The sequence below is a fragment of the Tachypleus tridentatus genome, chromosome 9 (genome assembly GCF_004210375.1).
Source record: "Tachypleus tridentatus isolate NWPU-2018 chromosome 9, ASM421037v1, whole genome shotgun sequence".
Taxonomy (NCBI): domain Eukaryota; kingdom Metazoa; phylum Arthropoda; class Merostomata; order Xiphosura; family Limulidae; genus Tachypleus; species Tachypleus tridentatus.
This window is the reverse complement of record NC_134833.1, coordinates 17,013,050-17,157,228: the sequence shown is the minus strand read 5'-3', so window position 1 is coordinate 17,157,228 and position 144,179 is coordinate 17,013,050. Positions and strand designations below refer to the sequence as shown.

Sequence of the window (144,179 nt, the reverse complement as noted above, 5' to 3'; positions counted from 1 at the left end):
CCAAGTTCGAAACATTTCAAAGAGAGATCAGAATTTAAAAAAAATGAGTTTTTTGGACGAACACTGGCTTGTCGTTTGATAATCAATATATTTGGTTATATTTGAGTAAACAAATTTCGCTATCCAATCAGGTGATAGTAAAAAAAATTGGCGCGAGCAAGACATTATTGACTAAAGAATCTACCGATAGCTTTACAATAAAATAGAAGAACAAAGCATGCTCACGAAGATAAATATATACGAAGTATCTAAGAAGATACCAGGACATTAAATCACGTCAGGTTGATTATTAAAGAAACATACCTGAAAATGTTTATTTTTCAAAACACGCGACGTGACGTTCTATTAAGGAAACGTTATAAAACATGAAGGATGTCGGAGAAGGTGTACACATCCCTGTCACACCAAACATGCTCGCCCTTTCAGCCTTGGGGGCGTTATAATGTGATGGTCAGTTCAACTATTCATTGGTAAAAGAGTAAGTAGCCCAAGAGTTGGCGGTGGGTGGTGATGACTAGCTGACTTTCCTCTAGTCTTACACTGCTAAATTACGGACGGTTAGCGCAGATAGTCCTCTTGCAGCTTTGAGCGGAATTCAAAACCAAACCAGAAGACGAACAATTACATTTTAAGGTTTGTTTCAAACACCTAACTGATAAAATATCCGTTATTTATTAAGAATGAATGAGAGTCTTAATTAATCTGACATACTGAAACCAAGCTTCAGGGATACATCTTATATTTCTATACATACTTAACAGTTCAGATGTTATTTGAACTCATACCAAGGTTAGAAGATATGAACATTTAGAAACACCCCAGGTTGATCACTAAAGAAACTGTTAACAAGTTTAAAATATATTAAAACACCCCAGGTTGATCACTAAGGAAACTGTTAACAAGTTTAGAATATATTAAAACACCCCAGGTTGATCACTAAAGAAACTGTTAACAAGTTTATAATATATTAAAACACCCCAGGTTGATCACTAAGGAAACTGTTAACAAGTTTAGAATATATTAGAACACCCCAGGTTGATCACTAAAGAAACTGTTAACAAGTTTATAATATATTAAAACACCCCAGGTTGATCACTAAGGAAACTGTTAACAAGTTTAGAATATTTTAAAACACCCCAGGTTGATCACTAAGGAAACTATTAACAAGTTTAAAATATATTAAAACACCCCAGGTTGATCACTAAGGAAACTATTAACAAGTTTAAAATATATTAAAACACCCCAGGTTGATCACTAAGGAAACTATTAACAAGTTTAAAATATATTAAAACACCCCAGGTTGATCACAAAGAAAATTGTAAACAAGTTTAGAATATATTAAAACACCCCAGTTTGATTAATATGGAAACTATTAACAAGTTTAAAATATATTAAAACACCCCAGGTTGATCACTATTTAAACTGTTAACAAGTTTAGAATATTTTAAAACACCCCAGGTTGATCACTAAGGAAACTATTAACAAGTTTAAAATATATTAAAACACCCCAGGTTGATCACTAAGGAAACTATTAACAAGTTTAAAATATATTAAAACACCCCAGGTTGATCACTAAGGAAACTATTAACAAGTTTAAAATATATTAAAACACCCCAGGTTGATCACTAAGGAAACTATTAACAAGTTTAGAATATTTTAAAACACCCCAAATTGATCACTAAGGAAACTATTAACAAGTTTAAAATATATTAAAACACCCCAGGTTGATCACTAAGGAAACTGTTAACAAGTTTAAAATATATTAAAACACCCCAGGTTGATCACTATTTAAACTGTTAACAAGTTTAAAATATATTAAAACACCCCAGGTTGATCACTATGGAAACTATTAACAAGTTTAAAATATATTAAAACACCCCAGGTTGATCACTAAGGAAACTGTTAACAAGTTTAAAATATATTAAAACACCCCAGGTTGATCACTATTTAAACTGTTAACAAGTTTAAAATATATTAAATCACCCCAGGTTGGTCACTAAGGAAACTATTAACAAGTTTGAAATATATTAAAACACCCCAGGTTGATCACTAAGGAAACTGTTAACAAGTTTAGAATATATTAAAACACCCCAGGTTGATCACTATTCAAACTGTTAACAAGAAACTATTAAGGTTGGTCAGTAAGAAAACTATTAACGAGTTTAGAATATATTAAAACACCCCAGGTTGATCACTAAGGAAACTATTAACAAGTTTAAAATATATTAAAACACCCCAGGTTGATCACTAAGGAAACTGTTAACAAGTTTAGAATATATTAAAACACCCCAGGTTGATCAATAAGGAAACTATTAACAAGTTTAAAATATATTAAAACACCCCAGGTTGATCACTATTCAAACTGTTAACAAGTTTAGAATATATTTAATCACCCCAGGTTGGTCAGTAAGGAAACTATTAACAAGTTTAAAAGTTTATATTAAAACACCCCAGGTTGATCACAAGTTTAGAATATATTAAAACATGGAAAATATATTAAAACACCCCAGGTTGATCACTAGGAAACTATTAACAAGTTTAGAATATATTAAAACACCCCAGGTTAATCACTAAGGAAACTGTTAACAAGTTTAGAATATATTAAAGCACCTCAGGTTGATCACTATTTAAACTGTTAACAAGTTTAAAATATATTAAATCACCCCAGGTTGGTCACTATGGAAACTATTTACAAGTTTAAAATATATTAAAACACCCCAGGTTAATCACTAAGGAAACTGTTAACAAGTTTAGAATATATTAAAGCACCCCAGGTTGATCACTATTTAAACTGTTAACAAGTTTAAAATATATTAAATCACCCCAGGTTGGTCACTAAGGAAACTATTAACAAGTTTGAAATATATTAAAACATCCCAGGTTGATCACTAAGGAAACTATTAATAAGTTTATAATATATTAAAACACCCCAGGTTGATCAGTAAGGAAACTATTAACAAGTTTAAAATATATTAAAACACCCCAGGTTAATCACTAAGGAAACTATTAACAAGTTTGGAATATATTAAAACACCCCAGGTTCATTACTAAGGAAACTGTTAACAAGTTTACAATATATCAAAACACCCCAGGTTGATCACTAAGGAAACTGTTAACAAGTTTACAATATATTAAAACACCCCAGGTTGATCACTAAGGAAACTGTTAACAAGTTTAAAATATATTAAAACACCCCAGGTTGATCACTAAGGAAACTGTTAACAAGTTTAGAATATATTAAAACACCCCAGGTTGATCACCAAGGAAACTGTTAACAAGTTTTAGAATACATTAAAACACCCCAGGTTGATCACTATTCAAACTGTTAACAAGTTTAGAATATATTTAATCACCCCAGGTTGGTCAGTAAGGAAACTATTAACGAGTTTAGAATATATTAAAATACCTCAGGTTCATAACTAAGGAAACTGTTAACAAGTTTAAAATATATTAAAACACCCCAGGTTGATCACTAAGGAAACTGTTAACAAGTTTAGAATATATTAAAACACCCCAGGTTGATCACCAAGGAAACTGTTAACACGTTTAGAATATATTAAAACACCCCAGGTTGATCACTAAGGAAACTATTAACAAGTTTAGAATATATTAAAACACCCCAGGTTGATCACTAAGGAAACTGTTAACAAGTTTAGAATATATTAAAACACCCCAGGTTGATCACCAAGGAAACTATTAACACGTTTAGAATATATTAAAACACCCCAGGTTGATCACTAAGGAAACTGTTAACAAGTTTTAGAATACATTAAAACACCCCAGGTTGATCACTATTCAAACTGTTAACAAGTTTAGAATATATTAAAACACCCCAGGTTGATCACTAAGGAAACTGTTAACAAGTTTAGAATATATTAAAACACCTCAGGTTGATCACCAAGGAAACTGTTAACACGTTTAGAATATATTAAAACACCCCAGGTTGATCACTAAGGAAACTGTTAACAAGTTTTAGAATACATTAAAACACCCCAGGTTGATCACTATTCAAACTGTTAACAAGTTTAGAATATATTAAAACATCCCAGGTTGATCACTAAGAAAACTGTTAACAAGTTTATAATATATTAAAACACATCAGGTTGATCACTATTCAAACTGTTAACAAGTTTAAAATATATTAAAACACCCCAGGTTGATCACTATGGAAACTATTAACAAGTTTAAAATATATTAAAACACCCCAGGCTGATCACTATTTAAACTGTTAACAAGTTTAAAATATATTAAAACACCCCAGGTTGATCACTATGGAAACTATTAACAAGTTTAAAATATATTAAAACACCCCAGGTTAATCACTAAGGAAACTGTTAACAAGTTTAGAATATATTAAAGCACGCCAGGTTGATCACTATTTAAACTGTTAACAAGTTTAAAATATATTAAAACACCCCAGGTTAATCACTAAAGAAACTATTAACAAGTTTAAAATATATTAAAACACCACAGGTTGGTCACTAAGGAAACTATTAATAAGTTTATAATATATTAAAACACCCCAGGTTGATCACTAAGGAAACTATTAACAAGTTTAGAATATTTTAAAACACCCCAAATTGATCACTAAGGAAACTATTAACAAGTTTAAAATACATTAAAACACCCCAGGTTGATCACAAAGAAAATTGTAAACAAGTTTAGAATATATTAAAACATCCCAGTTTGATTAATATGGAAACTATTAACAAGTTTAAAATATATTAAAACACCCCAGGCTGATCACTATTTAAACTGTTAACAAGTTTAAAATATATTAAAACACCCCAGGTTGATCACTATGGAAACTATTTACAAGTTTAAAATATATTAAAACACCCCAGGTTAATCACTAAGGAAACTATTAACAAGTTTGGAATATATTAAAACACCCCAGGTTCATTACTAAGGAAACTGTTAACAAGTTTACAATATATCAAAACACCCCAGGTTGATCACTAAGGAAACTGTTAACAAGTTTACAATATATTAAAACACCCCAGGTTGATCACTAAGGAAACTGTTAACAAGTTTAAAATATATTAAAACACCCCAGGTTGATCACTAAGGAAACTGTTAACAAGTTTAGAATATATTAAAACACCCCAGGTTGATCACCAAGGAAACTGTTAACAAGTTTTAGAATACATTAAAACACCCCAGGTTGATCACTATTCAAACTGTTAACAAGTTTAGAATATATTTAATCACCCCAGGTTGGTCAGTAAGGAAACTATTAACGAGTTTAGAATATATTAAAATACCTCAGGTTCATAACTAAGGAAACTGTTAACAAGTTTAAAATATATTAAAACACCCCAGGTTGATCACTAAGGAAACTGTTAACAAGTTTAGAATATATTAAAACACCCCAGGTTGATCACTAAGGAAACTGTTAACACGTTTAGAATATATTAAAACACCCCAGGTTGATCACTAAGGAAACTATTAACAAGTTTAGAATATATTAAAACACCCCAGGTTGATCACTAAGGAAACTCTTAACAAGTTTAAAATATATTAAAACACCCCAGGTTGATCACTAAGGAAACTGTTAACAAGTTTTAGAATACATTAAAACACCCCAGGTTGATCACTATTCAAACTGTTAACAAGTTTAGAATATATTAAAACACCCCAGGTTGATCACTAAGGAAACTGTTAACAAGTTTAGAATATATTAAAACACCTCAGGTTGATCACCAAGGAAACTGTTAACACGTTTAGAATATATTAAAACACCCCAGGTTGATCACTAAGGAATATATTAAAACACCCCAAACAAGGAAACTGTTAACAAGTTTTAGAATACATTAAAACACCCCAGGTTGATCACTATTCAAACTGTTAACAAGTTTAGAATATATTAAAACATCCCAGGTTGATCACTAAGAAAACTGTTAACAAGTTTATAATATATTAAAACACATCAGGTTGATCACTATTCAAACTGTTAACAAGTTTAGAATATATCAAAACACATCAGGTTGATCACTAAGGAAACTGTTAATAAGTTTAGAATATATTAAAACACCCCAGGTTGATCACTAAGGAAACTGTTAAGAAGTTTAGAATATATTAAAACACCCCAGGTTGATCACTAAGGAAACTATTAACAAGTTTATAATATATTAAAACACCCCAGGTTGATCACTATTAAAACTGTTAACAAGTTTAGAATATATTAAAACACCCCAGGTTGATCACTATTCAAACTATTAACAAGTTTAGAATATATTAAAATACCTCAGGTTGATCACTAAGGAAACTATTAACAAGTTTAGAATATATTAAAATACCTCAGGTTGATCACTAAGGAAACTATTAACAAGTTTAGAATATATTAAAACAATTGAAGTGTCATCAACATGTCTACTATATAGTAAAACTTTTTTTAAAAACTGAAGTTAATTTTATAGCTAAACTTGTTAATGATCGCGTCAGGAAATACCAATGGTGGAGACAATCTAAAACCCACAGCGACTCAATCTTTCTTTGCGTTAAAGTCGTTTCGTTAAACCAAGTAAAGAGTGAGTTCTATTGATTCGTTTTCTTGTTAGGCATGATATAACGGGTTAAATCTTTTTAGAAAAGAAAACTCTTATTCAAGGACTTCTAAACTTTTAAATCCTCCAACATCTCTTGAGACGTTTAGTATTTTTAATGCATCAGATATCCCAGTATCACATTAATGTTCTTTTAGCGTATATTCTAGAAGTTTTGTTTTTTATATCTTAGCGAACTTAATACCTAATACATCAGACTTAACTTATCAAAGCCGAAAACACCGTTTCGGTAAAATGAAGTCTGAACTGTGAATCATCAATCAAATACTACTCAGAAAAACTCCGTATGATTCGGTAATTACAAACAAAACTAAAGGCACAGTGTTACAAAGAATATTTCAAAAGTGATTAGGGTAGGATAAAGTGGTTATCGTAATTGTAGAGATACATTCCCCGTCATGAGAGCTCGAGCTCTCGTGCAATGAAAGAGTCTTATCTGGAAGAGACCGGCTGTACAAAACACATCAGTCTTTCTGTTAGCCTGGCTTAGTTTCGTGAGTTTTGTATCAAACTCAATCCAGAAAGTTCCTAATTTTTGTTAAACTTATGTCGAAGTTAAATTAATGTTTTTAAAAATCTTCAGTGTCAAAGAACTTATTTGATTTCATCAAATCATTATTCAGAACACTTTACAGCAACTGAAGTGGAATAAAGCGCCTCCTACTGAAAAGTATTTTATATTTGATATTTTTCGTGTTGGTTTCTTTTCATTCTCTTTACTGCTATGAATTGCTTTTGATCAAACGAACTGTTCTTGTGACGCTAGTTTATAAGAAGTAGGTAGCTTTTTTTGGAGAATAGCATTTATAAAAATAACAAACTCATTTAGATAGTTTGATTTGTAAAACAAACAAAGTTGTATTTAATTTACGAACACGCTGCCATAATAGGATCTGGTATGCGTATTGGGAAACACGTGTTGAACCGAAATCACCTGATGTGATGAAAGTTCTGACTCTAACAAACAAATACTCCATTCGGAGAACATCTAAACCCGTTTTATCTACAATACTCAGATAAAATACACCTGTGTTAAGTTGTTCCGAACCGATATTTTAAAGTAATACACATTTAAAAACGAATATAACGTGTTCAATAAAGTTTTTGATGCTCGAAGTCAAGATCACGAAAATCGAAAAGAAAAAAATCCCTATCTGTTAACATGGAAACTGATTTTTTTCTCACACTATAACTCAATCAAAAATGATTAAACTTAGTGAACACGTGTGAAACAGTATTCCTCATCGCTCTGCTGAAACTAGTTCATGTCCGTTGATAATGACGGATATACGGAAACATGTTCGTTGTTTTTTCAAGCTGGATATGATTACCGCTGTGTGGCAGAGGTACACTGAGTGTCTCTCTAGTTAATAAAGGTCTCCTGTTTTAACGATTTTGTTTCTGAGAACGTGCCCCAAAAATCAGTGGGTCTAATATAGTTTTTAGACAAGTATTTGGCATTAAAACTCCTGACCTTTTATATATGTGATGTAATAAAAATATCATACATATAACTTATCTTTATGACAAAGTAGCACAGACTGTTGTAACTATACAGTGCGTTGTTTCAAAATAACTAAGATCTTGGCACTCTACTCGTAATCTCAAGGTCACAGGTTCGAATCCCCGTCACACCAAACATGCTCGCCCTTTCAGCCGGGAGGGTGTTATAATATTACAGTCAATCCCGCTATTCGTTGGTAGAGAGTAGCTCAAGAGTTGTCGATGGATGGTAATGACTAGCTGCCCACCCTGTAGTCTTACACTGCTAAATTAGGAACGGATAGCGCAGATAACCGTTGTGTAGACTTGCGCGACTTATCCTGAACCACTGGCATGTCATCAGGACATAGACAGGCTGAAGATGTACACCTGCGAAAGAAAAAGGAAAAACAGGCCACCTACGATATCAATACACCACAAACAGAGAAAGAGTCATACCTTATAAAAATGTTATGAATGTAAGTATCAGTACAATAATGGTGAAAATAAGTTTTCTTGAACAGGTACATGTTAACAAAAGAAAGCTAATTTCTATCTATTTTAAAACAGTTTTGAGAGTTTTGACTTTAATGGATTGCTCCTGCCTGTTTCTAGAAGGGAACAACGTTTCGGCTTCTAAAAGGAGGCTTGAAACAACAAAAAATATTTTAGTAATAATGTACGAACCACTTTGCTGGGTTTATAATTCCAATTATTAGTTTATATATATATATACCGAAGAAGTGTTAATATGACTTTTAGATGTTTTATTCCCTAAAATCGTATAGAAGTTCATTATAACGTTTACTTAAAACAATAATTTACAATTAGTAATGACATTTTCTAAACAATGTTAAACTTTTAATTATTTCGTTATGATAAACATCAACTCACTCTTGGTGTATTTATGAACGACTATTGTATTTTCAATATATAACTACACATCGACTAAACGATCTGATCAGAACTCATTTTAGTTACCCCGAATAATCAAAGTTTATTTTAATCCTCTAGAATTAATCTTTAATCTTCTTAGAGTAATCAGAGTTCATTTTACGTCCCTCAGACTGATAAAAGTTCATTGTTAGTCCTACCAGAGTAATCAGGGCCCATTTTTAGTTTTCCCAGACGATTGACCACAATAAAAGAAGTCTGTCATTATCACTTGCTTTCACAAGGGTTTTATCTTATTTAAAGTTTTTAAATAGTGGGATTGACTGTCACTACTATAATGCATCCACGGTTTAAAGCGCGGTGCATGCTAATTGCCATTGTTACTTGATTCTTAGACCTTCTGATCCGTAGGCTGACCCGCTTGGCCCATGTCCAGTCAAATCAAGATTGCGATATAAGATCTGAAACATTTTATAATACTAAATTAGGTTTAATATTTCACTTGTCTCCTGGTGGTTCAATGAAAAGTTTACAGACTTCACAATGTTAAAGTCCACGATCAATTCCTTGCAAAGAACAGAGTCAGCGCCACCAACCTTGGGCTACTCTTGTAATAACCAAAACTGGGCTTGCCTGTTGCGTTACAACGCCAACACGGCTAAAAGGACGAGAATATGCCGTAGTGGGATTCGAAACTCGCGACACACAAATTTCAATTCGAATGCCCTAATAAACGAGGAGAAACTGGGTATTACACCCATTCTGTTTCGCGCAAAAAATGCATCAACGGTATAATGAGAAAACAAAAATTATTTAAAATAAACCAAACATTCACAATGAGGCGAGCCAAACAGACTACCTCACCTTATTACTAGATACTTCTTTTGCCCAATTATGTTTTTCTTGGTAAAAACAATATAATTGTTTTGTTTTCCTTCTCATGTTTATGCAAAATTTTCTCGTATTTTTTTCATTTTGTTACGTTCTCCACTGGTACAACGCTAAAATCAGGGGTTCGATTCCCCTCGGTGGATTCAGCAAATGTGGCTTTGTTATAAGAAAAAACATACACTCGTCTTGTTACTAGTCACTCTGTTTCCCTTATTCAGAAACATGTCAACTATGATACTGTTTACGTCATACAGAATGCCCTATCGTTAGGACAGCAGTAGGTTTACGGATTTCCGTTTTTGGGTTCGATTCCCTACGACGGACACAGCAGATAGTCCAACTTGGCTTTGCTCTAAACTCTAAAGCAGTCAAACCGTTATACATAAAAACTAACTTCAGTTCTGTGTTTTTTAACACTTTAGATAACTTTAATTATCATTGAATTATTATGCAAAAACGGCTCGTTTGGGCTGAGAAAACACTTTACATAAAAGAGCGAACAAACGTTTCGACCTTCTTCGGTCATCGTCAGGTTCACAAAGAAAGAGGTAACTGACCGGAAGCTGACCACATGTTTGAAAGGGGTTGTGTAACTGTGTGTCGAAATGTAGAGGGCGGTATTAGATGTTTGAATATATAATTTTATTTATTATATTAATATAGGTATAAAGGCGTTCCTTTATATTGGTTTATTTTGGGTTTAAGTTGTTGTATAAGTAAGGCTTCTTTAATTTTACGTTTGTTTATGTTTGTTTCTTTATTTAGTATTTGAGTGTTTTCTATGGTTATGTTGTGTTTATTTGACTTGCAGTGTTCGAAAACGTGTGAAGGTGACTTTTTATGTTCTTTGAATCTGGTTTCCATTTTTCTACTTGTTTCTCCAATATAGAAGTCGTGGCAGTTATCACATTGTATTTTATAAATAATGTTGGTGTGGTGTTTGTCAGTGTAGTTTTTACATAGTATAGACCTCAGTTTTGTGCCGGGTTTTGAATAAATTTGGTATTAATTGGAATGTCATATTTTGTTACTAATTTTGCCAAATGTTGGTTATTTGTTTGCTGATGTCGGGAATATATGGTATACAGCAGTATATGGTTTCGTGGTTTTGATTCGTGAGCTGTATTTACTTTAGTTGGTTGATTTTGCTTTCTGTCTAGGTGTGTGCGTATAATGTTTTCTACGGTTTGTGGAGGAAACTTATTGATGTTGGTGAAGTATTGTTTTATTTTGTCTAATTCATCGTTAATTTTATCTGGTGAGCATAGTTTTATGGCTGTGTTTATTTGGTTTCTTAGTATGTTGAGTTTTTGTTTTGTTTCATGTGCTGAGTCCCAAGGAATGTATAGTCCAGTATGGGTGATTTTTCGGTGGATTTCTGTTTGAAATTGTGTATCAGTTCTTGTAATTTTGAGGTTAAGAAATGATATTTGATTGTTTTCTTCCTGTTCACATGTGAAGTTGATGTTGGGATGTATAGAGTTAATGTGATTGAAAAAATTAAGTATGTGTTCTGTAGATTTGAATCCCGCAACCGTGTCATCTACATATCTATACCAGTATAGTGGTGGATGTAATGCTGTGTTAATTGCTTGTGTTTCAACTTGTGTCATAAAATATTGGCTAGAACTGGTGATACTGGGTTGCCCATGCTTAGGCCGTTTGTTTGTATATAGTTTTGGTTGTTGAACATGAAGTTTGTCTTTATCGTGGTGAATTCTATGAGGGTTGCTAACTGGTTACTGGGAATTTCTATAGTTGGGTTAGGGTCTCGGATATAGAGTTCTAAGGCTATCTTGCAGGCTTCAGTGGTTGGAACTTCTGTAAAGAGGGATATAACATCGAAACTGGCCATTAAGGCTTTATGATTAAGTTGATTTAGATTAGACTTGAAATTAAAAGAGTCTTTGATAAATGAGCTGGCTGATGTTACATATTTGGAGAATGCCCATGCTATGTATTTACCAAGGTTGTAATTAAACGATTCATATGTGGACATTATTGGTCGTAATGGACAATCTGGTTTATGGGGTTTGGGGATGCCGTATATTTGTGGTGTGCGTGAGTCGGTTTTACGTAGGTAGGAATAAAGTGTTTGTGAAATTGTGTTGGCTTTTTTCATTTGTAGTAGTAATTTGTTCAGTTGCGTCTCGTGTGTCTTTGTTGGATTTGTGTGTATAGGTTTAAATTTGTTCGTGTCTGATAGGATGTTATTCATTTTTTGGATGTATTCATTCGTGTTCATTATGACTATAGCGTTACCTTTATCTGCTTTTAGAATTTTTATGTTTTTGTCTTGTTTTAGGTTTTTTATGCAATTAATGTCTATTTTTGTAAGGTTGTTTTTCAGTTTTCTGTTTTGTGAAATTATGTTGATGGTTTTGTGAGAAAATTCTTTGAAAAAATCGTTTAAGATGTTGTTTTTAGGTGTTTCTGGAAAATATAAATTTGTAATTTTACCTGGGAAGGTTGGCTGTTGGATGTCAATAAAATTATCTAAGTTGTCTTCTTTCTGTTGGTTGTTTTTAGTTGTTTCCTTGTTTTTGTTCTCTGTAGAAAGTATCACAAGTCTCCTGGCTAGGTCTTCTAAACATGTTTTGATTTCTATGGTTGGAATGTGCCTAGGTGCTATAGCGAAGTTGAGTCCTTTGTTAAGTAGATGTATCTCGTCTGTGTTTAATTGACGGTCGGATCTGTTAATTATGAGGTTAGTCAACGGTTTGTCGTTTTGGTGTCTTTTCTGTTGTTTGCATCTTAGTTTTTCTAGTTTTTTGTTGTGGCAGATCTTTTTGTCTCTGTCGTTTTTAGTATTGATTTGGTTTATGTTTCGTTGTATAAGTCCGTAAATCTCTGGTTTAATGCAGCATGCCAGTTGATGGTCTAGATTCATTTTTTGTTTTTGTAAGTCATGTAGTTCTTTATATTTTGTGTTCAACATGGCTTTCAGTAGTTTTTTCTGTAAATTTTGAATAATGTTTGTGTATGTATTAAAATTTTTTGAAAGTTTTACCTTTACAAAATTAGGGGTTAGTTGTTCTTTTCTACATTGTTGAATAAAATAAATGTCATTTCTTCTATTAATAATTCGTTGGTTTAAATTCCTTAGTTTCTTAACGATCGTGTGAGCGTGTACTGTTAATAGTGGTGTACGGTATGCTAGTTCAGACATATAATGTCCACATATGAATCGTTTAATTACAACCTTGGTAAATACATAGCATGGGCATTCTCCAAATATGTAACATCAGCCAGCTCATTTATCAAAGACTCTTTTAATTTCAAGTCTAATCTAAATCAACTTAATCATAAAGCCTTAATGGCCAGTTTCGATGTTATATCCCTCTTTACAGAAGTTCCAACCACTGAAGCCTGCAAGATAGCCTTAGAACTCTATATCCGAGACCCTAACCCAACTATAGAAATTCCCAGTAACCAGTTAGCAACCCTCATAGAATTCACCACGATAAAGACAAACTTCATGTTCAACAACCAAAACTATATACAAACAAACGGCCTAAGCATGGGCAACCCAGTATCACCAGTTCTAGCCAATATTTTTATGACACAAGTTGAAACACAAGCAATTAACACAGCATTACATCCACCACTATACTGGTATAGATATGTAGATGACACGGTTGCGGGATTCAAATCTACAGAACACATACTTAATTTTTTCAATCACATTAACTCTATACATCCCAACATCAACTTCACATGTGAACAGGAAGAAAACAATCAAATATCATTTCTTAACCTCAAAATTACAAGAACTGATACACAATTTCAAACAGAAATCCACCGAAAAATCACCCATACTGGACTATACATTCCTTGGGACTCAGCACATGAAACAAAACAAAACTCAACATACTAAGAAACCAAATAAACACAGCCATAAAACTATGCTCACCAGATAAAATTAACGATGAATTAGACAAAATAAAACAATACTTCACCAACATCAATAAGTTTCCTCCACAAACCGTAGAAAACATTATACGCACACACCTAGACAGAAAGCAAAATCAACCAACTAAAGTAAATACAGCTCACGAATCAAAACCACGAAACCATATACTGCTGTATACCATATATTCCCGACATCAGCAAACAAATAACCAACATTTGGCAAAAATTAGTAACAAAATATGACATTCCAATTAATACCAAATTTATTCAAAACCCGGCACAAAACTGAGGTCTATACTATGTAAAACTACACTGACAAACACCACACCAACATTATTTATAAAATACAATGTGATAACTGCCACGACTTCTATATTGGAGAAACAAGTAGAAAATGGAAACCAGATTCAAAGAACATAAAAGTCACCTTCACACGTTTTCGAACACTGCAAGTCAAATAAACACAACATAACCATAGAAAACACTCAAATACTAAATAAAGAAACAAACATAAACAAACGTAAAATTAAAGAAGCCTTACTTATACAACAACTTAAACCCAAAATAAACCAATATAAAGGAACGCCTTTATACCTATATTAATATAATAAATAAAATTATATATTCAAACATCTAATACCGCCCTCTACATTTCGACACACAGTTACACAACCCCTTTCAAACATGTGGTCAGCTTCCGGTCAGTTACCTCTTTCTTTGTGAACCTGACGATGACCGAAGAAGGTCGAAACGTTTGTTCGCTCTTTTATGTAAAGTGTTTTCTCAGCCCAAACGAGCCGTTTTTGCATATAAATTTCTCAACAAGTGGGTTTCTCGTCATCACTTATCATTGAATTAAGTCATAATAATTTCCACAGGAGCTTCAATCTGATATGTTTTCAAAGATCATAGTTTTAGGAGCCTATGTTTACTGTTACACCTAGTTAGTTTACATAGATGTTTAGATTTAACTGTAACTTGATTTCGTTTGACGAAGAATAGAAACACCCTGACTCTCAGATCGCGAGTCGAGCGCTCTGACCGCGTGGCCATGCTGACGAGAGTAGCCCATGAGTTTACAATGGTTGCTATTGATTGGTTGTTTTCTTTCTAGTCTATCACTCCAGCACTAAGGACGTCAAACTCACTTGACTTTACGGAAAATTCAAAGAAACAAACGATGTTTGGTTTATATTCTAGAATTCCGATACATCATTAAAAATGGGCTAATAATAAATATAAACAGTAGTACATATTAATTTGAAGAATATTAAAAGTGAGCTTCTGTTTTGTAGACTCCAGTAAACTGATTGACATCAACCTACTGGTTTCACTTTTGTTTATATTTTGACATATCTAATACGACTTTTCCGTCTAGCGAATTAATGTTATGTCTATAATCCTCTTTCGATGTCACGATGTCAACGTTTTAAAGATATTTCATTAATTTTAAAAGCCTTAGAGTTAAAATCTTCTGCTTTTCTAATTAATTATTTTCCCTCTGGCGCTAGTGGATCTGTCTTATTAATTTCCTAGTTTCATTTGGTTGAGTTTTAAGCTCTCATGGCTTGTGTTCGTTCGTTCAAAACTAAGTTTTCTAAATATGAAACACTAACAAAAAACAACAACAGTATCACCTTTCTGAAAAGTTCGAAATAATACCTAGTTTTAAACTGGACAGCTCTGAGTAAGATTTTTAAGCACTTAGAAACCCCTTATCTTAGAGATACGTTAAATATATGGAAGACTTTAATATTTTGTCTGTGACTTTAAAACTCTGTAATTATAACACTTACCTTTTTAAAAGTATTATAACTATTTGTTAAGATGGAAAACTAAGTTTATTATTTAGTTTCTAGGAAGCTTCATTTCAAGCTTAGTTCATTTATAAGACACCCACACCCATTGTTATGGCTTGTCTGAACGTATACGTTGTTACCGATAAATTAACTGTGTTAGATTTGTCTAGCATTACCAGAGTAACCAACTTAAATGGCACTCAATTTTATTTTGCACTGTTTCTTTTTGTTTGTTTGTTTTCTCAGAAGTGTGAAAACTTTAAAACTATGTTAAAAATTATTTATATTATAATATTTTTCACCTAACAGTACAATACTAGTGTTTGTCACCAGAACACCGAAAAGTCAAATTTAATACGGTTTGGAATAATACATCCGAATATAGTCCTAATGCTGTGTAGAGGTTTCAACGTAGGTTTATTCCAGCTACTGTATGTTTATGTGAAGGTATCTAATCCGACTACCGTATGTTTCTGTAAAACTGTAATGTAACTACCATATCTTTGTCTAAAACTATATAATAATCCAACTACCGTATGATCGGATAAACCTACCTACTCCAGCAATCGCGTGTTTGTCTAAAGGCGTCCAATCCAACCACCATTGCTTATACTTTATACAAAGGTTTCTAATCCAGTCACTGTAAGTTTATCTGAATATGTCTACATGTGCCTGGTCCACGCTGTCGTATGTTTGTTTAATGGTGTCTAATACAGCTGTATGTTTGTGCAACATTTTACTATTTCATATAGAACCAGTAAACAAAGTTCCCCAACATTTCACGATAGTAATATAAAAGCATAGATTCATCAGCGACATTTTTCCATGTTCCTTTGAAAGTTATAACGACATATATAGTTTATATGAATTTTTGTTTCAAAACTTATCCAATTAACTCAGAAATATCAAATTATACGCATGAGATAAGAAACTGATTTAAGGATAAACTTTAACAAACAATAAGATTAAATACAGATTAAATCATATCTTATTTAATGTTTTCAACCATTACAGGCAAAACGAAACATGTACGGTAAAATAGTTATCTCCTATTTATTTCTTTAGTTTTATTCGATTTCGTTTTGTTTTGAATTTCGCCAAAGCTACACGAAGGTTCTCTGCGCTAGCTGTCCCTAATTTTGCAGTGTAAGATTAGTCATCATCACCCACTCTTGGGCTACTCTTTTACCAAAGAATAGTGGAGTTAATCGTCACATTATAACTGAAAGGGAGAGCATCCTTGGTGCGACGGGGATTCGAACCCTCGACCCTTGGATTACGAGTTTAGATTTCGTTCAATAACGTTATATGCAACTTTTATAATATTCTACTCTTAATACTAGTACTTTTTCAGGTCATTTCCAAAGGATATGCGCAGATAGCCCTCGTGTAGCTTTGTGCGAAATATCTGTGTGATAATAAGCATTGTCCCGCAAAACGCAAGTAGAAAAACTTGGATAAAAGTAAGTAAAGATAAACTTGTTTAAATTAATTTTTATCCAGTTTATCTTGTGAGACGTTTCGGACAAACGCCCTTCTTTATGTAGTAAAAGGCCGTGTTGCAATAGAATTAGTCCTAACGTACGGCGTCTACCCGAAACGTCGCACAAGATATACTGGAATGTTTTCATTTGAGCAGAAGCACAGTTTATGCTTTATTATCGTTTACCCGTGTTGTGCCTACCAAGGGTATCGAAACTCGATTTTTAACGTTATTAGTCTTCAGAGTTTACCCCTGAACCAACAGTGTGTGGGAAGGCGCAAGAAAAGGAAACCCAAATTTTTGTATTATAAGCCCTCAAGCTTATTGAATGACATATATATTCGATGAAACACTTCTTTAAGTAAAGAAAACTTGGAAATGACACAAAGTGGGGAACGAATGAAATATTACGTACAACCAAAAAAGTACTAAAATCACATTTCTCTCTTGTTGGTAATCAGTTGGTAATCAGATTTTTCACGTATTATCTACTGTGAGATACTTTATTTTCGACATTGCATTAAAAAGGCTTAGGAGGTTTTTCAAATAAATCTGTGGAAGAAACCATATGATGTTAATTAATTTGTGTTTCTTCAAGTTAGCCCATATCATGTGTATTTTAAACATCATAGATTTGGGCTATTCATATTTTCTACCAGCTGGAGTACTCGTCCCCTGGACGCAAGCTTTGTAAATTCACAATTTATGAAAGGTTATCTTAGGACATGAACAGTTCCTTCCCTTATACGGAGGCCTAGCATGGCCAGGTGGTTAGATTGCTGGATTCGTAACCTGAGGATCGTGGGTTAGAATTTCCGTCCCAACAAACTTGCTTGCCCTTTCAGACGTTGGTCGTTTTTATTTTACGGTCAGTCCCACTATACGTTGGTAAAAGAGTAGTCCAAGAGTTGGCGATCAGTAATGATGATTAGCTGCCTTCTCTCTAATGTTGCACTGATAAATTAGGAACAACTACCGCAGATAGCCCTCGATATTAAAAACCAATAAACCAAACCCTTATATAGGTAATTGTAAACAACGTCCATAAAAACTGCAAAACACAAAATTATTTCCACATGAAGTTAGCAAACATTCATGCTAAAGGTGAAAGTCCGTCACCAGGATGTGAAGTAGTGGTAAGAACCGCAAAATGCAAAACTGAAAATTTGTATGTACCCCCGCGTGGATCTAATAAACCTCCATGTTAGTTATGGTGAAAATCCATCCATATCATATGAAGTAGTTACATAGGCATACAACAGACAGTCCTATCATATTTGTATAGTTAAGTAATTGGACGGACATATCGGGTCATCCCAAAAGTAATGTCCGAATATTTAATACAGAAAGTGCATCATCATTTCTATCTTTGTAAAAGGTTTTAATGACTAAAATATGTAGTAGGACGTGTATAAAAATGTTCAGACAAATAAAAGAAACTAACCCAACTACACTTTTTCAGATCATTAATCAAATAAACCCTTATGAAGATGGATGTGTCTGAGGATCACATTCGGCATATAATGCTTTATGAGTTTAAAAAAGGCAATAGTGCAGCAGAAACTACACGAAACATTCAAGGTGTTTATGGTGCGGAGTCTATCAATGAAAGAAAGTGTCGAAGGTGGTTTCAGAAGTTCATATCAGGTGACTACAGGTTAAGTCCAGGTCGTTCTGTTGAGTCAAATGATGACTTGCTGCTGGTTGCACTTGATGAAGATTGTGCTGTAACACTTGAAGAACTAGCACATAAGCTTAATTTAACCTATTCAACAGTTCGCCATCATCTGCAACAGCTTGAAAAGGTGTCAAAACTTGGTAAATGGATCTCCCATAATTTGACAGAAGCCAACCTTAGAGCAAGAGTTGACATGTGTATTTCTCTGCACTCTCGTGAACGTAACTCACTTTTCTGGACAGGTTAATAACTGGAGACGAAAAGTGGATATTTTATCAAAATGTTAAGCACTGCAGACAATAGCTCAGTGCAGGTAAACTGGTTAAAGCACAGCCCAGAATGGATCTCCACCCAAGGAAAGCCTTGTTAAGTGTTTCGTGGGATATTGTTGGTGTGATCCACTTTGAGTTGCTGCCACTCAATGTAACGATTACGTCAGACTTCTATTGTCAACAATTAAAGCGATTGAATGCTGCACTGAAAGAAACGAGGCCTGATTTGACCAGTCGTAAAGGTGCTGTGTTACACCAGGATAATGCACGGCCCCATACAGCAAGGATCACATCTGCAAAGATTGAAGAGCTAGACTGGGAATAACTTCCACATCTTCCTTATTCTCCAAACCTTGCCCCATCTAATTATCATCTATTCCGAAGTTTGCATAACTATCTTGATGGAAAAAAGCTTGGAACACATGAAGATGTCAAACTGCCCTCTCTACATTCTTTTCCAAGAATTTTATATAAGTGGCATTCAGAAGTTTGTGAATCGTTGGCAGGAAGTAATTAATAATAATGGAACATACATTATTGATTAAATAACGTTAAAAACGAAAATTACTTAAGGAATGACCTGATACAAAAAATAGTATTATTATATTTATATAGATAAATAGTTACACGGACATACAACATACAGTACTATTATATTTATATAGATAAATAGTTACATGGACATACAACATACAGTACTATTATATTTATATAGATAAATAGTTACACGGACATACAACATACAGTACTATTATATTTATATAGATAAATAGTTACACGGACATACAACATACAGTACTATTATATTTATATAGATAAATAGTTACACGGACATACAACATACAGTACTATTATATTTATATAGATAAATAGTTACACGGACATACAACATACAGTACTATTATATTTATATAGATAAATAGTTACACGGACATACAACACACAGTACTATTATATTTATATATATTTTTGTAAACATTCAATATTTATCTATGGAAGTCAGACAAAATCTAAAGCTTCAATATCTATGGGCTCAGAACGTGCGTAAAATCTGTTGGTTTACATAATTAGATTAGCAGTTTTTTCGCAAAGACAAACGTTCACTCATACGTTTTCCGTGAACCTGTTTGAAACTGTTTTCAATAAGAAGACCTTCAGCGGCATGTCTCAGACAGCTAGAAACCGGGTTTCGGTACGAGTGGTGGGCAGAGCACATATAGTCTATTGTGCAGCTTTGTGCTTAATAGCGAACAAAAACATAGAATAAAAAACAAACATTTGTTTTACATAGACGAATCTTCAATAGATTCAAAAAAGTTTCAATTACAAAACTGGTTTACCTGAAATTACGTTTGTGTGTTTTTGAATATCACAAAAAGCTGCTTGAGGGCTATCAACGCTAGCCGTCCCCTAATTTAGTAGCGTAAGACTAGGGGTTAAGCAACTTAGCTAGTCATCTCCACTCACTGCCAATTCTTGGAATACTCTTTTACCAACGAATAATGGGATTGACCTCACATTATAACGTCTCCACGGCTGAAAGGGCGAGCATGTTTGGTGTGACGGGGATTTGAACCCGCTCTCGTTGGATGAGGAGTTGAGTGCCTTAACCATCTAGCCATGCAGGGCCATAGAAGTAAGAACGTATAATATTTTAAATCTCAACTGTGCTCATTCTGATAAAATGTGATAGCTTAAACGCTAGAATTTCTCTCTCCCTTAGATTGGGCCTGGCATGGCCAGGTGGTTAAGGCACTCGACTCGTAATTCGAGGGTCGCGTGTTCGAATCCCCATTACACCAAACATGCTCGCCCTTTCAGACGTGGGGGCGTTAGAATGTTAGGTCAATCCTACTATTTGTTAGTAAAAGAATAGCCTTAAAGATGGTGGTGAGTTGTGATGACTAGCTGCCTTTCCTCTAGTCTTACACTGCAAAGTTAGGGACGGCTAGCAAAAATAGCCATTGTGTAGCTGGTTTGTTAAACTGGTTTGTTTTTTCCATATAAAATACTGAAAATTCAGTCTGTTTGTATACAGTTACCTTTAAATGTAAGCATGAAACAGTGGCTTGTTATTGCTTTAACGTTCAGCTAGATAACGAGCTATTTGCGCACTGTCCGCCGTAGGGTTTCTATATCCGGGTGGCATTGTAAGTCCGTAAACTGACCAACTAGAATTGACGTGATTAAAATACGATAAGGGAATGACTCATTGTGTATATGAAATGTCAGGCCTATCGATCTTGCTTAACCTTTGAAATTCTAAGTTTTGATTTCACTTCTCTGGAATTTACTAGAATATTGAAACGTCTCATCAAAAATTTACTATACCCGTTCCACAGATTTTTTATTATTTCTTCGAGGTTATTAACCTATCTGTGAACTTTCGCTTAGGTTTCACTTCTCTTCTTGTCTGTAATATGTTGCACGCCCAACACCTTTCAACCATTTTCAAACAGAAAAGTTTTATTACCGGTGTTAAAAGAACAAAATACAATTTATTAATAATTTAAAGTTGAATTAATAAATCTGTAAGTAAGGAGAAAACGTAGCCTTATAGTTCTTTTTAAGTACAATAATACACACATATATATATATATATAGTTTACTAACTATTCATTACATTAATCGTTAATCGCCGATTAGACCAGCACTACAAAATGGTAGTGAATTGACTGTCGCCATTATCGGTCCAAGTTGTCAACTTGTTGTCGTGACGGATAATATCTGTGGTAATAGCAAGCATATAGGTTAGAGATATCCCGTCTGTCAGACTAAATCCAAACGTTGATGTCAACATAGTCAGCTGTCATGGAAAATCATATAAGGGTACGAAACTGAGTGTTACACCCACAACTCAACTCTTACTGTCTTTCACCGTCTATAGCCACTTGTGGGAAGGAGGTTTACCCAGAAATGTCTTGAAGTAGAAATATATGAATGAACACAGTTTAATATTTCTTCTAACTTAAGATATTAAACAGAATTATAAAATACTGAATAAAACTAAAATATGAACTATAACTATACACACTATCATATAATTTCTTATCTAGTTTCTACATCGAATCTTCTCCCTTTGCTTCTATAGATTTATTCAAATATAACACGGGAACGTCAAGAAAGCTACTTGAAATTAGATTTTCCGTTCCAGTTACTCTAAATAAAATTATTTTGGAAGATATCATTCGCTACTTATGATTTAAAATAAGAAAATCTTTACTTATTTCATTTATGTTTTTCCTTAAGATACTTTCCTTAAATAATAGTTGACTTTCTATAATATTCGGCCCAGCATGGCCGGGTGGGTTAAGGCGTTCGACCCATAATCTGAGGGTCGCGGGTTCGAATCCCCGTCGCAACAAACATGCCCGCTCTCTCAGCCGTGGGGACGTTATAGTGTGACGGTTAATCCCACTATTCGTTGATAAAATAGTAGCCCAAGAGTTGGCGGTGGGTGGTGATGACTAGCTGCCTTCTCTTTATTACTAAATTAAGGACGGCTAACACAGATAGCGCTCGTATAGCTTTGCGCGAAATTCAAACTAAAATATTTTTGTATTTATTAAAAATAAATAAACTAAGAACTAAGGTATTTCTTTAATTATCTGTTTTTAGAGTCATTATCTTTCAGTTTATTTTGTTAATAATAGAACATTATCCATTAAAAAATACTTATGGCTATTATATACTATTAAGAACTGTTTTAGTTGATATATAATAATACATCCTAGGGGTGTCCCTCTGGTACAGCGGTAATCCCACGGATTTATAACGCTCAACACAGGGGTTCGATTCCCCTCCGTGGACTCAGCAGACAGCCCACTGTGACTTTGCTATAAGAAAACACCCATACGTTTTAGCGTGATACACGGAGTAGCACTGTTAGGTACTGATAGACCAAGGATGGAAAAATTAAATCAGCTAACATTATCAAAAATAATCATTCACACTGACTGTACCTTCTTTAAAACAACTATCCAAATCTAAATAATCAGTGTAGGCTACATTATTATAATTACCTCCTGTTTTGTGAGTCCTGTTGAATATATTAAGTTTGGTATGATATTCATAAATATTACATTATATATATAACAGAAAGTTTAAATTTGTTACTTATTTAAAGATTATTTCATAAATGAGTTTTCTTAAAATAACAAATATTGGCCATATTTGAAGTTCGTTCCCGTTGGAATACCTACCGTTTGCTTATACACTTGTTCGTTGAAAGCAATACAACAGCTGTAATCATAGAAATAGGGCATTTCTTTATTTATAAAATTATTATACAAAAAGCACTAAAAACCATGATAAAATCTCTAAGGTCTATTTTAGTACACAATATAGTAAAGTCGTATGTAAAAATATAATTGGCAGTGTTTGAAGACTTTAAATTATTTAAACATTCCAAAACTGGAATGTTAGTTTTAATAATCCGAAAAATAATTATTTTGGTTATTTGAGGACTGTGTTTTTACTTTTTCAAACAAGGCATCTAAAATATTTTTAAGTATTATGGAAATACATTTAATAAGTGTGTTTAAATAATAAGTAATAATTTTGAATTTACAGAATTTTTTGCAATTTTGGAATTACATATAAAAATGGTAAATTACATCTGAACAATATTTGTGAATTTGTAATAAAATAATCTGTATTCCATTTTGAATGGCCTTCTTTATATCAGTAATATTGTAATTTTTCTTCAAGTGTTAATTTCAAGAAGTAAGATTGGTACGAATGTTTTTATAAACATAAACCTTAAATTACAACCAGCTTTATCAAACGAGGTAATAACAAATAGTTTTGAATTCATTATATTTTTAAAAGCATTGAAAGAAATGCGTGATCTACAACAAGATAAGTTTAAGGTTCTTAATCGATTCTTTATGGAATTAATAAAATATAATTTCCATACGAATAAACAAACGTGACGCATAATAGAATTATTTACTTGTTTCAAGAATGCAATTCTCCAAATTCTTCGCCCCATGCTAGTACAGTGATAAGTCTACAGATTTACAACGCTAAAATCAGGAGTTCGATTCCCCTTGGTGGGCTCAGCAGATAGCTCGATGTGGCTTTGCTTATAAGTATAAGGCCTGGCATGGCTAGGTGGTTAAGGCACTCGACTCGTAAACTAAGGGTGGCGGGTTCGAATCCCCTTCACACCAAATATGCTCGCCCTTTCAGCCGTGGGGGCGTTATAATGTTCGATCAATCTTACTATTCGTTGGTAAAAAAGTAGCCCAAGAGTTGGCGGTGGGTGGTGATGAATAGCTGCCTTCCCTCTAGTCTTACACTGCTATATTAGAGACGTCTAGCGCAGATAGCTTTGCGCGAAATTTAAAGCAAATACTTATTTTTAATGACTTAATCTCATGAAACTTTGTCATTCTTCTCATAACAAACTCAAGCATATGAATCAGAAATATTGCATTTATAATCACTGAAATAAGACATTGAGCTACTTTTGAACTGGTTATTTGATTAAATTTGTTTAACTTTCTTAGCACACTATATTAAAGCAGAAAAATAAATTCATTAGGGTTTGTTTTGATCATTTTAATACAAAGCTACACAGTAGGCTGTCTTTCTTTTTATTCACAGAGGGGGAACTGAGCCCCGGATTATACGTTTTAAGTCTATAAGCTTACTTCTAAGATAAAGGGACAACTGAGCAGGCAACGATTTCTGTAACGTAACCACCACGTTACAACTAGAGATTCTTCTCACTGGGTAAGAAATTGAAATTAGGTTTTTGTTAAAGAAAGCAAAAGTAATTATTAACAAGAATTTCTGACCGAAAGAAGAATATAAATTAATACGTCAATCACGCTGTGCCTGCTAGAACCAGTGCTTCGTCCAACACATGAGATACAACAGATATAACAATGGTTAAGAAGCTATTTATAAAATGCTTGAATGCTGTTACGATACGAACTGGATCGAGTTTGTTGAGTGTAATTTTTATGAACTTTATTAATTTCACAATAAATCATAATTAGGGTAAGACCTTTTAATCCTATACTGTTTATGTATTTTAACATTTTATATTATTAACTATTAAGTTTTAGTTTCTTGAATTACCCTGCACTAACTCAAAAGAACTGGCAAAGGAGCAAGCTTCTCTCTTTGATCCTGGAGCGCTTAACCACAAACAAGCCATAACCCTTGGAATCCCAATCTAGGCATGACGTAAGAATATTTACTTTTTTTATACTGTATATAGCAAGTTAAAATATATGTACTGTGTTGCTGTTAGGCTTAGGATTCTTCTACAGTAGGTGTGTGTGTGATTTGTTGGCGATTAATTCAAAAGTAAACGAATATCACTCACTCTACTTGTTTTCAAAATAACGTATATGCTCAAAACTATTTAAACTTCTTAAAAACTATAAAAACTTCTTTAAACTATAGAAATCTCATACGCATATCATAAACATTATTTAGTCTTCTTGTCAAACGTCCACTTAGGCCTATTCAGTTGCTTTACAATTTCAGCTAGTTATTTTTATTTGTATTGCATTAGTATTTCGTGTATAATTTACTTACGATAGTGCTTCGAGTTCTTCAGTAATCGTCTGGTTCTCATACTTTACATATCACACTCAGACTGGTTCACTTATTTTAGAACTCGCTTTGACGGAATAAACTACATTTCTTGTCTCTCTTAATATTGCTAATTTTCCTCTAACGTATTAAAAGTTAGGCCTACCAATTTTACGGCAGTTAACTTATCGCCGAACATTTCCTTGTACGCGATTTCACTCTGTTGAGCTACTGTCTTTATCTGTCTGCTGTTTCCCGCTCATTTCATACTGTCTATATGTTTATTACTAAATCGTCTGCTCGATATATTCTCGACATCAATGATTCACAAACACAACATCCAATAATCGTCTACTTTTAAATCTCTTATAATAAAGAAAATCTAAACAATCATACAGTATCCATTCACAAATTAAATTAAACTAAATAATATACAGTGTTGTATATCAAGATACATGGTAACTATTAGGCCTCGCCCAGTCACATATTAATTACAAAAGAAAGGGACCTAAGTGTTAGCATATAAATAACAATATTGACACTAAACAGTCTTGTATATCAAGACACATGGTAACCATTAGGCCTCGCCCAGTCACATATTAATTACAAAAGAAAGGGACCTAAGTGTTAGCATATAAATTCTCAAACCTACTAGTAAAGTCAATACTATCCGGAATAAAAATGTTACCACAACTCTCACGGTAAAAATTCCAATTGCTCCAACATGTAATTAACTAATACTTTCTTTTAGAGAGACACAACATAAAATCAAATAATATCTACTAATTGAAAGACAGAGAAATGGAAATTTATTCATCACAAGAAGTGACAGATAATTCAATTAGCATAAAAACAAACATAATTATTTTATTTTCATATATGTCCCCCGCTGGTACAGTGGTAAGTCTACGGATTTATAACGCTAAAATAAGGAGTTCCATTCCCCTCGGTAGACTCAGCAAATAACCCAAAGTGGCTTTGATATGAGAAAACGCACACATTTTCATACACTTAACTAGTAATTCTTCCTTTACTTCCAGTCCAGAAAATAATACATCCAAACTAATTACTATCACAACTGCTATACTTGGTGTACCTACACCTGAAGTTTCTAAAACCATGGTTTAGCTGCTGTATTCGTAGACACATAGCAAGCGCCAAAACGGGTCTTTTATTTCACGTTAATTGTCTGGAGGGAATTGTACACTCGTCCGCCTCCTCACCGCTAGGGCTTACACAGACCTCATAGAATACTAATTAATATCCTCTCATATGCTTTTGTCAGTGAGCTTCCTTTCAGTTTTGTGTAGAGGGCTTTTCGCAATTTGTTGTCGTTTGAGAAAGGCTTGATGAAACTGAAGAAGAAAAGCACGTGTTAAAGTGTGAACAAAAGAAGGCATCATAAAAGATTGGTTATTTATCTTTACCCGTGATAACAATAGGTTGTATACCTGGAGGTAGAGAGGAATCTTAGATCAACAGTGGACAATGACTAGTACTCATTAACATAAAAAATGCCACCTACACTTTGCATGTAATATGAGAGGTAAGGGTCAATTGCTTTACTATACCACAACAGTTAATGTCTCCCAGTGACACAGCAATATGTCTGTGGACCTACAACGCCAAAAACCGGGTTTCCATACCCGTATTGGGCAGAGCACAGGTAACGCATTCTGTAGCTTTGTGATTAACTCCAAACAAAGGAACAGTTAAACTTTGAGGAAAGTTAGCCACTCATATTATTGTGAACAATATGTGTAATTGATATCTAGCGAAATCAATAACAGTTTTTAATATAAATATTTTGTTTTCTGAATTTTGTTAAAAAATTAAAATGAATTATTTTACTGATGTGAAATACTGATATAAAACAGTATATAAAAAAATGCAATCAAATAACGGGTTCACTTTGATGACAGTAAAAGGTCTAAGAAGTATAAACTAGGTCAACTAACAAGAAGAAAATTCAAACTTTTAATCACTGAAATACGTTTGTTATACAAAAACTCGTCGTATACGTCTCGTCATAGCTTTCTATGTTGAAAGTTAATAAATGAAGTATTTCTGTACGTGTGGAAAGTAATAAATATTTAATAAGTTAAATGTTGTTCGTAACTAATTAGTAATCAGAATTAAGTGACTCTGTATAAGTCACTGAGCATGGCCACCTGTAAAAGTCACCGAGCATGACCACAGTTTGTAGAAAAATAACTAATATGTTTGTTAGTTAGGAAATATGAAAGGTATTAAGCCTATTGTGAAACTACTGAGAAAGTGTTACATTAGGATTGCAAACACATTAGCCACTAAGAAAACATTACATATTATCTGAATCTTAAAATTTCCTTGAAGAGATATTTAGACAAAAAAATAGTTTACCAGCCATCTTTAAAACATTTAATATCCACCAGCCATCTTTAAAACATTTAATGTTCACCAGCTATCTTTAAAACATTTAATGTTCACCAGCTATCTTTAAAACATTTAATATCCACCAGCCATCTTTAAAACATTTAATATCCACCAGCCATCTTTAAAACATTTAATGTTCACCAGCTATCTTTGAAATATTTAATATCCACCAGCCATCTTTAAAACATTTAATGTTCACCAGCTATCTTTAAAACATTTAATATTCACCAGCCATCTTTAAAACATTTAATGTTCACCAGCCATCTTTAAAACGTTTAGTATTCACCAGCCACGTCTAAAACCGGTAATTTTCATTAGCTATGTTTAAAACATTTAATTTTTACTAGTCATTTAAGAAACATTCGATCTTCACTAACCATCTTTAAAATATTCTGTAGCCATCCTAAACCAATCACCTTAAATATATTCAGTGTGCAACATGCACCCGCAAAGCCCTCTGCTGGTACAGCGGTAAGTCTACGGATTTACAACGCTAAAATCAGGGGGGTTCCATTCCCTTCGGTAATCGCAGCAAATAGCCTGGTGTGGCTTTGATGTAAGAAAACACACACACCCGAAAAATATTCAGTTTTCAACAGACATCCTATAAACACTCAATGTTTACATAGTGAATATATTAAAGACAATTAAAAGGCACTAACTCAAAAATTTTTGCTAAAAATATAGTTTATTGATTGTTGAAATATAACAAGCGAAATGTTAAAAAAAACAATTGTTAGTGGGTAGTTCATAAATATAAATAAAACTGAGATTTAATAGCAGGATTTGTTTAAAGGTTTCAACAGCGACAGAAAACCGCGAGTTTTTGACAAAATTCCAAATACTCTAAACAAGTATTAGTTCTATATGATCCAGAACTGTAATTAGTATCAGTTCTATATCATTCAGAACTGTAACTAGTATTAGTTCTATATGATCCAGAACTGTAATTAGTATTAGTTCTATATCATTCAGAACTGTAACTAGTATCAGTTCTATAAGATCCAGAACTGTAACTATATCAGTTCTATATGATCCAGAACTATAACTAGTATCAGTTCTATATTATTCAGAACTGTAACTAGTATCAGTTCTATATGATCTAGAACTGTAACTAGTATCAGTTCTATATGATCTAGAACTATAATTAGTATCAGTTCTATATCATTCAGAACTGTAACTAGTATCAGTTCTATATGATCCAGAACTGTAATTAGTATTAGTTCTATATCATTCAGAACTGTAACTAGTATCAGTTCTATATGATCCAGAACTGTAATTAGTATTAGTTCTATATCATTCAGAACTGTAATTAGTATCAGTTCTATATGATCTAGAACTGTAACTAGTATCAGTTCTATATGATCTAGAACTATAATTAGTATCAGTTCTATATCATTCAGAACTGTAACTAGTATTAGTTCTATATGATCCAGAACTGTAATTAGTATTAGTTCTATATCATTCAGAACTGTAACTAGTATCAGTTCTATATGATCCAGAACTGTAATTAGTATTAGTTCTATATGATCCAGAACTGTAATTAGTATTAGTTCTATATCATTCAGAACTGTAACTAGTATCAGTTCTATATGATCCAGAACTGTAATTAGTATTAGTTCTATATCATTCAGAACTGTAACTAGTATCAGTTCTATATGATCTAGAACTGTAAGTTTGTTTTTAACACATCTTTCAAAACTATTGCTTGGGTGTTCAAAACTTTGTTGGTTGTCAAGTTTCTAATATCATATAATAACATAAACTAATGTGGAGAAAAAACATACTAATAATTAAATTAATTCCTCATTGACTGAAAGATGGAAGACCTTGTATTTTGTACAGAAATTGAGTGTTCATATTGTTGTTGATTTTGGTTATTTCTTTGCAATAAAAGTGCTCAATACGATGAAATATGTGGACCCCACCGGTTGTGGATAATACAAAAAGCATTCGGTAATGAGTTGATGATTCAGTTTGTTTTTTAAACTTATTTTACGAAAAATAGACTTCTTGATGTCTTATTGCGTGATATCGCAGAAGCAGTTGGGGGGACTCTGTACAAGAAGTTTGGTAAATACTTACTCTGAAATATTGCTCTGTGTCATCAGAGTTATTAGTATCCTTTAATTTATTTTTTCAACACCAGTCTCCCTAATTTATGGCCCAGCATGGCCAGATGGTTAAGGCACTCGACTCGTAATCCGAGGGTAGTGGGTTCGAATCCCCGTCGCACCAAATATGCTCTCTCTTTCAGCCATGGGGGCGTTATAATCTCACGATCAACCCCACTATTCGTTAGTAAAAAGTAGCCCAAGAGTTGACAGTGGATGGTGATGACTAGTTGCCTTTTCTTTTGTCTTACACTGCTAAGTTAGGGACGGCTAGCTCAGACAGCCCTCGTGTAGCTTTGCGCGATGTTCAAACCAAAACAAAACCAAACCCTAATTTGTACTGCCCTGTTTGTCTCTTACAACTGTTTTAAAAGTGGTATCGAAAGTAGAAATTATCAGAAGAAACTCACATGGCCGTCCACCTTCTAGCATCCTTCTTAAATAATTTACATACTGTCATTTCGCTTTTACTCGCTTTTACTTTCCAGCTATCTCTGAGACGCTACTTTAGTCATTCTTCTCCAAAAAAGAACAGAATATTTCTGATTTAACATCTCATTAAGCTGTGACTCATCAAGAAGAATTATCTCGTCTTCATTATGCTGACAGCGAGAGTAGAGATAAATACGTGATGTTCTCTTCCTTAAGAATGTTCGTTCCCTTCTTTCTCCCCACGCTCGAACCATGCGCAACTGAATCACGGTGGAAACGCGGTATCGGTCGCGTGGCTTACATCGTAACAACACATGCGCTGAATGTTAATGCCCAAGCTGCAACTAGATAGAGTTGCTTCTCTACAACAGATCCATAGGTTGTCCATTCAGCGATCGGAATACTTGCGAAAATATCTGAATAACAGCGTCTGATTTACTGCTAGGAAGCCTCTGCGGTCCGGGACTATGATAGACTTAGCGATCTATTTTTCCTCGCTACCAAGGTCAAGGATGTCATCTAACGAAACAATCTCTCTCTGGCCGCCATGCATTGTAATCCACGTGATTAAAAAAGGTTTGTTGTAAGCAACAGAAGGACTCTTTCTGTGGACTTCAGTTTTAGGTATGTATTGTTAGCCTTTCCACTCATAAAAATAACTAATTCCAAACTTTCTCCATTAGTCGACCTTTAGACGCAATATCTGGAATATCTTTATCTATTTATTCCGAGAAAAGACGCCATAACCTAGAGTACATGATTATAATGACAGAAGCCTAAAGTATATCGATATACTATAAGTTAACAGTTACATTCTGTCTGCTTCAAAATGTTATTTCTTTAACGTTCATTTAGAATTAAGCACATAGATACACAATGGGCTATCTGTGCTCTGTTTTGATACCCGTGGTATCAAAACCCGGTTTTTAGCGGTGTTAGCCCATAGACATGCTGCTGTGCCACTAGGGACCCCGCATGCGTCGATTGTAGTTTGTTTTTTTTTCAAACTTACTTATTTTGTCAGTTTCAGTCAGATCTGTGGCCATACGGAGACACAGTAAAATGTTGGTTTATAACTCAAAATATACACTTATTATTGTCAAAGAGAGAAAAACGTTGTGTAAAGTTTTATTTCCCTGTCATCTGATTTGACGACACTGTTTTCGGACTTTACAAATATTTTCTTTTCGACAAATTAAACGGCACATAACTTATAAAATATGATTTATTTGAACTTACATATTACACATATTCCTTTTATAACTGACACAAAAACAAACCGTATGTTTTTAAAAGCCTTTAGGGTTTGTGTTTTTATTATCCCTAGAACTAACTGTTTGTTGTTGTGTTTTAAACAGAAATAAACAAAAACGTTTATTATTGACAGCGTAACATCAACTGATATAGATGCCTTCTATTAATTACAAAATAGAAATGTCAGTAATATTTATAAGAGTTTCTTAACTTCCTGTTATAATTATATAGAACTGGACAAAATCAGAAGATATCTTTCAAAGATTTGGTCATCTTCCCAGTTTAACTAGACAAAATCAAATGTTACCTTTGAAAGAGTTGGTTATCTTCTTAGTTTAACTGGACAAAATCAAATGTTACTTTGAAAGATTAGGTTATTTTCGCAATTTAACTAGACAGAATCGGAAGTTGGTTACCTACTCAGTTTAACTGGACAAAATCAGTTGTTACTTTTGAAAGAGTTGATTATCTCACCAGTCTAACTGGACAAAATCTTTTGAACGTACACGCAACTTGAATGAGTGAAAATCATTTTAAACGACTAATGCTGCAATGCTGATGTATAATTAGAGCGTTAGCTCTGTACTAATTTATTCACGGAATATTAAAACAATTTTAGAAGTTGATGGTAGAACAGAAAGTGGAAACAATCATCTATATGAGGATAAAGGGCGAGAGTTCATATCTGATTGACATAAGCCAGTAAAGTAGTGACCAAGAATTCGCTGATTCTGCTTACAGATGTGCAGCTGCTAAGGAAAAGTTAGATCGTTAGCAGAATGTACATTAGAACGACTCGTGTGATGTTTAAATATTTATCTCGACATGAACTGACACAAGTTAGCTTAGAACTTTCCAATTTTCTCTTACATAGTCTTACTAAAATTCGGGTTTCTTTGGTAACAGTTCTCATCCAGGGGAGTCTAATTTTCTTTGTTATATTTTCTTGCTTAAAGCTGACGAGTAGCAAATCTCAATGTTGAAAATTCAATTTTCAATGAACAACGATTTCTTGTGAACAGTTCTAAAAATAAGATTTTCTTTTTCCAGTCTCAAATATGCAATGAAATTCTAAATAAATTAATGTACAGGAAAAGAAAAAAAACACGATGAATCTAGAAACAGTCTCACAAAGTTAACAATTTTTTAAGTGTTATTGCAACATCTGGTTGTTTGTTGTTGTTGTTGTTTGAATTTCGCGCAAAGCTACACGAGGGCTATCTGCGCTAGCCATCCCTAATTTAGCAGTGTAAGACTAGAGGGAAGGCAGCTAGTCATCTCCATCCACCACCAACTCTTGGGCTACTCTTTAACCAACGAATAGTGGGATTGACCGTCACATTATAACGCCCCCACGGCTGGGAGGGCGAGCATGTTTGGCACGCCTTGACCCATTTGGCCATGACGGGGCCTTACAACATCTGGAGTGCAAAGTTATGGATGAATTAAAATTATTTGTACCCTGACAAAGTCACAGTTATACAATTATACAACTCACATCAAGCACGTGGCCATATTTTAATTCGATAAAATAATTAACTTTTATGACAGAAAATTACACGTGTAATACATTACAGAACGTCAGGTCTCTCGCTGGTACAGCAGCAAGTCTTCGGATTTACAACCCTGAAATCAGTGGTTTCGATTCCCCTCGGTGAACACAGCAGATAACCCGATGTGGCTTTGCTATAAGAAAAATAATACACACACAGAACATTACATTGCGTTCAGCTTAGACATCCTATGTTCTAAGTTACATCTTTGAATTTTAAATCTAATTTAGATAACACTTAAGAATTACACTGTGACCTGATCACTCATATTTCGTTTAATTAGTTATGCAATAAAAAATCTAAATTACCATCCTACTTACATACCATTTTTTATCTAGTCTTTCTTTGCGCCATATTTTGTTCCGGTACAAGAACGTTAATGGCACTATAATACCTTCTTATGTAGAAGTATATATATTATTACGCATATTGGAGTATCAATATTCATTTTGTTTCTAAGCCAATAGAAATGAGTTATCACTAAAAATATGTTACACACTTTAGACAATGTTTAGAAGTAGTTCTATATTTAGTAGCAATGTTTTGTTGTTGTATGCACGAGCTCTTCTGCGTACTTAAACTGAATATCTTGGAATAATGGTGATAGATATGTGTGATTGTATGTTTATTAAATATTTTATAAGTTATTTATACCTCTTGGATACACTCTAAATCTATAAGCACGTTTACAGTTTCATGTGTAGTTACACTTGTGGTGGTTATTACCAAATGTTATTTATAAGTTTTGGTAAAGTGAAAAGTTATGTTTTAATATTATGAGCCATTTTCTACAAAAATTTCAATTTCACTTTTAGTTACAAGAAAATATTTTATGAGTTTAGATGAATAAAACATCCGCATAATCACATTGAAGATTTACATACTTAGCAAGAGATTGAAGACTACCATACCTAAACATAGAGAAATATCGGAAACCACCAATAGCCACATATAGAAAAAGCTTCAAGGTTACCCGTAACAAAACCTTCGTTAGCCCGATGTTCTAAGCTATTAATATTTAAAACAGGGTTAATTACACTTTACATCAACGATCTGTATATGCTAATATAGTGGTGTGTGGTCAGACAGAATCCATGCTATGACCAACATGATTAATATATATATATAAGTGTGTGTATGTGTGTTTGGTTTACAACTTATCCCAAATCATCCGCTGCCATGCATTTAGTTATGGCTGAAGAGATATAAAACATTTCCCCAAAAGTGATCTTGCATTAATATTGTCCAGACCAATGCATCCGAGATTTCCAAAAACGAAGACTCCAGTGTCCACCACGAAAACAAGGCTTCCCAGAAGTGACGAATTCGTCACTGCAGCCTCAGTCGAACTTGGAGAGAGCCTTTCATTCGCAAACTGACGACTATTATTACGAAAGAGATCTTTCTAGACTGTGATTAAAATAAGTCTATCTCTTGATACTCTCAATAAAACAATAAACGAGAAAATGATGTTGAAGAGCGTCCACGTGCTTCCAGTCACACCTCAAAATCAACGGCTATCTTCATGAGACCGAAGCATGAAGAACCTGGAATCAAAACACTTTATTTCAACCATGTGCCTGTTAAGTCTCCTGATGCATGTCCAACTAACTCCTTGTCTCCTTAATAAATCTTGGACGCCAACGTCCACGTACAACGAGATTAGGTTTAGTTTGTTTTTAACTTTGCGCAAAGCTACTCGATGACTATCTGCGCTAGCCATCCCTAATTTAGCAGTGTAAGACTAGAGGGAAGGCAGCTAGTCATCTCCATCCACCACCAACTCTTGGGCTACTCTTTTACCAACAAATAGTGGGATTGACCGTCACATTATAACGCCCACACGGCTGAACGTGGCAAGCATGTTTGGTGCGACCGGGATTCGAACTCGCGACCCTCGGATTACGAGTCGAACACCTTAACACACTTGGCCATGCCGGGCCAAACTTTTATGCACATACCTTTTTCCATGCAAAGCTGAAAACGAAGTCATGGTTTCATTGAACAGGAATATAGATAAAACTTTTCCTTAAATTATGCAGACCTAATTTAAAGAAATCTTACCCCAGTGCGTTTTTTTTCTTTCGTTGTAACTTTGTAGACTGAACGATATTCATTGTACTTACTCCGTTTAATTTGTATCCACAACCATTCAAAGATGGCAGAAGTTGTCAATAAGCTAGTCAAAGCGAACACCAGAATCTTAATCTTTGGTTTCTCTGCATAGAATGTTTGCTTGTTTGTTCTACATTTCGCGCAAAGGTACACGGGAACTACCTGTGCTAGTTGTCCCTAATTTATCAGTGTAAGATTAGAGGGAATGCGACTAGTCATCATCATCCACCGCTAGCTCTTGGGCTACTCTTTTACCAACGAATAATGGAATTGACAATCACATTATAACGCCTCCACAGCTGAAAGGGCGAGCATGTTTAATGTGACGGAGATTCGAAATATCAATCTTAACCATTATGTGCCTTAACCATTATGCCGGGTCTTTCTATTCAGAAGATTTCTTACTGTCGATCTAGTTTATTTTAGCATCTTGTAAACCAACTTAAATAGATTTTACTGATATACCAGTAGACTTCTATGTGCACAGTATTAGAGACTCTCAACACGTCTAACCGATATTCGATTTCAGTCCACGTTCGCTGCGACATGCCTACAGTTTCAGTGGCGATGGTGTCTGTTGCTTTGGTCTCTAGCTCCATGATGTTTGCTATAGGTGTGCGATACATGTTGTCCTTAACATGTCCCCAATGAAAGAGATCTAACGGAGTGATGCCTGGCGAAAGCCGAGGCCACGGAGTTAGCTCACCCTACAAGGCAAACGAAAAGTTGAGTCTTTTCTTGCACGTTTGCCATTTTACTGGGAGTCACAATACGCTGGAGTGACGTCAGACATGATAATAAAAAAATATTTGAGTCTGGCTACAAGATGTTCAAAATTCCGTGGTTGTATACCTTTAGTTAATTAAATATTAACTTTTAAAAAGTAAAAGACAATTATTGGCCATCCTGTATTTTAAATCTTTTTCATAACGGTTATTATTCCTTACACAATAGCATCGTCTGCCGACTGGAAAGAAAAATATATTAAATACCCTCTTGTGAGCGGACTAGTTCGAATCTAGATACATCTATGATTATCCGATAAAAATCTAGGGGATCAAACGTGTATTTTAGTGGTAAGCGTGCCGGATTGAGGTCCATAGTTCGGATCTCGTTATAAAAAACACTTTACACTTTGAAGTCGTAGATGCACGATAAGAATCATGCTCGAATCCAATTAATCCATTTTTGGTAGGTTTTGTTGATTAGTCTAGGTGGTTAAGGCACTCGACTCATAATCTGAAGGTCGCTGGTTCGAATCCCCGTCAAACCAAAAATGCTCGCCCTTTCAGCCGTGGGAGCGTTATAATGTTACGATCAATCCCACTATTCGTTGGTAAAAGAGTAGCCCAAAAGTTGGCGGTAGGTGGTGATGACTAGTTGGCTTCCCTCTAGTCTTAGACTCCTAAATTAGGGACAACTAACGCAGATAGTACTCGTATAGATTTGCGCGAACTTCAGAAACAAAAAAACAAACCTTCTGGTCTGTCAGTTAGATATTAAGAAGTGTCGTTAAACAGCAGCTGCTTCCCCCTAGTGTATCATTTAGAAATCAGGAACGACTCTGATAACCCTTGCGTAGATGGGCATAAAAATTGCCTGATGACCTAATAAGACATGGCCCTTAAGACTGGCAGGACCACATTTGAGCAAGCAGAGGTTGGACTGTTGGACTGTCTATAGTCAATTTATATTCCATGTTTTGCTCTTTTGAGATCCATTAATATCGTTTTATTTGCATTATTATAATTACTCATTTTTTATATCAATATATTATTCCTTTACTTTGCTCTTGTAATTATTGTTTTGTTACTTTAGATCGATAAACTATTCACTGATTTTAATAAATATTCCTCACATAGATTAATATTTATTTTGTGATTAAACATTTTTAGTAAAGTTCTTTGTTCATTATAACACTTTTTATATTTGTAACTGAGATTTTTATATTTTTGCTTATAATAATCAGAAACTATTACGTAATCGAGTAATACTAATGAAACGTTTTTTCTTAATTACTAGTTAAATACAAACAAAGTTCATTTTGCTGACTATTTTTAAATTTCTAGTATCCCTTGGCAGTCAATTATTCCTAGGTTTAGTCTCGAAGTAGGTCAGCGGTAAGTTTTTGATCTAATACAGCTAAAATCCGGGGTTCAACTTCCTGAGGTAGAGGAGACATTGATCACCGATTATGTACTTTTGCACAATAAAGACTCCTGGTTTTAACGAATATGAAATTTCTGAACACATTAAATCCACAAATGCATAAATTCTATGTATGGTTTTAAGGTTAACATAGTATTTTTTTTTTATCAACACTGACAGATTTCTATTGAGGGAATTTAAAGACACAATATTACCTTTCAATGTTATCATTCTACACGTGAAGCTTTTAATCTTAACTGGCAACGAGGTTCTGTAGATAAGTTTGGTTCTACAGTTATTAAATTTCAAAAAAAAATAATCAAGTTAATTTGAATTTCGCACAAAGCTGTACGAGGACTATCTGTGCTAGCCGTCCCTAATTTAGCTGTGTAAGACTAGAGGGAAGGCAGCTAGTCATTACCACCCACCGCCGACTCTTAAACTACTCTTTTAACGACGAATAGGATGGATTGAATGTCACATTATAACGCCTCCACGGCTGAAAGGTCGAGCATGTTTGGTGCGAAAGCGATTTGAGCCCGTGACCCTCAGATTAGGAGTCGAGCGCCTTAACAATCTGACCATGCCAGACCTAAATAAATACGTAATAAGAGCATTTTGTAAATGTAAAATGACGTACAGTTAACAGGGCCAAAAAGAATGCACGCAAGAATATACAAATAATACAGCTATACATAGATTATCCTTACATGACTTTCAATATTAAAAGTTAATGTCACACTGCAAAATGAACAAGTACAAAATGGTTACGAGGTCGGTCAATCAAAGGACTTAAGCGAAAGTCTGTAAAATAATAAAAAACATGTTTTGACTTGATTTTCCATATACATGTATCCTAGGCTGTTATTTACGTCCCATTGATGCCCACCCAGATATTATGGTAAATAAACTGCATACCAACAGTCAACTTCCACGTGCAGTAATATTATAGTCAGGGATACATTTTTTGTTGAAGTCTTCCATCTTAAGATTGAAAGTCATGTATATATATAGCTATATCATCTCTGTGTAAAACGGAATTATTTTATTTTAGACGTAGCAATTATTCTTCTACATAAGCGCATGTTAAACATTGTTTTATCTATCATTTAACGGCTTTTCTTAATAACTAAATAAATAAACTAATAATTATGTCATTATATAATAAATTTGAGAATCATCATATTTGTAACATAATTTTCACATTTCTCAGATCAAACTTGTAAATAAAATGCTATTTTTTTTGTCAACCTTTTTCGCCTTCATTAATAAACTTCGGTTTCCCCATCATAAATCCAATCCCTATGACATTATATGCATTTTTTCTGTTACTGCAATCCCGACGTCATTTTAAATTTATTCATTCTTTACATAATATAGAAGTTGGCTCTCTAAAGACATCAACTGTACAGTGTACAAAGCACTGAGTCATTTAACGTGTATTTATTATTCGCTGGTAATTCATGTTTCACCCCATACTCCAGCTTTTCGAAGGAACAGCATATTTATATAAAAATACTAACCTCAATGGGTGATGATAACATTGTTTAATTGTTATTACTTTTTAATTACTTCCAATTATTACGACTAAGCGATGACATTGGGCACTGCCCAGACACACATAGAATGGATTTAGGTTTAAACTGATGTTAGAAAAAAGTGGTTGTAGAATTATTTCGTATAAACAAGAAGTAAGAAAGTTTGTTTTGTTTTTGAATTTCGCGCAAAGCTACACAAGGGCTATCTGCGCTAGCCGTCCCTAATTTAGCAGTGTAAGACTAGAGGGAAGACAGCCAGTCATCACCACACACCGCCAACACGTGGGCTACTCTTTTACCAACGAATAGTGGGATTAACCGACACATAATAACGCCCCCACGGCTGAAAGGGCGAGCATGTTTGGCGCAACGGGGATGCGAACCAACGACCCTCGGGTTACGAATCACACGCCTTAACACGCTTGGCCATGCCGGGCCTTAAATAAAAAAGAGTTTGGTAAATAGATCACATTCTGGTCTCGTATCATAGCGATGGTTTCTTGCCTTTTGTGAAGAGAGAGTCATATTTTAAAGTAAAATCCTACCTCACTGTTGATTATTTACCATGTATATTTGTTTTATATCTATTACTTACCTTTGCCATCTCTACATGTGGAGTCTACCGACTCTACGATGGTAATCAAACACAGTTAGTCAAAATGTTAATGATGTCCTAATGTACGCTTCATTCTATACAAATGTTGTGATATGACATATTTTTTAAACATAATTACGTCATTTCGAGTGAAGTATCTGCAGAAAGTGTAATGGCATGACATGAATAATTATAATATTTTGTGCTGTATTATGGGGGTTAATCAATTAACTTCGTAATGAAATTACACAAAACTAATTAATTTGGACATATATTCTTATTGATGTACTACATATCATCGAATAGAATTTTGAAGACCATTATCAACCATTGGAGTCATAGTGTCTAGCCAGTTTGGCTTTTCAATGCTGACTAGTGTTATATGTGGCTAATTAAAGATAATGGGCTTTTTGGCTGTACTCGTGCAAAACACAATTGCTTTAATAATCCAAACAATATCAACAGACGTATCTTACGTTCGAGTGGTCAGTTATCAGATGCATTTGAGCGATTAAAATTATACTACAAACTTTTGGGTCATAAAGATCCCTTGCGAGAGCAGACAAATCATTATTAAATAAATGAAATTAATGTTTATGTTATCCTAATTTGTTACGTATGAGGCAACACAAGTTATAATTGAAACATCAGAATTAATCTTCGTATTAATCTAACTTGTTTAACTCGCTTTGTCATAAGAATTACCTTATTAATATTTACAACGAGACTTCGATATCCATTTTTAAGGACTAATCGTTCTAATGCCACTTAACAGTTAGTAACGGTAATGTAAATAGGTTATTGTTTGTTTGTTTTAGAATTTCGCGCAATGCTACACGAGAACTATCTGCGCTAGTCGTCCCTAATTTAGCAGTGTAAGACTAGAGAAAAGGCAGCTCGTCATCGCTACCCACCGCCAACTCTTGGGCTACTCTTTTTACCGACGAATAGTGGGATTGACCGTCACATTATAACGCCCCCACGGCTGAAAGGGCGAGCATGTTTGGTGCGACGAGGATTCAAACCTGCGACCCTCGGACTACGAGTCAAGTGCCTTAACCACCTGGTCACGCCAGGCCCGAATAGGTTATTCCAGTAACATTGGAAATGCTTCTAAAACGTGAGCCTACAAATATATTGTACAAAATATTTCAATGTGCTTTTTATTATCTCAAAACAACGGATAACGTATCACACTTAATTGGAACCATTCTAGTGTGGCCGTAAAATAAACCTTCGTAAAGACCGAGCTATTAAAAACCTTGCCTTGAAATAATAGGGATTTCGTTTTTCGAGTCTATATTGATGGTAATCCCATATTTCGCCTTGTTTAACTACTTATCCGTGGCGGACTTGACTGCAGGAAGGTTTTCTTGTATTTCTGATACTCTAATAAGTAGACCCGTATTCAGTTTGATGAGTTCTGTGATCCACAACTGCTTAATTTTTGTGTGTGTGTGTGTGTGTGTGTGTGTATGTAACATCAATAGAAATTCATTCCTCTAGTGGAATAAGAATGTTTCTTTAATTCCAGTAAAAGTTGGGCTTTCTTGAAATGGAAGATAGGCCCCAAAATGACTGTTTACCCAAACAAAACTGCATAACATTTAATCATTTCTTCCTAATACAACCTTGGAACCCAGAAGTCATAGCTTAAATAATTATATAAACAATAAACTTACTGAACATCTCTGGGTATCTCTTTTGAGTTACTCGTAAAAGGAAAAATATGTTTTAGTGTACGTTTTAGCTCAAAGTACACGAACATTAGAGATAAAGGTTTGGTTCAAAGAATCTTTGTCGGACAATTGTATTTCACTGTTACTGTTTTATTATCTTCTGAGCTTTAAGTTTGAACGAAAGGAGAAAGTTTGTTCTCACACACACGTTTCATCAAATGCTAATTTGGACGTCCAGTCTAATGATAAATCGATATTTTCCATGGTCAGAAAGAAAGTCTAACTAATTTCAGTTAGTACAAGTAAATGTGTTATAATAAGTAAATCTCCCTGAAAAGAAAACTTATTTTGTACGTTTGGTCAAGAACAATAAAATTCATCGGTACTGACAGGAACTGCTTTGTCGAACCAAACATTTCACATTCAAGTTTTCGTAAACTTTGTTTATTATGAATTTCACCCAAAGCTACATGAGGGCTATCTGCACTAGCCGTCCCTAATTTAGCAGTACAAGACTAGAGGGAAGGCAGCTAGTCATTACCACCCACCGACAACTCTTGGTATACTCTTTTGCCAACGAATAGTGGGATTGATCGTCAATTTATAACTCCCTTACGGCTGAAAGGCTGAGCATGTTTAGTGTGACGGAGATTCGAAACCGCGTCCCTCAGATTACGAGTCAAGCGTCCTAACCACCTGCCATGCTTGGCCGTTTTCGTGAAGTATCCCTGAGGGTGCGAGTTAGTGAAATAACCATTTATTAATGGCTTTCAAAATGAACATGGAATTTAACCAATCAATTCGATTCATCACTTCTCACGATGTTACATCGGTTTCGGAGAGTCTACCTCATTTCGAAATCCTCGAACACGAGTAAGTCGAAAGCAATATCAAATCTTAATTGTTTATAGTTGTGCATTCTCCACGTTAAATCTGCGAAACTACAAACGTTTCAAGTATCTGTAATACATCGATTCAACAAGTATCAAGCTTAGAGTACACAAGTCAAAACTGACCTCAGTAGAACTATGTTTATATAGGGAACAAGGGGATATTATGATAAATATTATAGATTGTTTGTTCTATTAGTGTACAAAGGTAAATTGTTATTTTGTGAGCTTCAAATTGTTTTATTTTTTCAATATTATGTGAAGAGTCAAAAACTAGTGATTAAGAAAAGTATCAATTTTTAGCCGCAGCAAATCGGCACAAGAAACGTTTCTGTGTTTGTTTGTTTTATTAACTACAATTTTCAGTTCGTAGCTCTATCATCTATTGACCGATTTAATATGTAATTACAGTTTTGGAATTCGGAGGCCAAGCCCTTCAGACTGACGTATTTGACCACGCCCGAAGTGTCATAGTTTAGGTTACACTAGTTCTTCCTAAAAAAAAAAAAAAATAATTTGAGGATAGGATAGTAGAGGCTTTGAAAATCCAGGAAACTTACATTCTGGTATGAGTCATACCCAAGCGTCAGAATAACATGGTTTAAACCAAAGCTCATTCTGATTTGGTCATTCAAAGCAAACATTACTTTGACATAAGAAAGACGAATGAAATAATTATAATAAACTTCTATTATTTTTTTAAAGAAAAGCCCCCAGTCTGTTGTTGTTATTTTGAATTAAGCACAAAGCAACACAATGGGTTATCTGTGCTCTAATCACCACGAGTATCGAAATCCGATTTTTAACCTTGTAAGTCTAAAGACATTCCGCTGTGCCTTTGTGGAGGCTTCACCATCTGTCTCAAGTTTTATTGGTCGGTAGGTTAAAAAAACGACAACTCTTATTTTGTGTCTGTTAATAATACTTTTGAAGAAGCGATAATAACTAACCAGGTTGATTAATTTTTAAGCTTTCTAGTGTGGCAGACATGATTACCTAAATAGTACAATTTTGTGAGTTTTAAAAATCAGGTTTCATGAGTAGTCATAGAGATGGAAGTTAATAATATCAAAACTCGTTTTTAAAATATGAAGGTTTTCTCGTATTTCTTGCTCTAAGAAAATTAGACCAGTGCTCTAATGTCACCAACAAAGAAAAAAAAGAACCCGTTATCTTCGGATCTTGAGACCAGATTTGTGTTTTTGTGATGTCATTTCCTCTGACATCTGATACTTAAGAGGTATACACATTTTTCATAATGTATAAATCGTTCCACAGTACGAGATATTGTCTAATTAAAAGGGATGTTGTAATATGCGGTTGATACTTGCAACTTAGATAATCCAAATTATTTGATAAAACTCTTAAGAATGAAGAAATTATTAAAACAAAAAAAAAAACCTTTATTTTGAGACAGGAAAGTTCAAGGACAATTCTAATAGTAGTTTTGTAGCTCTTGTGTCAGGCGTGGGCCAGTTACTAGCGTGCCCAGATTGTAAATCCGAGGATCCAGGTTTTAACTCATGTTTCCGCAAAACGCATTCCGCCTTTGGCAACCGTGGATACGACCATCTATAAGGTAAAATATAACCCACTAACTGACGGTGGGTGATAATGACCGACTGTCTTTACATTTCGAAATTAAGACTATGTGTAACTTTGCGCGAGCCTCCGCCTTTCTTAGGTGGCTCATCAGTGGTAAATCTTATGGTTTTAATGCTACAAAATCAGGTTTCGATACTCGTGGTTTGCAAAGTATAGATAACCCATTGTGTATCTTTGTGCTTGACAGAGAAGTTAAACATTAAACAGACAATAGTTTTGTGCGAAATTCATAAAAAGAGATGGAAATAAACAACTTCTGATAAACAATCAGACATTATCAGACATAATTTTAGATTATTGTGAGAGCAGAGTAGCAACAGACACTTCAATAATTTTCACTTATGAGTGACAAAGATACAAAACTCTAAAACCAGAACGTTTTAGAAAAGTTTGTTTTTTCACCAGGGAAAACTGGAGATGTTTAACTAACTGCAAGAACATGTGGAGTACTTATCCGAGGGTCGCAGGTTCGAGTCCCTGTCGCACCAAACATGCTCGCTCTTTCAGCCATGGGAGCGTTATAATGTTTGGTGAATTCCACTATTCGTTGGTAATAGAGTAGCCTAAGAGTTGGTGGTGGGTGGTGATGACTAGCTGCCTTCCCTCTAGTCTTACACTGCTAAATTAGGGACGGCTAGCGTAGATAGCCCTCATGTAGCTTTGCGAGAAATACACAAATAAACAGAACAAACGACAAAGCTACACTGCGCCACTTGGGAGCGTTTTGTATTACGACAACATTTCTAATCGCTGAGGTCGTAGTCAACTTAGGGGATATTTTTCTATAAAGAAATAGTTACTGTATAATTTGTTTGTTTGTTTTTGGAATTTCTTGCAAAGCTACACGAGGGCTATCTTTGCTATCCGTTCAATTTATGGCAGTGTGAAGCTATAGGGAAGGCAGCTAGTCATCGTCACCCACCACCAACTCTTGGGCTGCTCTCTCACGAACGAAAAATGGATTTGACCGTCACATAATAAACTTCCCTCGGCTGAAAGGGCGAGCGAGCATGGATGGTGTGACGGGGATTTGAACCTGCAACCCTCAAATTACGAGAAGAGCTCTCTAATCACGTGGCCATACTGGGCCTCACTTCATAGTACTTAAATAACAATATCATATTAAAGTCCTTCTTATGTCGCACGCAACTGTGGCTCGGCGACAAGTGTGCCTGCTTACAACTCAAGAAATCGAGTTTCGATACCAGTGACGGACAAAGCACAGAGAGCCCATTGTGGACTTCCCTGCTTAACAACACATCACCTAACTAATACTTGGATCACCGGTAAAATCGTGGGTATGAATCCCTACATTGGATGGACAGAACATAGATAAAATATAATTCCCTGCAAACCATATTTTTAGATAACAACTACCTTATCAAGTACAAAACAGTTTTGTAAAGCGGTAAGTGTAAAGTTGTGAAACAATATATTACTTTTGTTAAAGTAACACACGTTAAAATCCTTCACAGATGATAGAATAACAAATTTAAAACTATCATATGAATAGAGGTAAATATTTTGATAAAGCAATCAGAAAAAAAAAAAACCCATTAGTTTTGGTGTTTTTATTTTCTTAAGTATTTAATTAAACGTTTTTCAGAGATACTATAATGGAAAGTCTGATGTGGAGACGCATAGGAATAAGTCACCATCTACTTAGCTTAAGTGTGTGTGTTTCTCCTAGCAAAGACACATTGGGCTATCTGCTGAGTCCATCGAGGAGGATCGAACGCCTGATTTTAGCGTTGTAAATCTGTAGACTTACCGCTGTACCAGCGGGGGACTTTTACGTAAGTGTTAAAAGATTCTAATCATTGATAGAAGAATTGCATTTCGTGCAGCGGGAATAAAGAAAATAATGTATTTGTTTCTATGAACAGACAATATTAAAGTAGTACATGTGGCGTAGCTTAGTGTTAGCGTGCCCATACTGTGAATCCAAGGATTCACATATTACGTCATGTTGCTACAAAAATGTGTTTCGTAATGACGAGAAACCCACTTGAAGTAAAAATGTTGGTATGGGTTTTAACACTTTAATTAAAATAAAGTACAGAACAATGTTTCGACCTTCTTAGGTCATTCTCTCTTTGTTAACCTGAATATCATTCATTTTAATAATAGTTTCACTACCCATACCAGCCTGTCTTGATACACCGAAACATGTTTCGGAGCCGTGAGTACGTTATGTTTGTTTGTGTCTTTTGAATTTCACGCAAAGCTACTCGAGGGCTATTTGCGCTAGCCGTCCTTAATTTAGCAGTGTAAGACTAGACGGAAGGCAGCTAGTCATCACCACCCACCGCCAACTATTGGGCTACTCTTTTACCAACGAATAGTGGGGTTCACCGCAACATTATAACGCTCCCATGGCTGAAAGGGCGAGCATGTTTGGTGCGATATATATCCCACAATATATATAGGTTTTATATATCTTCGTATATAAATTTTAAATGCTATAATTTAGACTGTTTTTTTGGTAAATAACTGCACTCCGAATTTATTAACAGTATAATAGCATTTAAAATAAAACTCAGTTACTGGTAACAGCACTGACAACCTTTCGTATTTATTGGGATTTGTATCAGTTAAATAAGGCAATAGGTTTTTGTTATATAAAATCTGATATTTTATGCTCAGAAGCTTTCAGGAAGACTCATGTATGACACTCTAATTATGATCAACTTCTTCTCAAATCGAGATCCCACGTAAAACGGAACTGAATGTGCGCTTACAAATGAATGCAGCTAATTGAATATTCTGTTGTCTGCAATTATTATGCATTGATTTCTCAACTGGACGATATAAGCGGACTTAATCCCAATAACACTTCACGAGGCTGCTCGATTAGGAAATTTAGGCTAGTCCTAAGTATTTTTACCAATATAATATACATATTTTTGACTATCTGTATACTCTCTAGTCTCTCATTTTAAGTTACGAAAGACTTGCGAGGATATCTCATGAGCAGCTTTGCGGAAATTCCAAAAGCAGACACGTAAGAAAGAAACCAAAAATAGGCATATTAAATATATATATACATATGATAAACATTTTAACCAATACCGTAAATGAAATCTGTATAAATAAATAGGAGAAAAAATATTACTTGCATTAAGTTTTAAAAGGTGGGAATGATTACATGCAAAGTTCTAGATTATTAACCCTTGTATGATATAGTACATTTAGTGGTACTTTGTTCGAATATCGGAAACTGCGTGGTAGAAGTTGTTATAATGTATCTTAGTTGATATATTTATTAAATACATGGCAAGAAAAGATACTGATAAGAAAGGTATAACCGTCTTCAACCTTTGTTTGGTGGTTAAAACGTATGGTCTATTAAGACTAACTATGCATGATCAATAATTATTTCTAATGGTCGCGTGACTCGAGTTTTACAATTTACAATAACGCCGTATAAAAACAAGAGAAAACAGCATCATAATTCGCATTATGCTTTCTCTATTTCATTATGAACTTTTCTGGCTGAATTCTGTTTGCATCTGTGTAAACTCTAGCTATATATATAGAGCTACAGTTTACAATATACAATGTTTTCAATATACAATATACAGTTTCAATAAACAATGACTAAACCTATCGAAAGTTTTACAATATCCTAAAAATTCAAGACACGTTCCTTGACCATCACGTAACAGAAATGGATGTCTTTATTACCTTGTATGTCAAGCTTACAAAACTTCGGTCGATTACCCTACAAAGGACTGTCGTCATACAGAATTTCCTGGTCTAAATACAACAAAGAGATAATCCTTATGTACACGAACCAAAGAATGTACTCTTCTATACATCGGGTTTGAAAATAACGGTTGGTTGTGATATTTGGAAGCATGAGAGAAATAAAGTCATATTTTTGGATTTTGTATCTCAAGACGTCTGGTATGGGTACTAACAATGTTGCAAGAGACTTTGCAAACAGTTGCAAACTTTGTTAACCTGAAGATGAACTAAGAAGGTCGAAACGTTGTTCTGTACTTTATTTTAATGAAAGTTTTAATACCCATACCAGTCGTCTTGAGATAGATTTTTACTTCAAGTGGGTTTCTCGTCATCACGAACTTCCTGGATTTTTTTTTTTCCAAAAAACTGTACGACACTTATCTTTTCATCTTCATCGACGGTTTTTGGTTTTGACACGAAAAATTAAATGTAGCGATTTAGAAAATTACTCACTTGGTTCTCCTAGCCCTGATGTTTGTCCTTGGTTAAGCCTAATGAAAACGTTTAGAAAAACAGAACAAAACAAAAAGCAGAATAGAAATTACTTTTTCTAAAATAGGAAGGGAATCTTCCAGATGTTTTAATAAAAGGTTTCAAGTGATCATCTAATATTTGATAATAATAAACAATTGTGAAAATTCGTTACGACATACAGTGTGTTCGACGGTAAGTACAAAATTACACAACGGGTTATCCTTGCTTTGTTCACTACGGGTATCGAAACCCAAATTTTAGCGTTTTAAGCCCGCAAACATACCTCCAAGCCACCAGAATGGGGATATAACATACAGACAGATTTTATAGAATCTTCCATATATATTTTTTTAGCATTAAATAATGAATAATTTTGAAATCCCACAAAATCTGTGAATTCGTGGGTTCATGGTTCTAGCCCCATTGTCGCAAAATTGCGCTCAACACTCAATATTCAATCAGAGTAGCTCAAGAATTGATTTCCTAACAGTTCAAAATAAGGTAGATTAGAGCAAATAGCTCTTGTGTAGTTTTGCATGAACATCTGAAACTATTTCAATAAAAGATAACTTACTATAATCCTGATTTCTAGTAACAATATTTTGAGTAAAATATTTAAGCTATTAGTTGGTAATTTTCTAGTATTTTAGCTTATGATTACCGCCATATTTTGGATGGATTAGACTGTTTTATTTTCTGCTTCAGTTGTCTTTGTAGTTTTTCATTACTGCTTTAAATTTTTATTATTCGAAAATCACTTTACTTTGCAAGTGTTTCAATAGTATTACAGAAGGCTTAGCTTTCAAAATTCCTCAAATTTCTAATGTGATTATCATTGAATATATTTCTTAATAATGAAATTAAAACAGCATAGAAAAGTACACGGGTCCGGCATGACCAAGTACTTGAGACACTCGATTCATAGTCCGAGTGTCGCGGGTTAGAATCCCGTTACACCACACATGCTAGTCCTTTCAACCGTAGTGGCGTTATAACGTTATGGTCAATCCCACTATTCGTTGGCAAAAGAGTGGCCCTCTAATTTTACACTGCTAAATTAGGGACGGCTAGCACAGATAACCCTCGTGTAGCTTTGCGCAAAATACAACCAAAAGCACACCCATGTGCATATTTCACCCATAAACCAATCATGGTTCTCTAGTAAATTCTTTTTTCTGGTTAAGATGGGTGACGGTTATTATAATTGCTTAGTATGCTTCAAATGTTGGTATATTTTAACATTAAGGACAATATTCAAAAAACTCCGAGATGTCAGCTATTACTCCTGAACGAAGAACTTTCAAAACAATCAATCGTGTTCAATATAGAATTTTTCTACAGTAACTTTCTATTGTGTTACGTTAAGCCTAGAATTTAAAATCGATCGACATTGTTGTACGGTTGTACTAGGTTTTCTTATCACTCTGTGTTACGGTACGCCACAGTTAGAATGTGTTGTAGTTCGCTACGGTTAAGATTTATAATCACCGTGTATTGTTTTGCGTTAGGGTTAAAATTTATAATCGTTTTATATATCATGGCATGCTATAATTAGAAATTTTAATCTTTCTGTACTGTTGATTCCCTGGTGTGAGTCTTGTTAAATCTACGGACTTACAACGCTTAAATTCGGTGTCGATTCCTCGCTGTAGACACAGCAGACAGTCCAATGACTAAACCAAAAAAAATATACAAAAGATTAAAAAACAAGAAAAATACGACGAAACAAAAGAAAACCTTTATTTCAGTTGCATAACTGAAGGCAGGAAACAAAATGTTTTTGTTTTTTTTTAAATTAAGCACAAAACAACACAATGTTCTATCTGAACTCTGGCCACCACGGGTATCGAAACGTAAGTTCTAGTGAATGGGGAAAATCTAACAAAAATCAAATTGACAAACAGAAGGAAATGTTGAATTTCAAAGCCAATATATTCAAAAATAAAAAAATCATTTGTAGATTTAAATTTAGGATTTTATTTTTAAAATTGAGTCTCAGTATCATTTTCTAGCTATTATTCCATAAACCAGTACAGTCGCACCGGTACACTTGTCGACGATTCAACCAAAGTGCTTCCAAATGATAGAAGTTTTCATTTAGGAGCTATTAATGTCATTCGATAAAGATCCTACTTTCAGCGCTAATCTATGAAAATAAGTAAAACTTTCATAAAGCTTTTGGTTGCTTGTTGTTAAGTGCAAAACTATACAGTGGGTTTGCTGTTCTCTGCCATCTGTTGGTGTCAAAATCCTCTTTATGAGTCCTAATAATTACTGTTGAGCCACTAGGTGCTTGATAAAGCTTTTTTCTTCAAAAGAATAGACAAATTAAACTTATTGCTAATGAAAATCGCTTACCTACATACCATCGGAAAACTTTTGAGCAAAACAAATAGGGCAATGTAAATAATAGAAAGTTTTCCACTTTGGTGTGCTTGTGAGATATTACTTACTGTTTGAACTAAAACAGCACTTTAGTTCGTTTGTTTTGTTTTGGTTCGGTTCAGCCTCTTGTGGATGGGTTCCACACTCTTTTTTGTTATTCCGCCCCAAGACAATACTTATATTGTAATCATTATTGTTGTTGTTGTTTTGAATTAAGCACAAAGCTTCACACTGGGCTATCTGTGCTCTGCCAATCACAGGTATCGAAATCCGATTTTTAGCGTTTTAAATCCGCAGACATACCGCTGAGCCACTAGGGACCATCATTATTGTTCGACTAAATCTTGAAAGGTAAACAGATGACATAGAAAAATAACATGTAGATCTGAATATTGCTAACAGTACTCACACTTTAACAAATATATTACATGTGTTGGAAATAGTGTTATCTATGAATCACTATAACTGAGAAAGACCCGAAAGCAACAATGCACTAGACGACAACACTTTTAAGCTGAGCCATGCGAAATGAGCTTATAAAATGATTAATAAATATAAGTGACTTAGTTTTGTCACTTAGTTTTGAAAGTGACAAAACTAAGACTTATATTTATTAATCGATGTTATTTCTTGTACACTGCTTATGAGGCATGCTTTCAAGAATAATTATTTATCTAAAGTTAAAAACAAGCAAGTAACTGCCTCAACATAGTAAAAGCCAATCGAATTTGTTGCTTCTTGTTGCTGACGATAGGATTAATATACATATCATAAAGTGTACGATACTCAAATGAAAATTTAACGAAATGTGGTCGCTAGGAACTTGCGTTGCAAGCGCTTAGTCCAGCCTTTTTTGAGATTTGTTCGGTTATGTTGAAAACTATATTGAAACAAATTTTACAGTTTTGATAATCGAACTTTACAAAAGTGTGCACAGTGAACGTTTTCTCCACATTCCCAACACTTAAAAATAATGCTTGCATCATTTTTTCTTGCTAAACAAAGATCGGGGGTATTGAAAATTACCTGTAAACTTTGACGTGGCTGTAGAATTAAAAGTATGTAAACATTTTGAAAACTTTTTTGAACTATTCTAAATGTGCATAATGTTCATTATAAAGCAAAATATTTGTCATTTGTAATCAGGAGAACAGTAATAAACACGCACGTTTTATGCATGTGAGCAAATTGTGCAAACAGAAGAGAATTTACCATCTTGTTTGTTGTTTATTAGTCGATTTGTTTGTTTTGGCTGCAACTACAGTTTTTGTTTGATCTCCAAAAACATTTTAAAAAAGCAAAAAATATATCTTTTAATTTTCCTTTATATGTTTATAAATTATGTATTAAAATTTTACTTTAATAAATAGGATAACTTATAAATAGTCTATTCCAAACTCTAACTTAGATAAGTCTAATTTATGATAAGTGAATGAGTCACCTCCGTCTTTCGTTCAAATGTTAGCTTCGTGATATGATTTTAACTTTTTACTTTGTAGTAGTTATGATGTTTGCAATTTAATCTGTTCTTAAATACAAGAAACGATTTGATTATGGTGTATTTAAATAGAAACTGTTGCCTCTAAGATATCGAAGCAAAAACTGTTGGTTATGAAGTACTTAAACAGTAACCGCTGATTATGACGTGCTTAAACAGAAACTGTGGATTACGACATGACGCATTTAAACAGAAACTGTTGGTTATAAAGTACATAAACAGAAATCGTTGATTATGACGTACTTAAACAGAAACTATTCATTATGATATGACGCACTTAAATAAAAACTGTTGATTATAACGTATTTAAACAGAAACTGTTAATTATGATATGACGGACTTAAACAGAAACTGATCGTTATGACATGACGGACTTAAACAGAAGCTGTTCATTATGATATGACGGACTTAAACAGAAACTGTTCATTATGATATGACGGACTTAAACAGAAACTGTTCATTATGATATGACGGACTTAAACAGAAACTGTTCATCATGATATGACGGACTTAAACATAAACTGTTGATTATAACTAATTAAACAGAAACTGTTGATTATAACTAATTAAACAGAAACCGATGATTATGAATAATTAAACAGAAACTGTTGATCATGACGTACTTGAACAGAAACCGCTGATCATGATGTACTTAAACAGAAACTGTTGATCATGACGTACTTAATCAAAAAGTGTTGGTTACGACGTGTTAGAGCAGAAGATAGGAAGTGTTTTGTTTAGCACTATGTATGAGTTTATCGAAATGTATGTTGTTGTTATTAGTGATTCGGGAAAATTGTTTGCACACCTAATTCAATGCTTAAATTTCCTTCATGATAGGTTCATACTGATAACCACAGAATCACACGTATTTCTTTGGTTTAGTTCATATATAAATATTGTTATTTGCTACACGATAGCGCGATTCTATGGTTCAACTCATGTTACTTAGATTCTCCTTCGCCATACAATTACGTAAGTTTCTATACTTTGGTACAGATTTGGTTTTGTGCTCCTGATTTCGCGCAAAGTTACACGAGGTCTATCTGCGCTAGCCACCCTAATTTAGCAATGTAGGACTAAAGGGAAGGCAGCTAGTCATCAGCACTGCCAACTCTTGGGCTACTCCTTTACTAACAAATAGTGGGACTGACTGTCATACTACAACGTCCCCACGGCTGAAAACATGTTTGGTGTGACGGGGATTCGAACCTGTGACCCTCAGATTACGAGTCGAGTGCCTTAAGAACCTGGCCATGCCGGGCCCAAGAAAATATCATATAGATAACAGTTGTGTAGTTTGCGAGAAATCAAACAAACAAACTTAAAAATTAACAAACGTGACATCATGAGTTCAATACATAAGAATCCCCGTCACACCAAACATGCTAGCCCTTACAGCCGTGGGAGAGTTATAAAGTGATGGTCAATCCCACTATTCGTTCTTAAAAAACAGCCTAAGAGATGGTGGAAGGTGGTGATGACTAGCTGCCTTACACTGATTAGGGACGGCTACCGCAGATAGCCCTCGAGGAGCTTTGCGCGAAATTCAAAAACAAACTTTGTTGATGAAACATGTTTCTCGTATTGCAGTGTAGAGATATCAGCAATTGAAGTCTGTCTCAGATTCCTTCACCAAGAAAGCGATTATGAAGAAGGGACTTCATTCATATTATTCACACTAAATCTGGCGCGTATTCAGACTAATCAGTTCTCTAAATCTGGTTTTATTCAGAGCCGTCACACTTCAGAATCGGACTTTTACTCAAATTAGTCAAGCGTCTAAATGAAATTTTTAATAAGACTGGTCACAAACGAGACTAATTCCCAGTAGTTCGCTGATGACTGCGTCTGATTTTTATTGGGAAATCTGATATTTTTTTTAATGAGATTCCTGTGTTAACCATGTTACATGGAGAATAGGTCAGACCACGGAACCCCTTCAACGGTTTGAACTAAGTTTCTTAGAAGTTTACTTTTATATACACCTAGTGAAGGGGTCTTCTCGAATAGATAAAGTATGAATATATATATAATGTTTTGGGAGCTCCATGTTAAATTAACTTTAAAAAATACTTTTTAAGGCAAACCCTAATCATTCATATACGTATCGAGCTTTCCATAAATTCATTTAAATTTATTCTCTGTACAACATATAAAGGCAACCTCTTCATAACCAGCAACACCTTCTTTATATTATCTGCAAATGTAAATAATTAATTGACTATACTGGCACATAGAGAACAAGGTCCCATTTTACTAATACTTAGAATCGCATCAATATATTATTACATTAAAAGGCTTAGAAGACGTGAATATAAACCACTCAGTTTTCTCCAGAATTTTCAGCGCCCCCTAATTATTTCGTCTTGACGCAGAATAAAAGCAATTTAATAATAACTATTCGAACGAAGATAATGTTTTACCAACACCTTGAGGAACTGTCGCATCAGTCAGACGAAACAAATCCTTCATGTGTTGTTATTGGAATAAATAATACAATCTATATAGCCTTGATCTACCTGACCCAGTGATAGGTGCCATACATAACTGTGGACTATTTGACCAAGTGATAGGCACTATACATAACCCAGGACTATTTGGCCCAGTGATGGACGCCTTACTTATTCTTGGGCTATCTGACTCAAAGATAGACGCCATAAATAGTCTTGACAATCTGAGCGAGTGATAGACGTCATACATAACATTGGAATATTTGACCCAGTGGTAGGCGCTATACATAATATTTGACTATTTGAACCAGTGATAGGCATCATACATTCTGGTTTAATTATGAAAGTACAAATTTTAAAGTCTCGACTCCTTGGCATAATTTTGCTGTTTTACTCAACAGCCATTACATTATGGATGTTTCATTTTGGGTTTCACCGATTTTGTCAAACACTCAGTTTGAGTGTTTAAAACACCTTTGAATGATAGCTTATTTAAAAATAAATCAATATAAGGTGAAATTTAAAGTCATAATTGCAGGAACCAGCGAAAACAGGAAAACTTTAAAATATCAAAGAATAAAAAATTTGTACAAGAAGGATGTTTGTTTGTTTGTTTTTTAATTTCGCGCAAAGCTACACGAGGGATATCTGTGCTAGCCGTCCCTAATTTAGCAGTGTAAGACTAAAGAGAAAGCAGCTAGTCATCACCACCCACCGCCAACTCTTGGGCTACTCTTTTACCAACGAAAAGTTGGACTGACCGTCACATTATATCGCCCCCACGGCTGGGAGGGCGAGCATGTTTGGTGTGACATGGATTCGAACCCGCGACCGTCGGATTACCAGTCGAGTACTTCAACTCCTGGCCATGTCGGACCTAGAAGATATAATCAATGACAGTTGATCTAAGAAAAAAAACAAAACAGAATGTGGAATTGGCTAGATTTAAAGCCATTAAATTTGTAGTTTGTAAATCTGGGATTAATAACTGTAATTTAGGGAACTGGATTTAAAAAAAAAAAAAGAGATCCTGAACTGGAAATAATGGAAATACGGGTATCATTTTACATTGTGTCTCCGTGTTATTTGATAAACAAAAATTCATTATGTAATGTTGCTATAATAATTATAATTACATAATTCATTATGTAATGTTGCAATAACAATTATAATTACATAATTCATTATGTAATGTTGCTATAATAATTATATTAACTTTCAAGGAGATTTTCTTAACCAACAAAAAATAAGTCCAATGCTGATGTTGAGACATATGCTGTTCGGTGCTATTCTTCAATGTCCTTTGGGCAAAACCTACTAACGAACCCCATGCACTAGCCAAAAGGCTAGCTGGAAGGTAGCTAATCAATACCACCCATCTCACGAGCTATTCTAATCGAACAATGAGATCTAAACGCCACTCTTGTAATTCATTCACAGTTCCAAAGTGCAAACGCATTTTCACCCGCGTCTGAGCGGCTCATAGGACGGCTCTGAATTTCTTTTGTTTTATAGAGCTCAATCGTATGTTTACCGTTTTGAGAAGTAATTCGATAAGTTTACATCTGTAAAATTAGCAAACGTTATTCTACATACACTGTTGGCCAAAATCTTAAGGTCATTGAACATAAAGAAACATTTTGCATTTTGCGTTGTAAGACTCAATCACTTATTTAAGTACAGCTTCGAAAGATGAAAGTGAGGAAAGGGAAAATAAAAATAAAACTTTTTAGCATTTAATAGGGAAAATGTGAACACTATAAAATTAGTCTAAATACTAGCTGGTCAAAAGTTTAAGACCATACCAAAAAGAAGTCCTAAACAGGGTAGAAAATGCCCAATAAGAGGTCTCAGTAGTGAGTTGCACAGCTGTCATTGCGAATAACTTCAAACATTCACTTTGGCATGGTCGATATAAGCGTTTGCAGAAGGCTGGCTGGAATGTTATTCCAAGTGGTGAAGATGACTTTACAAAGATCATGCACTGTTTGGAATTGATGTCCATTTCTATAGACTTCCCTTGCCATCCACCCCCAAACATTTTCAATGGGGTTCAGTTCGGGCGATCACGCTGCATGGTCCAAAAGAATCACGTTATTCGCCATGAAAAAGTCCTTTGTCCTGCGGGCATTGTGGATTGCAGCGTTGCCCTACTGAAAGATCCAGTCATTTTAACACAAGCGAGGGCCTTCAGTCCATATGGATGCTCTCTCCAACATGCCAATGTAGCCAGCTGCTGTTTGACGCTCCTGTATAACCTGAAGCTCCATTGTTCCATGGAAGGAGAAAGCATCCCAGGTCATGATGGAACCTCCTCCACTGTGTCGTGCAAAAAATGTCTCCGGTGGGATATCCGTATCGTGCCAATAACGTTGGAAGCCATCTGGACCATCCAGGTTACATTTTTTCTCATCAGAGAACAAAACCTTCGTCCACTTTTCTACGTCCCATGTTTGATGCTTCTCAGCAAAGTTTACCCGAGCTGTTTCATGTTGTGGAAGGAAGCAAGTCCAGCATGTCATGGTGGTTAGAGCATTCGACCAGCAGTTTGGATGGAGCGAGTTCGAATCCCGTCACCTAGCATGTTTATCCCGTCACTCGTGGAGGTTTTATAATGTGCTATCAATCCCACTATTCATTGGTAAAAGAGTAGCCCACGAATTGGCAATGGGCGGTGATGACAAAGTGCCTTCTCTCTAGTCTATCAATGTCAAATAAAAGCAACTATCGCAGATCGCTCTCGATTAGTTTTACGCGAAATTCAAACAAACAAAAAAACAAACCAAGCCTGACTCGGTTTCTTCAGTTATTACAAATTATGCGTTTTCTTTTTCTTGAGTCTGTTTCGAATGGATAACACGTTAAAACAAAATATACATAGCAGCAAAGCACGTCAAAAATCATCCCTTTATTATCTCATAAACATGCCCTTATGTGATTAGTTTTGATGAGACCCTGCGTAAGATTTCTAAAGAACGTTAACGAGGTAAAGGCCTGAACTCCCACCGTTTCGCAGAATCTGCAAGTATAATTTATTGAAGAAAAAAAAAGTTGTTTTAAGTTATGGAGTTGATTAGTTTGTCAAAGAACTGATCATGACAACGAGTACAAGACTTTCTGTTTGGATTATTATTTTATTGTTGTTTTAAGTTTCGCGGGACCAAAGTAGCTTGGGTGCTCAATGCATTTTTTTTATACATTAATATTCATGGAAAATTGTGAGTGAGTTATAATAAGGTTCTGTGCGCTCAATATTTTTTTAAATGAATTAAATATATTCAAAATTTACGTTATAATAATAAGAGAGTAATAGTTTCATATAGTTAAGGGTTTACGTATGCATATTGGTAATCCAATATTCAGAGCGTCATTTCGTTCTGCCAATGTGCTTTATTACTATGACTTGTCACACAGTAGTCTCTCAACAATATGTTTATCAGTAGTGCATACGTTTAGGCTTAAATGATACCTGGTAGTCCCAGAAGAGCCCAAGCAACTATTTTTGTTGTACATTTTAAAGAACGCGAGACTTGTATTCGATTTTAATGTTATGGAAACAAGAAAACGAACAGCTATTTAAAACATAATTTCCACACGGATTACTTATGTAGAAAAAGTGGAATAGGAAGACGTGTCGTTGTATCACAGTAAAGTTATGTGTTTGGCAAATTAACAGTTGCAATTTTTTGAAGGGGTGTCAGTTTAATATTCATTGATGCACTTCCTTTTATCCATAAATCGCCAATCGAAGATATGATTGAAATAACTATATCTATGACAAATTGAGTGAAGCGTTAATTTCCTTGAGCAGGGCGTGGTATAGCCGATGGCGTATCAGACAAAGTTTGGATATTTTTGTTTGTTTTGAACTTCGCGCAAAGTTACACGAGAGTTACCTGCGCTATCTGTCCCTAATTTAGCAGTGTAAGATCTGATGGAAGGCAGCCATTCATCACCGTTCAACGTCAACTCTTGGGCTCCATTTTTACCAACGAATAGTGAGATTGACCACAGCATTATAATGCCCCAACGGCTCAAAGGGCGAGCATGTTTGATGTGATGGGGATTCGAACCCGCGACCCTCAGATTACGAGTCGATTGCACTATCCATCTATTATGCCAGCCCATCAGACAAAGAATCCGAAGTGCGGAATGCAATTTCATGGCATGAAAGCGTTATGGTAAAATCTCACTATTCGATCAGAACAACCCAGGAGTTTGCAAGGTTACTGTTGACTAACTGTATCCCCCTCGGGTTGGCCCCATAGTATGACTCTGTAATTCAGAATTGACGAGCCGTGATCGAATCCATGCGCCACCACAAAAAAATATTTTCGTCATTCTAAAATGTGGATGCGTTATAAGAGCGACAGTTAATTTCTCAGCGTGAATGGTGCAACTGACTGGTTGCTTACCCTATTGTCAGTAGTTCAGATATAGTGTGGTTTACCTATTATTATACACTCTTCGTTTGTTTCACTGTGAATCTCATGGAAAACTTTGAGAACCACATCCGGTTGTCTTACTAGCTATGCGATAACTATAGAATACAAACACTTCCTTCTAGTTTATCAGTTTATAAACGACTGGTACACATAACTCTCTGTGTTGTTTTGCGCGAATTTCAGAAGCAATCTAACAGTTAATCACTTCGGTGCAAGAACACTTGACGTGGACAGAATAAATTCATACCAAACGTGGACAGAGTAAATTTACACTTGACATGACAGAGCAAATTACAATAGATTAGGCAAGATTATAAGTTCTTTTCTCTTTACATTTTGAGCCTGGAATAGCCTTGTGGTTGACGTGTCTGGTTGTGTGTCAAATGATCCAGGGTAAGAGACACTCTCAACACTTCCAGCTGTTGATGCGTTAGAGAAATGACAATCATCTCGTTGTCAAGTTAAAGGATGTGGACAAAGGCATTGTGTTAGGGTTACTGCGGGGTAGCTGTCTTCCTTTACACGGGTTATTCTAAATTAACGTCAGTTATGCTCGAAACTCAGAGTATTTCACAAGACTGTTTAGTTCAATTGCGTTAACTGGTTTGTCCCTAATTTAGCAGTGTAAGACTAGAGGGAAGGCAGCTAGTCATCACCATCCACCGCCAACTCTTGGGCTACTCTTTTACCAAGGAAAAGTGGGATTGACCGTCACATTATAACGCCCCAACGGCTGGGAGGGCGAGCATGTTTGGCGCGACTCGGGCGCGAACCCTCGACCCTCAGATTACGAAGCGCACGCTTTAACGCGCTAGGCCATGACATGGCTCACTGGTTTAAGACTTGAGGACTTTAGATTTGAAACACAGAAGTTCAGTACACGTCTTTGAAATGTCTCTGTGTTATTTTCTATATTTACGTATCTTTTATATGTTTTTCCAATAGATTTCACATTCCTTTTCTTTGTTTCCACTGTGTTACTCAATAGCTGAAATGTTTAAATATGTTTAATTCGTGTAAAATATTTGGCTGTTTATATGCTTCATATTTTTTGGCACTTGTTTAGGAATTGTCATAAGTTGGTTAATAGGAAACTCAGCTCGCTTTCTGTGGGAACGAAACCAGTCGCCTAACGTACTCATCCTTTCAGCTGTGCGAGCGTCATGGTGTGAAGATCTGTCCTACTCGTCATCAGTAAAAGAGTATTTCATCCACCCTACTTCTTGGAATACTCAAGAGCTATTTGCGCTAAAAATTAAACAAAGAAACAAATAAATAGACATCTTTCTTATCTTATTATTGATGTTGTGTGATAACAGAACTTTTCTTTTCAAGAACGAGGTACAATAAAAGTATAACCATTGTAAACCTAAATATCTAGACAAACTCTAACTGTAGTCAAACCAACAGAATAATAAAACATCTCAGTATTGTCATGTTTTATTTAGCTAACAAATTTAGTTCATTTCACACTAAACGATTGAAATTTGCGTTGTATTCTTTATTTATATATCACTATTGAAGGCGCAGAATTTCGTCCATTTCACACTAAACCATTAAAATTTGCGTTGTATTCTTTATTTATGTATCACTATTGAAGGCGCAGAATTTCGTCCATTTCACACTAAACGATTAAAATTTGCATTGTATTCTTTATTTATGTATCACTATTAAAGGCGTAAAATAAAAAGAACACGTAAGCTTCAATCCTTTAAAAACTTAGCACTAATTTATCTCGCATTCATTTACTTCCTAGCTAGCAAACTGATTTTTTTTCATGACAAAAACCTTTTGTTCTTGGAATTACGTAAAAAAGTCGTAATAATAGCATAAAGTTATATTTGTTGCTATTATAAAAAAATTACGAATAACTAAGGAAAGATAATTCCTACAAAATAAATTAAGTACAGTAAGTTCACCTGAAAAATTTTAACAAACTGCTGGCAGGTAGCATAACGTTTTCGTAAAAAAGAACCAATAGACAAGTTTTAATAGCAGCGCGTCCGTAAAAGAGACTCTTCAACTCACTTTGACATGGTGTTGGTTTGATCAAACAGGCCCAAATATAACTTTCAGCCAGGTTCAAACATGTCAACAAATTATGTTAAATATGTTGAGATTAAATAAAATTCTCAATCTAAACCTTTTTATTATATTAAAGTTGTATTAATTCATTAACACATTTAATCTTTTATGTGAAGAACTTTAATTTTGAAGAAATAACACTCGCTGCTCTTTCTTGCAAACAAGGCGAGTGCAAAAACAAACAACGGTTTATTCAACATTCAAAACAACATTTTTTACAAAGTGTTTTACTTTCATCTAAAAACATGAATCCAGGGTAACAGAAGAAAAACAAGATCAAATGATAAAACTGAGAATTTCCAGAATATTTCGATAAGGTTTTTTTTTATCCTTCCAAATGTCAGGAAGCCTCGATACCCAATCTGAGGATCGCGAGTTTGAATTATTTCCACAATGTGCTCATTCTATCAGCCGTGAGAGCGTTATAATGTTGTGGATAATCTCACTATTCGTTGGTAAAGAATGGAGACGGTTATTGCAGGTAGCCTTTGATTAACTTTGCATGAAATTCAACAAACAAAAGAAAAGAAACTCGATGAGATGAGGAACCACACTTAATATTTTTGTTACTTTAAAAACAACTATAAACTATCACAACTATATTATAAGCTATCGCTAGTATACTATAAACTATCACAATTATACTATCAACTATCATTAGTATATTATAAACTATCACTAGTATATTGTAAAGTATCGCACGTGTATTATAATCTACCACTAATATATTATAAATTGTAACTAGTTTCCCCCCCCGATAGTACAGCGGTATATCTCCGGATTTACAACGCTAAACTCAGGGGTTCGATTCCCCTCGGTGGGCTGACCAGATAGCCCTTTGTGGCTTTGCTATACGAAAAACACAAACACACGTAACTAGTATAGTATAAACTTTCACTAGTATATTATATGCTATCACTAGTATACTATGAATCTAGAAACTGGGTTTTGATACCCGTGGTGGGCAGAGTAACTGTAAACGATTATTTAGCCTTGTGCTAAATTCCAAACAAAGAAAAGCGGAGTACATTATACGTATTTTAACAACAAATTACTACTTATATGTTATGTGGCGTAGGCATCTCTGACGAGGCCTGAACTGCTTGTGTAAGTCAACTAATAAATAACAGCTGAACATTCAGCCATATGACGATGCATGACGTTGAGCTAAATAGGTGTTTGTTGGTGATGTGTAAGATCCAGGTATCCAAGTATATTTAACGTGGCCCGGCATGGCCAAGTGTGTTAAGTTAACCCTAACTTGGTATTAAGCAAGGTTTAAAATAATAGTAAATTATTATGTTTTCTACTGAGCTCTATAATTACTTTTTAAAATAGTACTCAAAACATAACCAAGATTTTTAGCCATATTATTTTTAAGTTAGTATATGAAAAAATATAACATTATTTTTTTACTTCAAATATTTCTTTAACATCGGAGACATTTTGCTGCTAATATAGTTTTTCCTTGGCTACTTCTGTGACGGCGATATAAGATTTGTGCAGTTTATTTTTTCCTAAAAATGTAAACCATAAAGTAATTCCGTTTATCAAGATAAGAATGCGACGAAAGTGGAGAACTGAGTAATAGAGGTTTTCGAATTCGACACACTATTCTTATTTGTGCTTAAATGACAAAATAAATCATTTTTTATACAGCTTTCTTAACAAAGTTTCCGCTGCTATAAGCATTTCGGCTGAGAATGCAGCCCTACAGGACGGTGAATCAATAGTAATGAGCAAACATTCTAATGAGACGACTGCTGTTCTAGACATTATCCAATGGATCATGCTTAATATAACTCATTCTGCCACATACGTTCCTGTTCAGAAAGTTAAGCCAAGCATGTTATGTTCATCAGCTTATTATTGTGTTTTTTTGTTATATTTAAGTATCAGAATGAGTGACCTAAATATTGAAAGGAAGCTCTCTATGTGACTTTGAAAGACTTTATGATCTACCACTGAAACGGATCGATGCGAATGAAAGTTAATGTATATCACCATTGATCAATGGCTTATAAACCTCGACAAACCACGTGAGAGGGGTGGATAAATATTAAAGGCACTAAGTACCTGTTTAAGTAAATATTATTCCATCAAGAAACTCAGTTGTCGTTCGAGAAGCCTTTTAGATATGCAGTAACTCTTTATATTTTATCCTAAAAACAGCACGGCATGGCCAGGTGGTTAAGACACTCGACTCGTAACCTGAGGGTCGTGGGTTCGAATCCCTGTCACATCAAAAATGCTCGCCCTTTTAGCCGTTGAGTCATTATAATGTTACGGTCAATCCCACTATTCTTTGGTAAAAGAGTATCCCAAGCGTTGGCGGAAGGTGGTGATGACTGGCTGCCTTCCCTCTAGTCTTACACTGCTAAATTAGGGAAGGCTAGCGCAGATAGCCCTCTTGCAGCTTTGCGCGAATTTCAAAGCAAACCAATCCTAAAAAACAAGGCCACTGTAATCCGTGAATGAAACAAAGTTATGAAAACAAATAGCAAATTTAATATATATATATATTTTTTTTAATTTCGTGCAAAGCTATACGAAAGCTATTTGCGCTGGCCATTTCTAGCTTAGCTAGAGGAAAAGTAGCTAGTAATCACCACCCACCGCCAACTCATGGACTACTCTTTTACCAACGAATAGTGGTAAAATTGTGACTAACCGTCATATTATAACACCCCACGGCTGACAGGGCAAGAATGTTTGATGTAACGGGGGGATTCGAACCTGCGATCCTCAACTTAAAAGTCGAGTGCTTTAGCCACCTGGCCATGCAAAGCCTGAAGTAAGTGTTCAAACATCAATTGTATGTTAGCGAATGAAGCTACCTGTCAGAGTAAAGAAAAATAATAAGATAGAATTAAACTAGGCTAAAAGTTAAGAACAGAAATAAAATAATCCAATAATTAGTGAAAGTTGGAGTTCTAACGAGTATTTAACTAGAAGTTACTTATTTTACTTACACGTAATGTGAACGAGGTTCCAGACTTGTTCTGTGTTTACCAACTCTAGCCTGAAGGATTTCGGTTTGTTTGCAGAACAGTTCTGAGGTACTCTGCCGTTTCTGTCATGAGCAATTCTCATGACTGGCTGCCTAATCCTTCTTTGCTACCAAACAGTAAGGAAACGCATAAGCAAGAACAAATCTTAAATACTGATATACAAATTTTCTTTTAATAGTAGCACTTAAAATAAATAAATAAATGTTTGTGAAGCTACTAAGTATGTATTTACTAATATATATGTACACCGTTCTATAAATACTATATCACTCTGTACATTGTATAACATGTTGCTGTGTATTTTGTAATACATAGGTGTGTTACTCAGTATATTTATAACAGTCAAATGTGTTATTCTCAGTATATTATACAACACACATGTGTATCACTCTAAACGTTTTACAACACATGGGCATGCAATTTAATATATCTGCTAGCACCTACCTGTGTATGTATATATATACACCGTGTTTGTTTAGTTTGCATGCTACATATATACGTACCCTATTTCTGAACATCTCTTAAAAGGGATCCTACAGTAGGTTAAATGTCACTCATGGCCAAGCGCGTTAAGGCGTTCGACTCGTAATCCGAGGGTCGCCGGTTCGAATCCCTGTTGCACCAAACATGCTCGCCCTTTCAGTCGTGGGGACGTTATAATGTTATGGTCAATCCCACTATTTGTTGGTAAAAGAGTAGCCCCAGAGTTGGCGGTGGGTGGTGATGACTAGCTGCCTTCCCTCTAGTCTTACACTACTAAATTAGGGACGGCTCGGTGCAGTGGGCTAACAACCTATTCACTTAAAACCTGTTGAAGAATCCGCAAGCGATTGCGGCCCTATGTTCCTTGACGGAATTGAGTGGTGAATGAATGAATACGTGGCTAAATACTAGAAATAAATTTTAGAAAAACGTAACTAGATCGTTATTAGCGATCGTGAATTAAACGATTATTAATAACAAACTAAACTAAGGCCGTATCTTTATTTATACGTCGGTCTTATTTACACGTGACATCACGGAGATGGTCTATTTCTGTTTTCAGGAATGCCTGATTACTTACTGGTATACTGTGTATATTCGCCAACTTATGAGCATCTTATTAACCACAGTACAATAAAGCAACAATGCCACTGCAATGAATGGTGTATCAAAAACAAGTATTTCGTAAAGTCAGTGTTTAACTTTACTAACAGCAGCCCTTAACGTCAGATGTTTTACAATAATTATTTGATTGTTTCTTTGTTTTGAAATTCGCACAAAGCTACTCGAGGGCTATCTGCGCTAGCCGTTCCTAATTTAGCAGTGTAAGACTAGAGGGAAGGCAACTAATCATCACTACCCACCGCCAACTCTTGGGCTACTCTTTTACCAACAAATAGTGGGATTGACCATCACATTATAACGTACCCATTACTGAAAGGGTGAGCATGTTTGGTGCGACCGGAATTCGAACCGGCGACCCTCGAATTAGGAGTCGAACGCCTACACACTTGGCCGTGCCGGGCCCTTCATTTGATGATATGGATAGAAAACGGTTGTTTAACTGAACACACTTTCTCTAACTTTTCTATACATTCTAATTTGATCTGGCTACTCACTGGAGATCAACCGTTTACCATTTCATTGTATTCATATAGTTTAATTTATGCTATAGGACGAGGTTGTACATAGAATTATAATAGATTTGGCTGGACAATCTCTTTACTGCATAAAATATCCTTTTATTTGATCAAATTCCGCATCAATATTTTCTGCCTTCGTCTGTTCTCTTTCAGCTGTCCAACGCTTCCTGGTTTATTCTTTTAAATCTTTGGCAAGAGGTCCAGGCATCTATCTACTCTCCCATTGGTTCATCTCTCTTCATAGCTTCTTGACACTTTTCGGTTCGATCAACTCTTTAACGGCTTAGTTAACGTTTAATCTGACCACTCTTTCTTTCCTCCTAATGTTTAATTTCATTCAGGATCCGCCCCCCAGTGGCTCAGCGGTATGTCTGCGGACTTACAACGCTAAAATCCGGGTTTCGATACCCGTGGTGGGAGGAGCACAGATAGCTCATTGTGTAGCTTTGTGCTTAATTCAAAACAACAACATTCAGTATCCACTGTTTTGTTTATCCGTGCGTTTCTACTGCTGTTAGTTAAACTGAATATTTATGAACGCAACGTCCCCTATCGATATTTTGCTGTTTAATTGTTCTGTGTATTTAAACTAAGCATTTGTTGTTTTTTCTCTTGCTATTAAAATATTCTGCTTGTGTAAACCAATCATTGTTTGTTTTTTTCTCTGTTCTCTAGTTTTACATTATTTAAGCAGAAAGTGGCCTAGTGGTTACCGTTCCTAGATTTGAATCTGAGAGTTCATGGTTTACGGCTCGTTGTCCTAAAAATGCACTCTAGGGTAGCGAATGAATTGAAAGCGACAATAAGATTACGTTCTTTGATCAGACAAGAGTTGGTGGTGGGTGTTGTTGATCACCTGTATGTTGTGAACTATATCAGTTAGAAATTGTAGGTAGCGCTTGTGTAGCTTAAGGAAACAACCTAGCCTCAACTAATTTGCTTTCATCCATCTAGCTATTCACCAATTAATATTTGTGATAACTCGTTTTCCAGTCCATTAATCGTGTCATCAATCTATATAAACACTTTTATAGCCACTTATTAATTTACTTAAACACTTTGCAATATATATATATATAGATTTACAACCACTTCGGGATGTATGTATCCATTTATCAATTAATATAAACATCTAGCTATCTATAAATCATCTAGCGATCCACATGATAATCTAGTAATCTATATAACACGTAGCAAGCTATATAGCATTATAGTTGTGTATACAAATTCTTAGAAAGTTATACAATCGTATAGCAATGTATATGACTAACTAGTGATTTGTATAAACACTTAACAATGTACGTGGGAATCTAGTAATCTACACAACTGCCTTCGTAATCTGTATAAATATCTACTAATCTATATTTCTATTCAGCAATCTATATAATTACCCAGTAATCTATATAACTATCTAGTAATCCTTGTGACCAGTCGTATATATATATATACATATATTCATGTGTATGAACGTTCACTCAAAATCTGATAAAATTCCTTAATTACAAACTTGAAAAATTTTCATTATTCTTGTCAGCTCGTTTGGATGTTTGTTTGCTTTTGAATTTCGCGCAAAGTTAAACGAGGGTTATGTTCGATAGCCATGCTTAATTTAGCAGTGTAAAACCAGAGGAAAGGCAGCTAGTCATCACCACCCACCGCTAACTCTTGGCCCACTCTTTTACCAACGAATAGTGGGATTGACCGTCACATTATGACGCCCCACGGCTGAAAAAGCGAGTGTGTTTGGTGTGACGGGGATTCGAACCTGCGACCCTGAGGTTACTATTCGAGTGCTTTAACCACCTGGCCATCCCAAGGGCCACCATACATCAAGCGCAGGCCCTTAAACAGAACAAAATAAATTGTTCCAATCAGTTTTATTAGAAACAGGAGGCTAAATAAGGCAGATGTATATGATTAGTGATAAGAAAGCATGTTTAATTATAACGAAACAACGTGTTAATTACATTCGTTATAATTTAATTATAGGTATAAAACTGTCTCCTACTCATTATTGTTTATGATATACTCGCACTTGGCTCTGCTGTTTTAAAAATACAATGATTAAAAAATTAAATAATAGCCGTCAACTTTGCCAGTCGCTGATTATTGCCAGAAGAACAGAGACATCGTCATTTCTTAGCTCACGCTCATTCTAATAATCAAAATATAATATTATTGATACAAATTAACTTTCCCATGAGCCACTGTGCCATCAATCAGTTACAGTCATACTGCTTGTATCGTGGAATAACAGAAGGCAAGTGAAACTGACGACGTTCTGAAACAGTGATTGATCACGTGATCCAGTGAGGGAAATTTCTCGAAAATAAATAGTGCGTTTTGATTCGATATTCGTTAATCTATTTAAGCACGTGTATTTTGTTTAAGACATTGTTAAAATTATACGAAAACTGGGTCGGCTGTGTTGCTCGTGAAGCGAATATTCTAGGAGTTAAAAGCTGATATATATTATTTATATTAGAATAGGCGTCAACTAATCTAAACAAACCAAAATTAGTTTAGAATGAAACAATGTCACCGAATAACATCTGGTGAACGCGCGTGCGTATAAATGTAGATTTTCAATTTACTATTGTAAATTGTAGTTAATATTATTCAAACAAGACAAGTTCACAGGGATACCCAATATTTTCTTCAATAAGAATTCTTAAAGATGCATTGTCTTCTTCGAGCATGAATTTTACTGGTAACTCCAGTGTATTCTTCAAGAATATTTTTTCTCTCTAAGATCCAATGTCTTCTTGATAAAACACTTCACTGAGGTATTCATCGTCTTCGAGAAACAAATTTACTTTGTTTTATTTTTAAAAAATCCTACAAGTAGCCAGTGTAAATTTTGCACACACGTCAAACTGATTTTACGAAAAACAAGTTTAAAAAATTCATCGATTGTATTATTTTAGAAGACTCTCGGGACATGCGTTATTTTCTCTAAGCAAGAACGTCTATGTAGTGACCCTTGTCATTCTAAGAACAGTATCCTTACAGCAATATTCATGTCGTTTATATCCACTAAATATTGAACGAAGGTTTTTGAGTATCGTTTCTTCAATTAAAAGGTTTGGTAGGGTGTTGTTGTTTTTTTATTTCTTCAACTGAGGAATTCATCACAACATTTAGTCTCACCATCAACAAACTCGCAGGCACGTGCAGGGTCATTAAACAGAATTTGAATAGGAAACTAAGTTTTAGCTTCTAATTTTACTCTGTCGGTGCTACAGTGTTAAGTTTTAGCCAGTTCATTTCTTTTCGTATGTTTTTATTTCTTCTCTTTGTTTACCATAAGATTACATTTCTTATACTATATGAAATAACTTGTTGAAAGATTTGTAGAGTACAACGTGAAATGATAGGTTACGCAAGTGCTTATGTAAGAATATCCTTAGTTTCTTGAGGCTTTGCCCCATTTAGTTACGACTATCTAAAAAAAAAAACTTAATTAAGTGTTCGTGTAAACTCAGTTTAACTTACTAAACTTCACGTTGAGTGTTACTTTAAACTGACTGTTACAACGCTCCCAGATGATACATATATAGCTCTTAAGAGTGTATAAGAACCTCCAACATCATATAAAGACTCGCTTTTCTACCTTCTACCTGATGGAAATGCTAAAAAAAAAGTTGTCGAGTTTTGAGCGCGAAATGCTGAAATTAGACTCTTCAAGTTACGCAGGCATTAAATGAACTGGTTTCTAATAGATCGTGCTCTATGTTCTACAACTATATTTCAAGAAAGTTTTATTAAAGAAAGTATAGTTTTGTGTCTGATGGCATTTCGCTTATAGTTAAAAAAAAACCGAATAGGAAAAAATTGGGTTGATATCTTATATTTCTGCATATATAAAAAGTCAAAAATAGTTCAAGTGAATTCAGACAAAGAGACTGATTTTGGTGCTTTAAAAACGGGTCATTCTATTTCTTCTATAACGGCATATCTTCTAAACTTTGTATCAAATCTGAATTTAAATAACACTGTTAATGGTAAAGTTTTTCTTACCACTAGAAACCTTACAATACAGCATGATATGAAGGGTTACTGTCAATTAGAAATCTTACAATACAGCATGATATGAAGGGTTACTGTCAATTAGAAATCTTACAATACAGCATGATATGAAGGGTTACTGTCAATTAGAAACCTTACAATACAGCATGATATGAAGGGTTACTGTCAATTAGAAACCTTACAATACAGCATGATATGAAGGGTTACTGTCAATTAGAAATCTTACAATACAGCACGATATTACGGGTTACTGTCAATTAGAAACCTTACAATACAGCATGATATGAAGGGTTACTGTCAATTAGAAACCTTACAATACAGCATGATATGAAGGGTTACTGTCAATTAGAAATCTTACAATACAGCACGATATTACGGGTTACTGTCAATTAGAAACCTTACAATACAGCATGATATGAAGGGTTACTGTCAATTAGAAACCTTACAATACAGCATGATATGAAGGGTTACTGTCAATTATACTTCCCTTTAATATTCAATGTAGTCCAATATTTCTTTCAAGATCATTCTATGGCAACCATTGAAGGATTTTTGAAATCAAATTTCAAGAGAAAGGTGGCCAAACAAACTTCCTTTTATTTGTATTCACCAGAAATCTGTGATAATTGGTCTACATATTATTTCTGAAAATATTAAATAATTGTTTGTTAAAAACCTCAAATTATGAAACCCCACCATGTTCCGTACTTGTATGGTCCACATTTATCATATCATTTAGCAATTTCGTGTTTTCTGCTGTTATTACACTCAGCGGCAAAAATAAGAAATTGCTCGTTTTCTAGATCAGATACACAGAAGAGATTTGTTTATAGTTAAGCAAAAGGCTACACAAAGGGCTACCTGTGTTCTGCCCGACATGATTTTTAGCGTTGTAAGTCCGCCTGTGTCACTAGGGGGCTACACAGATTGTTTGTTTTCGAATTTCGCACAAAGCTACTCGAGGGCTATCTGTGCTAGTCGCCCCTAATTTAGCAGTGTAAGACTAGAGGGAAGGTAGCTAGTCATCATCACCCACCGCCAACTCTTGGGCTACTCTTTTACCAACAAATAGTGGGATTGATCGTAACATTATAACGCCCCCACGGCTGAAAGGGCGAACATGTTTGGCACAACCGGGATGCGAACGCGCGACCCTCAGATTACGAGTCGCACGCCTTAACACGCTTGGCCATGCCGGGCCAGGTTACACAGAACATACAACATTAGTTAATGAGATTAACTACAACATTGCTGGTAACTGTTAAAATGATTGTTTAAAGATCCTTTAACCAACAAAGACACATCGCAGGGTGGTGGTTAAATGTGTTTAAACAGCAGAAGGGTCCAACCTATAATCCCAGGGTTGACAGTGTATGTACTTGTTTCACCAAACGATATATAGCAATACAAGACACCTAGCGGTGACATAATAGCACTAACGTACTTCCATCATGAATAAATAATAGTGTTTAAAAAGAGATTATTCTTCACGTTTTACTTAAGCCTAATTTAGTGCTATTTTCAAAAAGATATGTTAATTCGTAACGTATTTTGTTTCAACAGACGCTTGTTGAGAGAACAACAACGTATGTATTATTTATTTTATGTCTTGAATGTACTCGTGGTATTCACGTTAAGAAACAAGGTATTTTTTAGCATAATTTTTTGGATGTACGACTTGTTCAAAATATGAAAGTGATGTTATACCAATATAGAATAATTATTATATTATTATCCAAATGTTTTGGAGAAGTGAGTTTTAGTTTTTATTGATTAAAGTAAGATGTTGTTGTTTTTTTAAATTTCGGATATTCTTATGAAATTACTCAATGGCTAACGAAGCTAGCCTTAACTAATTTTGAACTGATACTACAAGAAAGGTAGCTACTAAACAACCGTTCGCGGTCTTCTCTGACCTACGGCCACAAAATATCGTAATGTAAGTAATAGTGTTTTTTTAAAAGCAGTTGAATTCCATGATATCTAAAAACACTATGCTGTTTTTGTCTTACTTAGAAATTCGTCTGAAATGTAAGCAAAAAATAAAATACAACGATCTTGAGAATGAACTTTGGAAATACGGTGTACGTTATTTTAACGGTAGTGTTACAACTCAACACATGAACATGCATTACTTGATTTCTTCAACACCAACTTCAGTGACGCGAGTTTGTTTTTAAACACGAAGAACTAACGTCTCGTGCACAGTCGCAATCTACAATCAACCCTGCCTTTCTCTGTTTGCCCCCCCCCCCACCCCGGTGGCTAAGATAAACATCGAGTTTCTGTATCCACGATAGTCAGAGCACGGATGCTTTATTGTGTAGCTTTGCGCTGAACAACAAATAAAAAACAAATCGTCCAGATTAGGAGGCAGGGGTGGGAGAAATCTACTGAAAAGTTATGACTGGAAATAAAAAACAAACAAACTCGGAGGCTTCACCAAAAGAAACGGGTTTGATTAGGTTTCAATTTCAAGTTAGAGATGGGCTATAAGCAGTGATTGTAGAACCATAAAGTTCAAGTGACGTGACAGACGTATATGTGAAGGATCATATTAATTCGAACAAACGTGAGCTTAAAGTTCTGTTTACATTTGAAGGCTTCCATTCTTGAATCTAAAACTAAGAAAAGTGTGTGAACCAAATTGATATAAGGTTAGTAGGTACTTTTATTGAGTTTGGGCATAATAAAAAGCTTTATCAATGCTAGCATGCCTAGCAATTTCTTTAACCGATTCGAAATAAAACTAAAGTAATTCTCTGCATTTATTTTAAGCCGAGAGGCTTACCAGTTTTAACCGTATCTCCAATAATGCACAAGGTCTTTGAAATACATGTTGTCGTATTGTATCTGGTACACAGTCTTTACTGAAATGTTATTCCTAGCAGACCCTATGCAGTTCTGTCGCTATTTGGACGCTGAAATAAATAATTATAGTACGTGCGTTTCAAGGAAAACCGAAAAATGTGAACGAATGGTTTCGTTGGCTTTGAATTCCGCGCAAAGCTACACGAAAGCTATCTGCACCAACCGCCCCACCCACCAAGTTTGGTGGTGACAGACTAGAAAGAAGGCAGCTGCTCATCACCACCCACTGTCAATTACTGGGCTGTTCTTTTACCAACGAATAGTTGGATTGACAGTGACATTGTAACGGCCCTCCAAGGTTGAAAGGGCGAGCACATGCGATGAAGTGGATTTGAACCTTTGATTCTCAGAATGAGCACCTTACCCACCAGGCGATGACAGACCTGAAAGTAAATAAAAGGTAGACATGCCACTTTCGTAATAACTCTAGATTTGTTGAGTTATAAACGTTTGCGTGACAACTATAAGACGAAGAAAAGTCCATCTTTTGAAAGCGGCCCCATTATAATGCTTCAAAGTTTTGTCTTTAACTGGATTTTCGAACCTACGTGTTTTCTTAACATCATGATTTATAAATATGTGATATTTTCAAAGAAACATAGGAACAAAATAGCACTAAAAACTATGAAAACTGGACGCTACTCTCTTACCTAATTGCATTATTTGTTTTATTCAGTTTTGCATTAAAATAACGAAATGTGAAAATACGAAAATAATAGGAAAAACAAATGCTCACAATTCAAGATTTGTTTCTACTATTTTAACCCGGATGTCGTTCTTACGATCCCTGGATAAGATATTCAGATAAAAATGCTCACAATTCAAGATTTGTTTATACTATTTTAACCCGGATGTCGTCCTTACGATACCTGAACAAGATATTCAGATAAAAATGCTCACAATTCAAGATTTGTTTCTACTAGTTTAATCCAGATGTCGTTCTTACGATACCTGGACAAGATATTCAGATAAAAATGCTCGCAATTCAAGATTTGTTTCTTCTATTTTAACCCGGATGTCGTCCTTACGATACCTGGACAAGATATTCAGATAAAAATGCTCACAATTCAAGATTTGTTTCTTCTATTTTAACCCGGATGTCGTCCTTACGATACCTGGACAAGATATTCAGAATCTCTGAAGTTAATGCACAGATAGTTTAAATTTAGTAATACCCAGAAAATAAATAGTAATTTGATAAAATATACACTGCTTGTTACTCTTAATCGAATAGCTAAACTTACTATCACTTACAAAGATGAAAGTACGAACCATTTTTGGGACCCAAATTTTATATCCTATCCAACGCCCTTAAAGATGAAAAGCGAACCATCTTTGGGACTCGAACCTAAAACCCTAGACCAACGCCCTCAAACATAAAAATACGAAGAACTTGTTGAAACGCAAACCTTAAACCCCTAGATTTGAAACTCATCAACGCCAAACACTAGAAATTGAAAACTACAAATGTTACAAACTGACTAACCCTTAAACGGCGGCAATCATCAATTGATGCTGTTTACTACAGTATTCCTGCTGTTTAAGGGTTAGCAAGAGCTAACCAAATAAGTATCTAAGCTGTTCGTGTTTACTTATTTAACTTTATTTTAATGTATTAATTTACTTTCACTATTATTCAGATATTGTGAAATTTGTAATAAATTACAATATTTTATTAATATTGTTGAAATACTGATGCAAAAATTAATAGTTAATTGATTTAATAAATACATTTTAAATAAAATTATCAAACTATTCTGTAATAAATAAAAATGTATTAAATAAATTGTTTGTTTTTGTTTGTTTTTGGAATTTCGCAAAAAGCTACTCGAGGGTTATCTGTGCTAGCCGTCCCTAATTTAGCAGTGTAAGACTAGAGGGAAGGCAGCTAGTCATCACCACCCACCGCCAACTCTTGGGCTACTCTTTTACCAACGAATAGTGGGATTGACCGCAACATTATAACGCCCCCACGGCAGGGAGGGCGAACATGTTTAGCGCGACGCAGGCGCGAACCCGCGACCCGTTTTAAATAAATACAAATAATGTAAAATCACAGAAATGTTACTAAAAATTACTAATAATTATTTTTAGTTAAAAGTAAGATCACTTAAGACCTTGGCACTACTTTATGCGGATGTACACTTTGAGCCCCATATAAGAGCACGACAATCACAGTAAACTTAGTATACTGATATGGTTTGATATCGTGTTAATTAGTGCCTCTACCATATGGGGGTAGGAATGCTAACTTCAAGAGGTAAGTTTCATCTTACTTACCCCTAAATGATAGTACCTTATTTCCTTATTTTTTATTTTAATCTGTTTATGTTTGTCCTTTTCTTATTATTATTTTAATTTGGGAGAGCAGTCACCTTCCCATAACTGTCTGTAAGCAGTAAAGGGTGATATAGATGTAAGACGTTGTGGGCTTGAGTATCCACATCTCGCTGTCCTAATTTCTAATCTAATTGTAACTATTTCTTATGTGAGACTAGCGAGCTGGAAGTTAAGATTGATAGACGGCGTATCCCCACCACAATGTGGATCCTACTTCTTCAGTCACCTTCGAAGCATACATCTATAATTTATCCTAAAATATAGGATACATTTTATAATCCCACTTTGTAGTTTGTATCCTAGGATATTTTATTTTCTAAATGCAGTGTATTTTATTTAATTTTAATCTGTTTTGTTTTGGCTTTAAAAAATTATGGTTATAATATATATGTATTAAACTGTGTTTCATTTTATTTGCGTTAAAGAATAATAGATACAAATTATTTAGGAAAAGCAGCCAGACAAAGTCGTGATAGATAAACTGCTCTAAAAATTAAATCTCTTCGCCAATTGAAAAACAAAAAATCACCACCTATATTTCTAAAACTCAACTTCTTATCTGCCTTTAGGAAAGAACTCACCTGGAACAACCAGATTATTTTCTGAGGTGTAAGTGTTTGTTACCTAGCGTTATTTCATTCCAAGTTTTAGAAATACACAAATACAGAAATACAACCTTAAACTATTAGTGATAACGATCTTCTGGGGAAGAATACGTTAGTCTGGGACTTTATTTGTGTGTTTGGTTACCTACTCCAAAATACGCAAATAAAAAAAGATTAGTGCTGACGTATCGAAACACTATATTTTTCATTCACAAGAGGGCGACTCAAGCCATTATTATAGGCAGAAGTCTTCTGTTCTCCTTTCCAATCAAACTGATTAATGTTATGAATTTGTCTGGGAAAAACGTAAGTTAACATTAAGAACACCTAGTTCCCCCTCCTTCAGATTTTCTGACCTCCTCTAAAAAAATCGTTTTAGAGAAATGTAATAAAAATCTTTATATAACAAAATATTGTCCATCTTGGCGACTAACAAGCACGTGCTTAAAGTAAAGTGCGATGAAAGCACGACATTCCCAGTCTTTGTTTTGCAAACATATTTTAAAGAACAATATATATCATTGTTCTATTGTTTGTATCTACTAGTTAAAAATTCTTTCATCTGTCATCATTCATAGCATCAACGATTCTGGATTTGTTCCAGTCAACAGATAAAAGAGTTGCATCATATGTCAGGCTTCCAGTTGCTTATTTCCGACGTGGTAATTCATTAGAACGGTGAATCTCAATAATACGGACTCTGAGGTACCGTTTGACGTGAACAACATGCTCACGGACCCCACACTCTCTTGGCACGTGACGGAAGGAGCTCTGTAACAATCTGAAAAAAAAAGAAAACACTAGAGTCTAGACTATATATTTAAAGTTTTAAATACCTATAAAAATCGTGTTTCCGAAGTCCTTTCTGACGTTGTTTAAGGGTCCACCAGTTGCGAACCTGTTTGCTAAGAAAACTGAAAGTTTGTTACTGAATGTCATTAGTTGTCATGTAGTGTACTTTTTTAACAAATATACCTTATGACACAAGTAATCATTGGGAGTTTTCTTACCAGTGAAAAATAAACTTTTAGCTTCACGAATCCGAATAAATTATTGTTTTTTATCAGTCCATTACTTATTCACATTACGTAAGTCCAGGTTTATTAATTTAGAAGCTCAGCATGGCCAGATGTTTAGGGCGCTAGACTTGTAATCTGAAAATCGTAGGTTCAAATCCCAGTCACATTAAATACGTCATGAGTGCGTTATAATATGACGATCAATCCCACTATTCGTTGGTAAAAGAGTAGCCCAAGAGTTGGCGGTGGATGGTGATGACTAGTTGCCTTCCCTCTACACTGCTAAATTAGGAACGGCTAACGCAGATAGCCCTCGTGTGGCTTTGTGAAAAAATCTTTAAAAAAAACCAATTACATTAGATTCTGCAAAGGATTAATTTAACGGTTTGTATGTCTTTATGTAATGAAAAATTTCCGAATATTTGACAGCCCAATGGCGCCACAGATAAATAGATTTTTGGTGGGTTAAAGAATTCCTTCTGAAAATAAATGTTATTACAGCGAGATGGTTAACATAAATGAAGCCAAAATAAACAGGTTTCGAAGAAAGAAGCTTTCGGTATTTTTAACGGAAGCAAGAAAGTTCCACAGCAAAAGGATCCGAAATCAAGCCCCAGTTTGGTGCACCTATCTGAATATTCTCAAACCTTGTAACTATTCATCATTCATTAAAAAAAACTGAATAACAAAACTACTTACTGTAGAAAGTTTAGGAGGTAGATGGTCAATTTTATCAGTGGATAATTTACATACAGTATCATCAGTGGACAGCAAATGGGCAGTTTCATCAGTGCGCAATGGATGGGCAGTATCATCAGTGGACAATAGATGATCAGTTTTATCAGTAAACACTTTCATTAGTGGACAAGTTTTCAGGTACGGCCACAAGTCAAAACTCTTTACGTTAGAAGGTAAGCTCTATATGGCAGTATAAAGTATGGGTAAGTAAAGTAACATGCTACTAGCAAGTAACCGTGGTCAGTCAATATTACTTTAATTCCTTTACACTTACATATGCACTTGTACTGCTTAAATAGTTTAACTAAAAAAGAAATTTCTCGATCTTACTACATTACTAAGCAGAAAGTCAGCTTTCAAACGATTTGAAGCGCACGTTATTTTTTCTGTATAGCTTTATTGACTACCTGGTAATAATAACAAAGTTTTGATTTAGAACAAAATGTTTAGCTAATTACCGCAAAATGTGCTTCGAAATCTAACTAATGTCGTTTTTTACTGCTTCTCAACCATCAAAACTGTAGTTCGTGTCCAGAACAATAATCTAGCAATTACGTTGTTTTATTTTGTAGATATTTATTAAGAAATTAAAGTAAGAATAACTATTTATCTTTTTCGGCTCGCGGACTTCCAATGTTTTTTATTTAGATGCTTTCTTGTTTGTTATTAAGCACAAAGCTACACGAAAGGCCATCTTGTCCACCATGAGTGGCCATCTTCTCCACCATGAATCCCGATTTCTAGTGACATAAGTTCGCGGACATATCACTGTGCCGCTAGGAGGCATTAAATATGGTATTATACTAATCTTGGGCGGTACTAGCTTAAGACATAACGAGAACAAAGTGGTGTGTTGAATTATCTTTCATTCCCACCATAATGACTGGGGCGCTCGACTCGCAATCTTCCTGTCACGGTTTCGAATCCCCTCATCGAACATGCTTACCTCTTTAGCCACGAGAACGTTTCAATGTGTTATTCAGTTTCACCATTCGTTGGTAAAGAGTAGCCCAAAAGTTGGCAGTTGGAGACAGGTGACGTTAACTAATTGTCTTCCTTCTAGTCTATCATTTCTGTGCTAGTGACGGATAGTGCAGATGGATGTCGAGCAGCTTTGTGTGAAATTCAACAATACAAACAAAAAAATATAAAATTATTAATCACCAGTAATAGTTTCTGGAAAACAAACTCCTGTATGTGTTCTTGAAATCTTGAATGTGACGTCAAAATATTTCACCCACAACTTGTTCGTATTCCTAAAAATAATACGTTTATATATATGAAAACAAATCTCCGTTTAATCAAGGATATCTGATAAGAAAAAAACTTATTTTTAGTAAATAATAGGTTAGTTCTAGCCACCATGCGCATATGTGTAGTTTATTGGAAATCTTAACACTTGTTATAGGTCCGGCATGGCCATATGGGCAGGGCACTCGACTCGTAATCTGAGGGTCGTGGGTTCGAATTCCCGTCACACCAAAAATGCTCGCCCTTTTAGCCGTTGGGTGATTATAATGTTACGGTCAATCCCACTATCCTTTGGTAAAAGAGTATCCCAAGCGTTGGCGTAAGGTGGTGATGACTAGCTGCATTCCCTCTAGTCTTACAATGCTAAATTAGGGACGGCTAGCACAGATAGCCCTCGTGTAGCTTTGCATGAAATTCGGAAACCAACAGACATTTTTAAAACTTCGTCACAAACGACGCCAAAGTGCTTTTAGGTAAAACACCTATAAAGTTTGTTTTTCTCTTTTTACAGTATGTACACAGTATTTGTTAATCCATTGATAATTAGTAAACTAACCTGGACAGTCATCCGTCCGTACGTAAAATTAAGACAAAATCGATATGTAAATCATATTCGAAACTGGTAACGCTTTCTATCGCAAAGAACACGAAGTCAGTGGATTTGAACAAGGTACGTGCTAAACACATCAAAGCTTCCGTCTCATCTCACTAATCACAAGTCGTCAATTTCTGTGTGTCAGGCGGGTTTTCCGCGGGACAAGATGATCCTGGCGGCTTTTATTTTTCCAGTTCACGGACTAACGTGTGGCTTCACTCGTGGACCATGTCTTGCAGCTGCACTTGTTTTTAGAGTTTGTTCAGGAAGGCTGTCTGAAACTATTTGTCTAACTTTATTTCCTGGTCCATTGATTTCTTGACGGGAATTTCTCTTACGAGTACTCCAGATAAAATGCTATAAGAGACATTAATTCTCATTGTGACGGATTCAACGCGTTTCTACAATTTATATATGAGGAACGAAGCGACAGAGTGGCTTTGGAAGGTATCAGTGTCTTACTAGTAAGCCTATCAGAAACTCTGTTAATAATACTTAGTATAAACGTAGAGGGTCAAGCTTCTGATATCCTATACGTATATATCATGTCTTTTGTATTATTGACATCACTGAGGTTTTCGTAACTCACAATGGTCAATTCTCATTAAAGAAATACCTTTACCATGATCAGGTCTAATACTGTAAGGGCTATAAACCTTTATGTAAGTTAAGTGTACTCTTCAAAGCATTTTTCATTCTGAACTAGCAAGAAATACGGCCTCGGCATGGCCAAGCGTGTTAAGGCGTTCGACTCGCAATCCCAGGGTGGCGGGTTCGAATCCCAGTCGTACCAAACATGCTCGCCCTCCCAGTTGTGGGGCGTTATAATGTTCGATCAATCACACTATTCGTTGGTAAAAGAGTAACCCCAGAGTTGGCGGTGGGTGGTGATGACTAGCTGCCTTCCCTCTAGTCTTACACTGCTAAATTAGGAACGGCTAGCACAGATAGCCCTCGAGTAGCTTTGCACGAAATCCAATAAAAAACAAACAAACCAAGAAATACATATACACACACACACACACATAAAACAGTATCGGATTTGGAAATAGTGGTTAAAACTTAAAAATGAACTACATGTCCACTCCTGCTAAGCGCCGACAAATATTTTATTCCTGCTGGTATGTAGAAAGCTTGTTTAGCCTAAAATTTTTTCTTAGTTGAAAACTAATGAAAATATCAGTGGGTTCAAACTTCATCGTAATTATGTCCCAAAATTGCAGTAAACGTTTTTTTTTTTTTTTATTGTGAACATGTTAACGAGCTCCCTCTACAAATTTAAACGAAATTCGGATATTCTTATAATTTAATGTTTATTATTAACTCACGCATGGTCTGTTAGCAACTAATCCACATGGTCAGCTCTTTGATTCCATTCGCATTTCAAAGCAAAACGGAATGTGAGGGCGTCCGCCATATTTTTAATTTTATGGAAGACTTGTTTCATTTTTTATGAGCTTCTTTCTAATAGAGATTTCAGATGTTGTCACAGATAACTCGACGGAAAAGACACATTTGGTATTGCTCTTTAGGCTAATCTGTTGGAGTTCTCGATCATAAAGTGAGGAATGGGTGTCAAAGTACATTACTCTTTGTTCTTCAGAAATGGCCATCCCTGCTACTCCATCACATCAGTTTGCGTGAAGACGAAATTGGAATATGTCAAGGAAGAACATAAAATTTTGAGAAAAATTGGAATACCAATGGATGAGAAAGAGCAATTTATCCCAAGTGAAATCAACTTACAAATGGAGCAGAAAGAATTGATACTGGGATTATGGTCTACATATAAATAATGATCTTATCTGGGATAGAGACCATCAGTCCGTTTTCACAAGTTTCCCTTATACCAACATATATATGATATACAAATCTGGTTTCTATTTTGTCAAAATTATCTGACGTGTACTGACAGTAAACTTAATTTGTTTGTTTCTATTAAAAGAAGTTGGACTTACCTAAACAGGAACGTATATAATTTGAAAGTTTTTTTTACCATGTGTAAGGTGGTCACTCATTTGAAAGAAACTTCCAAACAAATGTTGAGAGTAACTTGATATCAACTCTGATGTGTTTGTTTTTTTTACTGCAAAGCCACTCCTGGCTATCTATCGTGTCCACTGAGGGGAATCGAACCCCTCATTTTAGCATTGTAAATCCTCAGACTTATCGCTATACCAGTAATGATCAAAGAGGAACCGAATATTTTAGAAGTAAAACATAATTGGGAAAATTGGTTTAAATTTACAGTATATAAAAAACTCAGAAAAACATTCAGTTGAAATAGATTTTTATACCATGAGACTTTTAATAAAGTAGGAAAGTTATGGTAATCATTGGTCTATCCCCAAGTGAAGTTATCACAACCTGATAGCTTCCTTACGTAAGTAAGCTATGATATACAGTCATGTGAAAAAGTTAGGACACCCTATGAAAGCCTGTGTATTTTTGTAACATTTTTGGATGTATAGATATTTAATCTCAATTTCAACAATACTGAGAGATTATAGGAATACAACTAAACAATTAAAACTGAAGAAAAGACTTTTTAAGATCTTCTGTACATGTAATTCTACAAAAATGCATATTCCAACTGAGGAAAAAGTTAGGAAACCCTATCCCTAATAGCTAGTGTTACCCCCTTTAGCTGAAATAACTGCAGTGAGACGCTTCTTATAACCATCTACTTGTCTCTGACATCGGTCTGAAGAAAGTTTGCCCCACTCCTCAATCCAGAATTCTGTCAGCTGTGAGATGTTTGAGGAGTTTCTTGCATGTACAGCCCGTTTCAAGTCACCCCACAGCATCTCAATGGGATTAAGATCTGGACTTTGACTCGGCCATTCCAGGACTCTCCATTTCTTAGTTTTCAGCCAGTCCTTGGTGGATTTACTGGTATGTTTTGGGTCATTGTCGTATTGCAGGGTCCAGTTCCGCTTCAGCTTTAATTTTCGTACAGATGGTCTCACATGATACTCAAGCACCTTCTGATACACAGTAGAATTCATGGTAGATTCTATGATTGTGAGCTGTCCGGGTCCTGCTGCAGCAAAGCAGCCCCAAACCATGAAACTTTCATCTCCATGCTTCACAGTTGGCATGAGGTTTTTTTCCTGGAATGCTGTATTTGGTTTACGCCAAACGTATCCTCTGTTCTGGTGTCCAAATAATTCAATTTGGACTCATCTGTCCAAAGAACATTATTCCAAAAGTCCTGGTCTTTGTCTACATTCTCTCTGGCAAACTTCAATCTGGCCTTGATGTTTCTCTCAGAGAGCAAAGGTTTCCTCCTTGCATACCTCCCATGCAAGTTAAACTTGTGCAGTCTCTTTCTGATTGTAGAGGCATGCATTTTCACATCAACAGTAGTCATAGTCTGCTGTAGGTCCCGTGATGACATGTTAGGGTGTTTTGAGACCTCTTTTAGCATCTTGTGGTCTGCTCTCGGGGTGAACTTGCTTGGACGACCAGACCTGGGCATGTTGGTAGTTGTTTCGAAAGCCCTCCACTTGTTGACTATTTTCCGGACAGGGGAATGGCTGATATCAAAATCTTTTGGGATATTTTAAAATCCCTTACCAGACTCATAAGCTGCTACAATTTTCTTTCTGAAAGCCTCAGACAGCTCCTTTGCTCTCACCATGGTGCTCACTTTCACTTCAACATTCAGGAGAACACCAAACTAAATGTCTAAGGCAAGCCTCATTCAGAATGCTGAGTAACGATCTTCTAATCATGTGCACCTGGTGTGATACACCTGTGTGTGAGTTGAGCCATTTTAAGTGGGAATAAATGTGGGATGTCCCAAATTTTTACTCAGTTAGAATATGCATTTTTGTAGAATTACATTTACAGAAGATTTTGAAAAGTCTTTTCTTCAGCTTTAATTGTTTAGTTATATTCCTATAATCTCTCAGTATTGTTGAAATTGAGATTAAATATCTATATATCCAAAAATGTTATAAAAATACATAGGCTCTCATATGGTGTCCTAACTTTTTCACATGACTGTATAATCAATGTCCTACTCCTATCTAAAATGATACTGATTTCTTAGGTACTTCCGTAAGGAAGCTATTATATATAACCAATGTCCTAACCCTAACTACTACACAGGTACATACAGTGTATACTTAGAGATCATCGTCCGTTTTAGGAGAAGATGATGGACTGCGTTTGGTGTAGTTAAACATAAAGCTATTCAATGGGCTATTTATACTCTACCCACTACTGTTATCGAAACCAGGTTTCTAGTGTTATCAGTCCACAGACGTACCACTGGTATTCATGTTGATGGACACAGACGTACCACTGCGCCACTCAGGATGGCGACTGCTTAGTAATTATAGATATACCACTGGTATTCATGTTGATGGACACAGACGTACCACTGCGCCACTCAGGATGGCGACTGTTTAGTAATTATAGATATACCACTGGCATTCATGTTGATGGACACAGACGTACCACTGCGCCACTCAGGATGGCGACTGTTTAGTGATTATAGATATACCACTGGCATTCATGTTGATGGACACAGACGTACCACTGCGCCACTCAGGATGGCGACTGTTTAGTAATTATATATATACCACTGGTATTCATGTTGATGGACACAGACGTACCACTGCGCCACTCAGGACGGCGACTGTTTAGTAATTATAGATATACCACTGGCATTCATGTTGATGGACACAGACGTACCACTGCGCCACTCAGGATGGCGACTGTTTAGTGATTATAGATATAGAAACTGGCATTCATGTTGATGGACATAGGTCACTATACGTTGATAAATAACCAACAAATGATGTATTTCAACAAAACAGTGTAGATTAGAATAGCATGCAGTGAAGAACCTAATATTACTATGTGCATATTTAAATACGCATGCCAGTTAGGGACACTCAGTAAATGATGGAGAGGAAGCGGAAATATCCTGGATTATAGCACCTGTTTCTGAATTGTCACACCAGGGGCTTATATAAAAATAAAAATATTAATTACGGCAAGTAAGCAATATTTCAGATATAGTAAGACCTTGTTTAAAAATAGCACGTAAAATGAACTTTGACTTGTCGAAGCTACACTCACGTACAAATTTCCAAAGAGAAAGAAGTGTTTATTTGTATTTATATGCTAACTATTTATGTGTTGGCTAATAGATTAATATTACTGTTTATATTGTGTTCTCGTTCGTTTGTTAGTCCCAGGTTTGTGTGAAATTCAGAGTCAATATGGAAATTAGAACTTAGTTAAACTAAGTTTAAAGACAAAGTGCATAATATTTAATGATCTAAACAGATGGAAAATCACAACCTGTTTCCAATGCACTTCTCTTAATAATATAACGAACAAACTTCAGTTAGTTTTTAGTATTGCAAACTACATACAATTATTCCTGAGGAAATATAAGTATTTTTATACAGTAACAAGAACTATTAATACTCGGGTCATGAATGAAACTTATGACTTTGTGATGACCTACTCAATCCCACTATTCGTTGGTAAAAGAGTAGCCCAAGAGTTGGCGGTGGGTCGTGATGACTAGCTGTCTTCCTTCTAGTCCTTACACTGCTAAATTAGGGACGGCTAGTGCAGACAGCCCTCGTGCGGCCCGGCATGGCCAGGTGGGTTAAGGCGTTCGACTCGTAATCTGAGGGTTGCAGGTTCGAATCCCGGTCGCACTAAACATGCTCGCCCCTTTAGCCGTGAGGGCATTATAATGGTGCAGTCAATCCCACTATTCGTTGGTAAAAGAGTAGCCCAAGAGTTGGCGGTGGGTGGTGATGACTAGCTGCCTTCCCTCTAGTCTTACACTGCTAAATTAGGGACGGCTAGCACAGATAGCCCTTGAGTAGCTTTGTGCGAAATTCACAAAACCAACAAACAAACAAACAGCCCTCGTGCAGTTTTGCGCGAAATTTAAAAAACAAATACATTTTTAAGTTAATTGCGAAAAAGTAATAATCTACAAGTTATATCACCTTTTACAAATAGCGAGATTCTTTAAGCTTTTGTCAAAATTATCATTTTTAACTTGCAAAAATATTTTACTTAAAACAATTTTAATATATCAGCGTAATTTATTTTAAAATTAATCAATTGAAAATGAACTATTCAATTTTGTTTCATGTAGAAGCAATATTTAGTTATTTTTCTAAGATCTAGTAGCCTATTTAGTTAAGTATTTAGTTAAACACTCTTAGGAAAAAGATATTTCTGAGTTATATCTTAACATCAGCTTCTTTCCTAAGGTGCATTCATGAAACTGTCCCTTACAGCCTAAAATGGATAATATACTAGCTTTGATGGCTGTAAATTTCAGTATTAAGTGACCCAGGTGTGGACGATACAGGTAACTTTAGACTAAGTTTTATTGATTGATTGATTATTTGTAATTAAGCACAAAAATGCACAATTGTTTATTTGTGCTCTGCCCATCACTGGTATCAAAATCCGGTTTCAAGCAGTGTGAGTCGGCATGCTGCTGTGCCACTAGGGGGAGCAAGTAGGTTTTAAAATTCCTTGGCACTCGTGTAATGTCGAATGAAAAACACAACAAGGTACGAATAAGTTAATATAGAAGATTATCAGTATAATGTTTCAGTGATGATGAGAAAACCCACTTGTAGAGAAAAATATATACGTAAAAACAGCTGCTATGGATTGAGAAAATTGTTATGTAGAGGAGCGAACAACGTTTCGACCTTTGTCGGTCATCGTTAGGTTCCCAAAGAAAAAAAGATGTAATTGACCGACAGCTGACCACATGTTTGAAGGGAGTTGTGTAACTGAGTGTAGGAATGTAGAGGGCGTGCTTAGATGTTTGATTATATTTATTAATACAGGTATAAAGGTGTTCCTATGTATTGGTTTATTTTGGGCTTGAGTTGTTGTATAAGTAAGGCTTCTTTAATTTTGCGTTTGTTTATGTTTGTTTCTTTATTTAGTATTTGAGTGTTTTCTGTGATTATGTTGTGTTTATTTGATTTGTAGTGTTCGAAAATGTGTGAAGGTGACTTTTTGTGTTCTTTGCATCTGGTTTTCATTTTTCTAAATAAAACAATACTTCATCAGCATTAATAAGTTTCCTCCACAAACCGTAGAAAACATTATACGCACACACCTAGACAAAAAGTAAAATCAACCAACAAAAGTAAATATATCCCACGAATTAAAAAAAAAATAATCATGAAACCATATACTGCTGTATACCATATATTCCCGACATCAGCAGAAAAATAACCAACATTTGACAAAAACTAGCAACAAAATATGACATTCCAGTTAATACCAAATTTATTCAAAAACCAGGCACAAAACTGAGGTCTATACTATGTAAAAACTACACTGACAAACACCACACCAACATTATTTATAAAGTACTATGTGATAACTGCCACGACTTCTATATTGGAGAAACAAGTAGAAAAATGGAAACCAGATTCAAAGAACATAAAAAGTCACCTTCACATGTTTTCGAACACTGCAAATCAAATAAACACAACAAAACCGAAAGGGAGAGTGTTTGAATGTGACCGTTGACGGACACATGCCTCAGGGACGAGAGTATAAACGGGTACCGGACTGTAGGGGGCGTCATCCAGAAAAAAAGAGTTTGTAAGTGACCCGAGCACATGTTTCCCACTCTCATCGGATTTTTTCAACAACTTTTTATTTTGTATAGAATGTTATTATACTTTTGAGGTTGGAAACTGTATTATTTTTAGAATTGTATATTAAGTAATTGTTGTTGTGTTTTTTAAACGTTGGGGGTAAGTTGACCGTGACGTACATATGGTGTGGTCTATCGTTTTATTAGTCGTACCTTACCACTTCTTATCAATAAGAGATGAGGTTTTATCTCTCGATTTTTAATCTGTCCTAAGAAATAATTTTAAAAGAAAGAAGTTCCATCAACTCATGTCACAAAATACTGAGTTGTAAGTTTTTTGGGAAGATTAGTTTTTGTAGAAAGTTCACTTCGAAAATATTTATAGAAAGGGAGTTACGTAAAATCTACCAGTTCTCAGTAATGGTAGAAAAAATGTTTGCCTCTTTTGTCTAGATATTTCTTGTTGTTCTTTTGTGTTTATCTGTCTTTTTTTTTGACATTCGGTTTTCAATGTTTTTATAACTTTATAAGCTGATAAACTTTCTATAGGAAGTTAAGCCTAACTTACTAAGGAAAACTCAGAGGGGCATTTAAAGTTGTTCCCAATTGAAAACTGAAAAATTATCAAATATGATCTCATACTAATATGTCCCTCACGTTTATTATTATAAATTAAAGTTCAGATTGGAAAATATCATTTTAATATCTTTCATATCAGGTTGAGAACCCACATCAACTTGACAGCCTGGATAGCAGTAATGTTTTCCGGTTATTAATTTCACAAAATTATGTGATGGTTGACATGAAGAGAATTTTTTTATTGTGAAAAACCAAAAATGATTTTTTTATTGACAAGCTGAAAGACTGGAATTTTCATTTTTTTTAGCACTCAGTCTTTTTCATTCTTCAGCAAACACTAAACACGTTTGTATAGAACTTTATTTCAATCTATCCCACTAAGTTCATACACTGGATTTTCTTAAATACATAAAGAACTGAATTTTCCCTTTTTTTAAATTAAAACTGTTTCATCGCCAAGAGTGATTGAACAACTCTTTATAGGACTTTATCTCAGTTTATTGGACTGAGTTCATATCCTGTATTTTCATATATATATATTTTCAGATGAAAGAAGCTGGAGTCTATGGTACTGTTCTTAAAACATGTACCAAGATTAAACTCACATTTACAATTTCGTCAACTGCTTACTATGGAAAATGGTTGGCTATTCTTGGTCTCAGTTTGTCAGTTCTTTACAGATAACGTAGAAGGTTCTCTCTGTTGACGATAATGAAGGTTCCACACCCAAGTTACGGATTAGTCTATCAAGAAAGGGAGGAGAGAACACCAGCTAATGAGAAATATCACGTCGTATAATATGAGAATGTTATTCAACTTATCACACCTCAATGAAATATTAATCACACAACAGAAAGGTATATTTAAAGAGAGCGAAATATTTCGATATCCAAAAGGTATTTTAAAAGATAAAAAAGTCCTTAATCTTATTTTGTTTTATGCCAAGGTCGTAAAACTTACCCGTTTGTTTTTTTCTTGGTTTTGGTTTGTTTTGAATTTTGCGCAAAGCTACATGAGGACTACCTGCGCTAGCCGTCCCTAATTTTCCAGTGTAAGACTAGAGGAAAGACAGCTAGTAATTACCACCCACCGCCAACTCTTGCGCTACTTTTTTACCAACAAATAGTGGGATTGACTGTCATAATATAACGTCCCCACGGCTGAAAGGGCGAGCATGTTTGGTGCGACAAAGATTGTAACCCGCGATCCTGGGATTAAGAGTCGAGTGCCTTAACCACATGGCCATACCGGGCCTGCTTTTTTCTTGAATTTCGCGCGAAATCGAAAGATCGAGCATGTTCGATTACGGGTTTTGATTCGGCGATCACCAAATTGCGAATCGAAAGCCTTAAGCATCAAGTTACTCAAGGTTGAAAAGTACTAACTAGCACCTGCTGTAATTATTACGAACTAACAGAACGTGTCTTTTTTTGTTGTTGTTGTTGTCATTATTTGTCAGAGAAAATCAGGTTCGCATTTATAGTATCAAGAACTCTTAACTCTGTAAATGTGTGATGGTTATCCGTTGTTATCTGAATAAACTGGTGTGTATAGTTATTATTAATATTCAAGTTTTAATAATTAAATTCAAAACCTCATCACATAGCCGAATGATCGTAATTATTTAATTTCATAAAGTTGTAGCGCATATAAACATTTTATCGACATTAATATATTTTTATGAATAACTTTCAAGCTGTTATCGCAATTATTATAGTAGTCTTTTTTGTTTGTTTGTTTGTTTGGGAATTTCGCACAAAGCTACTCGAGGGCTATCTGTGCTAGCCGTACCTAATTTAGCAGTGTAAGACTAGAGGGAAGGCAGCTAGTCATCACCACCCACCGCCAACTCTTGGGCTACTCTTTTACCAACGAATAGTGAGATTGACCGTCACATTATACACCCCCACGGCTGGGAGGGCGAGCATGTTTAGCGCGACGCGGGCACGAACCCGCGACCCTCGGAGTCGCACGCCTTACGCGCTAGGCCATGCCGGGCCCATTTATTATAGTAGTCATTTTCGGAGTTCGAAACTAGCAATGTGCATAACACAAATAGAGGGTTTTTTGCTTGACGTCAAAGGAGTAGCTGTCTATTGGATTTTAATTTCATTTCACCATAGAGAATCCTGTTACTTTTTTGATATATGATGTAACCTCGTTCCACCAGAGATAGGAATCATGTTCTAACTCCAGTGTGCGTCTGTTTATTTTTATGTTTGTGTACAAGAACTTTAAAAAAGTTTTCACATCACCTTCGGTATAGAAGTTTAGTGAATCCCAAGAAACAATTCTATAAAGATCAAGGTCATGCTGAAAAATAACCACTTCCGTTATATTGAGAGCCAGGACGGTCCTTGAAACAGTATCAAAACCCGAAAACCAATTTATATAAAATGGATCATCTTAGAACCTAGGCCTACATTTCTCAACCTGTTCTTTCTATATGTAAAATTGGTTATTGTGCAAAGTGGGCTGCACCATCAGAGTCTGTGTGTTCCATAAGTGAGGCATACTGATTATAACTGTGTTCTTTCTTTAACGTCCTCTTACGTTAGCGGCATAATTTATCGGTTTTTGTATATCTAGTTTTACATTTTTATCTTTTCATAATTACACTTTATTATAGAGAATTTTCTGCGTTCTTAGCCTAATAGTAACCTAATCCTCCTAAAATGGCCGAACCTCATTAAAAGTATGATTAATCCACCTACGTAGAAATCACTTAAAGTGTACTAATAATAATAATTGTGTATTCTATAATTTGGCCAATGAAAAATATCGTTCTTTACATGGTTGTTTAGTGACCATTAAACAACTTTCTTGTGTTTGTTTGGTGATAATATGCACGTGTCGAACTGACCGATAGCCAATACAAATATTTTTTAATTTTTTAGAAGATTATTAAAGAGTGCTATGGTCATATTGTTGTGGAGGTCAACACTCTGATAATTCTGTTCTTTGATAATTAAATAATATCATTAATTTCTCTGTAAGAAGATTAAAGAAAAACTTTATAAATAATTCTTATGTGTTATGACCAGTGAAATGGATTATTGGCATATCTGTACGAATGCAATGAAAACATCATCGATCGGTACAAATCTGATTGATTTACGAAAATTTATTGATTCGTCTGTGTACTAGTTAACAAAAACATTATCAATAAGTTGTTTTATTTACTGGTAACGAAAGATGTCTTTGATTGGTCTGTTGGATATTAATAATATATATGATTGGTCTGTTTGACATAAAGAATATATTTGATTGGTTTATTGGTCATAAAGAATATGTTTGATTAGTTTGTTGGTTATGAAGACTATCTTTGATTGGTTTGTGTGTCATAAAGTATTTCTTTGATTGGTTTATTGGTCATAAAGACTATCTTTGATTGCTTTGTTGGTCATAAAGAATATGTTTGATTAGTTTGTTGGTTATGAAGAATATCTTTGATTGGTTTGTGTGTCATAAAGGATATATTTGATTGGTTTATTGGTCATAAAGAATATCTTTTATTGCTTTGCTGGTCATAAAGAATATGTTTGATTAGTTTATTGGTTATGAAGAATATCTGTGATTGCTTTGTTGGTCATAAAGTATATCTTTGATTACTTTGTTGGTCATGAAGAATATCTTTGGTTTGCTGGTCGTAAAGAATATCTTTGATTGGTCTGTTGGTCGTAAAGAATATATTTGATTGGTCTGTTTGACATAAAGGATATCTTTGATTGGTCTGTTGGTCGTAAAGAATATCTTTGATTGCTTTGTTGGTCATGAAGAATATCTTTGGTTTGTTGGTAGTAAAGAATATCTTTGATTGGTCTGTTGGTCGTAAAGAATATATTTGATTGGTCTGTTTGACATAAAGAATATCTTTGATTGCTTTGTTGGTCATAAAGAATATGTTTGATTAGTTTGTTGGTTATGAAGACTATCTTTGATTCGTTTGTGTGTCACAAAGAATATATTTGATTGGTTTGTTGGTCATAAAGAATATCTTTGATTGATTTGTTGGTCATAAAGAATATCTTTTATTACTTTGTTGGTCATAAAGTATTTCTTTGATTGATTTATTGGTCATAAAGACTATCTTTGATTGCTTTGTTGGTCATAAAGAATATGTTTGATTAGTTTGTTGGTCATAAAGAATATGTTTGATTAGTTTGTTGGTTATGAAGAATATCTTTGGTTTGTTGGTCATAAAGAATATCTTTGAATGGTCTGTTGGTCGTAAAGAATATCTTTGATTGGTCTGTTGGTCGTAAAGAATATCTTTGATTGCTTTGTTGGTCATGAAAAATATCTTTGGTCTGTTGGTCATAAAGAATATCTTTGATTGGTCTGTTGGTCGATGAATACCATTGCCAGTTTGACTGTGAGATGAATATAGCCTAACCAGTGTGGTTATTTTTACAACCAACACACTCTTGCTTATTGATTGCTTCCCTTCTTGACTGTTCTCTTTGTTCTCTTTGTTCTCAAAGAGTGCGTTTATTTAACCATAACAAATATATTTGTATTACTAGAACTTGAGTAACACATGTAGTTCGGTTTCTTCAGGCATCAATAATATTTGCAACTTCTCTGAAAAACAACCAACTCAGATACGGTTTGTTTTTTACATAAGTTTAAACATTAGAATAATACTCAGTTGATCTGTTTCAATGTTTATATTAATTAGTGATTTATAAACCATCTGAGATAACACAAAACATGGTTAATTACTACCGAATTTTTAATTACCTGACACTGTAACGTGATTAGTGAGTAAGTTTCAAAACGTAATTGCAAAGATTAAGATATAGTTCTTTGCTAGTACAGTGGTAAGTCCACGAATTTTACAACTCTACAATGTTTGTTTGTTTTTGGAATTTCGCACAAAGCTACTCGAGGGCTATCTGTACTAGCCGTCCCTAATTTAGTAGTGTAAGACTAGAGGGAAGGCAGCTAGTCATCACCACCCACCGCCAACTCTTGGACTACTCTTTTACCAACGAATAGTGGGATTGACCGTCACATTATAACGCCCCCACGGCTGGGAGGGCGAGCATGTTTGGCGCAACCGGGATGCAAACATCGACCCTCCGATTACGAGTCGCACGCCTTAACACGCTTGGCCATGCCGGGCCACAACGTTACAATCAGAGGTTCCATAGACTCAACAGATAGCCCGATGTAGCTTCACTATAAAAAACACATAAAATAAATATACAATTAAATTATTATCTTATCGTAGCAAATTAGAAACTTATTTTATTAAATGCATAAGGTAAAATTTAAAGAAACAAGTTATATGGTGATTTTTCGAAATGCTAAAGATCCTTGTGCCAAACATTTTAGCTGGCGATCTCACAATTAGATGAAATTGTTCACCTATGGGTCACTGGTAAAATATCCAGATTTACGAGGTTCGATTTCCCACGGTAGATTTACGACACAAAATAGTTGTATCGGTACAGAACTTTACATCTTATAAAAATTGGGTGTATCAACGAAAAATGTAGAGTTATTATAACTGTGTTTGGAGGAAAAGGGATTCGAACCCACAACCTCAGATTGTAAGATAAGCGCCCCTAAACATCTCGCAATCTAATTACGAAAGATGATGTTTGTAATTATGTCATTAATAAGATAAATAGCTGGGTATTGAATCGTTTGTTTCTTAAAACTCTTTGTTTATTTATTAAGCACTGTACTGTGCCCGCCACTGGTTATCGAAACCCAGTTTTATGTTATAAGCCTTCTGACCTACAAATGAACCAATGAGGGGGACTTTGAAAACTGAGTACAATGATTTTATGCGATATTCACCAATCATACACCAGCATTTAGTTAACTGATATTGATTACGATAAGCTAGACCTAGTATTATTGTTTTGTAAATAAACTATATATTCAGATGTGAATTTACTACTTATTTCACGTTTCTTTATCGCGTTTTTATATTGGGTTTGTTTGATTGTTCTTTAGACTCCGCGCAGAGCTATCTGCACGAGCCGTCCCAGATTAAGCAGTGCAAGACGAGAGGGAGCTAGTCACCACCACCCACCGCCAACTCTTGGGTTACACTTTTACCAACGAAAAGTGGGATTGATAGTCACATTGTAAAACATCCACCGCTGAAAGGGCGGGCATATTTTGAAGTGACGAGGATTCGAACTCGCTACTCTCAGATTGCGAGTCGAGCACCCTAACAACCTGATCATGCAAGGCCTATAGCATTGGAAACACGATGTTTCACCTCTTTTTCTGATCTGGGTTTAGACACTAAGGATTAGAACTAAAAATATTTAAAATCAATTTGCTATGAAAGATTTGGTTTGCTTTGAATTTCGCGCAAAAGCACTCGAGGGCTATTCTGGATGCAGTACGCTGGGAGCACTCTACTGTTCTGGCAATATTCGGACAGTCGAACAGTTCAACGTCCTATAACTTCTGGCACGTGACGATTGTGCCAAATGCACATCCTTCTATACTAAACAAACCCAGTGCGTGTGTTTTGTCCAGAAAATGTTCCAAACAGCTTTTACAAACCAGAATAACAGCTCGTGCATATCGCACGCCACCCACTCTCTGTTACTACTCAGACATTTACTCAGTAAGTACTCCAAGCACGTAGACAATAATATCAATATCAAACAGTATGGAAGCATTTTGGCCAAGACTTTTCGACAGTTTTAGGGTTAGCGGCATAAAGCAGTTATTTAATCTGTTTCTAGTTAAATGAGACCGTTATCAAGACCTTTTTAGTTGTGAATAGATATTTGTTTTTTTAAAGCATACCACATCGACGGTGAATAAGAAAGAACATCGACTAATATAAATTAAAATACTTTCCTCCCCTACATCCGGTTAATCTCGTTCTTAGAGCTCATTTCGCGAAGTTTAGCCTTGAACCAGTGTCATTCACTGTCGCTGCTGCTTTCTGCTCTTTCTCATCCATAAAGGTAAGACATAACCTACTTCGTAATGTATTCAATATTAGCAATATCCTGATCTACATATAACCACCCTCTATAAGTTGCTTCCCTCAAAACAGTCTACATAATTAAAAGAGTAATGTTTGTGCGCGCATGGAAAGCTTTTTAAGTTTCATTACACTACGAAAAAATTAAATTAGGAGTATGGAAATCAGGATAGCGTCACCATATGCGTAAGGGAGAGCTGGGAGCAGATGGTACTAGCATTATGAAAGGAAAGCTACCGGGAGAATGGTTATGTTATCCTTTAGAGGTCTCATCTCAGAAGTTGTTATCATGAGTTACAATTTTATATATGAATTGCTATTGGTTTCGACACTCAGAGCACCAGTACCGTCTCCCTGTTGTTCCAGATATCCAGGTTTTAAAAGCATCATGGCGTGTAAAAATGCAATTTCAGGACGGCTACTATGGGTATTAACACTTTTACCAACATAAAGCAGATAACAACGTTTCTACATTTTAGGATAACCTGAAGATGACCTAATAAGGTCGAAACGTTGTTCTCTTTATTTTGGTAAAAGTTTTAATACCCATAGCAACCGTCCTGAGTTTGAAGAGTTGAAGAGTCCGTCTCTTCAAGTGGGTTTCTCCTCATCATGTACCATGGATCTGGTGTCTCTCACTGGATAAATCGATTGGTTTTACATTCTTGATCAGACCATTCGATTGCTTTTGTAATAGATAGAGATATTTGATTGGTACCACATGTTATAGAATCGGTTTAATCTACTGTACTTAGGTTTAACGTAAGGTTTAACTCAGGTTTACACGACCCTCATACAAGACTACATATGTAACTAGTCAAGACGGGTCATTTAACTGGCTCGATTACTTCAAACACAAAATTCCACAACGAAAAAAAACAATTCTTGCACGAGGCACGCACATTTCCCATGGGAACGACTACAATGTAAATGTGGTTGAACTGATGTAACATGCGAGAAAGCCATCGAAAACCGCTTGAACCAGAAGACAAATAATAAAAGCCAATATTCTACTTTGGCCCAAACACTAGCTAATAACTCATAAACACAGCAAAATAACACAATTCACAACACTCATACTGCATTATTTTCTTCATTCGGTTATAACAGTAAATAGTTTTATGTTGATGTATTTATGAGATGAAACTTATTGTTTAATCAGAAGCTACAATACAACAAAACAATTATCTTTAAGTCTTATATAAAATATCCCAGAAGATATATTTAATTTTAATTTTATTCGCTAGGAGATTTATAGATTTCTCTTTGTTTGCAGCTAAGCAGAAGTATACACAATGGGTTATCTGTGCTGTGTCCAATACGGGTATCGAAACCCTGTTTCTACATTGAAATCCACGGATATTCCGTTGTGTTAATCGAAGGGGGAGGCACCAAAGTGCGTTTTTGCACCAACGGGGTGCGAAGCATCAGTTCTAGGCCTAACCTTCTGTTCGGTAAACTAATCACTGATTGTTTTTTTTTTCAGTCAAGAGCAAAACATTTTTCTGAGTTTGTGGATATATGTTGAACAAAAACTAGATTTCCTGCTGTAGTGTATAATTTGAAGTTTTATTTGTAGACAGTAACTCAAGTGCTTCACAGTTTTAACTATATTTCCCTTTTCATATTTAAAACAATTATATTTTAGTTTCTTTGTTTGTTTTTCAATTTTCGCACAAAGCTACTCGAAAGCTATCTGCGCTAGCCGTCCCTAATTTAGCAGTGTAAGACTAGAGGGAAGGCAGCTAGTCATTACCACCCACCGTCAACTCTTGGGCTACTCTTTTACCAACGAATAGTGGGAATGACCGTCACATTATAACGCCCTCATGGCTGAAAGGGCGAGCATGTTTGGTGCGACAGGGATTCGAACCCGCGACCCTCGGATTACGAGCCGAACGCCTTAACACACTTGGCCATGCCGGGCCTATATTTTAGTAATTCATTCATTTCCTTTAGATATATTGAGTAAGCCACTTAACGGACTGCTTATTTAAATTACATTACGTACCTCATTTCTTTCCTTGCCATTTAAACTACTTATGTAGTTATGTGTTCTTGTATGACTAGTACTTCTGTAGAATAATACAGTTCAATCGATAGATATGTCTAAACCAATCATAGAAAAAGGTTGGTAAGCTGCAGAGCACAATCGTAGGTTTTGGCAAGGTGTCATCGCAACTCGAAAGCCAAAAAATTTGAAAGAGATCCGTTAAAGTAATTTTATTAACCACTTTGCCACTTGAAGTTTAGGTGAATTAGAGAACGTTAATTTTTGCTATTTGAAGATTATGTGGTGAGAGTGGTTTCTTTCAGCTTCTTTCTTTTTTTTGAAAGCTGTTCAACAGCATATGTACATGTTTGAAGATTGTTTCAATTAATGAGAACTGTCTTCGGGTTACTTTTACTGCAATTTATCTATTAGTATTATTTATGAGTAGGTTTCAAAATCGCCACGAAATGTTGAAAGTTGCAATCTCTTCTAAGTTGCAAGTGTGTTTATAAAATAACTTGGAATATAAATCAATAGATGAAAGTGTTGCAGATATCTTTATAAAGTAATTTAAAATATAAATCAATAGATGAAAGTGTTGCAAATGTCTTTTGTAAAATAATTTAAAAAATAAACCAATAGACGAAGGTGTTACATATATCTTTATAAAATAATTTAAAATATAAATCAGATGACGAAGGTGTTACAGATATCTTTATAAAATAATTTAAAATATAAATTAGTAGACGAAGGTGTTACATATATCTTTATAAAATAATTTAAAATATAAATCAGTAGACGAAGGTGTTACAGATATCTTTATAAAATAATTTTAAATCACTAGATTAAAGTGTTGCAGGTGTCCTTATAAACCGATTTTTTAGTACAAAATCATGGATGAAATGCAGATGCCTTTATAAAACTATTTGGACTATACATCAATGGGTTTGGTTTGTTTGTTTATAATTTCGCGCAAAACCACACGAGGACTATCTGCGCTAGCCGTCCCTAATTTAGCAGTGTAAGACTAGAGGGAAGGCAGCTAGTCATCGCCACCCACCGCCAACTCTTGGGTTACTCTTTTACCAATGAATAGTGGGATTGTCCGTCACTTATAACGCCTCAACTACTGAAAGAAAGAGCATATTTGAATATTTGGTGGACGGGGATTCGAACCCCCAACCCTAAGATTACGAGTCAAGTGCTCTAACCACCTGGCCAGGTACCGGGCCCAAATAAATTGGTGAAAGTATTGCAAGTGTCTTTATAAAAATATTTGGAGTATAAATCAACAGACGAAAGTGTCTGCATAAGAGTTTATAAAACGAATTAGCAGTCTTAACTAATTGACGAACATGATGACTGATGAAGAAATAGTTATGACGAGCTATTCGGTCAAGGATGATTCAAATTACATTCATATTAACAAGTTATCAACATTTATATGTTATAGGAAATGACGTCAATACCGAAACTTTCCTTCGACCATTGAAGTTATATATAAAATAAAAATTGAAAGAGTGTATCGATGTCAGTTTGGAAAAAAAAATTATGGGATGTACGTGTTATTATGAATGTAACTTTTGACTCAACTATATCGTTGCATATTGAAAAGTATTTATAATTTACTTGTTATCATAAACAGTGTGTGTTTTCTCATAGCAAAACTACATCGGGACATCCATTGTGTCCACCGGGAGTAATCGAGCCCCTCATGTTAACTTTGTAAATCCGAAGACTTACCCCTAACCCAGAGGGGGACATCATAAAATGAATTTTTATAAATACATAGGAATTTACACAACTCAGACTGTACTGGCTAGTTTAAGTGCAGATTTCGGAATTATACAGCAATATTTTAATCACACTGACAGAAATCCGTTATAATATTAAACGTAATGAACGCTATATTTTAACAATAATATTAAACGTAATGAACGCTATATTTTAACAATAATATTAAACGTAATGAACGCTATATTTTAACAATAATATTAAACGTAATGAACGCTATATTTTAACAATAATATTAAGCGTAATGAACGCTATATTTTAACAATAATATTAAACGAAATGAACGCTATATTTTAACAATAATATTAAACGTAATGAACACTATATTTTAACAATAATATTAAACGTAATGAACGCTATATTTTAACAATAATATTAAACGTAATGAACGCTATATTTTAACAATAATATTAAACGTAATATATTTTAACAATAATATTAAACGTAATATATTTTAACAATAATATAAAACGTAATGAACGCTATATTTTAACAATAATATTAAACGTAATATATTTTAACAATAATATTAAACGTAATATATTTTAACAATAATATTAAACGTAATATATTTTAACAAACCATACCCTTGACAATAACACTGGAAGCTCTAGTTTATCTTGTCGCTAACAAGTATAAAAAGACGGTTACCATCAGTTAATGAATCGATGAATCTTTCCATTTAAAAACAGATTGTTTTTAATGTCTCTAATACGAAATTGAAACAAGTTAAGACTTTTAGAATTAATTATTAGTATGAAGATATATTGTCTGGTAAACAAATATCGTTCTATTTGTTGTATTCATTTTATATCAAGGAAGACATTTACGATATTTAAAGAGAATTTGCCTATTTCGTTGTCATGCAGTTTTTTGAATTTTGCGCAAAACTACACAAGCGCTATCTGCGCTAGCCGTCCCTAATTTAGCAGTGTAAGACTAGAGGGAAGGCAGCTAGTCATCACCACCCACCGCCAACTCTTGGGTTACTCTTTTATCGACGAACAGTGGGATTGATCGTAACATTATAACCCCCCCCACGGTTGATAGGGTAAACGTGTTTGGTGTGACGGGGATTCGAGCCCACGACCTTCATATTACGAGTCGAACACCCTATTCATCTGAATCTACCATGCCCCATTTTCATACACTTTTATTATATTGACAATAGAAACATATTGATTTGAGTAGCTGGAACTGTAAAGATGTAGCCTTCTGTGAAACAAAGAAATGTTGCACATCACAAAATTAAAGATACTTGTGCAATAATTTACACGAGGCTTATGATAAACATTATAATATTTTTTAAAATGTTCTCATACACAAAGTCCGTTAGATTAAAAACAAAATATTGTAAGTTTTCGGGCTTACTGTTCAGCCACTAGAAACCAACAAGCTTAATATTTCTTATAAAAATCGTGTTAATTTTTTTTTAAATTTGTCTTTCGGACTCAAAATGGGAAATATGTGAAAACAGCCTTTCTGGTCTCTATTTTGTCTCACATAAGTCACCGGCCTTTCGTTTAATACTAGAACTCGTCACTTTTGGTTTCGAAGATGAGAGATAAAAGATCCTCTGAAAAGATCTTGATATATAAATCATAATAGTTTAAAAAATTTGAGATTGAACGAAATGCCTCCTGAACAGTGAGTTGTAGAAGACAAAATATTGTTCTGAAACACTATATTAACACGATTTTGTATCCGAAATAAATATTACCATTATTTTATATTTTAGACATAATGGTTTCTATTGCTTTCTCAACTTTTGAACTTTGACATTGAAGGTATTATGGGATATATAAAAATATCATTATTCAGCTGTAAAATTAACCTTTGACCTCTTCCCTATATCCCGTATCATTTAAGTATGCTATAGACTTCACGTCCTGCACGGGTTTCCAATAAGTTGATGATAATGCTATAGTAACTAGCTACTCGGCCATGGTCACCTTAAACAAGGTTCTATATACAGCAGTCAATAACCTTGCGTGTAACAGATACTAGTAGTTTACACTAAATATGAATGAAACCAGAGCTATTCTGTTTGATCAAGAAAGGGAATATTGCCCATACCGAAATATCCATCTGTTTACATATGCCGCATTACTATAGATCTATCTAACGCAGTTAAACATTTGGGTATCGACTGATTTGGAAGACTCATCTAGCAACAGCCAACATAAAGGTCATCTGAGATTTCTCACTGGATTCACGTGCAGTGTGGGTCCACCTTTTCTCCACTATTCACAAAAAAGCCTTTTTTCATCCTCGCATTATCTGTGGTATATGTGCTTCTTCTATTTACGAATGTGTTAGGACGCCGTGACCTCTGTCAGAACTTCAGAATAAAACTAATTGATCCAACTCGCGATTTATGTGGTCACACTTTCCAACACCCTTCGTCATCTTCAGGAGCTCCGAGTCAAATATATCACACGCTGCTTTTAGGCTTCCGACATCGTTCTTACCGATGTGGCTACCTCGTGTTTAACCCTTCCTTTCCCACAAACAAAGATATATCAAAGATATAGTTTTAATTTGTCACTTTTAGAGGTTTCATCTGTGGCCCAAAGCATTGTGGTTATCGATTAACTATCATTTGTAGAGATACTTGTTATATATCTAAATATTGGGAGTATATAACTCAGCCTCAGTTCATCTGTGTCACTAGTATGAAAATGCTGATGTTTTTGGTTTATATCAATAGTTCTGTCATACTTTTTATATTTATTTACGTATAAGATTTCGTTATTTTAAGAGTTAAATGTGGAATCATTGTATTGAAAAATTGTTGTAATACTTAAAAGTAAATAAACAATCTTAAAACTTTAAAAGTGAAGATTTATTCACACACAAAAATGAAAAAGGAAAGAGTTTTTTTTTAATTTTTTGGAGCTCCCACGGATAATGTTTTTGCCGATTTTATATAGAGAGCTGAATAAGTTATATCGGTAAAATATCCATGTGGCGAGATCGAGACTTTTATATTTCCAAGACAGGAATACCTCTTATGGTCAACGGCATTGGAAAACAAAGGAATATAGGTGCACCAGGACCACTAAGAGAAAAACCCTCAACAAGTCGTACCCCCGCGACCATGAAGGCAAAGAGCAGCATCTTGTAACCAGTGAGAATCCACAAATGAAAGGTCAGTGGCAAAAGCTGCTCACTTGTCCCAAGTAACAGTATACAACGTAATTAAAAAGTATTTTCAATGCAAGTGATACTGGCAGGGTATAGGTTCACCTCCTCGCCAGATGCAAAGCATGTGGGTTGTTATTCCATTGGGCTGTCGAAACAAGTATTTTGGAATTTGTCGTCTTCGTATAGTATACAAAATATTGAAAGCATATTGGACAAAGTTGTTTGCTTTGGACATAATGCCCTAACAGTGGAGCCTTTTACAAAACACAACTACACTGCATAACTAATGTCAAGCTGCATTGTTATCAAACAGAGCAAAGCCAGATGTGACAACATGGATAGAATTTGGCAAGCATGCAAGAAGGTTTGGTGTGCTTTGAACACGATATCGTAACAACGAAATCCTTTACAATAAAAACTAAAGTGCACTGCTATTATAATGATGCACGGTCGTCAAATAAAGCAAGACCAGAGATGGCGAGGTTTCAAAATTGTTTTAATACAAGCGTTTACCTTTCTGTACATATTTGTAAGTTACACAATTCATACAAATATTACGATTTGTAAAATAAAGTTCTTAGTTACGTATTGCTTAAATAAACAACGGGGTGCAATACTTCTCAAGTTGACGTACGATAAGTCTTAAGATAATATATTTTTAACGATTTTTATTTTCTAATCTAGGAGGAAAAACAACTTTCAATATGATTTCCGCGATGCCAGCTGTTGCCATCCGGCGGGAACGAAAGAAGAAAATCCGGCGCGTGTCTGCCTCGTTCAGCCAACAAAGCAATCTGTCGTCACTTGCAAGCTCACGTGCTACATCCCGCCAGTCAAGACGCACTCCGACACAGAGTGTCAGCACAATCAGCACTTTACCTTATTCGGAAAATCAGCTCGGAATCCCTTACCACCGTTACTGCCAAGAGAGATACGAGGCGGAGCAACAGAGGCTGCAACTTATTGTCTATGCAGGGGCCGTCTTGATAGTAACAGGATTGGTGCTGGCATTTATTGGAGTTGGCGCGAGATTGCCTACTGCTCAAAACATAGGACTGCTTTCCATTGGATTGGGTTCGATTCTCTGTTTCATCAGAGTGTTCTGTACCAGGCAACAAACCGCGCTTGTCAAACAGCCTAGGTTTGCAACTTCCAGCACTTCCGGTGACTCGCTTTATACCCTGGCACAGTCTTCCAGCAATGCCACAACGCCCTCAAACGAATCGTTCACATTTCATCCACTTCCGGTAAAGAGACTTCCTCTTTCGCCAACCCAGGAAAGCACCAGCACATCAGCGACTAGCTACCGCAGCACTAGTCTCACTCCTACTAGCCTAAACAGTATTCCCGAGACCCAGATACTAATCACGGACGATTCAGAGAGATACTGACTCGAGGAGTGTGGGGCAGCGATTCCACGGTACCAGCGACATCTGGATTACTGTAAAAATTGTAAATATTCCAACACCTTCCAACAAACCAGAATGCCGCGGACCGATACACCAAGGATAAAATGTATGCGACAGTTAAACGATAGCTAATCCTTCCTTCATTTTATAGCATGTCACATATACTTTCTAATTATAGACAGAAGCAAGTTAAAATAAAAAAACCAATGCAATTTTAGTTTAAATTGTACGACCTTTTCTTTAAATCTCTTCCCTACTTTAACACCCCCTAGATACGAATAAAAATATTAGTTCATTAAGTTATAACATTTTATTACCCACAGAGTTTGTTGTTTCTTATTGTTTTTTTTTGTTTTTTCAACAAATGAGCAACATTTGTCTAAACATCACGTGGCCTCTTCTTACGCGCTGCCCCACTGGTCCAGAATCTTTCCTCACGTTGAGCGTACCCTGACTCCCATGTGCTCAGCTTGTTCGATTACATTGTTCAATCAATAAATTATGACAAAGCAATAATACCATAACCAGAATGTTTGTAAAGAACACCACGACTCAATGTTTATTTACAACATGCTTTGAACAAAAGTCCTGTCAAAGTTCAGTAAATTAAAAACGAAAAAAAAACAGATACCAAGACAGAGACGACGAATCTAAATTTTTATTTTTAATGACTTCAAATAATCTCAGCCGTGAACTCATCGTGAGATTTATTCGTCTGGTTTAACTGATAAATGTTTCTATTGGTTCTCTTTTATTGTTAAGCATCTGACTTTTACTCGAGTGGAAAACCTAAAATAAGTAAATGTGCAAGAAACTGGAATCAGTGGACACTTCTGATTGATTCATCGTGGCACTTAGTACTGGTAATAAGATGTTTTTGTTGTGATATTCAAACTTGAGTTGGTTTAGGAATTTGTTATAATCCATTACGGTCAGTTAGTGTTGTCCCAAAATCGGCTGTTGCGACTAGCAACAACACTTTTGTTCTTTTATTTATAAAAGTTGTTATTTCGAATAGATTTACTTATTTCATTTGTATAAATATAATTTTATTCTCCAATAATTAATTTCTTAACATCTTCAGTTATTCGTAATTACGTTCAAATTTACTCAGCATTTTTAAAGTTTTTTTTTAAGTTTTATCCAAACGTTTCGCACAAATGACTTTTAATTTCAAAATGATGAATATCCATGGTGTTTTTATCACCTGATAAAGGTTTTAGCCATAGTTTGTTCGTAAGATGCACAACGGGTTAATTTTACCGTGTGCACTTCAGAGATCGAACTCCGAATTATCCTCTTATCCTCAGTCATTAAAAGATTTATTACTTCTCAAGGTTTAGCAATAATCGAGATATATTGAAATTTATGTGCCATTGTAAAATAATGTCTATCTAATCTTCCTTATAAATAATTTTTACTTCTTTTTCAAAATTAACTACACGGTTTCTTTGTGCTGAAAGACAAACCAGGGTTAATGTTTAATACTGAGACTAATGAAATGGGAAAAAAAATATTTAAAGCACCAACTTGCAGAAAAACTTTATTACACTGCTAGGCTTACACTAGGTGATTTTTTTTCATGGAAAGAATACCTGTGATTTAGGTATCTTTTATTCTTACAAACAAATCAGTGAGTTTTAGTAGTTCAGTTATAGTCCTTGGTATGCCCGTGGTTCCACTACAGAGCTCAGTATTTTTTTACAAACTAAACTATTATTTTGATCTTGTTTTGACAAGTTAAATTTACCATTAAAATATCACAGGTTTACTGTATTATTGAACTTTAATTCCAAAGAATTTGGTTTGTTTTGAATTTCGCGCAAAGCTACACGAGGGATATTTGCTCTAGCCATCCCTTTATTTAGCATTGAAAGACTAGATAGAAGGCAGCTGGTCATTACCACCCACCACCAACTCTTGAGCAACTCTTTTACTAACGAATAATGGGATTGACCGTCACAATATAACGCCCTTACTGCTGAAAGGTCGAGCATGTTTGGTGTGACGGGTATACGAACCCGCGACCCTCATATTAAGAATCGAGTGTCATAACCACCTGGTTACGTCCGGCCTTGTTTGTTTCTTATAAACAAAATACTTTATGCAAGAAACAATAATTAATATTAATTCCGATCACAAACAAGCTAAAAAGTAAAAATCAGTCTATTAAATATATCGTTAACGAACAACGTTGTTCGCTCTTCTATGTAAAGTGTTTTCTCAGCCCAAACGAGCCGTTTTTGCATATAAATTTCTCAACAAGTGGGTTTCTCGTCATCACTGAATATCGTTAACGATTCTTAGGCAGTACGTTCAGAGTCAAGCGTGGCCTAATGGTCAGTGTGCCGGACTGAAGAGATGAAGATTTGTTGTTCGTGTTCTGTTATCACTACAAAAAATACGTATGTAACTCAAAGTTTTTGGGCTGTGGGTACAATAAAGTAGTGGTTATCAAATTCCACTATTTGCTGAAACAAATTAGCACAAGCGTTTGTGGATGGTGTGAAAATAGCACAAGCGTTTGTGGATGGTGTGAGCAGCTGGTTTCTCTCTAGTCTATTACTTCAAAACTCAGAACGGTCAACACAGTCGTGTAGATTTGTGCTAAATCCAACAAACAAACACTCAGTTGCAACATGTTCCCTTTCGCTTGTGTAGTAATCCTGTGTTTTCAGAACAAGAGTTTGATTACGCCTATACAAACAGGCGTATAAAAAAGTAACTGTGGTACCGCGTTACATAAGTTATCAAAACGATACATCAACCACGATTTTAACGAGTGCAAAAGAAATGCGAGTATAAAAGAATTAAAACATGCACGTCGTTAAACGTGGTACAAATTTTAACTGACCAATAAAAAACATTCTTTATGGCATTTATTATGACGTCATCGTTCATCACTGAGTTTAGCCATTACGTAGCTGAAGTAATTTGTGTGTAAACGGTCCATTTTTTAAGTTATCTTATTTTTCCTTCTGTTTTTTTTAAATTTAATTTACAATGGGAAGTGTTTCTAACTCACGAGCAGCCTCCCAGAGAGATAACAACGACTCCCAAGGGAACGTATATTCGTCTTTGAGATAAGAACTTGGAGGTGTTTAAGACTGAAAGATGCATAATAGAAATGCAGTTCCATTATACAATATAGCCACAAGGGTGTTGTGTTATCAAGATAACATCTTTCGTAATATCGTTTTACACTAAAGCAATGAAAGCCACGGTTTTCCACGTATTTGTAATCTTCTTAAAACTAATCATGACCTTCCTCGTATCTATAACCAGTAGAGAATTTCTTCAAATTTGTGAGCATTCTCGCGACATTCGAGATTTTCCTCGTGAAGCGTGAGGTTGCGTGACGTAGTTTTACTACTTATATCTAAATGTTTGTAGATAGTTACCGTACTTACACTTCTGCCGCATAATTGATTCGCCAATTAATTTAATTAATTTTTCTATTATTTGCTGGAATATCTTATCAATATTTTTATATTCTTGACTGTATTCTGGTAACTAAAACAAATCTTCAAGAAAACGTGGATTTAAACTACAACGTAATGACAGCTTTTCCCATCTGTCTTCAACTTAAACATTGCTAAAACATTTAGTATTAGGACTTATACTGGAAATTTTCTTTTATTTGCTAACGAAATAAATTTCATGCGTTAAAATGTGTTAAATTAAAAGATTAATGCATTATTTTCGACATTGGATGAACATTCCTTGTTGTTATCTTCTGTTTTTGTTAAATTATAAACTCGTAGTTCAGAACCGGAAAAACGGCAGTTTATCCACTGTCTAAGATGTCATTTAGACTTCGGAAACATTTTCTAACAGGTTTGGTGTCATCGTGTAACATGTCTACTTTCATTTTGCGATACGATAATATATCTCTCCCGTTTTTAAACATAACTAGTATGACCGTAAATGTTGCTTTTGTTTGCGCATATTCCAGCCTTAGCGTCCTCTAGTAGGAATCAGTAGAACTAACATCGAAATAAAGGTAGTGTCTTCCAGCCGTTATATACGAAAATTCAGTAGAACGATGTTCAGTAGGGGGCCTAAAATTGTTACGTAATGAATAACGAAACAGAAACTGAGTTAGTTATAATAGTAATATTTAGTTCTTTAAATATATGTATTAGAGAAGTGGATAGAATGCAAATACGAAATTCCGTGAATTTCATCTGAAATAATTCCGATTTCTTATACTAGCGTCATGGAGTTTGTGACAACAGACAGTTTGTTAACGCTAGAAATAAGAGACTGCTTTAGTCTTCGCAATGTAGATATATTTAGAATTTTATTTAACGATTATTTTTTGATATGGATCCTCCGAACTAAAAGTGTTGTTACAGTATAGAGTGCTGCTACAGTATAGAGTGTTGCTACAGTATAGAGTGCTTCCTTTCCTTATAAAAGTATCGGTATAGAAGACTTTTCATTACAGCATTAGGCCTGATTGTACGCCTTCTTTGAAACGATATGCAAGCTATGTGAGATTATATTCTATAGTGATTATGCAATCATATTAGAAGCGGTTGTCGCCAGATAGTTTAGCTATTTTAGAAAAAAACAAACAAATTTCAATAGGAACTAATTATACGACTGTTATTTTATTATTTAAAGTTGTATGATATGCATACTTGTTAATAAAACTAAAGTTCCTCAAAATTCCAAACATGACTTGTCTTTATAATTTTCAGATACCAGTAAATACAAACAGAAACTGTGTTAATAATTGTTCTTAAAACAATGACGAAACACATAAGACACTGAATTAATGAAAATAACACAAAAATGATAGTTTGTTTGTTTGGAATAAAGCCCAAAGCTACACAATGGGCTATCTGTGCTCTGCCCACTATGAGTATCAAAACTAGTGGTTTGTGTTTCTAGTGGCGTGAGTCCGCAGACATACCACTGTGTCACTGTTAAAGTAAGTTACTAGGCCTTTTCATACTGAAACTACTGTAATAATTAGCTTTATTTTTTATATTGAAAAGAGCATTCTCTGACATGGAAACTACTTCTGTCAGTGTCCTTTTTCTATGGAAAGCAAGCAGTCTTTAATATGTGAACTACTTCTGTCAGTGTCCTTTTTCTATGGAAAGCAAGCAGTCTTTAATGTGTGAACTACTTCTGTCAGTGTCCTTTTTCTATGGAAAGCAAGCAGTCTTTAATGTGTGAACTACTTCTGTCAGTGTCCTTTTTCTATGGAAAGCAGGCAGTCTTTAATGTGTGAACTACTTCTGTCAGTGTCCTTTTTCTATGGAAAGCAAGCAGTCCTTTAATGTGTGAACTACTTCTGTCAGTGTCCTTTTTCTATGGAAAGCAAGCAGTCTTTAATGTGTGAACTACTTCTGTCAGTGTCCTTTTTCTATGGAAAGCAGGCAGTCTTTAATGTGTGAACTACTTCTGTCAGTGTCCTTTTTCTATGGAAAGCAGGCAGTCTTTAATGTGTGAACTACTTCTGTCAGTGTCCTTTTTCTATGGAAAGCAAGCAGTCTTTAATGTGTGAACTACTTCTGTCAGTGTCCTTTTTCTATGGAAAGCAGGCAGTCTTTAATGTGTGAACTACTTCTGTCAGTGTCCTTTTTCTATGGAAAGCAAGCAGTCTTTAATGTGTGAACTACTTCTGTCAGTGTCCTTTTTCTATGGAAAGCAAGCAGTCTTTAATGTGTGAACTACTTCTGTCAGTGTCCTTTTTCTATGGAAAGCAAGCAGTCTTTAATGTGTGAACTACTTCTGTCAGTGTCCTTTTCTATGGAAAGCAAGCAGTCTTTAATGTGTGAACTACTTCTGTCAGTGTCCTTTTCTATGGAAAGCAAGCAGTCTTTAATGTGTGAACTACTTCTGTCAGTGTCCTTTTTCTATGGAAAGCAGGCAGTCTTTAATGTGTGAACTACTTCTGTCAGTGTCCTTTTCTATGGAAAGCAAGCAGTCTTTAATGTGTGAACTACTTCTGTCAGTGTCCTTTTCTATGGAAAGCAAGCAGTCTTTAATGTGTGAACTACTTCTGTCAGTGTCCTTTTTCTATGGAAAGCAGGCAGTCTTTAATGTGTGAACTACTTCTGTCAGTGTCCTTTTTCTATGGAAAGCAGGCAGTCTTTAATGTGTGAACTACTTCTGTCAGTGTCCTTTTTCTATGGAAAGCAGGCAGTCTTTAATGTGTGAACTACTTCTGTCAGTGTCCTTTTTCTATGGAAAGCAAGCAGTCTTTAATGTGTGAACTACTTCTGTCAGTGTCCTTTTTCTATGGAAAGCAAGCAGTCTTTAATGTGTGAACTACTTCTGTCAGTGTCCTTTTTCTATGGAAAGCAAGCAGTCTTTAATGTGTGAACTACTTCTGTCAGTGTCCTTTTTCTATGGAAAGCAAGCAGTCTTTAATGTGTGAACTACTTCTGTCAGTGTCCTTTTCTATGGAAAGCAAGCAGTCTTTAATGTGTGAACTACTTCTGTCAGTGTCCTTTTTCTATGGAAAGCAAGCAGTCTTTAATATGTGAACTACTTCTGTCAGTGTCCTTTTTCTATGGAAAGCAGGCAGTCTTTAATGTGTGAACTACTTCTGTCAGTGTCCTTTTTCTATGGAAAGCAAGCAGTCTTTAATGTGTGAACTACTTCTGTCAGTGTCCTTTTTCTATGGAAAGCAAGCAGTCTTTAATGTGTGAACTACATCTGTCAGTGTCCTTTTTCTATGGAAAGCAGGCAGTCTTTAATGTGTGAACAACTTCTGTCAGTGTCTTTACTGTATTGATAAGAAACTCATAAAGAGACTCATTTCGTCTCTAGTCTTATCGCTACTCTTCTGTATGAAGCTGTCGTCATTGGCTTTCGTTACTATTTGAAAATAATTTGAAAGAACGGCTACTTAACACTCGTCTGAATTATAAGGTACTATTGTCACTATTTAACACTCGTCTGAATTATAAGGTACTATTGTCACTATTTAACACTCGTCTGAATTATAAGGTACTATTGTCGCTATTTAACACTCGTCTGAATTATAAGGTACTATTGTCGCTATTTAACACTCGTCTGAATTATAAGGTTCTATTGTCGCTATTTAACACTCGTCTGAATTATAAGGTACTATTGTCGCTATTTAACATTCGCCTGAATTATAAGGTACTATTGTCGCTATTTAACATTCACCTGAATTATAAGGTACTATTGTCGCTATTTAACATTCGCCTGAATTATAAGGTACTATTGTCGCTATTTAACATTCGCCTGAATTATAAGGTACTATTGTCGCTATTTAACATTCGCCTGAATTATAAGGTACTATTGGCGCTATTTAACATTCGCCTGAATTATAAGGTACTATTGTCGCTATTTAACACTCGCCTAAATTATAAGGTACTATTGTCGCTATTTAACACTCGGCTGAATTATAAGGTACTTTCGTCGCTATTTAACATTCGCCTGAATTATAAGGTACATTTATTGCTACTTAACACTCGGCTGAATTATAAGGTGCTTTCGTCGCTATTTAACATTCGCCTGAATTATAAAGTACTTTTATTGCTATTTAACACTCGCCTGAATTATAAGGTACTTTCGTCGCTACTTAACACTCGCCTGAATTATAAGGTACTATTGTCGCTATTTAACACTTGCCTAAATTATAAAATATTTTCGTCGCTATTTAATACGCGCCTGAGTTATAAAGTATTGTCGTCTGTTTACGTGTAACAAGTCTTGTTGTTTAGTTTGGATGGAAAGAAACTATCGCATGCATTATTAGTTGTTTTTTGAATTTCACGCAAAGCTACACGAGGGCTATCTGCGCTAGCCGTCCCTAATTTAGCAGTGTAAGACTACAGGGAAGGCAGCTAGTCATCACCACCCACCGCCAACTTTTGGGCTACTCTTTTACCAACAAATAGTGGGATTGATCGTTACATTATAACGCCCCCACGGCTGAAAGGGCGAGCATGTTTGGTGCGACGGGGATTCGAACCCGCAACCCTCGAATTACGAGTCGAACGCCTTAACCCACCAGGCCATGCAGGGCTGCATCATTAGACGACATATGTTGTGAAAGGTAGTTTGACAATAGCTGTCTCTTCAATCTTTATCGAACAAGAAACATCCTATGTGAATTCCACTTTCACTTCAGCTGTTTTAAAATGAAAAGATGCATTTCACTTGTTCAATCAGAAGTATAATGCAATAGGAATTATATTTAAAAAATGTGATTATAAAGGAATCACAAGAAAATATAAAGAAAGTTAAATGAACTGGAATCAAAGTAGTAACGGTGCCTAGTTTTTATATAGGTTGTCTAAGAATAAATGTCGTTTTTGAACCGTGAAGTTTGGAAAAGTATAAACCAGTGTTGTAAAACATTATTTAATCAAAGTAAGCACCATTTGCTTCAACACACTTTTTCCAACGTGCTGTAGAAATCAGAGTTTCTGTGGTCAATAAACTGCCTTAAAGTTTCCTCTGCAGTTGCATAGTTTTGAAAGTGTTTATTGTTTAAAAAGTTGTCAAAGTGCTTTAAAAAATGAAATTTTGTAGGTGGAAGACCTGAGGAATAAGTTGGATGAGACAGAACCTCGATTCCCAATTCGTTCAATTTTTGGAGCGTCATCCTTGACAGGTCTCATGACACAGATTTTATTGATCAAAAGTCAGCTTATGGTTTTACTTTTTTTTTGTTCCTGGGCAGAAAGTATTATTTCCCAATGCTTATGTTTAAAGTAAATGGAAAAGATCTATTTTCATCTTCAAACTTTGCTAATGTGACCTGGGTAGTGAAATTTCAAATTTACCCATTTTCCAGAACATTCCAGGTAGGTTCAGTGCTGAGTAGCTGATAGAGAATTTTCTCGAACTTACAAGAATTTTTAGGCCCGGCATGGCCTAGCGCGTAAGGCGTGCGACTCGTAATCCGAGGGTCGCGGGTTCGCGCCCGCGTCCGCGCTAAACATGCTCGCCCTCCCAGCCGTGAGGGTGTATAATGTGACGGTCAATCCCACTATTCGTTGGTAAAAGAGTAGCCCAAGAGTTGGCGGGGGGTGGTGATGACTAGCTGCCTTCCCTCTAGTCTTACACTGCTAAATTAGGGACGGCTAGCACAGATAGCCCTCGAGTAGCTTTGTGCGAAATTCCCAAACAAACAAACAAAATACAAGAACTTTCTAGAATGTTGTAGAACTTACATGAATTTTCTAGAATGTTCTAGAACTTCCATAGTAATATATATACAGGGGCTCACCACTTCAGTTTAGTTCTAGCTGCCTGAGTGAACACATAGACCTATCTGATTTTATCAGAGATGGCATCAAGAAGCTGCAAGCGTTCTCGAGACACATTCTGCTTTGTATGTGGCCAATTTATCAAGACAAGATCGAAAAAGTACTCTGTGACAGCATCTGCTAAAATGTGTGAAGTCTACAAGGCATATTTTGACATGTCTGTCAGGGATCAAGACAAATCCTGGTTACCTCATTTTACCTGCGAGCACTGTAAAAAAACTCCAAAAGGTAAGACGGACAATTTTTGCTTGCTTAAATAGTAAAAATTTATAATATAGAAATTTTAGATCTTTTAAAATTCGGTGCATCTCAAAGAGGAATACAACAGCGTAAAAAGCCTTGAAGTATAATAAGTATGGCTGGGAGGTTATCGAAGACTTTAAAATTATGGCATTTCTGATGGGTCACCAAGGAGGTTTTACCAAGTTTCCATGTTATCTTTACCTTTGGGACAGCAGGGACACCGCAGCTCACTACAACAGGAAGCACTGGCCACAACGGACCGAGTTCTCTGTGGGGAGGCACAATGTCAAATGAGAGCCACTAGTGGACCTCCAGAAAGTGTTATTCCCACCATTGCACATAAAATTGAGTCTTATGAAACAACTTGTCATAGCTCTTGATAAGGTGTGTGCAGCCTTCAAGTACTTTTGTGACTTTTTCCCTAAGCTGTCTGAGGCAAAGGTCAAAGCTGGTGTCTTCGTTGGACCACAAATAAAGAAGATCCTACAGTGCACAGAATTCCCCAAGAAGCTCAGTAGGAAGGGAAAAAAGCTTAGGGCAGCTTTGTCGCAGTGGTTCGGGACTTCTTGGGCATCTACAAGGCCGAAAATTATGTGGAACTGGTTGAGGCTGTGGTGAACAATTACGGCTAAATGGGCTGCAGGATGTCCCTGAAGGTCCATATCCTTGACACTCATCTTGATAAATTCAAGGAGAACATGGGAGCATACTCAGAGGAGCAAGGCGAGCACTTCCACCAAGATATACTGGACTTTGAACGCCGCCACCAAGGAGTGGATAACAAAAACATGATGGGAGACTATATTTACATTACAGTCGTAAATCTCGAAAACGTACTCACTTCTAAACATTTTTGTATAACTTTAGTATAAATACATGTAAATTTTGATTCATATGTTGTTTTATTCAGACCTTATGTGAATGAAAATGTACAAATTTGCCTGTTTTTACATAGAAAATAGGTTAATTTCTAAATTTCATTATCCAGGTCACGAAAGCAAAGTTTGAATGGAATAATGGCCATTTTCTGCACTTTTATAACATAAGCAATTAAGATATAACACATACTATCCAGGAACAAGATTTGTGTTACATTGTGTTATTCAATGAACTCCCTGGAAGCTTCTTCTTCAGCTTCCTGGTTTTCAAAGTGTTTATTGTTCAAAAATATGTCTCAAATTGCTTGAAAAAAATAAAAATTTGTTGGTGGAAGGTCTGAGGAATAAGTTGGATGCGACAGAACCTCGATTCCCAATTCGTTCAATTTTTGGAGCGTCATCCTTGACAGGTCTCATAACACCGATTTTGTTGATCTTCAGTCAGCTCATGCGGAACCCACTTATCCAACTTTTTCATCTTTCCAATCACACTCAGGTTGTTGACAATACTTAATTTGCTTGTACCTAGCTTTTCTACAAGCTCACATACTGTTGTGCGAGGGTCTGTTTCAACTGCTTCCCCTAATGTGTTTTCATCTAAGGATGCCTTCCTTCCACTACCTTCGTGGGCTTCAAGACTTTCATTTCCATGTCGAAACCTTTGGAACCAACACTGAGCTGTACGTTCAGTAACAGATCCATGGTTGAATGCCTGGTTGATGCTTCGTATAGTTTCGGTAGCTTTTCGTCCAAGTTTGAAATCGTAAAGGAAAATCAGACGAAACTCCTTCTTGCCCATGGTGTCTTGAAGGTTGCAAAACTTACTCTGAGTAGAGTTGAAACAGCAGACATTCAAGACACCTTGTAAGCAACAAACATTGGATTAAAGATTAAATCAACCAACCAACGATAGGTTACACAATATTCAGCTTCTAAATGTTATCCTGAGGATTTCGATATTTGTTTCTGGACAATCTAATAACTACGCAGCTGGTAGGTAATGCTCTTCCTTATGGCACAGTGGTTTCTCTGCGGATTTAAAGCGTAAAAAATCGAGTGTTAATACTCGTGGTACACAAAACACAAATATCCCATTGTATAACTTTGTTATTAATTACAAACACAAGCGGGCCTAACATGGTCAGATAGATTTGGCGCTCGACTCGTAATCCGAGGGCCGCGGGTTCGAATCCCTATCACACCAAAAATGCTCGCCCTTTCAGCGTGGAAGCGTTATAATGTGACGGTCAATCCCACTATTCGTTGGTAAAAGAGTAGCCCAATAGTTGGCGGTAGGTAGTGATGACTAACTGCCTTCTCTCTAGTCTAACACTACTAAATTAGGAACAGCTAGCGCATATAGCTGTCGTGTACCTTTGCGAAAAATAAAAAAAAACAAAAAAAAACAAACACAGCCTTCCATGAAACTTATATACTTCTACTGTAAATAACACCTGAATCTACCAAGGATGGTAGAATAGTTGGTAATGATATAACTGATAGTAACTCCAAGCATGTTTCTCTGTTGAGGAGAGTTATAATACCATTTCAACTGCTCTGAATCTAATCCATACCACTACGTATGATGCTTTGTGAGCTCATAAATTACAATGTACAAATTTTTCGTCTACACATTTTTATATCAGCCATTTATGGGACACAAAGTGTTAACTATCATCATCTTTGCATTGGAAATGAATAGAAAAATATTTTAAATATATTTTGCATTCAATCTAACAAAATAATATATGCACTGTTTTTATTTTCTTGTTCTCAAAATAGTAGTAACGAGATTGCAGCTTACAATGATACTGTCAATATATTTTACTTTAGTTTTGGGCCTATACACTCGGCGCAGTGAGTGTTTTTGCTCTCTTAAAATCGATGAGCTTACAGTAAAGGCAATCAGAATTTTATGAAGCAAAAGTCATTTCAGTATCCACCTGGCGGAAACATCATTACTTGGAGTACTGCCCGCAATATCAAATTATATAAAAAATATATCGTTCTGGTTTCGGAAAACAATAATAGCTCGATGCGAAACGACTGTTATTAAAAGACGAAGGATGTGCACAGCAATCGTATTAAGCCCAAGGTTGATACAACGATGTTTCATTAATGGGTGGTCCAACATAGCCTGGTGGTTAAGGCCTCGACTCGTAATCTGAGGGTTGCGGGTTCGAATCCCAATCACGCCAAACATGCTTGCTCGTTCAGTCGTGGGGGCATTATAATGTGACGGTCAATCTCATTATTCGTTGGTAAAAGAGTAGCCCAAGAGTTGACGTTGGATGGTGATCAATAGCTGCCTTCCCTCTAGTGTTACACTGCTAAATTAGGGACGGCTAGCACAGATAGCCCTCGAGTAGATTTGCGCGAAATACAAAAACAACTAAAACGCTAATAGGAACGACTGGGTGTAATTGTAAACATGTTCTAGAAATCACGCAAACACTTGAAAATGTACGCTACGACAGTCAAATTCAAATATTCATAAATGTAACTCGTGCAGACGAAGGATCCTGTTACGTCTCCCCATCTTTATCTATTTAAACCGAATTACTCAATATTACATGTTTTCTAATATGTGTTTCAAAAATATACAATCCATTAATAATTTTAGGTTAAAACATTTTTTTTTTGAAATTCAATCAATTAATAATTAATGATGAATCAGAGTGGAAGATTCATTCAGTTTTTAGAGTAAAAAGAAAATTATTCTACGCCAGAAAATAAACAAATCACGCACATTACTAGATAGTTGTTATTAAAGAACTGAACCTTTGGTATGACATCACTAGATAGTTGTTATTAAAGAACTGAACCTTTGGTACAACATAACTAGATAGTTGTTATTAGAGAACTGAAGCTTTGGTACAACATAACTAGATAGTTGTTATTAAAGAACTGAACCTTTGGTACAACATAACTAGATAGTTGTTATTAAAGAACTGAACCTTTGGTACAACATAACTAGATAGTTGTTATTAAAGAACTGAACCTTTGGTACAACATTACAATATAGTTGTTATTAAAGAACTGAACCTTTCGTACAACATCACTAGATAGTTATTATTAAAGAAATGAACTTTTGATACAACACCATTAGATAGCTGTTATTAAAGAACTGAACCTTTGGTACAACATCACAAGATAGTTGTTATTAAAGAACTGAACCTTTGGTACAATATCACTAGGTAGTTGTTATTAAAGAACTGAACCTTTGGTACAACATTACTAGACAGTTGTTATTATTTTAAAATCTGGAGCCCACGAGAATTATCCATCATGTGATTTATTATCTTGAACTAGCACGGATCGTTTAGATTTTCAAAGATTAAAGTAAAATCCTTTTTCCTGTCGAAATAAACTTCTTTTCGTTTTTAAAAGACCCAGTGGTTTTGACTTTGATCAATATTTTTAGGTGTGGTCCTTCTAAGTGATGTTTCCACTTCATAATTTATTGGTTCCATAACAAAGAGGTCACGTCCGTCTATTTATTTTCATAACTTGGCTCAGTAAAATCACAGGTTGTCTTTGTTTTGACTGTTTCTCCATGATGGAATATGGCTCAGCGCTCTAACAGAGGAATATTTTAAGTATTACCAAGAACTACGTGCCATAGAATATAATAAAAATATCTAATAAAATAACGTCTAATGATGTTCTTACATTTGATACAGTTTTTAACAATATTGTTTTCTTTTGTTTTTTACATTTTCACAATTTGAAGTCTTTTAAGCATGGAAGTGAAATAAACAAACTAGGGTTGTATCTAACAGATACAATTTGCCTAAACTTAAGTATTTTTATGATGTACCATCACTAGCAAACTCTTGTTAACAGAGTAGTTAAATGCTTTAACAAGTCCTTTTAATATTTTAACTAACAATGCATCTCTGTGCACCGTGGTAGAAGCTAGGTAGCAGGAAAAGACATTTTTACAGGGGTTGGTTTACAAGGACATGCATGCATTATTGTTGCAGTACTTTCTTTTGAGATTGAATAAACTAACTGATTTTGAAATACATTTACACATTGAAGCCACTATTTTCATGTTATTACCGTACAATAATAAATAGCTACGGATGCGAACAAGATGTTTCAAGTGACTGAAGGTATTTATTGGAAGGCACAAAAATGACATAAGAATTTTAAAGTTTCACTCGGTTCTTGTGAATGGTGTTTGAGAGCAATATGTTCAGAGAATCAACTGTGTTGTTCTGAGTTGTGTTTTAAGCACCGGTATTTATGTTCTAAGTTGTGTTTTATGCACCGGTGTTTTGGGAATGTGGTATATTACTAACCGGTAACCCATTTAGAAATAAATCATGCAACGATACTCGGTAATAAGTATAGCTAATTGCATAAACCGTTCTAATACAGTCTTTGCTATATAGATTAAAATATTTTGCTGTTAACGACATTTTCGCAAACCCAAAAATATCTTCCGATGCTCGACCAGTTTCTAATACTTAAGTTATTCCTAACAATGCAGAATTATCCATATAATTATCTACAATAGTGATGATTAATAAGTTAAAATAATAAAATTACAAACATTAAACATCCTAACCAATATTATTAATAAAAATAACATTAAATAAAGGATATAACTTATTTACGGAATACATAAACACTAAACGTTGGCTTTAGGCATCATTTTAACGTGCGTATGTACAGTTTGTATTAAATAAAACCATATTTAGTAGTAGAATAAAAAATATTATATTAGACTGTTGTCAGAACCATAGTTCCAGGATTTAACCAATTTGCGATAAACATCAAACTTGAATAATCGTCCAAAATAGATATAAAACACCCTTAATATAGTATTGTGTTATTTGTCACTCAGTTAGTAGACACTAAAATGAAATGGCGTCACATAAGGAAGGCATAACGTTGCAAGTTTTACTGTCGTGACGTCAGTAAAACGTGCGCATGCCACGAATCATGAGTTGAATCGTGCACTCTATCGGCCACAACACAGCACGACATGTGAAATTCGAGAGCAAGAAATAAAAATATTTATTTCTCTGACTTCTTGTTTTATACGTTCTTGAAAACAGAACACTTTCAAAGATTCTGCAGAAGTGCATGTTTGGTCTAACGCTATTGTTTAGCAGGCTGTTTAACAACAGCGAGACTTGCGAGTTTCAACACAAACGTCACTATTTTCAAACTGCTATCCAGAAGATGGCTAGTCAACCACCGACACCCGCCATCAGAAGAAAAAGGTGTCCAGTTAGAAAACAACAGTTGGTATTCAATGTAACGTTTATAACACCTCCACAATTTTAATTATGGAGTTTGTTCAGCGCGCACGATAAATACTTGTCCTATAAAACAAAGTGTTTCATTCAAAATCATTTTACGGTTGTACTTATGGTGATAATTAAGTAAGTGGAATGAGTGAGAAACTTTTCGAAAAGAAATAGATAATTTTAAAACTTTGTTAAAATAATAGAAAGATAAACTAGTTTAATTAAACTAGTATACATAATCTGTAGATAAAGCATAAGACGTAGAGATAAACAAATAAAACTAAAGACACACCTGGCGTCATGGCTACATTAAAAAATAATTTAGTTAAAAGAACCAAAAAAAAGAGATTTTGTTCGGACTTTAAGGAAACAAGAGGGAAAAGACAAATACGAAAACGATTAGTTTCTCAAACCACGCTGAACTAATTATAGTTACTTACTAGTGTCTGAGAGGTGTGTCTGTTTCAAAGCTACAACTACGTTTAGAGCCACGTTTCCTTGTGTTAACCAGAAAATTTAGATCGATAATATTTGCAGTCAATATGAAGATAATTAACGGATGAAGTTTCGTTTTTTCTGTTTTTGTTTCTCTTTGTGAATTTCGCACAAAGTAACATCAGAGCTACCTGCGCAAACCAACCCTAATTTAGCAGCTCTTGGACTATTCATTTACTGACAAGTAGTGGAATTAGCCACACATTATAATATCCACACGGCTGAAAAGGCAAGTATGTTTGGGGAGTGGGGATTCGAACCCGAGACTCTTAGACGAGCACCCAAACCACCTGACCATGCCAAGCCATGTAACCACGTAATCAACTGTTGTACAGCTACATCGTAGAATAAAACCGGTAATAAAATGATAGAGTATTTGTCTTAGAGTAAACCCACATTTGTCTATCTACTGTGTGCACCTCGCGATATTGAATCTCGGATTATAGGATTGCACTTCCGCTGGATGTGTGTGTGTGTTTTATAGCAAAGCCACATCGGGCTATCTGCTGAGTTCACCGAGGGGAATCGAGCCCCTGATTTTAGAGTTGTAAATCCTTAGGCTTACAGCTGTACCTGCGGGGGACTTGCCGCTGGAAGGGCACAAAATGTTGGAGAAGAACATGGAGTGATTTAGTAACATAAATTAGATATAGTATACTGTAGTACAGGGGGGGTAATAATTCACACCAGTGATAACATACTATAGTGGAATAACAACAGACGGCCATTATACACTCCTTCAGTAGCACTAAATGTATATATAAGAAAACTGAAACCTATAGAGGTATCGAAATAAACTTATGACAACAAACATATAAACAAAAAATAGCTGCGTAAACAAAACAAAAACGTTGCCAACCAACGCACACAAACACAAACACAGTTAAAAATGCGCACGTATGTTCCCTTGATCAGAAAATGTGTTATCGACAAATGTTGCCCAGACTAAAAGTCATTCTTTTGATCAAGGATTGCTAGTTTCCGTTTATAGGTGATTGTATGAATCTCTCTTTAGTCGGAAACAACACAATCACAGTGTAGTCTTTTTTTTTCGACTGTCTGCAATCAATAGGTCCCGCAGGGAAAAGTCTTACGGTGAATGTTAGTACGTGCTGACTCCGTGATGTAGCGAATCATCAGGAACGTGGAGATACGGATAAGAGGACAAAAAAAATTAAAAAAAATTTTTTAAAAAGATCTGAACTCAACAGAAACTTATGTTCCTATTTCCTGTATTTAATTTTAATAATTTCTCATAAACAAAGTTGCTTAAGTTTTAAAATAACTGCTATGTAGAATATTTTACGAATTAACTATTTGGTTTTCATAAAAGTTGTAAATATATCTGATTTTACTTTAGTGTTTACTACTACAATGTTATATTAAAGTGTCAAGAAGTACTGATTTTACTTTAGTGTTTACTACTACGATGTTATATTAAAGTGTCAAGAAGTACTGATTTTACTTTAGTGTTTACTACTACGATATTATGTTAAAGTGTCAAAAAGTACTGATTTTACTTTAGTGTTTACTACTACAATGTTATATTAAAGTGTCAAGAAGTACTGATTTTACTTTAGTGTTTACTACTACGATGTTATGTTAAAGTGTCAAGAAGTACTGATTTTACTTTAGTGTTTACTACTACAATGTTATATTAAAGTGTCAAGAAGTACTGATTTTACTTTAGTGTTTACTACTACAATGTTATGTTAAAGTGTCAAGAAGTACTGATTTTACTTTTAGTGTTTACTACTACAATGTTATGTTAAAGTGTCAAGAAGTACTGATTTTACTTTAGTGTTTACTACTACGATGTTATGTTAAAGTGTCAAGAAGTACTGATTTTACTTTAGTGTTTACTACTACGATGTTATGTTAAAGTGTCAAGAAGTACTGATTTTACTTTAGTGTTTACTACTACAATGTTATGTTAAAGTGTCAAGAAGTACTGATTTTACTTTAGTGTTTACTACTACAATGTTATATTAAAGTGTCAAGAAGTACTGATTTTACTTTAGTGTTTACTACTACGATGTTATGTTAAAGTGTCAAGAAGTACTGATTTTACTTTAGTGTTTACTACTACGATGTTATGTTAAAGTGTCAAGAAGTACTGATTTTACTTTAGTGTTTACTACTACAATGTTATATTAAAGTGTCAAGAAGTACTGATTTTACTTTAGTGTTTACTACTACAATGTTATGTTAAAGTGTCAAGAAGTACTGATTTTACTTTAGTGTTTACTACTACGATGTTATGTTAAAGTGTCAAGAAGTACTGATTTTACTTTAGTGTTTACTACTACAATGTTATGTTAAAGTGTCAAGAAGTACTGATTTTACTTTAGTGTTTACTACTACAATGTTACATTAAAGTGTCAAGAAGTACTGATTTTACTTTAGTGTTTACTACTACAATGTTATGTTAAAGTGTCAAGAAGTACTGATTTTACTTTAGTGTTTACTACTACGATGTTATGTTAAAGTGTCAAGAAGTACTGATTTTACTTTAGTGTTTACTACTACAATGTTATGTTAAAGTGTCAAGAAGTCCTCATTTTACTTTAGTGTTTACTACTACGATGTTATATTAAAGTGTCAATAAACATTGATTTTATTCTAGTATCTATAACTAGATGCTACAGTAATTGATATACAGTGATTGTATATGCCAGGTCAATGTTATCGTTAATAATATGGTGTTTTGCTGCATTGTTTAGTAAACGTCGTATCTTTAATAGAGTTAAAAAAGAAACCATTGGAAAAGTTCACATTTAATCTTTGATTAGAAATGTGTTTGGAACGAGAACTGTCTATTTACCTAATTATTTCAATATGTCATTTATTTTTTGTTTTAGATATGTACATTGTTTTTCATTTTTCGGAAAATTTGTGTTTGTGTGGGAAAAAAACTTTGTATTTTATAATTTCACAAATTAACTTGGACCTTACAAATAAGAAACCAATAAAAATATGGCAATTTTATCTGTTAATCTTAACTACAGCTTACTCGCACGTGAGCTGAGCTGTCAAGCGAGAAACCTCTTGGCTCACGTATCACAAAACTGTAGAGTTGAACTTTATAAAAATTTGTTTTGGTTTTAATAATGGATTTCTCATAATTCAGCTACGCAGATTTTGAAAATAATATTCACTTTTTCTATTACGAAAGGAATTTTTTTTTTTTACAAATAAGGAAGGATATAACTTTTACTTATTATTTCGTTTACCGCAATGAACATTTTTTAATTATTATCACGTTTGTTAAGAAAATTAGAAACAAACTGCAAAAGGGTAGAACGCTGATATCAAACGAATATGATTTCTTATTCAACCTGACTCGCGTGCGTAGGCAAAAATCTACGTCTATTAGTCTCAAAACTACATGTTATGGTCTTTCTTTTATGTTGTACATCTAGAGTGTCTCGTTTCGACAACCACCAGTAACCAGCGACTATGTTGATATTCAATTTAATTAAATATTTCCCTTGTTCTGCAGTGACGATACAGAGTTTCTCAGATGAATAGTCAATACGTGAGTGTGGCAAATGAAACTTCAACCTCGCACTACAACCCGAGTGTTTGACATTATAGAGTATATTATTTTTGTAATTTAGGTTCTTGTTGTATTCTAATAAAAATGTTAATAACATCTTTAAAACAATTCACGGTTCTTTTTTCATTTCTACTAGTTGTCCTTTCGACCTCTTCATCTGAAAACCATTTTTTATTCTGAAGCCCAAAATCTCCCGTCTTTACGTTTCGCTCTTTCTTAACCTGAAGATGGCCTTCTCTTCTTATCAATAAAAGTGTCAGTACCCATACCGGCCGTTCTAAGACACATTTTTTTAGTTCAAATGAATTTCTCATCATCGAGAACTTGGTTTGGTTTGTTTTGAATCTTGCGCAAAGCTACACGAGGACTATTCGCACTAGCCGTCCCTAATTTATCAGTATAAGACTAGAGGGAAGGCAGCTAGTCATCACCACCCACTGCCAACTCTTGGGCTACTCTTTTATCAACGAATAGTGGGATTGACCGTCACATTATAACGCCTCCACGGATGAAAGAGCAAGCATGTTTGGTGTGACGGGGATTCAAACCCACGACCCTCAGGTTACGAGTCGAGTACCCTAATCACATGGCCATGGCGGGCCAATCCTAACTAGAACGATCGGACAAAAATCACCTCAAACAGTAAAGATTCAGTTCCAAGAACAATATATCTCAGAACGGTTGGTATGTTAATACCCATACCAGCCGTTAGGAGATACATTTTTATTTCAAGTGGGTTTATCGTCATCAAGAGTTCATAGAACACTTTCAAACAATTTGCTGTTGACTGCTAATACTGTAAACATATAAAAATGTACAAAAACAAATGCATGTTAGGCTTGCATGGAAAAGGAAATCTGCTCCAAACGGCCAATTGTGATTATTAAAAATATGGTTAGGCTTAATTCTAAACTCTTAGAACATTCTCCATAGTTCATAGAGCTTACATAGAAATTTTGGTTGAGATTGGCCCACACATTTAGTATCTATCTATCTCTATATATATAGTATCCTCTTGCCAGCCTTTAACAAAAACGGTTTAGTATAATGTACCCAAACCATTTGTAGAATAGTAAATAATGTATTGTACAAGTCATAGGAGGTATTGAAAAGTCTGTTTGTTCCTTCTATACTTTATATATGCTAAAATAGATCGTAATGCTAGTTTAAATAATGTTATCATTACCCCTTGAAGTTAAGTTTTTTAACAAATATATGGCGTTCCAATAAATAACTTAAGTACAGCGTGAAACAAAATTTACCAACCAATAATATACGAACATTAAACGGCTGTAATATGCAGATGCTGAGAGACTATGGAAATATAATCTAACTTCTGTTCTGTGCATTCGATTTTTTTGTTAAGTTTCAATATGCTCGAAATACCCAAAGTGCAAATATAAGGTATTTAGAAACAACAATAGGACTCGAGGTAGGTTTCCGTCTTCAGTGTAACGTACGTAAGTTCTGTTTGTTTGAGCTATGATAAATTATTCACAAGAAAACAAATAAAAGTGTGTGCTTCGTTTTAAAACTACCCAGATCCATCTTATGTGTTACGTCACACGGTCTACTCTTGGTCAAACTACCCAGATCCATCTTATCACACGGTCTCCTCTTGGTCAAACTACCCAGATCCATCTTATCACACGGTCTACTCTTGGTCAAACTACCCAGATCCATCTTATCACACGGTCTACTCTTGGTCAAACTACCCAGATCCATCTTATCACACGGTCTACTCTTGGTCAAACTACCCAGATCCATCTTATCACACGGTCTCCTCTTGGTCAAACTACCCAGATCCATCTTATCACACGGTCTACTCTTGGTCAAACTACCCAGATCCATCTTATCACACGGTCTACTCTTGGTCAAACTACCCAGATCCATCTTATCACACGGTCTACTCTTGGTCAAGCGAAAAAATATTCATATACTCCTTATTGCAAACCAGCTTCGTGAGTGTAGCAGGTATGTATTCGACACCAGTGGATGGCATCGCCTCATAAAATATCCAATCATCACAAGTTCTCACAAGATGTCACTTTCTGATAACAGTATAGTTGTTGTTGTTGTTTTTACCTTTATCGATGGCAGCACTTGCGTTAAGGAATCTACAGTCCGATCGCAAGACGTGTAAACAAGATGATACTGTTGGTTCAGAACAAATGCGCACTGTGAACACCGTGGAGAATCTAACCCCGGATTTCAACGTTTTACGTCCATAGGCTTAACGCTGTTCCGTTGGGGAATTTTGTTTTATACATCTCACTTATCCATCTAGACCCCGGCATGGCCAGGTGGTTAAGGCGTTCTACTCGTAATATGAAGTTCACAGGTTTGAATCTCACCAGAAATACTCGCCCTTTCAGCCATGGAGACGTTATAATGTGTAGCCAATCCTACTATTCATTGGTAAAAGAGTAGCCCAGGAGTAGGCGGTGGATGATGATGACTACCTGCCTTCCCGCTAGTCTTACAATGCTACATTAGGGACGACTAGCACAGATAGTCCTCGAGTAGCTTTGCGCAGAATTCAAAACAAACTAATGCCATGATGCTCAAAAAATCAATCACAAAATTATTTTTCTTCTTCACGCAAAAGAACCTAATGGATAGCCGTACCTTTACACACTTACAGCGCCAAGATTCCAGGTTCGAGTCATCGAGGTGGACACAGCAGATAGTCTAATATGGCTTTGTTCCAAAACAAATGAATCACAAAAAACTAATAAATATCTAAATTTAGCTAACTCATTCCGCAGACATGTCGTATGATACCTAAACGTTCATCTTTCAGAATCTTACGATGACAAATGGTCAAACAAGAAAAAAAAACACATTACTAATTGGTTTGTTTGTTTTTGGAAATAAGCACAAAACTACACGATGAGCTATCTGTGTTCTCCTTACCAAGGGTGTCAAAACACAGGTTTTAGCAGTGTGAACCCATAGACATGCCGCTGTGCCACTGAGAGACATTACTAATTGAATTGGACTATTAAAATTTGAGAAATGAAATTAACTGCGCATGTGCTGTCAGTATTGCTTACTGAACTGAGCAGGAGTAATCTTCATGAGTTTTTGGCTTCGTTCTAAAAATCACCATAAGCTAAGCTATGTAAGATAATCGTACAGTTTGATATTTTGTTATAACTTAAAACTGTCTTGTCAAGAGATCCAGGACAACATCTTATAACCTTTTCGTTTTATGTCCAACTGTTAAGTGGAAAATATAAACAAATGGTAAAATATATAAACTTTACTTTTATTCATGATCTGGGGGAAAAAAGTATAAATTTCTGAGATAAATAAATAACAAAGAACGTAAAATAAGTCATGCATAAACAAAATTAGAAATCACAGAAGTATTGAATGTTTGAAGCAAGAAGAATAAATTAGGGAGGCGAAGAACTTGGAAACGCTGGCCGAATAGTTTTAGGTATTCACATCAAAAACGTAATCATAATTGCGTTTTATGTATTTCTAACTTTCGCATCTATAAATATATATATATATATAAGTAGTTGAAACTTTATTTTGTCATGTATGAGGTAGTAAAACGTTTCTAACAACAACGATATAGTTAGATATTCAACGTAAAGTCCTTACAAGAATAATGAATCCTTAGAAAAAGACAATTATAATAAGACTCATGGTTATGCTGCATTTCCTGTAGAGGATTAGTTGGCACGTTAAAACGGCATGTAAAAACAGCCACAAAAATATGACCCTCCGACTGGAGCATCAGCTTAACGTTTATGACGTCATATAACTATTGAACACTGGAGCTTTCTGTTATAACTAATGAACATTGGAGCTTTCTGTTATAACTATTGAACATCGGAGCTTTCTGTTATAACTATTGAACACCGGAGCTTTCTGTTATAACTATTGAACACCGGAGCTTTCTATTATAACTATTGAACATTGGAGCTTTCTGTTATAACTATTAAACACTGGAGCTTTCTGTTATAACTAATGAACATTGGAGCTTTCTGTTATAACTATTGAACATCGGAGCTTTCTGTTATAACTATTGAACACCGGAGCTTTCTGTTATAACTATTGAACACCGGAGCTTTCTGTTATAGCCATTGAACACTGGAGCTTTCTGTTATAACTAATGAACATTGGAGCTTTATGTTGTAACTAATGAACATTGGAGCTTTCTGTTATAACTATTGAACATCGAAGCTTTCTGTTATAACTATTGAACACCGGAGCTTTCTTATAACGGTTTAACATCGGAGCTTTCTGTTATAACTATTGAACATCGGAGCTTTCTGTTATAACTATTGAACATCGGAGCTTTCTGTTATAACTATTGAACATCGAAGCTTTCTGTTATAACTATTGAACATCGAAGCTTTCTGTTATAATTATTGAACACCGAAGCTTTCTGTTATAACTATTGAACACCGGAGCTTTCTGTTATAACTATTGAACATCGGAGCTTTCTGTTATAACTATTGAACACTGGAGCTTTCTGTTATAACTGTTGAACACCGGAGCTTTCTGTTATAACTATTGAACACTGGAGCTTTCTGTTATAACTGTTGAACACCGAAGCTTTCTGTTATAACTATTGAACATCGAAGCTTTCTGTTATAACTATTAAGCAATTTGTATTAGTTATTTTAGTTTGATAATTCGATCACCAAAATTAGCGTCACCGAATTGTGAAAGAACAAATAAAAAACAAAAGACGTCGAATCATTTTACTGTGAAAATAATATAAGGTTATATTATAAAACGTTATTGTTCACTTGCTTTGTAATATGTCTCCGTGTTTTTTTTTTTATTGAAATAAATGTGGGGGTGACTTTATTTTCCTTCTCTGTTGCAATGTTGAATTCTAATGACTCTACGTTCAAACAGTTTTTTTAATTAAGCACAAAGCTACACAATGGGCTATCTATGCTCTGCCCACCACGGGTATCCAAACCCGGTTTTTAGCGTTGTAAGTCCGCAAACATACAACTGAGCCACTGGGGGCTATTCAAACAAACAGTTTTAAGGCACTTTTGAGTTGTTTATAGTAAAAACTGAGATTTAGATTATTAAAACTTCTGAAATAACAATACCATATTTTACTACTGAGATGGCGTTAGCGTCGGCCCGCTTCCAGATGACATCAGAAACGTTTAAACGATGTGATATCCAATTGAATATCATATCAAATAGCATCCTAGTGATTTATTATAGCCATCAAGTTAGTTTTAATCTATCTACAATTAACTTATAAGTGAAGTTTAAACAAAAATTCCTTAAAACTTGTCGTACTCTTTCATTTGAATAGAAAAAAAATCATAAAACGATAAATATTATAATTTGTATCTTAACAGCTGTTGTTAAGCGCAAGTTTTGCAATGGTCTATCTATGTTCTGTTAACAGAGGATCTGAGGGTCGCGGGTTCGCATCCCCGTCGCGCCAAACATGCTCGCCCTTTCAGCCGTAGGGGTATTATAAATTGACGGTCAATCCCACTATTCATTAGTAAAAGAGTAGCCCAAAAGTTGGCGGTGGGTGGTTGATGACTAGCTGCCTTCCCTCTATTCTTATACTGCTAAATTAGGGACTGCTAGCACAGATAGCCCTCGAGTAGCTTGGTGCGAAATTCAAAACAAAGGGCTTAAAGGCTTATTTAACAGCTGTTAAATAAAACAAATCAAAGTTGAAGTCCCGGAGTCATAAATGGACGAAACTGTTTTGCTTCAAAATGATTTCACAAGACAATTAACTGATTAATATTTATTTCCAACTAATCACGAAGTAAATATGACAGTTGGTGCCTAAGTGAGTTCATTAAATTAATGTATTTATTAAATACCTCACGGGTTTCAAACTTACTCGTTTTATTTATATGTTTTTGCTCACAAAGGTGTTTTTACCTGTCGATGCAATTCTTTAACTTAGCTTTTGGTGTTTGGTAAGTTATTGTACTTAAGGCTCTTACAGATGCTAGCAAGTTTGATTCCAAAATCTCTTTGTTTGTTTTGAATTTCGCGCAAAGCTACACGAGGGCTATCTGTGCTAGCCGTTCCTAATTTTGCAGTGTAAGACTAGAGGGAAGGTAGCTAGTCATCACCACCCACCACCTATTCTTGGACTACACATTTGTAAACGAATAGTGGAATTGATCGTAACATTGTAACGCCGCCACAGCTGAAAGAGCGAGCACGTTTTGTGTGACGGGGATTCAAACCTGCGACCCTCAGATTACGAGTCAAGTGCTTTAATTATCTGGCCATGCCAAGCCCCAAAATCTGATAAATCAATAGTGGATCATAAGAGTCACTTCAAGTGTATATAAAACAAACTATTGATAACAGCAACAAATTAAGTACATACTAATTTTTAAACCATATGATTCGTTTTGTTTGTTTTTTTAGTATTTTCGCATTTAAATAATAAGCATATTTATCGCTTAATAAAAGTTAATTTATAGTTTAAAAATTATTGAAATAAGCTTCAAACGTAAAACCAGAAACCGATACTCGAACTAGTTAAAGTCTGCTTGAATAATTTAACATGATGTATTTAACAATACAACAATACAATTCCTACAAGTACAACAACATGTTACTTAACACAACAGTAATATATTACTTAATACTACAATAATATATTACTTACCACCGCAATAATACATTGCTTAACATTACAATAATATATTGCTTAACACTAAAATAATATGTGATTTAACACTACAATAATATGTTACTTAACAATACAATAATATGTTACTTACCACTAGAGTAATATGTTACTTAACACTACAATAATATGTTACTTAACACTACAATAATATATCACTGGAGGCAACAATAATATGTTAATTAACACTACAATAATATGTTACTTAACACTACAATAATATGTTAATTAACACTACAATAATATGTTACTTAACACTACAATAATATATCACTGGAGACAACAATAATATGTTAATTAACACTACAATAATATGTTACTTAACACTACAATAATATATCACTGGAGACTACGATAATATGTTACTTAACACTACACCAATATATCACTTCAGACTACAATAATATGTTACTTAACACTACAATAATATATCACTGGAAACAACAATAATATGTTACTTAACACTACAATAATATGTTACTTAACACTACAATAATATATCACTGGAGACTACAATAATATGTCAGTTAAAACTAAATTAATACATCACTTGAGACTACAATAATATGTTACTTAACACTACAATAATATGTTATTCAACACTACAGTAATATATTATTTAACACCACAATAATATCTTACTTACCACTAGAGTAATATGTTACTTAACACTACAATAATATGTTACTTAACACTAGAGTAATATGTTATTTAACACTACAATAATATGTTACATAACACTACAATAATATGTTATTCAACACTACAGTAATATATTATTTAACACCACAATAATATTTTACTTACCACAAGAGTAATATGTTACTTAACACTACAATAATATGTTAATTAACACTACAATAATATGTTACTTAACACTACAATAATATATCACTGGAGACTACAATAATATGTTAGTTAATACTAAATTAATACATCACTTAACACTATACTAATATATCACTTGAGACTACAATAATATGCTACTTAACACTACTCTAATATATCACTTGAGACTACAATAATATGTTACTTAACACTACAATAATATATCACTGGAGACAACAATAATATATTGATTAACACTACAATAATATGTTACTTAACACTACAGTAATATGTTACTTAACACTACAATAATATATCACTTGAGACTACAATAATATGTTACTGAACACTACAATAATATGTTACTGAACACTACAATAATATGTTACTTAATACTACAATAATATATCGCTTGAGACTACAATAATATGTTACTTAACACTACACTAATATATCACTTGAGACTACAATAATATGTTACTTAACACTACACTAATATATCACTTGAGACTACAATAATATGTTACTTAACACTACAATAAAATGTTATTCAACACTACAGTAATATATTATTTAACACCACAATAATATCTTACTTACCACTAGAGTAATATGTTACTTAACACTAGAATAATATGTTAATTAACACTACAATAATATGTTACATAACACTACAATAATATATCACTGGAGTCTACAATAATATGTTAGTTAACACTAAATTAATACATCATTTAACACTACACTAATATATCACTTGAGACTTCAATAATATGTTACTTAACACCACAATAATATGTTACTTAACACTACAATAATATATCACTAGAGACAACAATAATATGTTAATTAACAATACAATAATATGTTAATTAACAATACAATAATATGTTACTTAACACTACAATAAGATATCACTTGAGACTACAATAATATGTTACTTACCACTACACTAATATATCACTTGAGACTACAATAATATGTTACTTAACACTACACTAATATATCACTAGAGACTACAATAATATGTTACTTAACACTAAGATAATATATCACTGGAGACAACAATTATATGTTAATTAACACTACAATAATATGTTACTTAACACTACAATAAGATATCACTTGAGACTACAATAATATGTTACTTAACACTACACTAATATATCACTTGAGACTACAATAATATGTTAATTAACACTACAATAATATATCACTTGAGACTACAATAATATATCACTTGAGACTACAATAATATGTTACTTAACACTACACTAATATATCACTTGAGACTACAATAATATGTTACTTAACAATACAATAATATATCACTTGAGACTACAATAATATGTTACTTAACACTACAATAATATATCACTGGAGACAACAATAATATGTTAATTAACACTACAATAATATGTTACTTAACACTACAATAATATATCACTGGAGACTACAATAATATGTTACTTAACACTACAATAATATATCACTTGAGACTACAATAATATGTTACTTAACACTACAATAATATATCACTTGAGACTACAATAATATGTTACTTAACACTACACTAATATATCACTTGAGACCACAATAATATGTTACTACCCACTACAATAATATGTTACTACCCACTACAATAATATGTTACTTAACACTACAATATCATATCACTTGAGACTACAATAATATGTTACCTAACACTACAATAATATATCACTTGAGACTACAATAATATGTTACTTAACACTACACTAATATATCACTTGAGACTACAATAATATGTTACTTAACACTACAATAATATATCACTTGAGACTACAATCATATGTTACTTAACACTACAATAATATATCACTTGAGACTACAATAATATGTTAATTAACACTACAATAATATGTTACTTAACACTACAATAATATATCACTTGAGACTACAATAATATGTTAATTAACACTACAATAATATGTTACTTAACACTATAACACTACACTTATATATCACTTGAGACCACAATAATATGTTACTTAACACTACAATAATATATCACTTGAGACCACAATAATATGTTACTTAACACTACACTAATATATCACTTGAGACTACAATAATATGTTAATTAACACTACAATAATATGTTACTTAACACTACAATAATATATCACTTGAGACTACAATAATATGTTACTTAACACTACACTAATATATCACTTGAGACTACAATAATATGTTAATTAACACTACACTAATATATCACTTGAGACTACAATAATATGTTATTTAACACTACAATAATATATCACTTGAGACTACAATAATATCTTACTTAACACTACAATAATATATCACTTGAGATTTAAATAATATGTTACTTAACACTACAATAATATATCACTTGAGACTACAATAATATATCGCTTGAGACTACAATAATATGTTACTTAACACTACACTAATATATGACTTGAGACTACAATAATATGTTACTTAACACTACACTAATATATCACTTGAGACTACAATAATATGTTACTTAACACTACAATAATATGTTAATTAACACTACAATAATATGTTACATAACACTACAATAATATATCACTGAGTCTACAATAATATGTTAGTTAACACTAAATTAATACATCATTTAACACTACACTAATATATCACTTGAGACTTCAATAATATGTTACTTAACACCACAATAATATGTTACTTAACACTACAATAATATATCACTAGAGACAACAATAATATGTTAATTAACAATACAATAATATGTTAATTAACAATACAATAATATGTTACTTAACACTACAATAAGATATCACTTGAGACTACAATAATATGTTACTTACCACTACACTAATATATCACTTGAGACTACAATAATATGTTACTTAACACTACACTAATATATCACTAGAGACTACAATAATATGTTACTTAACACTAAGATAATATATCACTGGAGACAACAATTATATGTTAATTAACACTACAATAATATGTTACTTAACACTACAATAAGATATCACTTGAGACTACAATAATATGTTACTTAACACTACACTAATATATCACTTGAGACTACAATAATATGTTAATTAACACTACAATAATATATCACTTGAGACTACAATAATATATCACTTGAGACTACAATAATATGTTACTTAACACTACACTAATATATCACTTGAGACTACAATAATATGTTACTTAACAATACAATAATATATCACTTGAGACTACAATTATATGTTACTTAACACTACAATAATATATCACTGGAGACAACAATAATATGTTAATTAACACTACAATAATATGTTACTTAACACTACAATAATATATCACTGGAGACTACAATAATATGTTACTTAACACTACAATAATATATCACTTGAGACTACAATAATATGTTACTTAACACTACAATAATATATCACTTGAGACTACAATAATATGTTACTTAACACTACACTAATATATCACTTGAGACTACAATAATATGTTACTTAACACTACACTAATATATCATTTGAGACCACAATAATATGTTACTACCCACTACAATAATATGTTACTACCCACTACAATAATATGTTACTTAACACTACAATATCATATCACTTGAGACTACAATAATATGTTACCTAACACTACAATAATATATCACTTGAGACTACAATAATATGTTACTTAACACTACAATCATATGTTACTTAACACTACAATAATATATCACTTGAGACTACAATAATATGTTAATTAACACTACAATAATATGTTACTTAACACTACAATAATATATCACTTGAGACTACAATAATATGTTAATTAACACTACAATAATATGTTACTTAACACTACAATAATATATCACTTGAGACTACAATAATATGTTAATTAACACTACAATAATATGTTACTTAACACTATAACACTACACTTATATATCACTTGAGACCACAATAATATGTTACTTAACACTACAATAATATATCACTTGAGACCACAATAATATGTTACTTAACACTACACTAATATATCACTTGAGACTACAATAATATGTTAATTAACACTACAATAATATGTTACTTAACACTACAATAATATATCACTTGAGACTACAATAATATGTTACTTAACACTACACTAATATATCACTTGAGACTACAATAACATGTTAATTAACACTACAATAATATGTTACTTAACACTACAATAATATATCACTGGAGACAACAATAATATGTTAATTAACACTACAATAATATGTTACTTAACACTACAATAATATATCACTGGAGACTACGATAATATGTTACTTAACACTACACCAATATATCACTTCAGACTACAATAATATGTTACTTAACACTACAATAATATATCACTGGAAACAACAATAATATGTTACTTAACACTACAATAATATGTTACTTAACACTACAATAATATATCACTGGAGACTACAATAATATGTCAGTTAAAACTAAATTAATACATCACTTAACACTACACTAATATATCACTTGAGACTACAATAATATGTTACTTAACACTACAATAATATGTTATTCAACACTACAGTAATATATTATTTAACACCACAATAATATCTTACTTACCACTAGAGTAATATGTTACTTAACACTACAATAATATGTTACTTAACACTAGAGTAATATGTTATTTAACACTACAATAATATGTTACATAACACTACAATAATATGTTATTCAACACTACAGTAATATATTATTTAACACCACAATAATATTTTACTTACCACAAGAGTAATATGTTACTTAACACTACAATAATATGTTAATTAACACTACAATAATATGTTACTTAACACTACAATAATATATCACTGGAGACTACAATAATATGTTAGTTAATACTAAATTAATACATCACTTAACACTATACTAATATATCACTTGAGACTACAATAATATGCTACTTAACACTACTCTAATATATCACTTGAGACTACAATAATATGTTACTTAACACTACAATAATATATCACTGGAGACAACAATAATATATTGATTAACACTACAATAATATGTTACTTAACACTACAGTAATATGTTACTTAACACTACAATAATATATCACTTGAGACTACAATAATATGTTACTGAACACTACAATAATATGTTACTTAATACTACAATAATATATCGCTTGAGACTACAATAATATGTTACTTAACACTACACTAATATATCACTTGAGACTACAATAATATGTTACTTAACACTACACTAATATATCACTTGAGACTACAATAATATGTTACTTAACACTACAATAAAATGTTATTCAACACTACAGTAATATATTATTTAACACCACAATAATATCTTACTTACCACTAGAGTAATATGTTACTTAACACTACAATAATATGTTAATTAACACTACAATAATATGTTACATAACACTACAATAATATATCACTGGAGTCTACAATAATATGTTAGTTAACACTAAATTAATACATCATTTAACACTACACTAATATATCACTTGAGACTTCAATAATATGTTACTTAACACCACAATAATATGTTACTTAACACTACAATAATATATCACTAGAGACAACAATAATATGTTAATTAACAATACAATAATATGTTAATTAACAATACAATAATATGTTACTTAACACTACAATAAGATATCTCTTGAGACTACAATAATATGTTACTTACCACTACACTAATATATCACTTGAGACTACAATAATATGTTACTTAACACTACACTAATATATCACTAGAGACTACAATAATATGTTACTTAACACTAAGATAATATATCACTGGAGACAACAATTATATGTTAATTAACACTACAATAATATGTTACTTAACACTACAATAAGATATCACTTGAGACTACAATAATATGTTACTTAACACTACACTAATATATCACTTGAGACTACAATAATATGTTAATTAACACTACAATAATATATCACTTGAGACTACAATAATATATCACTTGAGACTACAATAATATGTTACTTAACACTACACTAATATATCACTTGAGACTACAATAATATGTTACTTAACAATACAATAATATATCACTTGAGACTACAATAATATGTTACTTAACACTACAATAATATATCACTGAGACAACAATAATATGTTAATTAACACTACAATAATATGTTACTTAACACTACAATAATATATCACTGAGACTACAATAATATGTTACTTAACACTACAATAATATATCACTTGAGACTACAATAATATGTTACTTAACACTACAATAATATATCACTTGAGACTACAATAATATGTTACTTAACACTACACTAATATATCACTTGAGACTACAATAATATGTTACTTAACACTACACTAATATATCACTTGAGACCACAATAATATGTTACTACCCACTACAATAATATGTTACTACCCACTACAATAATATGTTACTTAACACTACAATATCATATCACTTGAGACTACAATAATATGTTACCTAACACTACAATAATATATCACTTGAGACTACAATAATATGTTACTTAACACTACACTAATATATCACTTGAGACTACAATAATATGTTACTTAACACTACAATAATATATCACTTGAGACTACAATCATATGTTACTTAACACTACAATAATATATCACTTGAGACTACAATAATATGTTAATTAACACTACAATAATATGTTACTTAACACTACAATAATATATCACTTGAGACTACAATAATATGTTAATTAACACTACAATAATATGTTACTTAACACTATAACACTACACTTATATATCACTTGAGACCACAATAATATGTTACTTAACACTACAATAATATATCACTTGAGACCACAATAATATGTTACTTAACACTACACTAATATATCACTTGAGACTACAATAATATGTTAATTAACACTACAATAATATGTTACTTAACACTACAATAATATATCACTTGAGACTACAATAATATGTTACTTAACACTACACTAATATATCACTTGAGACTACAATAATATGTTAATTAACACTACAATAATATGTTACTTAACACTACAATAATATATCACTTGAGACTACACTAATATATCACTTGAGACTACAATAATATGTTAATTAACACTACAATAATATGTTACTTAACACTACAATAATATATCACTTGAGACTACAATAATATGTTACTTAACACTACACTAATATATCACTTGAGACTACAATAATATGTTAATTAACACTACAATAATATGTTACTTAACACTACAATAATATATCACTTGAGACTACAATAATATGTTACTTAACACTACACTAATATATCACTTGAGACTACAATAATATGTTACTTAACACTACAATAATATATCACTTGAGACCACAATAATATGTTACTTAACACTACACTAATATATCACTTGAGACTACAATAATATGTTATTTAACACTACAATAATATATCACTTGAGACTACAATAATATCTTACTTAACACTACAATAATATATCACTTGAGATTTAAATAATATGTTACTTAACACTACAATAATATATCACTTGAGACTACAATAATATATCGCTTGAGACTACAATAATATGTTACTTAACACTACACTAATATATCACTTGAGACTACAATAATATGTTACTTAACACTACACTAATATATCACTTGAGACTACAATAATATGTTACTTAACACTACAATAATATGTTAATTAACACTACAATAATATGTTACATAACACTACAATAATATATCACTGGAGTCTACAATAATATGTTAGTTAACACTAAATTAATACATCATTTAACACTACACTAATATATCACTTGAGACTTCAATAATATGTTACTTAACACCACAATAATATGTTACTTAACACTACAATAATATATCACTAGAGACAACAATAATATGTTAATTAACAATACAATAATATGTTAATTAACAATACAATAATATGTTACTTAACACTACAATAAGATATCACTTGAGACTACAATAATATGTTACTTACCACTACACTAATATATCACTTGAGACTACAATAATATGTTACTTAACACTACAATAATATATCACTTGAGACCACAATAATATGTTACTTAACACTACAATAATATATCACTTGAGACTACAATAATATGTTACTTAACACTACAATAATATATCACTTGAGACCACAATAATATGCTAGTACCCACTACAATAATATGTTACTTAACACTACAATAATATATCACTTGAGACCACAATAATATGTTACATAACACTACACTAATATATCACTTGAGACTACAATAATATGTTACTTAACACTACAATAATATATCACTTGAGACCACAATAATATGTTACTTAACACTACACTAATATATCACTTGAGACTACAATAATATGTTAATTAACACTACAATAATATGTTACTTAACACTACAATAATATATCACTTGAGACTACAATAATATGCTAGTACCCACTACAATAATATGTTACTTAACACTACAATAATATATCACTTGAGACCACAATAATATGGTACATAACACTACACTAATGTATCACTTGAGACTACAATAATATGTTACTTAACACTACACTAATATATCACTTGAGACTACAATAATATGTTAATTAACACTACAATAATATGTTACTTAACACTATAATAATATATCACTTGAGACTACAATAATATGTTACTTAACACTACACTAATATATCACTTGAGACTACAATAATATGTTAATTAACACTACAATAATATATCACTTGATACTACAATAATATGTTACTTATCACTACAATAATATATCGCTTGAGACTACAATAATATGTTACTTAACACTACACTAATATATCACTTGAGACTACAATAATATGTTACTTAACACTACAATAATATATCACTTGAGACCACAATAATATGTTAGTACCCACTTCAATAATACATGTAACCAGAAACGTGTCGTACAAAATACAGTGTATTCTGACGTTAACATCATACGGTGTATACTGTATATACACACATAGGAAGATATAGAAAGGATAGTCGTATGATCTTTGAGTTTAAATATAAATGTCTATTTTATGTGTAATCTTATTGTATAAATCATATAATAAGTCAGTCTTACTACTGAGCATTATATAATGCAAGTTAAACATCACCCTCAATGACATATATATACCGTATTTTCCGGTTAATAAGCCGAATCGCCGAATAAGCCGAGGCCAATTTTCAGCTCTGAAAATAAGGGTTTTTGCTTATTACCGCCCAATAAGCCGAAGCCATTTTAAGAAGTGACAAGTTTCTTCAAAATGATTTCTTAGTCTCGTTTCAGCGTCAGCATGCATGTTGTGTGTGATCATTGGCGTTCTGTAGTAAAGCAGAACGTGTCGTATTAAGACAGAGATGGAATCAATATGTCATTCGTTATTGGCTCCACTCACTGTAATTAGGTAACCAATGAAATTCCAGAGACAACGTTTCACTGTGGTCTTAACGTGCTTTGCTGATGGGACAAAATTACCGCCTATGGTAATTTTCAAAAGAAAAGCATTTCCTAAGAAGAAGAAATTTCCGAAAGGAGTGATCGGCCAATAAGCCGACCCCCAAAAATCAGGTCCAAAACTTAGGGCCAGAAATTCGGCTTATTAGGCGGAAAATACGGTATATGTAATTTTATTGTGGCACATTCACCGTTTAATAGTCAAACGTAGACTTCTGTAACAATACTGGTGATCGGCTGAAAATGTAAATTATATTGTTTAGAGCTTGTTTTGTTAGAATTGTATCTTTGTTATTTAGTTTCTAGGGTTACAACAAATATAAAGTCAAAATGTAGGTATATCTGTGAAAGTTAAACAAAACACATTGATCAAATAGCGAGAACAATTACGTAAAAACGTCAAACAAAATTCAAGAAATGTTACATATATTTTCAAATCAGCTCTGAAGTGAAACAAATAACACTTGGCAAGGTAAAAACGATTTACTTAGATAAACAAGCTTTGTATGTAGTTAATAAGAGGTTTTTAAGGCAAGTTTGGTCTTGAATGATGCTATACTTGGGTGTGTTTTTTTTTTCCTCGGTCGCGACAGTAGCGCATTTGTAAAATCAGTTTGTAATTTCTTCAAAGAAGTTCTAGATGGCACGAACGACGTTTCTCGTAGTGGTGTCGCTTCTCTAACGATAAAAAAACAGGTCCATAGCAAAAAACGAAATAGAATACTTTCACAAACTTTCAATATTAAAGAAATTTCTCTTTCAAAGTACAGTTAGTCGTCTCTCCTTTCAGTATTACTCTTTTATATAACCATACCTAGAATCGGAGAGAGATAAAACACTTAAAAATAAAACGGAGTGCCCGGAATTTGATCTCAGGAATGTATCTCGAACATTCTGTCACGAATTTTTATAGGTGTCTATCGACAGTCCACAGAAGTACCTCACAAGGGATGCTACAGATTATCATTACTCTATGTCTCTCAACGTTTCAATATAGAAAGAGAGATGTGTTTAGTAACGTTCTTCAAAAACACGAAATCAAAATCTTTATTTTACCTTTTAGTTTCTGACTTGAATAAGTACGTGTCAACCGTTTCTGTCTTTCGTTTTTAAGCAGAACGCTACACTATGGACTTTTATATGATTTTTCCCCCAAAGGCATCGAAGCGCGATTTTAACGTTATAAGCCATTGGATGAGGGGTGGCCAAAAGAAAGTTTGTAGTTTCGTTAGGTTATTTCTAATCCCATAAAGGCAAATTAGTATTGTCCAGTTTTTGACCGCGCCTCAATCAGAAAATGATTGCCTAAATATTTCACGCTTGCTGTCAAACACTACATGGAAAACCAGTAGAGTTCTGTGACTAAATGGCGTATTTAGTCGTCTATTTCCTGCTCTAGTTCGTTTGTAACTGATGTAATTTAGCTTATACAAGTTTGTGAATTCACTCGTTTTAAAAGTCCGAAGTCAATCTTATATGAGCTTTAAGAGATAGTCGAAAAGTTGAGAACAGTGGAGCACTGTTTAAAAAATTGGTTATTTTTACCAAGAGCAAAAGAGAGAGTGCAAATAATCACATAACTAGAAGGGTGTTCTGCATGGATCACACACACAATTCTAGAATGGCGGAAAAATAATTGAGCCACTAACCAATAAAACGTCAGTAAGAAAAAATAATTGAGCCATTAACCAATAAGACTTCAGTAAGAAAAAAATAATTGAGCCATTAACCAATAAGACTTCAGTAAGAAAAAATAATTGAGCCATTAACCAATAAGACTTCAGTAAGAAAAAATAACTGAGCTATTAACCAATAAGACTTCGGTAAGAAAATCGAATATAAAGTATTAAGTTGGAAAAGAGTAAAATAAAAATAAAATAAAAATGATAATAAAGAAATAGACAACTATAAAGTGGATTGTCAAAGTGAACTGTGAAACATGGAAATAAAACATAATAAAGATCGCATTGAATGTCGTAGAGGATGTTAATTGGTCAGAAATGTCGAAATTCAGTTCAAAGGTTATCATTCCAAACAACTTTCTTCTGTATCTCCAAATAGCTTCCTTCTGTATCATTCCTAATAACTTCCTTCTGTATCTCCAAACAACTTCCTTCTGTATCATTATAAATAACTTCCTTCTATATCATTATAAATCCTTCTGTATCATTCCAAACAGCTTCCTTCATCTCTTTGTCTGTTTTTGCAAACTTTGCTTTTGTAAATTTAAAAGATGTTTCTATACCTAGATATCTAAGGTCATGCATAGAATGTCCAGTTCATTTCAAAAGTTTGGTTAATAGGACTTTTAATGATCTCACATAGTAGTTTTGGTATATTAAACCTGCTAAAAGTTACCTATTTCAAATTGATTTTGATAATAACATATCCTAAAGAATCATATGTCATGTTCAATGTTTTAGCACCACTTGTAATTGTTTTCACAGCAAATAAACAGCATACGTATGATAAACATACCAGAGGTCAAGGGATCCATGATGACGAGAAACCACTTGAAATATAAATGTATTCTCAAGATGGCTGATATGGGTATTAAAAACAAAGTACAGTACAACGTTTTGACTTTCTTAGGTCATCTTCTTGTTAATATAGAGAGTTTGCAATTGATTGTTGCTGGGTGGATGTCTTAGGGAGGAGAATGTAAACGAGTACGAGATTATAGGGGGCGCTGCAGTTAAATGTTAGGTTATGGTTTTGTTTATTTGGAATTTTGCACAAAGCTACTCGAGGGCTATCTGTGCTAGCCGTCCCTAATTTAGCAGTGTAAGACTAGAAGGAAGGCAGCTAGTCATCACCACCCACCGCCAACTCTTGGGCTACTCTTCTACCAACGAATAGTGGGATTGACCGTCACATTATAACGCCCCCACGGCTGGGAGGGCGAGCATGTTTGGCGCGACTCGGGCGCGAACCCGCGACCCTCAGATTACGAAGCGCACGCCTTAACGCGCTAGGCCATGCCAGGCCCCGTATTAATTAGTATAGATATAACGGTGTTCCTTTATATTGGTTTTAGTTGTTGTATAAGTAGGGCTTCTTTGATTCTGCCTTTGCTTATATTTGTTTCCCTATTTAGTATCTGGGTGTTTTCTATGGTTATGTTGTGTTTATTTGATCTACAGAGTTCAAGAACTCGTGAAGGTGTTGTTTTTTTTTATCTGGTTTCCATTTTTCTGCTTGTTTCTCCGATATAGACGCCATGGCAGTTTTTAAATTATATCTTATAAATAATGTTGGTGTTGTGTTTGTCAGTGTAGGTTTTGTATAGTATGGACTTTAGTTTTGTACCTGTTTTTTTGAATAAATTTAGTGTTTACTGGAATGTTGTATTTTGTTGTAAGTTTTCCAAATGTTGATTGATTTATCGCTCATATCGGAAATATATGTAATACAGCAGTGTAAGGTTTTCTAGTTTGTTGTTTCTTTGAATTTATTATTGTTGTTGGTCTGGGTTGTGTGTATAAGTTTTTCCCACGGTTTTTTTTAGGAAATTTGTTGATGTTGAAGAAGTGTTGTTTATTTTTTTTGTTTCATCATTAAGTTTCTAGTGTAAACATAGTTTTATGGCTGTGTTTATTTGGTTTCTTAATATGTTGAGTTTTTGTTTTATTTCATATGCTGAGTCCCAGGAAATGTACAGTCCAGTATGGGTGATTTTTCTGTGGATTTCTGGTTTGAATTGTATATGGGTTCTTGTGATCTTGAGGATGAGAAATGTTATTTGGTCAGGTATGTTTCATAAACCCTAGACCTTCTTACATTAGTATATTACAATTTTCAGCAGAGCTTTATTCGTTACAACAAACTAGATTTTCACGGTTTGGACCAATGGCTGCTTTCGAAACATGTAGTCAGTTTCATGTCTATTTCTAAAGCGTTTTGTTTAAATAGTAATACAGAAAATGTAAGGTAGTGTTAAAGTAGTTGTTATTTATCTTGATCTATAATTAAAAAAACATAAACTAGTTGAGATCTCAGTTTGTGTGCCACATCAAAGCTGCTTGTTTACACTCCTATCATAAAAGCTTCAAGTCTGTTTTACACATATAGTAAAAAAAAAGTTGTGACCGATGTGGCAGAGTAACACACTTTTACAGGTTTAAAACACTTGCGAAGGTAAACGGGAAAAACGATTTTGTTTTGTTTTCGGTTTTATTTTTTGTTTTGTTGTTGATTGATTTTTTTTGTCGTAAAAGTTTTCCAGCCCAGTAATGACATACGGTAAACGTTAGTCTTAGCTAGTAAAACGTCATGCAGTTCAATGTCTTGGAAAGTAAGTTCATTTACATAAGTATCTTTAGTTTCATGTCAAAATGGCTCTTTACCTGTGATGGATCACGTCATGTCAAAAACTCTACGTGAACTTGTTGAATAGTTTTACAAATATTTACTTTTATATCAAGTGTTATTAAAGCTTTCAGAGCTCACTAGCATGACGGGCGCTGAGAGTATGACAAACTGATCTAGTTTAACTGAAGATTCGTTTCTTTGTTTCTGAAGTTCCCGCAAAACTACTCGAGGACTATCTGCGCTATCTGTCTCTAATTTAGCACTGAAAGACTAGAGGGAAAGCAACCAATCATCACCACCCACCGCCAACTCTTGGGCTACTATTTCATTAACGAATAGTGGGATTAATCGTGACTTAATAACGTTCTGACGGCTGAAAGGGCGAGCGTGTTTGGTGAAACGAGGTTTCGAACCCGTGACCCTTAAATCGGGAGTCGCGCTCCGTAACCGCCTGGATACTTTAGGAAAAGAATTAGAAACAAGTGAAAACTTTATCTAATGCTATTTTCATGTTTTACGTCATCCACGACTATCGATGAGCGAACGTTAATCTAG

At 34.3% G+C, this 144,179-nt stretch overlaps 1 protein-coding gene across 1 annotated transcript; it reads left to right on the top strand.

The window, feature by feature from the left end:
• Positions 1–30,790: 30,790 nt before the first annotated feature.
• On the top strand, positions 30,791–107,188 carry LOC143224787 (uncharacterized). Its single transcript, XM_076453090.1, has 2 exons — positions 30,791–31,114; positions 101,824–107,188. The coding sequence occupies exon 2, from the start codon at positions 101,844–101,846 to the stop codon at positions 102,528–102,530; it is 687 nt and encodes a 228-aa protein (XP_076309205.1). The 5' UTR covers positions 30,791–31,114; positions 101,824–101,843; the 3' UTR covers positions 102,531–107,188.
• Positions 107,189–144,179: the final 36,991 nt, after the last annotated feature.

Coding starts and splice junctions, on each gene's coding strand:
- LOC143224787 (XM_076453090.1), top strand. CDS start 101,844: ATGATTTCCGCGATGCCAGCTGTTGCCATCCGGCGGGAACGAAAGAAG.